The 144,179-nt window shown below is 39.3% G+C and overlaps 1 protein-coding gene across 3 annotated transcripts; it reads right to left on the reverse strand.

The window, feature by feature from the left end:
* Positions 1-38,923: 38,923 nt before the first annotated feature.
* On the reverse strand, positions 38,924-116,841 carry SPSB4 (splA/ryanodine receptor domain and SOCS box containing 4). Of its 3 annotated transcripts, none has more exons than XM_044432932.1 (3): positions 116,610-116,841; positions 92,196-93,052; positions 38,924-40,711 (listed from the first exon to the last, which is right to left on the reverse strand). In XM_044432932.1, the coding sequence occupies exons 2-3, from the start codon at positions 92,887-92,889 to the stop codon at positions 40,584-40,586; spliced, it is 822 nt and encodes a 273-aa protein (XP_044288867.1). In that variant the 5' UTR covers positions 92,890-93,052; positions 116,610-116,841; the 3' UTR covers positions 38,924-40,583. The 3 variants fall into 3 exon arrangements, with proteins under 3 accessions (XP_044288867.1, XP_044288868.1, XP_044288869.1); XM_044432933.1 differs by having other exon boundaries at positions 92,196-93,114; XM_044432934.1 differs by lacking the exon at positions 116,610-116,841 and adding an exon at positions 103,338-103,462.
* Between the last annotated feature and the right edge of the window lie 27,338 nt (positions 116,842-144,179).

Genomic DNA, 144,179 nt, shown 5'->3' on the forward strand with positions numbered 1-144,179 from the left:
ATATGTATAACATACACTACTCATTCCACTCTGTGAATTGATGGAGCTTTGAATGTTGGATGCATTTACATTTTTCTATTGATTATTAATGGAGACTTTGTTCCACTCTCTGTTTTCTGTTCCTTGACCAATATAATGATTCATAAAAGGACCATTCCTCTTATTCCAGGTTGCTAAATCTGTCCAGGAGTCTTTTGGAAGTTCAAGGAAACCTGTCTCCATATTTTCATTATTATTTCATTATTAGACTTTTACTGCTTTGTATCTCCATTGTGCAAGCTCATGTTTGTCATTTAGGCAAGTCTTCCATTTTCTAAAAGAAACTTTCTTTTCTCTAATAGAGTCTTCGACACCAATTATCAGGCTGCTGACCTCTTGAATTCAGCACCACCCTTCCTAATATGTTGTGGGACTGGTTCACCTCTGCATTTGTGTCTAAATTTTGAATTCTAAATTGTTAAATGTTTGGAAAATTTGATCATCCCAAAATACTGGCAAGTCTTTTCAAGGCCCAGATTTAACTTCCATCTACAGTTCTAGATGAGCATTATAATGGCCTGCCATATGAAAATTGAGTGTAATAATATAGAAATTGAAACTCTGGAGCATGTCCTTTTCGAATGCAATTTTTACAAGGATAAGCATACAAGATTCTGTAATCCTGCATGAGTAGGACTTCTGATTGGTAATTAAAATATTTCCTAGCTGATATGAATATGTCCAACAAAGAATTAATGGCCTTTTTATCAGCACAGAAAATGTGCAAGATGATCCTTACCTCTGCTTTATAATACTCATCTGTTTTTAAGTCATGTTCATGCAGTTTATTTAGTTGTTCTTAATCATTTTTGAAATATTTCTATGAACTTTGTCAGGTCTTTGATCACACAATAAAGACTGATTGACAGCTCTTATTGCTACTATTTACAGCATCTTATTACATTTGAGTCCAATCCACTGAGTGATGCCTGTAGCAACATAAAGTTAGAATTTCATGTGAGCTTGCCTGTAGATTAAAGCAAATATGGATGAGAAAAACTGTGATTCATTCCCTAACTTTCTTGTATCCCTCCTACAAATGAAGCAGTGGGTCTGCATCAATGCAGCTGCAAGCTTCATTTGGCACAAAAATCTATTCCTACTTGGCAATGTGTTGAAATGGCAAGGAAAGGTCAAGCTTACTTTCCTTATGCTTTATTATATCTTTGTGTGTGTGTGTGTGTGTGTGTGTGTGTGTGCACGCATGTGTGTGTAACAGGCAGGCCAGAAGTGGAGGAGGAACAGCATCAGTTGTGCTTCTATTGCCATCTGGTGAACATATCTTGCAAAGCAAGCAGGAGCAGCAACAGACTGAAATTTCAATACAAGGAGACAGACTGAAGTTTCTCAAGAAATAATGAAAAAAATTCAAAGAACTAGTTGAGCAGTTACTACAGGGATAATATCTGGACTCAGCTGAATTGGACATTGAAGCATGAAGCATCTATTTTTCCATTTTCAATGTTTCTTACAGAAATTAAAGAATCCAAAGGCTGTGTTCAGATAGAACCACAGTGGCTTGAAAACTACAGAGGCTTGTGTTTCATTCAAGTTTGTCAGTGCAGCTTCATTTTGGCTTATAAGCAATCCTGAGAACCCACAGTTTGTAGCTTGATGCGCCATGAGAGCAATTAGGCAAATTGTGCAGAATGCAACCAGGTCATGTGGGGACAGAGGAAAGAAGCTCCATGTGTTCTTTTGCCTGACCATTGTGCTTTAGCAGCAGATACAGCTGTTTCTAAGGCATACAAGGCAACAAAGTTGTTCAAGAGGAAATTGGAGGATTCTGGCCTTAAAAGCATGGGATAGACACCAGACTAGGATGAAGAATGATGCTAGAAAATGATCATAAGAAGGTATGTCAGAGGCCAGTCAGACTCCAGGTAATTCTTAAAACTGAGACCCACAAGAGTGTGGATGCCAAGCAAAAGAAAGACCACTTGCTGCCTAAACAGGGAAGTTGTCAAAACAAAAAATACAGATGACTTGATGGGTTTTAGATTGGGCCCAGGATGTGTGAAAAAAAAAAGGAGCAATAGGTTGCCTCAGAGAAATGGAAAGGAAATCCAGGGACAAATTTTCATAGACTGTGATTTACCTGGCTTTACAAAGAATAACAGCAAAACAGGCAGCAATTAGTCACTCGTAGACAAAACAAAGGGATTGCTCAAGTGAAAGCTAAACCAATAGACCTATCTAATGCATGAGAACAAGCATGGGACATGTTTCCGACCATGCTTCATCCGATTGGCCCACCCAGCTGGAGTTCATGGGCTGCAGGATGGCACAGCAATCTGATTCGTATTGGTATAGTGCCATGCTTGGCAGCTACTTTCTCTAATTCAATCAGTGAAGGAAGCATGAAACACAGTCACTTGTCTCTGTTTGTTGATGATCCTGGCAGCTTCCTATGCTGTTTTTTCCAGAACATCATGGAGCCAACATGTAACAATGTAACAGCAATGAGCTGTATGCTACAAAATATAGCCTAGACAGCCAACATTTCTGAGCAACTCTGTAACAAGCAGATAAGTTATACTTACAGCAGACGCACTGAAAACAATGGACAGCTAAATCATGACTAACTAGGGTCCCACTGACTTCAAACTTTGGTTCAGCCTGGGCCAACCTAATATCTAGATCACAGGCAAAGAATGTGTGGACTTCTGGATATTGTTGTAGAACAACTTAGAGCTGAAGAGTTCTGGACGGTCTCCAGTTTCTAGCTAGATACCCGGTAGAGAAGCACAAGCTATGCCGGAAAAAGAGCAGATGGAGAACAACTTGCTCTGTAAGCTCTTGCTGTAGATACTAAGACAGCTCTGGTACCTATCTTGGCAGGACAAAAGCAAATTGTACCATGTATGGCTCCTCTAGCATAGTAAATGGTTATGATCATAAGCCATGAACCAAGTCATTTCTAGTTATTTTATGGAGGGAGAGAAGGTGGGATTTGTGTCATCTTTTGAAGAAAACTTTTGAGTTTTATTTCTCAATTTTATGTATGTTTGCACTTATTTATGCCTTTCAATAATTTATTTTGTTTCAGTATTGATTTTATCAGACTTATATATAACATCCCAAAATCTATAAAGTCCATTTATAATTTCTTAAAACCAACCACTCAATACCAACCACATCCTAAACTAATGAAGGATGCCATCCTAAACTTGATCACACTGGGTAGCCTTAGGTAAGCTGGTCTATTTTAGTGCCAGTGTCCTACATTACAGGATTGCTCTAAGATTACTGAAATGCCTTGGAAGAGCTTTGAATATTTAAAAAGCACTGAACACATAAAATTTATATCAGCAGTTGCTGTTGATTTTAACTATTATTTAAGTATAAAGAGTTTTTTTGTTATGCCCTTTCACTGTAGCAACAATGTTTGGTATGGCTTACAAATTTACTAACATTAACCAAAAATGCATAAATATTTTTAAAGCAGAAGATTTTGGACTGATCCTGGACAATGAAATAGCTTGGCAATAATGGGTAGGTTATTACACAACCTGTTACATCAGGTTCTGCTGAAATAAAAGCATCTTAACTAAGCTACAGAAAAGCTCAAGAAAGAGGGTCTTGGTAGAGAGCCTCAGCACACTGAAAAAGGCTTCCTTCTCTCTCTCCTTCTCCTTATCTCCCACCTTCTCCCACTCAATTACACTCTGCCCTAAAGGAATATCAGTAAGAGTTGTTCCTTCAGCCAGGGCCAGTTCTGGGATTAAGAAGCCCATGGGCAACAGGGTCCTTAGTGGGCCACCTCCTCTGTCATTGTGTCCTGGTGGGCTTGTCTGGATGCAGTTACTCAGCAAGTAGGAGTACCCACCCTTTTAATGTACTACAATGCCTCAATTCAGCCAACTGACATTGCTTGGACTACCAGACCACCTGGTCACCAACCCAAAATAATAATAAAAAATGATAATTTTTAAAATCCTGGGAGGCCAAGGACAGGTCTGAACAGTAAATCCTGTGATGGGCCTCAGACATTTCCCAAGAATGTCAGTTAGTGACAAGCAGATCTTAATGAATGGAAAGGAAAAGATATTCCTCTGTATAACAGTAAAACTTGCTGGGCCATGTAACTGCATGCATTTCTTCCCAGCAAACAGCATGAGCCTGAGGAAGCTACCAGAGCAAACTTGTACACATGCATCTTGCTGCATCGAAACACAGAAACAGGACAAGTCAGAAGGGGCCTCTGGGGCCATCTAGTCTCAGCTCCAGCTGGCTCCATTCATGACATCCCAGTCAGTGGTGGTATTGGAAGGTTGTAGATGCCACTGCCTGCTTGCTTCCTGTCAAACAAGCAAGCACTAGCAAAGTTGGAAGATAAGGAACGAAAGCAATCCATAGCAACAGCAGGCTGACTTAGTGAAGGGGTTCCATGGAGGAGGTCTTGCCCAAGGGTCCTCAGAAATCTGGACCTAGCATACAGGGAGCATAAGTTTAAACATTCCCTCCTTCGTCAAAATCCTGACAAAAATACCTTGAGTGGCACACAGAAAAGAAAAACAAAACAAGTTCCCATAAGCATCTGTGGAAGTTTCTTGTCTTCTCTCTGTGTTGATGTTCTTACAATAGTAATCCTCATTTTTCCTGCCTTCCATCCTCCTTTTAAAAGATTTTCTACAGCATTCACTTGGTACTCAGTGAACAAGGTATATTTGTATTTGTTTAGACAACAAACTATTGCTTAAAATAACAAAATTATCATCTAAGTGTCAGCAGGGAGGCTTCCTAAGGGGCAAAGTACTTAGCAGATTCCTTTGTGCCAGCTGAACAATCAAAAACGCTAATAGTCATTCCTTGCCCTCTATCGGTTGCTTGTTTTCGTGAATATACTCTGGGTTTTGTTTTTTCTTATTTGTGAAATGAACGCTAGATGGCACTTGAAGCCATGCTTTCAGAAAGAAAGAAGCTAGCTAGCTCCTGCTGACTCCAAAATTTAGAAGAGAAACTTGAAAGGTGCATATAGACTTGTTGGACATCCATTTCCTCCTTTGCATCTATATATGCAGCCACTGGACAATTTAGGTGTGTCCCAAGACAATGTAAGATTTCCTATGACCTTCAGCCCTGCTGCTTTTCTTACGAATTCCAAATGAACTGGAATATGAATCAGATATGAATATGTCTGATCCTACAGATATGAATATGTCTGTAGGATGTAGTATTCACCAGGTGGGTATACACATCATGCTAACCCACCCTGAAAATATGCAACAGTGTGTTGGTCATTCATAGAATAGCCCATGGTGTGCCTGAGAGAGATCAGGGCTCACCATATGTTGCCCCCATCTGGCATACCATAGATATTGATGCTAAGGCCACCTTATCTCCTCCTCTCCATGATCATCAGCCTTTTTATTCACCATGCCTTTTTAGGTCCTTAACTCTGTTTCCACTCAGACATTGCCTTCTGTGATCTCCGACTAGACAGGGAGGGACAGTCCTTCCGAAGTGTCTAGGTGGCGACCCCTTTAAAACAAAAACATGCTGCCCTTTTAAAACTTTAAAAAAAACCCTTTGTTTTGTTTTCTATATTTGTCTGTGAGTCTGTCTGCACATCACAGCAACTTCTCATGGCAAACCATAGTTAATCAATCCAGAATTTTCAGGTGGATTTGATCCAGTTCTGGTTTGAAAAAAAATTGCCTACAAACACTCTGTGTATGGGTGAACCTGAACATTTTTTATTGTTCATGGCTTAAGCACCCTAAAGTTAACCTATAATTTGTTGGGTTAACTTTGGGTTATTCCACCCACAAACAACCCAAAGTGTCCAGATATGAATGCCATGTCAAGAACCTAGAAATGGGACATTTCTAGAACCTGGAAACAGTATGCTTCCTCATGAATCAATGGGTTAATTATCCCACTGAATGCCACCCATGCCATGAAACACAAACTGCGGCTATAAAAAGCCTGTCTTTTCTCCCCACTCCCGTCACTTTTCTTTGCTGTACTGAACTATCCCAGCCAGCCTGCCAGCCCTGAATTGACAGTTCTAACTGCTGGAAGTATTCCAGGGTTTAGGCAGAAGTCCATGCAACCCTAATTCTTGTTTTAAAAAAATCAGCAATGCCAAATACTGAACCTGAGAACATCTCCATGCAAGGTGTGTGTTCTGCCCCTGAGCTATGGTTCTTCCAAATCTTGGAAAGGAAGCTGAGATGAGAGGAAATCCCCAAACACATGCACAACACCTGGTAATCTCCTTCTGATTCACATGCAGCAACACAAACAAAGGCCACTCCAGTGGCAAGGAAGAGGGACCCTGTTTGTGCAATGCACAGAGCTTAGTTCCTGGTGAGTGCTGCATGAACATTGGATGCACCAGCCAGGCACCTGGACCCAGAGCTGCATCAAAATAGACTGGAGTCCGGGAATTCAACTTGAGGGAGTCCAAACCAAGATATTTTGTTGCCTGAAGAAAAAACAAGTTGACAGTCCCTCCCCTTCCATTTATGAAAACCAGCTGGACTGGTATGTAAATCATATCTCAGTACTGGCATGGAACAGCATCCTCCAACAGAAGGCAACAGCCTAAGCAAGGGAACACAGACAGGCTGAGCTACACCCGTTTCTCCCCCAGCTGCTTCTGCCTTTAGCACTTTTTCTGCCTGAAGTGACTGCCTTACTCTGCCCACTGGTAGGACTGACTCTGAACAAATGGCAAAACACATTAGTCTGCATTTGTATGATTTTATACCAATTCTAAAGTGTCATGCACTGGCCACAGCTATTTCTTGCTCTAACTTCATTTATTTTTTCTTTTCTGTTATTTATTATTCATTTACTTATACTGCAACAATATGCTTATCTACTCAGAAGACAATAAAGTCATATTGTAATAAAAATAAAATTAGAGGCATAAAAATCACAGAAAGACTAAATGTAAACCAATAGCAGCTACATTCTTATGCACACTTACCTGAGAGGAAGGGTTCTGAATTCAGTGGGGCTCTTCTCCCACATACTGCTATCATACCCACAGCTGATGCATGTAAGCCATCAAATGGAGATGCATCCAGTACCCACTGTACCTCATTCCATGACTTCCTAGACAGCTGATGCTGGGGAAGAACGGATCCTGGGATGCCGATTGAACCAAGCCTAGTTGCTCCCCACTGTCCAGCACATGGGGTTGGCAGAAGCTGGCACAGTTGTTTGTGCACTGGCTACAAGAGAGCAGGACTCAGTCTTTGGAATCCCAGTTATGAGGGTGCAGGACTTCATAGGTGGGATACCAAAGAGTCCTTCAGCTTCTCAGAAAGCTATCAGGAAGCAATAAGATTGCAGCATTGAACACTTTCAGAATTTGTTTGTAAGGTTTTAAATTCTATCAAGTGGCACTTTTCACTATATCTGACACTATACTTTGAACCTACCAAGATATTCAGCATACTCCTCAAATTACTAGGACACCTCTCTATCTATGATTGCTTGCTATTACACTGATTCTTTTTTTATCCCTAACAGGGTGCAAATATCTCTATCTCCCAGCTAATGCTTTGATTTTTAGGCAGGGTGGAACAGCTCAATGACAAGCAAGAGAAATAATTTGGCACAAGGAATCAAGTAGCTTTTATGCATCAATATATAATGAGTGCAAAGGGGTTATGTAAGAACACAAGAAAGACTGCTGCATCAGATCAAATCTGCTCTACCTAATATTAGCCACTGGTTTACATTAGATCTGTCAGGAAAAGATACAGTGATGGATCATACCTCCCACTTGGCAAAGTGTCCTAAAACCAGCAGCTCTTGAGTGTGCTGTACCTTGATGGCAGGTGTTGTGAATGACTGCAATTTAGAAGCTTTATGTTGCATCCAATTTATCCAGCAGCAGGTGAACATCCTGCATCTGTAGAGGGCAATCACCGGGTATTTACAAAACTTTAACCCTCTCTACTAAGGCAAATATACAGGCTCACAGTTATTTAAGGGCACTCTTTTTTCAAAAGTTTTTTGTAACAAACTATTAGGGTTCATAGAAACAAATCATGTATTTAATGAAATTAAATCTTCACATATTATACTGTGACTTATTTTCCTTTTTTAATCCCATATGCACATTTATTTATGTGTAAGCTCCACTGAACTCAGTGGGGGTTGCTTTTATATAGACAATGTGTCAGATTGGGCTCTTGGTTTCCTTACTCCTGTGGGACTGCAAAGTCACCAGGCTGTGTCAGTTCCTGCAGTCAATATTATTAATCTTCTTTTCTTTTGGCATTTGCATTATTTTATTTATTTTTGCATTGACATGCTGCACCTCTATTCCTAATGGAGTCTCTATTAGCCTAGCTAATTCTGTGCCAAACATTTATCCCACTTCTCAATTTAAGACAAAATAAATTCAAAAAGGCTTTGTAGTCAGAGAAAATCTGAAGAATGGTCAAGGAGTATATATGCATCCTATCTTTCATTGTATAGCCATAATTCAGGCAGCCTGTAGTCTTCTTGGCTTCCCACGTTTCTCTTAAAGCCCAAGGGATGACATTATGAAGGAATGCCTCTCCTAGGGCTTGTTTGGCTCAGGAAATGGAGGCAGCCTAGGAGGCTGCAGAGCAATAAGCAGATGTCTAATTGAAGCTATAACATACATGGCACCCATTGCCACTTCACAGTGATTAGGTAAGCTCAAAATGGCCCCAAGGTGAATTATAAAGTACTCTAAGAATGAGGCAGGGAAAATAGAGGCCTCTTTCCTGAATAAAGACAGCTTTCCGGAAAAAAAACAAATACTTGCACAACACCAATCCCACCTGTTGCTTGGAGCTAGACACAGCGCAGCCCACAACACATACACACCCCTGCCTTGTGAAAATTGCAAAAAGGGGGCTAGGCTGTCCATGCACTTCATGCTATGGCAGTAAGATGCAAAATAAAACCACTGGGAAAGCAGATGGAATCTGTGCTTCAGCCCTACTGATAGGGAGCCCTACTTGCAAGAAACGATTGGGGAATGTCTGCTCTCTGAAATTTGGTGAAATTGTCTGAACGTCTGAAATTTGGTGAAATTGTCCCCACAAGGAGGGTGGAAATTTTTGAACACAGTTCTACTCTTAGCTTCAAACCCGGTGCTTTTTTTTGTCATAGAACGCACAGGAATGGAGTTCCAGCACCTTTCTTCCACAGATTTTCCAGGTATTAAAAGTAACTTTTGAAAATTTGATGTTTGGTCCATGTGGATTAGAATCGCCCTGTCGAGCGTAGCAGGTCGGCGGCAAAATAATTAAAACGGTGCATGCAGGCTGCTTGTGTGCCGAGTCCAATACATGCGTACTTCGTCCGTGCTGGTTGTGATGGTGCTGCTCAGCTTGTGGCACTACTTGGCTTGTGATTGGTCATGTGGTCACGCACTGAGTGCTTACTGCAGGCAGCGACCATCATGTTTCGTTACACAAATGATGTGTGTGGGTGTGTGTACAGTGATTGACTATGTGCAAAAGGTAAATAATTTCATGAGTTCCGGCACCCTTTTTCTTCCAAAAAAAACTGTTCAAACCTAAATAATAAGTAGTCATTCAATAATGTTAGCCAATAAGCCACCACTGCTTTAGAAAAGAATCCTTTATTACCAATTAAACAAGTTTTCTATCATTTGAATATATGTAGCCCTTGCAAAATAAACATACTTTTCCTTGAGCTAAGGCATTATTAAACATTTCCATCTGTAATCTATTGTTTTTTACAAACCTATATGCTCTGTAAAGAGTTCTGAAGACCTCTTGATGGTTTGCACTTAGTTTGATTTAAAACATTTCTTGACATGCGGGAGAAAGATCACTGCAGGCATTATAGGAGCCATCATGTTAAATTCATTCAGAGTTTACACAGTAAAGCAGTACAAAAATAAGTCTGTCACCTCTCATTCAGGAACACCAAACCTTCCCTGGGCTTGACAGCTTAGGTAATGCATATCCCTTTCTCTGCTGCCATCTCAAAAATTGCCTTATCATCCTACTAGAAGGCAGTGAGTGACTCATAGAAGATTATTTTTACTCATTTATTCACTTTACCTACTGACTGACAAACCTATTCTTAATGGGAGGGGGTGGTAAAAGCTTGTTTACACGATGCACTAGGTTGTTGACAAGCTTATCCTAAATCAGAAATAGGTCAATACCCACAAAGAAGTCAGCTTCTAGGCCTCATCACTGTTGCAAAACAAACAAAACTATGAATACAAACCTTTTTGCTAACAGCTTAGAAACAGATTTAGTTCTGATGTCCCAGGTATTTAATCCAACCCATAGTCTGTAGTCACAAACTTTCTTATACAGTTCCTATCCCCACAAACATGGCAACATCTTGTTTGGTTTTCTGTCTTCCCAATTTATGCACAAACCTGGGTTTGATCCTGTGTGTTACTTAACTCATGAGTAAGTTTAATGTGAGATTTGGTCAGTCTGTTTGACTGGTTTAAAGTAGCAATCAGGGATTATCAGGTGAACTGGACATCTGTTGATAGCATAGCTCTAGATCAGGGATCTCAAACTCGCGGCCCACGGGCCAATTGCAGCCTGTGGAACGATATTTTGTGGCCCCCACTTGATATCAAAGTTTAGTGATAGTGCGGCCCGCGCGTTTTTCTCACACGCACCTGTGTGAGTCATTACCCCGGTGGGTGGTGGTGGGCCGCTCATCCTGCGTCACTCCCAGAGGCCGGCCCGTGCACCGCTGACGCTTTGAAGGCTGCAGGGCCCCTCCCCCATGCCCCCCCATCCTGGCGCGCAGCTTAGAGGGAACATTGCCTGGGCATTTTATATTTTTGTCACGTGTGGGCTACCATAGCTCAGGATCTTGACAGCAATGCAAATTAACAACGTTAGTCACTTGAAACGTGATTCAGGAATGTCACCGAGTGAAGGGAAAATATATCCTGTCACCCAATACAAATACGTTTTTTTTGTCACCCAGCCCCAGTCAAGTCTTTCTCAAAACCTGCCGTGAAGAGAAAGGTTGGCGATGAGCACAGACAATTTCAGGAGAAGTGGGAGACAGAATATTTTTTTGTTGAGCACAGGGGCATCCCGACGTGTCTTATATGCACAGAGAAAGTTGCGGTGCACAAGGAGTACAACATCAGACGTCATTACTCAACTAGACATGCTGAGAAGTATGCAAAATACCAGGGAGAACATCAGCCTCTCAGCCAACACAGTGGCAGAGCGCATTTCTGACCTGTCAGGTAACATTTACGATCAACTGCGTGAGAAAGCTAAACATTTTCATGCATACTCAGTTGCTCTTGATGAGAGCACAGACGTCACTGACACTGCGCAGCTCGCAATATATGTCCGTGGTGTTGACAACAATTTTGAAGTGATGGAGGAGTTACAGTGATTACAATGCATGGCCAGACCACCGCTCAGGAGATACTCCGCCAGCTGTGTGATGCCATTGCAGATGCCAGCTTACTATGGAAGAGTTTTGCTGGAATAATAACTGACAGAGCGCCATCAATGACAGGGAGGAGAAATGGAGTTGTGGCACTTGTTCAAAGAAAATTGGAAGAAGAGGCTGTGGAAGAGGCCATTGCTCTGCACTGCGTTATCCATCAGCAGGCCCTTTGCAGCAAATGCCTGAAGTTTGACAATGTGATGTCTGATCTTGTGAAATGCATCAATCATATCAGATCCAGAGGCTTAAAGCACCGGCAGTTCCACGCCTTTTTAGAGGAAATAGGGTCAGCATATGAGGATGTGCTCTACTACACTGAGGTACGTTGGCTTAGCAGGGGAAACATTTTGAAGAGGTTTTTTGAGTTGAGAGCAGAGGTGAAAACCTTCATGGAGAAAGATGGGATGGCTGTTCCTGTACTAAGTGATCCCAAATGGCTCATGGACTTAGCTTTTCTTGTTGACATCACACAGGAGCTGAATGTACTGAACAAGAAATTACAAGGCCAGGGGCAGCTTGTCAGTGCTGCCTATGACAATGTCAGAGCATTCTCCACAAAACTTGTGTTATGGAAAGCCCAGCTTTCTCAGACAAACCTCTGCCATTTCCCAGCATGCAAGGCACTCATGGATTCTGGCACACCATTCAGTGGTGAGAAGTATGCTGATCCCATTGTAAAGCTACAGGAAGAATTTGATCACAGGTTTGCAGATTTCAAGACACACAGAGCCACTTTTCAAATTTTTGCTGACCCCTTCTCCTTCGATGTGGAAGATGGCCCCCCTGTGCTTCAAATGGAGCTAATTGACCTAAAGTGCAATTCTGAACTCAAAGCCAAGTTCAGGGAGGTGAGTGGAAAAGCAGACAAGCTTGGACAATTTTTGAGAGAATTGCCCCTTACCTTCCCTGAGCTCTCCAGGATGTTCAAGCAGACCATGTGCCTTTTTGGGAGCACCTATCTGTGTGAAAAGCTCTTCTCCACCATGAACTTTAATAAGTCAAAGTTCAGGTCCAAACTTACTGATGAGCATCTTCAAGCCATACTGAGGGTCTCAGATGCTTCCTTCCTCAAGCCAAATGTGGCTCAGCTGTGTAAGAGGAAGCACTGTCAGGTCTCTGGCAGCAAGGAGTAGGAGGAAGTAAGAGATGCCTATGTTCTGAAGAACCGTTCATGTTCTGAATTATTATTAGTAAAGATTGAGAAGATTGGATCTGTTGTACTTTTTTTGGAATACTTGAAATCCTTTTTTTGTGGAATACTTGATGCAGCCCAGCCTCATCCAGACTCTACTTCCAGTGGCCCCCAGGTAAGTTGAGTGTGAGACCCCTGCTCTAGATGGTAATGAAACATAGCAAACTGGTTAATCCTAAAATCAGGCATTTGCGGTTAAATTAAGAAACAAGACACACTTATTCATTGACCAATATTAAGCTTTCTTATATGGATCTCAATATGCAATTTTCTTTAGGTGATGAAAGCAGGAGGCTTGGTCTACAAATGTTTTCATATCCTGTTGCTCCAGTTTGTCTTCCATCTTTTTCTTTTTGTCTATAAAAGCACTTATTGCTTCAATCTACTGGTTGCATGAAAAGGTTTCTCCTATATGCCATTCTTTTTTTTTTATAATTTTCTTTTCTTTAAAATTCTCCTCGTCTGATATTTGAAAAGTACTGTCATGTCCTGTATTAAATAGTTCTCTAAAACATATCCTTTTAATACATGCTTTACCATCATGGCTAGAAAGGAAAGGCTCAAAAGCATGAGACAATTAAGGGACTAGAGTGGGTTCTGGGAAAAAAGGGTTTTAACTTTTTCATACACTTTTCAACAGAGTGGACACTTTTGGGAAATACAGACAGAAGATGATCTCTTTTGGAAATAATGATCTGCTTTTAAGATAAGGTTTTACTTACTCAGAATGTATAGCATGAAGATATTTAAGGAAGGCAGTTTATTGAGAATTGCGGAACAATTCCTATGAATACTGTAGATGTATTTAAAGTGCTCAAATCCATGGTGTAGCTTCGCGCTGGAAGGTGCTGCCATCTTCATAAATGAATCATGAAAGCCTATATGGCTGAATTTGGCTTGGTTGATCCTTGTAGAATTATGCATACAGATGAGAGAGAGAGAGAGAGATGTACACTGTTTATCCACCATAATTGCTTTTAGTTAGACTACCTTTTGGTTTCCACATTCTTGCTACCCCAAATTGGAGATTCTAGGTCTGAAACAGTGATAATATCAGATCATGCACCAGTTTGTTTGGATCTGCAATTTACAAATTGGTAAGATCTTTAGCCATTCTTGCTGGTTACAGAATATTTTTTCAATTAATGATGGTACAGCTAACTCATGCTCTATGACTGAGAAACTATTACAGCTTTTATGTAGGGCTGAATTACAATTTATGTTTCTTTTAAAGACAAATTTAAGAAATAGGAACAAATAGCTTTAAGAGACAGGTTGAGAAATCTTATACCTCAGTTTGATACTTTTGAACTGTACAACTTTATCAGGAGGTATGTTGAATATCAACTGAACTATATTCTTTCATAGGATGCAGTTTGCTTTAATCTGTTCAAGACATACATATTGGGGGAGCAACAAATGTCCAATAAGGCTCAACAACTCAAGCAACAAACCACTGAGATATTATTTTGACAATTAAAGATGACAGTGGCAAAACATATAATAATATATAATTCTGTGCCAGCTCACATGCAGCCCATGAGTAGGGCTTGTTGTTTTGTCTGAAAGAGTCAGGCTCTTGGTTGCTCCAGCCCAGTTTCTCAACACTGACTGGCAGTGACTTTCCAGAGCTTCAGGCAAGGGTTTTTCCAGCCCTCTGTGGAAAAACTGCATGCAAAACATGTGCTGAGCTTCAGCTCCTGCCCCTCAGGATTGTAGTCTTAGTCAGGATAATCCGGGCATCTCCATGCCCATTTAATAAATGAAGCTTTGTACAGAAGCAGTGCCCTATTGAGCCCTATAGCTTGTTAATAGTAAATTACCAGCACATTGCTATCAATAATTCAGTATCCCAGTAAATGGAAGTTTTCACTAATGAATAAAGGAGCCATTGTTCCACCAATTCATTTGTAAAAGTTAAGCAAACTAATATGCTATTTGAAATCACATTACCATTTTTGTTCCATTCGCTAGCATGCTCGTGTTTATTATGCATCTAGTAGACGTACTATGGAAACTATAACTCACATATTATTAGCATTTAAATAGCTTAATATCTAGTTAAATTGTTATATAAAAGTATGTTGTATCTGCCCCATATTTTGTTTTTGTTTATTTTTCCAGTATGCAGCCACCAACTAACAATGAACTAAATTATTTAAGAGGGCATTACAGAGAGTCTGTTAACTTATTAAAATGGCTCAGAAATATATATATTAGCATATAAAATATTAATGGGAAGCTTGCATTTCTACAGACTGATTCAATTGATGCTTAAATAAGTTTTGGCATTTGTGATTCCATATGCAGTAGTTCCTATTCTCAAACTGATATGTCCACGAAGACATTCATTCTAGAAACTAATATTTATTTTCCTATGCATTGCACTCCTGCAGTCTCCTATTTATTTTGCTTCAGTTTTCCTTACTTTCCTATTCTATATCTGCATATAGTCCCAGGACTGTTATAGAATTGATTTGTTGCATCTCACTGCATCAGTCAAGCCATCATGGTTAGTGACAGCCACATAAACATTGTAATGCTCAGCCAAAGGAATTGCCAGTGCTACTAGCAGCCAAAGATTATATAAATGCATGTTTATACACATAAATAAATGCTTAGGTCCTGTTTTCTGCCATACCTACTATTGGTCACTTTAATTTTTCACTGGAACCAGACTTCAATGTGTCTCAAAGTCATCAATTTGTGGGGCAGACACTGTGCTAGATCAGTTTGTAGGAAAAAGTGTGATAGAGTGCACAAATTCAGCCCAGTCTAGCCCAGCCCATGGATTAACAAGGCTGCTACATGATCAGCTTACAATATGGAGGGCCCAAGTATCCAATCCCCCTCCCAACACTTGGCATGCCAGCTGGTTTGGTGTTATTAGCCAGAAGGCAGACTGAAGACAGGCTCTAAGCCCTCCCCACAATCTATTTAAACTGTACCCAATAAAAGTGAAATATTTCTGTGATGAAGCGGGCTGCTGGGATGTGCAAATGCTGTTCCTTTACTAAGCATATGTCTTCTTTTTAACCTTTTCTATTCACAGATGTGTACAAGTGCACTATTTCCTGTCAACTTTCCTATAGATATTTTCAAAGCCTGAGCAGGAAAAATGCATCATGAGAAGAGCCTTTCCTCAACCTGAAATCAATTCCAATACAAACTCTGCACATAAAATGTCTAAAGATCAGAATAATTGCCTTCAAGGTTGTAACAGCACAGCAGGGTAATTAAGGTAAACCAATGTGAGAGCTTCTTCTTTTGAAACATATTGTACTCAGGAACCAATTCCAAAGAACAAACTGTACATGTATTACCTTAGCTGTGAAAAACAAACATGGACAAATTACTGTACCCCCTTTAAAATGCAAGGCAGCACAATGTAATGTAAATGTAAAGTGAATAAATGAATGAACTAATGAATGAATTTTCATTACAGTTACAGAGTCAGAGTTCTGATGGCAAATAACAATTAAACCAGTTAGATAAAACAGATGGGTTTTCAAAGAGGTCCTTTTTTAACTTCCAAATTGCATTTCAATGAAAAGAAACAAGCTCTTCATAATACGGGATACATCACCCCTTAAATAAAATAGAACTCTATCTTCAAAAGATCATCCTAGAAGAGTACAGAAAGAATCAGATTCTTTCTGCAGTCCCTGTACAAGTTACAGTACAGAGCATGATCAACAAACACTATTACTGTATTACAACATTATTACTCTATTACAGATGCTCATTAATCAGGCATCTTGTTAAATTGTCTGCTTACACTGGGAAAGGGCAACACATTGAAGCAAGGAAACCTAAATGTTCTCCTGCATTTGGGAACAATTAGTCTACAGTGACACAAAGTTAATACTATTTTTCAGTTACATAAGAATAAGAGTGAACCAGATTTATCAGCTGATATTCTCAGATAATGTAGCTCCAATTTCATTTACTCCTGTGTCACAGAGTATTCTGCTTTCCTTAAGCCACAGTTGCCCAGAAGCTCAGGAGAAAAACTCAGCTTAAGAATCCTCTTTTCCATCTCCCTCGTGCATCAATTGACAAGAAAAGTAAGTGGATATAGCTATTAGGAGCTGCAGAAATACATAACTGAGTACATTTGCATTCATATACTTATTCATATGATTTCTGGTAAAAAAAATTTCATATATTTTCCTGTTTAAAGCAACAAAAGTCACTGAGACAAGAGAATTGATCCCATCTGTACAACAAGCTCATCTTTACATCTTCCCAGTTCTATCTCTGACAGCTGGAGAAACATTCTTAAAGTACAGATGCTGTATGGAGTGTCTTATGTTGTGGTAACGGTGGGTTAGACTATAGTGTGGGAAATATAATACTTCATATATTCTCACTCTGTCGGGTTTGACAGTGTTTTGACTGAACCTGGAGTTCAGTCTGGAAAACATTTCCATACTCACAGCAAATATTTCAACACATGACTTTCTTACAAGGGCACTGTCTTTATTATGACCTAGAAGGAAATCTGGTGTTGTTTCTAGAAACCAAGGGATTTTGATGTAAAACCAAATATTCAATGGGAATTTTCATAACAGCACATGGCACCCCAGTATTTACACAGGCAATGTGTAAATTTCAAAACAAATCCTTTGTTAAATATTTGAAAAAAAAAAGGATGTCCATGCTTTACAATGAAAATATGAAAAAAACCAAATACCACTTGCGAAAATATGATATACTACTAAAACTTGTGCATCTTGAACATACTATCCCAACTTTATCCAAGCATAGAGATACCACTTTTTCAAAGTACAGAGTTAATAAGAAAGGAAAACTGTTTCCTATAAGCTTCATGGTCACATCATTTCCTGTGCCTAAAAGTTAAACTACATTCTGAATGTATCAAGAATCAGGTTGGCATTAAATTGTGGGTTTCCCTACCACCATCACCACCACCACCCAACGTCACTTGCCTGTTTTCTGCATATGCCAAACTCGAAACCACAGAGGAAAATTAAATGTTCTGCTATAGATTTTATGTAATTGAGAACACTTGCTACAGTAAAGAGCAAGAAGCCAGTGAAACTGATGTCTTGACAATGTGGGATGGGTGAGATCCCCACATGGTAAGACAGTTACATGTCAGCTTGACTATATGTCCAGTTTGTAACTTAGCCCACGTGGAGTGTATTTTTACTCTACTTATCTTTAACAACATTTGTTCCCTTTGGAAAACTTGCAGTAGCAGATTTAAATGTGGGTTATGGTGTGAACTGCAGGAAGAAAGGGGTAAGAGAGACTGGAGACAGGAGAAAAGCAAGGCAGGGTAGGGCATATATGGTATGATCAAGACAAAAGAGTAGCCTCGAGGATATGTGCAAAGGGCTAAGGCTGGATTTACGAACATGTGAACTAGTTGCTTAGGGGTACAAAATTTGTTGAGAAATAATAACATGTCTATAGTTTAACTTAAATAATAATAACATGTCTATAGTTTAACAAAAGCAGGGTGCTGGGCAACCAAAAGAATCAGTGACTCAGTGATGCCACGATTGATGAAACTTGGGGCCCAAGTGCAGGACTTTGTGATTCAGGCTAAGGGTGGTCCTGACATTAAGCAAACTGAAGCAGTCAGCCAGGCTTCAGTGAGTGGCAAAATGAGACCCCACTTTGCCCACCCTCCAAGGCCACTGCCTGACTGCCCCTATCCTTCCCAGCTGAAGTCTCCCGATTTGACACTACACCAAGCTCCTTGAGCCAGGAAGGAAGCAGGCACTGGGCAGATGTGGCTTCATGCCTCAGGCAGAAAGCTAAGTTGTGCCAGCCCTGCAGCAGTTCTTGTAAGTACTCTTACAAGAAATCATCAGCTTTCACTTGTGCGAAAAAGGACAAGGCAAAATATCATGCCTTCTGCACCAATTTTTCATTGATGCTTGGTTTATGGTAATGTCTTGTTTTTTAGCCACTGCATTTCAGTAGTTGTCATGAGTTTAAGACACATTTGTTGTGTTCACATGATTACAGGTGGGAAAGGAACCATGGTGGCTTCTTTTACTCACCACCACATGCAATCATGCACCAAGTCATTTCTCTAATTGCCCTTGGGGCATGCAGCTTCCCATGTCATTTGAACCAAGCAAGAGAAAGCACAGAGGTGCCGTCATAATTGTTCTAGATCCTACAGTTTATTGCAACCACTGTGTGTTCACTTTCCTTGTGAGTGTGCAAACCTGGTCTTTGTATTGTAAGAGTTGGAAAGAGTAGAGACTTCACCAGTAATAATAATTTTATTATTGTATTTGCAGCCAGAGTGGGTCATCAATTTATTTATGCTGTTAGCCGTCCAGAGATGTTAGTAATTGGACAGCATACAAATTTCATAAATAAATAAATAAAATAACTCACAGTGAGAAGAATTGCTTAACCTTCTTACCATCCATCACCATTTCTTGTACGTTGAGTATGATTATAATTAAAAGCTGATCTTAGAGAATTCATCAGTATTTTTTACCCATTGCAGTGAAGCCATGACTTTTAATTGCCTTTACAAAAGTATTTTCTATATATTGTTATGGATAGGGTAGGCAGGTAAACCAATATGAAGCATTTTCAAAAATCTAAATATCGTTGCTATTCAGTGTTTCTAATCCATGTAGCCCACACACAGATTCTCTGGACAGAACATGTAATTATATCTTTCTGCACAGTATAAAACAACAGGGATCAAACATGACTTCCTCTGGCAGGAGGATGTTGCAGTACTGACATCGGAACTTGACACCCGGTATCAGTGTGATCCTTTTCTTTGTCCCATCACTTTGTAAATACATCTTCAAGAAATTCTTACTTATTTCTTGTATGGGGCTTAAGTGCCAAATCAAGAAAAGGAAATGTTCCTGCAGAGATATTTCCATAGTGATTGAGAAACATATTTGCTACAATAATTGCTCTTTAACAAAACATCTGTCTACTTCTTTATTTTTCTTTGGTTCAAGAGTTTATTGGATATAAGGTCGTAATTTAAAAGGGATGGTATATGTGAAGAGATCTGGAAATCACCCTTTCTGCCTGAAGAAAGCCTAATCCTTTGCACCTGTTTTCTTGGATTATTTTCAAATTTGTTTCAGTTGTTCATTAAGCCTGGAAGATTTGTTAGAGCAGGGACACAGAAAGGGTTTGCCTGACTGAGTTCCGATTCCAAGACTTTCAAAGGCTTAAATTCCACAAAGTTATGTGAATGATTGATGAACAGCCAAAACCTAGGGGAAACATTTATTTCATATTGGTTTTTCCACCCACACTTCTTAAGACCATGACCAGCACATCTCTAATTTGTTCCTTTCCATTGCTTATTTCTCTGTTAATATACCTATGCCTTAAGCAATAATCAGTACACATCTTATCACAGCTTTTCTTAGATTGGCTGTCATTCATCTTGTAACTATGAAAGGAAAAGCTTGTGATATGAAAGTTTTAATTTCATTGCTGTTATGACACATGTGACACATTCTTTTTTCTCTACAATTAACATGTTTATCTTATGACCACAAATTTCAATCTTTGAGGATGTTATACATTTAAGTTGTAATAAAACTGTTCTAGAGATTGCTAAGTGAAAGCAATATGGGGATGATTCTGATTATTGGAAAACAGATTTATTCCAATGTGGAAGAATAAAGAATGATTTTAAAAATATTGTTCATTGTATCTATCCTACACTATAGCTATTTTCAGGTGGTATCATTGGTGCATCTTAAATAACAGTGGGTAGGTTTGTACATCATGGTTAGTCACCCTGTGAATCAGCCTTCATGGCCTGGTTGTTTGCTGAACAACCCACAGCATCCCAGGCAGATGATTGGGCTTGCTTGTTTTCCCTGCCATTCCTCTACAGTCTTCCTTCTGGCTCCAGTATGTATCCCAGGGGGACTTGCATCAAAAGTCCTCATTGCCTGGATACCTGCATCAGCACTATTTCTACACTTGATTCATCACCACTATCCTGATGCAGATGGCACAAGAGTACTGACCAAAGCTGCAATGACATTAAATGACTCCTGATGAAAGTGAAAGACAAAAGTACAAAGGCAAAACTGCAGCCAAACACTGAGAAAAAAAAATCATGATTACGGAAGAATTACACAAATTTAAGGTCAACAGTAAAGAAACTGAAATTGAGCCAAGGTATGCAAAATCTTTCACAACCATCAATTCAAATGGTAACCTCAGCCAAAAAAAAAAAAAAATAGAAAAAAGGTGGGGCTAGGAAGGGCAGTAATGAAGGAATTAGAAAAGATCAACAAGTGAAAGGACATTTCACTGGAGATTATGGCCTTGATCATCCACATTACCGTATTCCCAATCACTATGTACTGGTATGAAAACTGGACAGTGTCAGGATTTCAGACCTGCAAAAATGAATGTCCAGATCCAAAGAAAGCATATATTCAAGCACTCAGTAGTTAATTAACAGCAAATAGGTTTCGTAAATACAGCAGCACTGATGTAGCCAGTTTAAGACTGACTACAGAGGAACAGCTATTTATGCAAGGAAATAGATTTTGTGATCTATGATTGAAAAAATAATTTTAATAGATGTGCCTTTCACTATGAACATTTGGTTAAAAACTAGAAAACTAAACAAAAAGCTGAACAAACAGAAGAAAAATTCTTCAGCAACATCTACAACTATTTCATCATCTACTTCCAGAAACCCAATATGCAAAACAGCTGTTTTGGAAATGCCTACTCAGAAACAAAAATCACATTAAGGTAGTTCTACAGAAAGAAAATATGATGAAAATTTTACAGTTTTGGATTCACTTGGACTGGAAATGAAGGTGAATCAAATGCAAAAAAGTTGCAACCAATAGAAGTCTACATATATGCCACAAAATTAAGAAGATATGAAGAAAGTAACCACTCCTTTTAATAGGCAAAAACATATTTTAAGTGTAAATATGAAGTGCTTAAAAGCAATAAAAATAAAGGATAAAGGAAATAAAGGAAACATTTATATATCTACAGATTCAACCTTAAAAAGTAAGTACCAACATTACTTGATTTTTGATTGCCAATTTGTGTCATAAATGACACAAGAGTTAGTATTCTTTGTATATTTTGGAGGGAAACCACATTATGGATGGGACCTAGGAAAATTAAGTTTAATACAGGCTTGTGAAAAATACTTAAAATGCAATCTTTAAAACAAAATCCTCCTTTTTTTGAGTTTTTTTTTATAAGAAAAGTAGCAACTAATATTGCAACTCTGACTTGATAGCACAGAAAGACCCAGCATCTTTCCACAGTGCCTGCTGGATCTCCTGTGCCTTCAAAGAGTAGCATTTCATCTGCGAAAAATCATATAAAGAAAGGTCCGCATTACATATATTCTGTGTCCCAAATCCTATCCAACATATGTTAATTAAATCTGTGTAAATGATCTTATATTGTTAAGGGGCTTTGTTTTAACTTTGTATTTTATTTTGTTTTAAAATGTATTAAAGGTTTTTGCAATTATCTTCTGATTGAGCAATAAACATATTACTCACATCCTGCAAGCGGGAGGCAGGCAGACAGACAGAGAAAAGGCTTCCACTGGTAGAAATAATTTTTTAAAAGACTATCCTAAAGCTGACCAATTGTTGACTAATGCTGTACCAACAACAAACCTGGTTTTTTAAATGGTCTTCAGTATCTCATTATTGAATGTTGCATCCCAAGCCAACCATCATTAAATAGTGAAATGTGTGGCCAGCATAGGGCAAGGGAGCACTAGAACCATTGAAGTACTGTGTCCTGCATTTTACTCACTGCTATTCTAGCTTACCGTAGCATTTTCCCCTCCATGCAGGCTATATGTAAGTCCTAATGGTTTCAATGATTTTCTATAATAACCTGCACTATATTTTCAGTCTATGTGGTGACTACTGCATTTAGCACATTCATCACCTTTATTATCCTTCCCTCACAGTTATTGGCTGCAATCGTGCTGCATGCAGTTAGGTTGTTTAAATCCCAATGGGATTTAAGCAGCCTAAATACAGGCAGGATTGTCGCTAAGATCTCCTTCTACAGTCTGCTTTATTTTATTTTTTTTATACTGTCTGATGCTGCACATGGGATTAGTAATGTTGCCGCCAATGGTGCGTTTTATTAGAAATTCTTTATCAACTTATCTTGCGAGGGTAAGATACAATGAAGGACTGTTCTCTGTCATTCGTTATCTCTTATCTCTTCTGCGCTGTTCCATAAGCTTTTGGAATAATTAGATCACTGGTGATTTGTTCTCATATGAAAAGTGATGCTTCTCTTTGTACACATACTTTTAAAGCATGGATCATTGTATTAATTTACAAATACAACAGATTCTTCTCTCTCAGGTTTAATGTGAGCACTTTGTGACTTCCAAAGGTAGAATTACCAAAAATAATTGCTTTCTTAATAATGCTATCCTATACATATCTTTTCAAAAGTAAGTACCATTGAGTTTAATGGGATTTATTTCCAGATAATTCTGCATAGAACTGTGGCTTCTCATCAGTTCTTCTGACTGTATACGAATTCATTTGAAAGGTTATGTCTTATCTTAGCAAAATATTAAATATGTGAGTGGAAACTTAAATTACATAGAAAACCAATGACACATTTATTTATTTAACCAAGGCCACCAACCAATTCACAAGATTTTAAAGTCAACACAATATAGTCAGACTGAGTATGATAACTAAATTCAATGCAGCCTAAAAGCAACACAATACAGCATAAAATCACTGTCAAATGTCCTTTAAAAATGAAAAACATTTTTTGGTTGGATACAAGCTAAATAATGTCATGAGTACCATTTTCTACCTATGGGAAAATATTGTAAGTTATTGAACTTACAACTGAAGTTCCATCAGCGTCAATAGAAATTAAGTTCAAGTTACTCTAAAATTCAGTGAATATCTGCTCAGAAATGTCTCACTGAGTTGACTTGGGCTGACACTCAGATAAGTGGGTACAGGAATGTAGCCTTATTCTGGATCCCATTTACATACATACATACATATATATGTATGTCTCTCTGTGTGTTTGTATACATATATGTGTGTGTGTATGTATATATATGTATTTATATATTTGTTGCTGTTACTAGTTGTGAAGTCGTGTCCATCCCATTGTGACCCCATGGACAACATTCCTCCACATCCCCTGGAGTCCACTTAAGCTCACGCCTATATATATTCCAGATGGATGCTGGAGATAGATAAAACTTTACTCTCCAAATTGGCTTTATTTACAATACTTTTAAGAAATTCTTTTAGTGTAATATTAATGTACTATTCTAATGCAAAATTCTATAAATTGTTTAACTTATTATAGATTTTAAAACAGTTAATTATACTAATAATGATTTGTAGCAATTTCCAGAGTATTAATGTTTTAGAAATGTATACATAAAATCATTTATCAAACCAATATAGCCTTACTTATCTGAAGTCCTTATACAGCACTGTTTCTGTGGAACATTCTGTCTGAAATTTAAAAGGGGAGAATGGTTGCTGCTCAGAGCAGACAGACTATCACTTGAAACAGTAGCAAAAGTTATGTTTTGTTTAAAACAACAGTAACAGCAACAAGTTGGTCCTGTCATTTCCAAAGAGCAGCCTACCCTTCTGCTGAAAATGTTTTGATTTCACATGTCCCTGCAAATTAACAATCTTCTCCTGTTTTTACAGGGTAATTCTTCAGTGCAATGATGCAACAGTTTGTCCGGGATGGGGGAAATGAAATTTAGCTTTCTATTTCCCATCTCAGGAATCAGACTGGTACTACCGTAAAAGGCTGGAATTAGCCAAGTCCAGCCCTAATGAAAGGATAATATACACAATATTCATTTGCAAGTATGATTTGTTATTTAAATTAAGTTTGCACAAATATAAACCTATGGTTTGTAGCTGGATCAAGGTATATTATCAAGTATCTCCAAGTGAGTCATTTGCACATGTTTACAAACTTGGTTTAATTAGTGCCACAAAAATTTGAAGTAAAATAAAGCAGAAAACAGATCAGGAACTTGCTCTCTGGGTAATTTGCAAGAGAGATCAGGAAGTGTTTCTGACTTCCAATTATCTGACGGTATCTAGAACTAAAGAATTTTTCCTTCTTAATTAGGCTGCTAAAAATCAAAAGTGAATTTTTTTGCATAAAAAGACTTGTGAGCTCAGTACAGAACACAAACCTCTTGGCTGAGTATATGCATAGAGACACCCTGATCCTTAATTCTTAGTGTATGCTTGCCCACCTTGTTTTATACCTGGCTTGGTGAACCTGAAGGTTTTAGTATAACAAGAGCAAGTACAACTAATATACCTGAAGTCTGCCTATCCAGTATACAGTATAATCAATGAGGTATAAATTAGTACTTATTGTTAATTAAAGCAGAATATGGTTAAACATGAGCTTAAAGGCAGGATACTGATATTCAATCCAAATTAAGAGTTCCCCATACAGTAAGAGGAATCCTGTTATTACGATGTGCTCTGATACGTTGTTATAGTCATAGTTGTCAGAACTTCTAAGGAGTTGTTTCCAGATTTGATTCCTTCTTTTTCTATTAAGTGGTGTTGTGGCCTCTTGCCAGACCATTGTAGGCTGTGATTGCATAAGCTAAGTAGGATCAATTTAGTTGAGCCTGGGATTATTTAATATCAACTAAGCCTATATACAAAGTGCTGCTGAAGAAGCCTCAATGCAATCTTGTCAGAATTATGACAAATGACTGTACTATAGATTGAACAGATAATATCTTGGATAGAATATGAAGACTGTATAACATCAGTACTTTTAAATCACTACAGTCTACAAGATATACTTTTTAATGATGTTATTCGTGACCCCCGAGCATAATTTGGTCAGCTGTTGCAAGTGTTCATCTTCATAGAATCATAGACGAGTCGGAAGGGGTCAAGAATACCATTGTGTCCAACCCCCTGCTGTTACAGGACAGCAAGTTGCACCAACCCACTCAGATGATTGGCCAGTTTCTTTCTGAACATCTCTAGCATGGGAGAGCCCACCACCTCTCTAGGCAACTGGTTCCACTGTTGTATTGTTCTGACCGTGAGAAAACATTTCCTGATCACTAGCCGGAATTTGGGTTGTCACCACTTGAGTTGATTATTCCATATCCTATACTCCAGCATCAGCAAAAAGAGACTTCTTCTTTGCTACATCCTTTGAGGTACTTATAGATTTATATCATAACCCCCTTCAGTCTTCTCTTCTCAAGACTAAACATACCCAGTTCTTTCAGTCTCTGCTCACTGGGGATTGTTCTAAACCGTGGATCATTTTTGTTGTTTTCTTTGGACCTTTTTAATTTTTTTTCTATCTTTCCTAAATCTTGGTGCCCCGAGCTGGACATGGTATTCTAGATAAGGTCTGACTAGTGAAGAATATAGGATAACTATTACTTCTAGTAATTTGAAAGTAATATGTCTATTACTGCATTCCAAAATAGCATTTGCCCTTTTTGTGACTGCATTTGCATCATTGGCTCATATTTAGCCTGTTGTCTGCAATGACTCCAATTTTTCAGTTCTGTTGAGCCACATATTTTCCATCTTGTATCAATGCATTTGGTTTCTTTTTCTTGGGTGGAGGACTTGGCATTTGTCTGTATTGAATCTCATTCTGTTGCTTTCAGCCCAGAGTTCAAGTTTGTCAAGATCACTCTGGATCTTCGTTCTGTCTTCTACGGTGATTGCTATTCCGCCCAGTTTTGTATCTTCCTCAACTTTTATTGTTCGCTGTACTTCCTCATCTAAATCATTAATAAAGATGTTGAAGAGCACTGAGTCTAGGACTGAACCCTATGGCACCCCACTACCTACTTTCCTCCAGCTTGAGAAGCTGCCATTAATGAGCACTCTTTGTGTCCAATTTAGAAGCCAATTTTGGACCCACCTAACAGTTTTCTATCTAGTCCACTTTTTGCTAATTTTTTGCTAATTTATCAGGATGTCATGGGGCACTATGTCAAAGACTCTTCTCAGTTAAACATAGATTATGTCCACAGTATTCCCTCTGTCCATTTTGGAGATTACCCAGTCAAAGAAATGCGATTAAATTACTCTGATAGGATTTATTTTTGATAAATCCATGTTGGCTTTTATTAATAATTGCATTTTCTTTGAGGTACTTGTAGACTGATTTTTTAATAATTTTTAAGAATTCTTAATAATTTAATATTTCCAGGGATTGATGTCAGACTAATTGAGCTTTCTTTCTTTGTTTACTATAATTTTATCCCACAGTTTTTGGCACTAAGATGGACTATTAATAGATAGATATTGCTGCTTCTAATTTATAGCAGATATTTATTTTAGGCATGAAATAAAGCAAATTCTCTAAACTTAATTTTGTAGCAAAATATTAATAATAGACCTTAGTGTATAAAAATGTACTCTTGATTAAATTGTTCTTCCTTATGGTGCCATAATCTGAGTTTCTATTGACATCCCCAACTGCAGACTCTTCAGCAGGATCCGCCACTAGCAACTCCACCACTAGCAACAATCATATTCTGCTAGCATAAATGACCTCTAGCACAATACAGGAAGAGTGAACCTATGGCTCCTAAACATCACAGAATAATTTGGATTCACAGATCTGAGGTCAGAGCCAAAGTTCCAACCTTGGATCTGGGAATCTGTGCTCCAAATCTCCTTCCTACCATTTCACATAGCATGAAAAGAACTCCACAGCCTACTACTCCCAGTCTGGGAAACTGACCTTGAAGGTTGGGTAAAGGAGGCATTCTAGCAGGCAGGGGTGGGAGAAGACTGGGGCAGCCCAGATATTGTGTATCCTGATGATGCTTCAATCTCCTTTCTTCCCTCTGCAAAGTGCTTCATCTAAAGCTAAAATTCAGAGTGTGAGATTGCAGGGAGGCAAGGACTGCAGGGGTTTATGAGCATGGAGGGTATAAATCATAGGACTACACCTTAATTGTGTTTGCTGTTGCAACAGTTTCCCCTGCCAAACCCATTGCACCAGAACATGCTATCGGCATAGCAGTAGAGGTTGCTTCAGGAACAAAGTAGGGAGGTGGGTTCAATCTGCACTGCCCTAACCTCCATCCGAGGTTGCCAGAAACACATACACTGCAAGGAAGAAAAAGCTACATTCATTTATTTCTTTATAGCCCAAAATGTAATCAACAGATACATTCAAGCAACACTGCAAGTGGAAAGAGTCAGAAAAAGAAGTCAATCAAAAAGACTGCCAAGAAAGATATATCGCTATCATTTTATCAGGGGAGACAATTGCCTTGATTAAGTGTGCATATTGAATATGCTACGGAGTTTCACTGGTGTGTGGCTGTGTATGCTGAAACGCTACTCTTTTTCCCTGCATGATATATGTTTAACAGCAACTAACCCCACTTTGGTATCTAAGCTGCTGGTAACCTGGGCAGCAAAAAGATCTGTTCTCTTGTATCTGGGATTGCATTCCATGCATATTTCCTGATAGGACAAGTTTGCCTCCTGAACACTACAGACTTGCTCTAATTACACATAATGTTTTTATATGCTGCAGACTGGATTCAGATAGTGACAATACCAGCCAGACAAAAATATTTAATTGCAGTGAAGTTTCTTTTGGGAATCATATTTATGGAGTCTGACTGTCTGTGGCATTTCTCTCTTTTGGCAGGCTATAGAGGTTTTTTAACCTAGCATCACCTGATCATCAGCAACCCAAAACAACATGCAATAACCTCCTAAAATCAGTGCAGCTGGCTGTCTGCCCTGCTTCTGTTGATCTAATAGAGCCAGAGTAAGCACATTGGGTCAAGAGACACACAATTACTCAGTCACAACAAAACATCTGGGCTTTGCTCCAGGCTGGCCATTGCCTTTCTAGAAGTAATATTCTTAAGGAGGTGCTGAAGGGATAAATGGTGTTAATGTGGGATCCATGGTTGTCTGTTCATACAATGTAAAAGTAAGTGGCTTTAAAGGACATTCAAAGCATCAAAAGGGTTTTGAGCAGACACAGTAGACGATCACAGCTGTAGAAGTTATTTGTTCTATAAATTATTGCTGATTCCAATATGTTCTCAAGTAAATTGTCCTGAGCCCTTGGTAAAGCATGGGGTAGAAATGCTTTAAATAAATAAATAGCATAGCATAGCATAGCATAGCATAGCATATGCTTTACTATGCTTTACTGTGCTATGTTGTGTTGTTGTATGAACCTTCGGTTGGGTCCAAAGGTTCCCTGCTGTTCAAGGTGAAATGAGTCCTGTGAAAGGAAGGTTTTCCATGCAGTGAAGATTTCCACTCCAATCTCTACCTCTTTGCAGATGCCTGCTTTGATTCCTATTCTGTGGCTTACCTTCTACTCATCTTCCTCAATTTTAATGAGTTTGATGCAGAATTAGTTCTTTAGAACAGAAACAAAGTTCCACAGGAAGAGCAGGGCTTTCTTCTCTTCCTCAATAGGCTTGTGCACCCCAAAACTTACTTCTGGGAGTCAGGAAATCCTTCATAATGATGTTCGGTGCCTTACTTCTATTATTATCGTGTGGGAATCACATAAATTCATAAACCTATTTCATTCATAGAAATGCCTTTCTGCTGAAGTGGGACATTGTTTATATCCAGACCATAAAATTCCACCTGAAAGCCTCATCACTGATAGTCATACAGCTGCTGAATAAGCAAAATGTTCAACACCTTAGAGAATCTGGCCCAAGCATCCAACTCCCTACAAAGCCCTGCTGCATATCTGGAACAAGGTTTTACTTTACCTTAATCCTATGAAAATAGTACCTGTGTTATTGATGTCTTCCAATGGAATAAAGTAACAAGTCATATATACACATTTAGACAGAAAAAAGTTCTGTCTAAATGTGTTGGGGCAGCTCCCAACATTTCTCAGCCAGCCATAGTGAGTGAATGAAAGAAAAGCGGCTTACTGCTCTTTCAAAGCATTTCTGCAACAGCAATTACAGAGCCAGGAAGGAATAGATCAGTTTACTTCATCTACTTGTTTCTGACTATATTCATTAGAATTCTATCAGCTTTCTAGAGATAGCTGTAATCTGTCTTTCTGTGGAGCAGCGCATCTGGACTGCCTAGAAGTTACCAAGCTACACAATACTATCTTGCCCAAAAGCTCAACACAAGCACTAGCTGCTCAGGCATTTTACTGCATTTACAACAGGTTGTCATAATTCCTGCAAGAACAAATAATTAGACCCACGGGGAGAAAAGTGCTCACTCAGTAATGGTCCGCATTGCAAGACATATGCTGGATTTGATACTGCTTGGCCTTCCTTCCAATGCTTAGAAATATTAGATACTCTCAAAAACACTTGATAAGGTACAGCTGGTGAATGGACCTGCCAAAATGCAATGCTGAGTCTAGGAATAAAAGCCAAATATCTCTTTTCCATATTTTTCTCAGGTTTATGAATCCCTGGGTGCATTCTTCTCCTGTTCTTCAGCATAACAAACATGTCATTATATATTTAAGAAGATGGTGTGTCAGCCGAACACAACTAGCTAAATATCTGCTTTTCCCTTTTGATTCTGAAAAAATATCCTTCAGGGATAGCAGCATATTTACGACATTTATTTTTAAATAGTTATAGATATACAAAAACAAAATTGCTCATAAAGTTCCTCAGGCTGGTGCCATAAAGCAAGACAAGCATAGGCCTCTCTTAAGTTGCAGAAGAAAACACCCAAGGCCAGAATAAATCGATATAAATAAAGATTGTTAGCAATGGCTGATTCAAGAGATAGTAAAAACAGAGCGATGCACGATGATTTATGGAGTTCAAAGGTAAGTGTTCAAAACCACATTGAGAAATGCATAGCATTGTGCTCAGAAGCTGTTAAAAGCCAGAGAAGGCACCATTACTGGATATTTTGAAAAAGCCACAGTACTTACACATTAATCATTATATTGGTTCAATACATGATGGTGCTGCACTTTTGAACTGAAAGATGAAGCAGCTTCCTATACCCTTGCTGCCCTTTGTGGCTAGAAAAGGCAGATTCTATTCCTAGCTGCATATTTTACCTATTATATAACTCTTCCCTTCTCATTACATTTGAGAAGACAATCATGAAGGCACTACTATTGCTGTAAACCAAATAACTCCATCACTTGCTTGGTCTGCTCAAGGGGAACATGGACTCAAGCTTCTTAAACCAAGATAGGCAAACCTTTGGGGTCGTGGACACTTCTGGCTATTTGAAAAATTGTCCTGGGAACCACCATAAAGTGGCTGCCATGTCCCATTAGGTCACTGCCATCAAAACTATGGACGCTTTAAAAGGTTGCTTGGACAACAACATTGGCACTTTTGTTCTTCAAAATTAAAATCAATGCTTGCATCCATAAAACATCCAGGCTTAGATTCCTGGTCAGTCATAGATTCTGCACAAAATTGGATAGAATGATTATACAGGGTTCCTAGGAAGTGAAGGCGTATCAACTTTGGCCTTAGGATTAACCAAAGGATCTAAGAAAAGGGCTAAGTGCTCTATGTGCTAGAGAAGGCTGGTTTGACATTGTTTGCTCTTTCCTCAGAAAGAACTCGAACTTTTCTCAGCCTTGAGTTTATATGGACAAATAAAATGGATGCAATTTGGTGAAGATGGTTAGCAACAGTTCATATTCCCACAGCAGCACTTGCCTAACAACTATGAATGCAAGAATTGTTATTAATCGTGTGTGTGTGTGTGTGTGTGTGTGTGTTGGAGATTAACTGCTACAGAGAGACTCTTATAATATTAATCTTTAAGAGTTCTCATACATATTTCAGGGGAAGACTTCTTGATACTAATTGCTTTCTGGTAATAACTCCAAGCAAAAATGGTTTCTACAGCTTGTGGGGGAAGTGGATGGTGGTGGGGAATGGAGATTTGAATTGCTAGGCAAAGCACAGGCACTTTTCTATGTTTCCTAGTGAGTTTTAGAGACTAGGAATCATTGATATTTCAGGCACTGAGAAACACACACACAGAGAGATTCTTTAGCTATTTTGTCAGAATGATGGCAGAGTCAAAATAGAAGTGGCAAAGTGACAAAATATTTTTGACTATAGGTATACACAAATTGCCTCTCCAAGTACTTCAGTTTATCTGTAGGCAGCAAAATTGGGGGGAAGATTTCACTGATTTTTTCCGGGGGAAGGAGAAATCAAGTCTTTTACAATGGGCTCTGCACAGGCAGAGGTTGTGGCACTACTTTTCTCTTTCCAAAAGGGCTTTAGGGCTTTTGGTCTTGTAGCAAGTGCTGGTGACATAAATTGTGATGGCAGGCTGGCCCTCAGTTGGCATCTATCACAATACAGGTGAAAGAAGCATCTTCAGGAAAGAAAAGCAGCTAGTGCTAAATCAAAATCTGTCCTCTACTTTTGTGGAAGTGTATTTTCCCATGAAATATGCTTCCATTGTATACTAGTCCTAATAGTACATATTCATTCTCCCTCCCTCCCTCCCTCCGTGTGTGTGTGTGTGTGTGTGTGTGTGTGTGTGTGTGTGTGTGTTTCAAGTGGGCCTCAATAGATTTCATTCACTAGAATAAAAGTGAACTTCAGATGAAACCTGACATAGGAGTAAAAGCTCCTAAAGGCTCAGAATAGTGATTTGAAACAGATAATAGAATTTATGGAACATCCTTTCCCCAAAAGAAAAATAATCAATCACCTGAGATCACTCTTACCTTTCCTTCTTGGCAGTGGAGACTTAGGAATACAATAGACTGTCAGTTTGTCTAAAGGCAATTTTCCACTTCAGGCATACTATTCCTGTAAACCTAATATACCTTTCATGTCACTAAGAATAGAAAAACTTCAAAGATACTATTGATCAGACTTTGTTTATATATGCAAATTTAAATGGAAACAGACAAAGCATTCAATGCTGGGGGGATCTTTCAATAGGTCAAACTATGTGTACATTAAACTATATTCAGGGTCAAACTATGTGTAAAGATGTAACATGCAGTTCTGTTTCTTTTGTTTTAAAAATAAATGTGTGAAGTCCTCATCCAATGCACTAAAATCATACAGGTGGGGTGCAGAAATTATATCTACACTCTTGTAGGGTATTACATGGGCAGCATGTGAAGGTTTTTCACTGTCAGATGATATAGGGAGATTTTAAGAGCAAACGGCCGAGAAGAAAATTCAGCATCTCCTTCCCACACACAGTGGCCCTAATCTGCACTGGGGTCCTTTAAATTACAATGACAGAGCTGACTGATGAGGACTCTCAGAGCGTGGCTGATCCAGTAGTTGCATGAAGCAGAGGTGTTCAGATTTTTTAGGTGTTAGAGAACATTCTGAAACAAAGCAAGTTTGAACAAAAGGGATGGGCTCTACCTGAACCAGAATGGAGCCACATTGTTCATGTTTAACATAAAATCTAGTGGCAGAGCAGCTTTAAAACTGAACACTGGGAAAAGCTGAGAAAAGCTGGGAAGTACCAAAAGAAGGCTGAATCATTCTGAGATGCTAAAGGCAAAAAAATACCCAAATGGGACCAGGGAGGAAATAAGCCAGGAGCATAAAGCAAAACATGATAGAGAATCAAAAAATCCTGATGGTTGTAACAAAAATTCCAGGGAGATGTGGCCTTTACATCAAAGACAACATGGAGTTAAGCAGACTGTAAAACCTGAAAGGTGCAGACTCCTCCACAGAAGTTGTGTGGGTGACCAATACTGGGCTTCAAAGCTAATTTAATCCAAGGAATATGCTACTCTAGATAAGAATGTTCGACTTGATTTTGAGATGGAAAATGAAATCAGGGAGGCCTCCAAGCAAGGAATTTTTGTAATAATAGGTGACTTCAATTACCCCACAATGACTGGATAAATGCATGTTCCAGTTGCGACAAGTGATTAAATTTTTCTCAGTGCTCTAAATGACTGTGACCTAGAATAGTCATGGAACTGATCATGGAAGCAACTGAGACTTTATTCCTAAGTGGTGCCACCTAGGAACTAGTGCATGATGTGAGGGCTGTCAAAGCAATTAGAAACAGACCACAGTGTCATCTGCTTCAATAAATAAAGAAGTGGAAAATAGCCAAGGAAGTTGCATTTTACTTCAAAAGGGGAATTTCTCTAAAATGAAGGCACTGATAAAATATTCTAGAGTACAGAACTCAATTTGGAAATTGCAGATCTAACAAAACAAAATAAGCAATGTAACTCTTAGATCAATGTCTGTACAAGAGGACTGGAAAATGGCGAATGTAATACCATTTTTTTAAAAAAAAATCCAGGATGGTTCAAGGAAATTACAGGCAGGTTAGTGCAGTAAGTTAGCTTTCAGGTAAATTGTTTGAAAGATAAAATTAGCAGGCATGTGGAAGGGTAAGCCCTGCTGGAAAAGAATCAGCATGGCTTTCATAAAACTAATCCTGCCTTACTAACTCTTTGGAGTTCTTTGAGAATGGCAGTAAACATGTGGACAGGAGTGAACTGTTCACTCAGACTTTCAAAAAGCCTTTTCATAACTCCTTATCAGTCATAAAATAAATGAAAAGGCCCTCTTGTGGATCTGTAACTGGTTAAAGAACAGAAGGAAGAGACTGGGAATAAATGCAGTCTTCCAATGCGTGGATGTAAACAGTGGCATCCTGCAGGGATCTTTATTGGGGCCAATGCTGTTCAACTTGTTTATGAAGAATCTGTAATTGGGAATGTGGTGGCCATGTTTCTGAAAACACAAATGCCTTAAAAGTGCCTTAAAAGTAATTACAAAATGCTACAAATGGATCCAAAAGATTACAACATCATGGATTGTTCAGCTTTAAAAAATGGTAAAAAAGGAACATTGTAGATGTGTACGAAATTATGCAGGTTGGGAAGAAATGGATAGTGAGACATTCTTTTGCCTTTACTGTAACAGTAGAACCCAAGGCCATCCCATGAAGCAGCTTGGTGGGAAATACAGGACAGACAAATGGAAGTACTTCATACAGCACAGTTAAATTATGAAAGTTTGTAAAAGATGCAGAAATGGCCACCATTGTGGATAATTTTAAAAGGAAATTGGATAAATTCATTTCAGAGAAGGCTATCAAAAGCTGCTAATCCTGATGGCTATATGCTGCCTGCAGTAGCAGAGCGATATGCCTATGGACACCAGCAAGCACATTCTTTGTGGGATACCTTTATTTTATACTGTTAATTTATTTTATTTTAATTGAAGTTATTTATGTTGAGATCCGCCCCGAGGCTTCGGCGAATGAGGCGGCATAGAAATTTTCTAAATAAATAAATACCATGGGCATCTGGTTGGCCTCTGTGTGAGCAGAATGTTGGATGGATGTTGGCTGTTGGTTCTTATGCTCTAAATGACCCTTCTTTAGAAGTCTCTGATACATTATCTAATACATGTATAATACATCTAATAGAATTATTTAAGTAGGGATGGCCTCCTCCTGCTATTTTAGTTTGTTTCAGCAGAAAGACTGTATCATGTGGTTTGATCTATGGAAAATTTAGCACCCTTTTTTCAGTATCATGTGTAAGTGGCATCCATTTCAACCCAATCCCAAACATGAACACACAAACACAAAAAACACACAGACACAAAACACAGAATCCTGACAAGTATTTAGATGATGTGCTATGTTTTTTCCCCATCTACATGGTTTTTCAAAATCACATATTGCCTTGTTCCACTGATGTCAGTATTTAGAACAGCATATTAGAAAGGTTGAACATTATAGGAAAGATTATATTGTGTCCGAATCTTTTCCCCAGAGATGAACAGAACAGCTGTAATTCGGTACATACTCCACATTTGCAAATATTATCTAATATTCAAGGTTTTTGCCATTTTATAATGAAACCATATTGCAAAATTGCATCTCATGCCCCACTGCAGTTTCTGCAGTAAGCATTACATTTTTTCCTGTCTTATTATTCTCAATGATTTAATAATCAAACTGAAGGATAAAAATGTGTTTGTGTACGTAAATATTAATCCTGATGGCATATCCTCATTCTCACACAGCTACATTTTAAAAGAAATGGGTTGAGACCATATCGATGGGATATTATTATTTTTTAATGTAGTGCTAATTTAGACATTTCTTATTTCCACTTATTTGTATAGGGAGGCGATATTTATTTATTATTTATTTTTCGATTTATATCTTGCCTTTTTCCTACAAAGGGCTCAAGGCAGCTTACATAATTCTTCTCCTCCATCTTATCCCCACAACAACCCTGTGAGATAGGTTGGGCTGAGAGTCTGTGACAGGCCCGAAGTCACCCAGTTGGCTCCATGGCTGAGCGGGGACTAGCACCCAGATCGTCTGAGTCCCAGTCCATGCTCTTAACCACCACACCGGCTCTGATATATGGAATCAGTTCTGACTATATGGCGATCAGCAGAGCCTTACGCAGCACACTTAAATTCCTCCCAGTTCTCCAGGATGTAACACAGAACTCTCTCAAAGGGGAGATTCTCATGAGATTGAAATCACATAATGTATCAGTGAAATAATTTGTTGCTAAGAGATCAACAGATAACCAGAAAGCTGCTTAATGTATTCTATCACTGTAGTCTCATGTTGTTAAATCTTTCAATAGCTCCTTAAACTTCCAAAATTTTCTTACATTAGATAAGTGGTATGAGAAGAAAATGCTCGCTTTGAGTCAGTTCCCATTGTCAATGAAAGAAAATGATATTCATTATTTCATGCAAACAAACTGATCAGTGTTTTGTGTTCTAGATCAGGTAATGCTAGATCAGATTTGGAATCTATGGGACGAGTTACTTGAAAACTGCTCAGTGTCAAGTCCCTCTGCCACAGATTATACAACATCCATTGCCCAATTGAGCAGAAACCAAGCCAGTCTTAGGGCACCATATTACCAACGTTTGGACCTGCAAAGTGCTCAGATGGTTCATTTCAGCAATCAAAGCGTAATGCTTTGCAGTGGAAAGGAAGATGGCTGTGGTGTTGTAAGGGTAAGGGTTGTGTCTTGGCAGTACTGATCTCATCTTTTCCCTAACTCCACCCCTTGGAATGCACCCCAAAGCCCTTCTCTGAAAAGGTCTTAGAGATGAGAGATGAGCACAGATTCCCTGCTACAAGGTTGGCATGGTTTTCTGATCTCAGACTTGGGAGTCTGAAAAAAAAAAAATCCATCTAGATGCTGTCCGGCAGCCATAGGAGTGTGCCGTTTTATTAATTTTGAAAAATAAAATTAACTGGAATGGATGGCATAATCCCAGTGCTGTTTAAGAGATTTATCAAATTGGGAAAAAATGTTTTGAAATAAACTATATTTATTTCTTTATTATAATACTCTATATTAATACTCTATTATAGAGTATGTTAAATTCAGCCTTCATTAATTTAAAATATAAATTAAAAAATATATTTTACCTATAAAACTTAAAATAGAAAAGGCTATTCCTTGTGCAGCTTCTTCATGTTCCAGCTTCTAATTTCAACCTTCTTGTATTCTGTCCTCCATGCTAAAATGAACTGTCTTCACATGGCCTTCCATCTCTTCCTAAACTCAGAAAAAATTACTGCAACACATTCTCCAACTCTACTACCTTTGGTCATTGGGAGAGTCTCCATCTCCTTGCCTTGGATATGGGTCCCAGACAATCCAGCTGTGCTTTTTTAAATCAAATCTACTGTCACAACTATTTGTTTCTGAAGGGTTTAACACCTTACAGTAAACCCTAAGCACAGACATAACTCAAATTTATGGAAGTGCATTTGTTCATTCCTGGCTCCCCCTATTCATTCCTTATGAATACCAAATGTATCTGATTACTTAGTAATGCCAGAACATAGGCTCAATAGTCACCTAAGGAAATGTCAAGTCTAGACAGTGCAGTTTTTAGGTTGACAGGTAAGCACTTCATGAGATATTAGTGTTGATTTGAATAATTTCTGTCAATAATAAAGGGTGTGCATTTATACCACACACAAAAATATTAAAATAAAATCAAGATGTTTGTAAGGAAGTAGGGAAGGGCACGACACAGTATACTCTCATTAATGTATTGGCAATATAGCAAGTGAAAGTAACTGAATATGAATTTTGTTTACCAGAGACCAAGTTGTTAGTCTTATTTTCCCTCTACCATAGGACAGGAAATTGATTTGCTGTTTATTACACAGAAAGTGAGATTTGTCATCTGAGCTGACTCGTCATTTCATTCTTAAGATTCTTTATAACAGCTCGCTTGTGTAAACACTTTTTGAAAATACAGTATAAAGCACTGAGAATAACCAGAATTCCCTCTGCTATTCAAAGATGGCAAGAAGTTTATCTATTGAGTCATAAAACCCAGTGCTTTCCAAAGGCTTCTTCTTCCGCTTCCTTGGGGAGAAGTTTCACACTTCCCAGAGATTTTCCTGTCTATATGTTTCTGTATGTTCTATGTACAACACAAGATGGCTCTGTGGTGTAGAGTGTTTGCAAGACTACCCAAGGCTTCTGTAGTGAATAACCGTGCCATCAAGGAAAAGACTTTCCTTGTTCTAAAGGAAGGGACAAAAATGGCTGGAAAACTAAGGATAGGACCTGCAGGACAACAGGATTGTTGAAACCCTCCCAAACTTCCATAAGTGAGGGCTCATGAAACACAATTAATGCCTCATGTAAAGAAGCTCTAAGACATACAAACACAGAAGCAAAACTGGATAGAAGATATTTTGATTATCAAATTGTGTACATTGGAAAAGAAGACACTGATTCAATGTCTACAGGTGGGGTTGTAGAAAAAGCACAGCATGACCACTGTTAAAAATGGCATCCTTGCATCAACTTGTGTTCTTGCCTCATAGCATCTAGTCAGACTTACCATGTCTTTTTTCCTATGTTTTCATCTCCAGTCCTCCAGTCTACAGTACCACCTATTGCTGGTAGATACTGAGAAACTACACAAATAAGCTCGATTAATAGCTGTGGAGAAGATTTTAATATACTTTCTGTTATTAGTGTACAGAGGAGAGGTCTTTACATCTGGAAGAGATCTACCTACTTGGCAGAAGGGAAGATAAATCTTCTGACTTCACCAGAGTGGACAGCAACCTTTGGAAAACATAATGAGAAACATGGGAAATCTCAGCTTGCTTTCTGAAGATTACCAATATGAATACATAACCTGAGGAACAAACTTGTCCAAAAATCTAGATAGAAAATTAAGAAGTTTCCTCAGTATGCCAATGATTTGGGCTACAAGGGAGGGTAGGAGGGAGGGAGGGAAGGAAGGAAGGAGGCATACGCCAACAGTACTTTGGACAGTAGACTTTATTAGAAATGTCTTCTTCCTTCTTCAGTAAATTCACATTAAAATATGCTGAGGGCAGCTCAGTCTAAACATTCGACATCCTGCCATTACAACAACTTCCAGTTAAAAACTAGATAACTGATCAGGCAGAGAACTCTGAACATAAGAGGAAATGCAAAGAGAAAGCAGTGTCTTTAAAAATAAGTTGATCTGGATGGATGGATGGATACATATTGTAAGCAATAGAGAGAACAAAAAGTCATCTTCTTCCAGAGAAAGGAAACTTAAAAATGTGATACTCTCTGCTGAGTTTGAATAGAAAAGCAAAACACTTTCAGAGGGTACACACAATTCCCTTTCCACATTCAGAGAATGGCAAGAGGGCAGCATTGGCTAGCCTCATTGACTACTTGGAACTGCATGCTGCCTTCTACCCAGTCCCTTCATGAATCTTCTGTAGTCATTCATGAATGACTTCTCCACATGTATAGAGGTTCATGCAGACAACATTTTCTCATGATTGTCCACTGAAAGTTCACTGGGCTAGGAGATGGCAGTGGTAAGTCTAGTAGGCCTCAAGAACCTCTCTGTCTGTTTTCTGAAAGCACGAAGAAGTTTGTGTGAACCCTCATTCTGTTGCATACACATTAAAAGAATATCCAGCATTGGGAATTCATGAGATACAATTTTAAAAAAATGTTCAACATCTTAAAATGACATCATTTGAGAGAAAAAATGAAACACTCAACAGAATTGGTATGTAGCCCGAGCAGCATCAAGTTAAGCTAGAGAACACTGATTCGAGCAAATTCCATCCCACTGAAGCAATAAGACAAAACACACACACAAACAAACCAGCTTAAGATCAAGTACGCCAGCTTAACGGGTCTGCAGACTGAGCTGAAGTGGATCAGAAAAGATCAACTACCTTTGAAATAAAGACACAGCTGTTTCATAGACTAATGTAAAATATGACAGGTTGTATACTGTTTCAGGAATATGATTTGCTAAAAATCATCTAAAAGTAAAGGCCACAGTTTAGCTGTTCCAATGCAGCTCCACTTCATGTGCACAAGGGTTTCCTATATCCTTCTATAGTGCACATGAAAAACTGGTGTGCACACTGGCACAGTTCCCTTCATCAGAGAACAAGGAGCTCTTATGCATAAGAAGCCTTGGGCCAAAGCAAATGTCAACAGGGCTTAAAGTTACTTTGTATATCTACCAATTAAATCTCCATGTGGAGTTAGGATTCCGACTTTTGAGAAACTTCCAAACAGTGGTTATTTCCTTTACCGGTCAAGAGAAACTTGTACGTGATGTTTTTCTTGTGTAAGAACTGATTCTGAGAGTTATATCTTCATCTGATGCATACCCAAAATCAGACCTAGGGCAACATATATCTCAACTTTGGATCTAACCTGTGAAGGCAAGCTTTGGATTATGCATAACAAGGCTGCTAACAGTGTAGGCAACATTTATTTAAATGAAAGATCTAAACCAATTCAAATAGATTTCACAGTCCTTAGTAGTCTCCATAATGTTCTGCCATGGTTGATTAAAAAATGTAAAAAATAAAATTAAATAACACTCAAAATATCCACCATGAAGAATTATATTCTGATGTAAACAATTTCTACCATTTAGAGATCTAGAATCATATTATTGATATTGTAAATAATTTTTCAGAGACTGAGGCAAAGGTAGAGTTTCTATATCATGCAGGCGTTCTCTGCCTAGAGCGAAGCGAATTGATCTTCGACACAGGTCCATTAAAGGCAGGGGTTCCGCTGAAAATGAAACAGAAGATAGTATCAGCTTGTATCTTTTTCCGTTTTCATTTATTATAATTGTCTATGGTAACATTCCAGAATATTCCACACACATTCAAAACAGGCAGGAGAAAAGGAATTGACCACAAAAGGAATGTAATACTGAATGGCGCATACAGCAGCATCCACTCTGCTGGCTCCATTGCTCTCACAGAAGCGACTGCTGCCTTTCTAAAAACAACTCCAGTAATAAACAGAAATGCTACATTCCAGACTGGGACACGCCAGTTCAACTGTCTTCTGAAAGATCCACTGCCCTGACACATTATGAAAACATATGTTTCTGCTCATTTTGGGTTATCTGTGGAAGAACCAAAGTACCACTGTGCAAGCAGTTACTCCTGCAAATGCATAGATGCAACAGGATACCAGTTATCATACTTTATTTATTGTATTTATTTAAAGCTTTTCTATTCCGTCCTCTTACCAAGAGTCTCAGGATGGTCCTTTACTCTTTAGTCCATGCAACACATTGACACTAACTACGCATCTTGCCATTGCAAAGGGCATCAATTTATAAGTTGTTTTACTATTCTAAAATAATGTTGCATACCAGTGATCAGCAATTTTTAAAAGGGATTTTAGCCAATGCTCCAGACCCTTAAAGTTTATAACAGAATACTCTTTACAGCTGTACTTGTATATCTCTAACTTTTCAATGTCATGTTTTCTAGTAACTGAAGAGTAATTGAACTTCTAGTCTTTTGGTGTAATATGGCTTTTCTTTCCAGATGTTAAACAGAGTCAGGCAATTTCCCCCCTTCTTCTCTAGTTATAAACAAATTTTGTTCACTGCACCAGAAAGACAGTTTTCCTTAAACAGTCTTAAAACACACTGAAAGAATCATGATAATCGCAGCACTATTACGCAAAGACCAAAGTTGAAGCAAAGCAGTATTAAAACAAAATTTCCCATATGAGAGAAAGTCAGTTATGTTGCCGTGCCAGTTCTCAACTCTGGACTAGTATTTCAGAGTACCATGTTACTTTCATGAACATGCAAAAAACTATTCAAGAAACTATTAGTCCTGTCTCTACCTTCAATTGCTCAAGGGCTATAGAAAGATTTTACTGCACTAAGTGGAATAAAACCTTCTGAATCACAGGACTTCAGAAACATACCAGAAATACTGGGGGAAACTTCATGGCCAGAGCTTTGATGGACTTAATTTGATACACAATGAACTCTGCACACATTGGAACAGAACAGTCTGGGGATGTTCTGTATATGTGAAGCTCTAATAATTTACTGGAACTGCTATATCAGGGTTTTAAAAGGTTTTGTCAGCTATTGCCCCTTAAACACTATCTCACAACCAAGATTAAAGACAGACAGTGGTTGAAATGCTTGCTTGCCTCAAAATGTTAGGAAACCACTGTTGCAAAGAAATGTACAGGATGAATTTCTACTTAACTAGGGTCTAACAGTTTTGTTAACAGAAACAGAAAATATAAGCAAGCGTGTTCTTTGATTTTAAATGCTAAAATGGTACAGAAAGCAGACCAATGAGCCCTTGTAGCAGCTGTTAACCATTAGCTCATGAACATATTTTTCTAAGTTGAAATATTAAAATATTTTATTCTCCAACACCACCCTGCTTCAGTCTTAGACCCCTTAAAAAGTGTTCCAGTACTGACCATAGCTAAAACCAAAATGTTTATAATTTATATTGTTGGCAGTTAAACACAGTTTTTTAAAGGAAAGTTGGAAAAGTTGAGATGAAAGCACTCCTTCAGCTATGCAGTGACTGTAAGTTAATTTAATTGTCCCAGCTGAGCACAGTTTTAATAAGATATATTATACATAAAAGTTTTGCATTTGCAACTGAGGAATTCTTTCATATACAGTGGTACCTTGGCTCACGAACTTAATCCGTTCCACGACTCTGGTTGTGATGCAAACTGGTTGTGACCCAAGTCAAATTTCTCCATAAGATTCAATGTAAATAAGGTTAATCCGTTCTGGCCCCTCCCCCACAAATGTGGCTGTGAGCCAATTTTTGGTCGCGAGCCAAGTCAAATTTTCCCATAAGGTTCCATGTAAATAAGGTTAATCTGTTCTGTAACTATTTTTTTAACCTGAAAAATTTGAAACACAGTGACAAAGAACAACAAAGTAACAAAGTACAGTACAGTACAGTGAAGAACACTAACCTAGGCGTGGGGGAGGTTATTGTTTTGAGGGAGAGTCCCCCACCAAAAGGATATTGGGGAGAACTTATTCAGGGGTTTCCTCTCTTCTTTGTCTCTTAGCTGCAGGGTCAATTTTAGTGAAAAATCTGTCTATAGTCACTTGTTTTTTCCTGTGTTGCATAACCCTCCGGAAATGAGAGACCATGTTATCGTTATAAGATCCAATACTCTGTTTGTTACAGTTATGTTGGGGTGGTGCGTCTCAAATAAATCCTGGCATTTATTCCATTTTTTCATAATGGATCCGTATCACATCACTGCTAACCTCCACCCTGCCTTCCTCTTCGTCAGCGGAATCCTCCTCAGCAAGTGCCTTCTGCTGCTCACTCTGGAGTTCAGCAAGTTCTTCTGTCATCAGCTCCTCTATGTCTTCCCTGCACGAACTGCAATTGTGGCCATCTCCGTACTTTGGGGTGGGGGTGGGGAGATGGCCGCGATCATGCTGGTGGGGGGGGGGTGGCCGAGATTGCACGTGTCTTTTGTGCAGAAGCGCGCCCGTGATCATGTACATCTTCCCTGCACGAACACAACTGCGATCATGGCCATCTCCCCACTTGGGGTGGGTGGGGAGATGGCCGCGATTTTGGTTGCCACCCAATGTGGAGTTCGCTACCCAAGTCAAAAATGTCATGAATTTTTTGTTCGTGACTCAATTTGGTTGTGAACCAAGGCATTCATGAGCCAAGGCACCACTGTACTAGAAAAATGATTCCGCATACACCAAATAAAACATGCATTTATAGTTTCTGTTTACATTACATGACATTTATTATTGCAACATTAATTAAGGCATTTTATTCAAATAAAATACTGATATTCAATCTTTGCAATTTCGGTTGACTTATGTCTTGTCCCTTCAACTCTAGTTTTTGACTAATTAGTCTTTGACTAATTCCATATGTCAGCAGAAGAGCTTCACAAGTAATTTCTGGACACCTGCTTTTAGATGGGAACATCTGTAATTGATACCTTGTATCTTACTTCTTTTCATTGCTTTGAGAGAACAACCACCTTTTGCAGTTTAGGCATTATTTGCAGGAAAACTCAGGGCAAGTTATCCTTAGATTTTTATGAAGGTAAGAAAGAATTAAAGTAAATTTTTGAAATACATAATATTTGCTGAAGATATTGCTCTGAGGAAGCACTGAAGAACAAGGCCAGACTGAAAAATGAACCTAAGGCTCAAAGTAATAACAATATTAAAGATGCACGTTTTATTCATGTTGAGCATAAGATAAAATGTACAAATCTTCCAGAATATTATTTGAAAGAAGTTCTACCAAAATGTAATATATCAAGGGCACAATCCTAAGCATGTTTAAACAGAAAAAAGTTGTGTAGGATTTTTTTCCCGGTCTAATATTGTGCCCAGAATAACAGGGAAAATAAATAAGCAGTGCTAGCAGGGTATTTGGCAATCTGGACTATATTTTATCCTGTTAAACACACAGGAGAGTTGTGTTTTAAAGTGGTTTCATTGTGGTATCTTGCCCTTGGCGAATTAAAATTCTTGGAACAGACATAGGTCTTTCTCTGGCAAGTATGCAGAGCAAACGAAACACATCCACCTACACTCAAAGGAGTTATGGGTAACTCCTTCCCCCAAAATTGAGAAAGTTATATGGTGACATATTATAAAAGTTACCTTATTCATGGTAATATATTGAGTGTGTGTCTGTGTGTTATTGAGTGATATTTATGCATTTATTACAACTTGTTGATTTTACTAATTTCTATGTGGAACTTTCAATAGTTCATGCTCGCTCATGTCACCACTGGATAACACTACCTGGCTGGTGGTTGGGTAATACTTGGTTGATTTTAGAACAGAATTCTAAAATCAACCTGAATGGTGGTTGATATTCCGGAAAACAATATTCCGATGTTTTGTTTTCTTTGTTTTTTGTTTTTAAGTTAAAAAGTTGGTGAGTTCCACTGTGAAGCACCAGGTCTTACCAATTCTTCATCTACTTAGTTAGCAATTGCTTAAATACTTTTCATTTATGCTTTGTTTAGCTTTTCTTTTTTTTCTGTCTAATGATTCTGTCTGAAAGAATACTTTCTAGCCATATTCCTCTGTAATCCTTTCATCAGCTTTCATTCTTTAGCTGTATCAAATGAATTCCTGGTCCTGGCCTTGGAGGTATACCATGATCACAACTTTGTTAAATTGTGTTCCACTTGAATTTAAACAGCTTCTGGATTTCGAAATGGTAGAACAGATTTCCTGCATCAAACTGAAATAGGTGAAAAATAAAGAAAATTCACATACTAAATTCAAACACACAGCATACCTGGATTTTTAAGTATGATTTTTTCAAGTTTGAAGTACACACATTCTGTACTTGTCCAAATAAAAACTAAGACATGCACAAATATTGTAGCTTTAAAATTTGGAATTGCTGTTCTAGGAGAAATTTCATTTTTAAATGTTGGAATATTTTTACAGAAAACTGACAGGGAAACAAGACAGGACTCTTTACTAAGATTTCAACAGAAGATTTTCAGGTAACAGATGACAAGATTCTGTTATCAGCTAAGAAAGACTGATAAAACAGCCCCTTACTATCTCCACAAGTTATTTTCTAGGGAAGATGAAATGCTACTACATCTGACTTTGCCCTATTTAATAATTTTGGTTAAAAATTTGAAAAAACAAACACCAAACCAGCTGCCAATCTAAGAGTATACCTGACGAAATACTCTTGTGTGTGCCACAAGACAATCCAAGAAGTAACACATATTCCTTCAGCAAAACCTCAACTTCAAGAACCAGACACCATCTGATACAACCTAAGGGCAGAGTCCAACAGGTACTTACACTTCTGCTGACTCTCTCATGCACTGCCAATTCCTGTTTGTATACTATGCTTGCTGCTTGTATAACAAAGATTTAATGCTTCTAGAGTAACTGTAAACAAATAAACAAACTTATTTATAGAGCATATCGGGTCAACGGAGCTCACAAAAGTGCTAAAACCTTGTTATACAACTGGTGGATCCTGTTAACACAATGGAATCAGAAGGAATTGCTGCTTGAGCAACAAAACTGTTGGCTCTTGAGCAACAAAACTTTTGGCATACAAGATGACTTCAGGAACGTAAGCACTCAGCTGGATTCCACCCTCAGTGTGGTCCCAGCTGAGTGTGATTCAAGGTCACTTCCCATATGCACCAGAACACCCATACAAGTTGTACAGATCTTACAAAATCTGAAAGCACCAATTTAGATCAGTACTACTACTGTTGTTGCCTTTTTTTCTGTATCTCCCGATAGCCAAAGCTCTCTGGGAAATTTACAATAATATATGTTTTTAAATCAAGCCATTCAGTGGACATCAGCTATTGCCATCAGGAGTTATCACCATATGCTTGGCAACAGTAATATTAACATGTGTGTAATATAAAATGAATTTTAATTACATCTTTATTGTAGCATAATACAATGCAATCTGATTTGTAAAGTGCTTAGAAATATTTTTAAATTAACAGTTATATGAAATAATATTGATGAAGATGATGAAAAATACATCCAAAGTCACATTCATTGGACATTTAGTCTTCAGGGGCTTTTCAGGGAGCTGACATTGATTTTTTTTACTTAAAACCCAACTATTGCAGTGAAATAGTTTACTGCAAGTTCTGCCATTAACTTCAAGGACCAATGGCATGAGTGCTTAAATACGTGGCATTGCATAAAAAGGATACATCCTATATATCCCTACTTTTTGCCTGAAGTTTGGTATGACAAACAAAGACGTATCAGTAGAAAGCAATAGCTCCTCGCAGGATCAACAATATGAATTTCTTAATTATGGCTTAACTTTAAAGCTCTGTCAGAATAATATTCAGGTTTCTATATAGTCAGTGAGCCAGAATGCTTTTGCCACAAAAAAAGGTCCCTGTTCTTGTAGCAGAGGCAACCTGGAAAGACAGACTACAGGTTCTAAGGGTCCCGGTATGGTAGAAGAACTATTTTACTTTAGAAGTGGAATGGGATAAAGGGCTATCTAAATTAACTTCATTGACTGGTGAGAAGAAATTCATACTGGGCCAAAATGTGTATTTGGCATGGCACTGGCAGTGATACTGGACTGCAAATTTATTAGGAAAGGTATCAGAAATTGACTTCCAATACTATAATTCATCTGCACAAATCTATGGTGTGATCACTCTTGGAATATGGTGTACAATTCTAGATACTGCATCTATCTATCTATCTATCTATCTATCTATCTATCTATCTATCTATATGACTAAGCTGGAAAACAGTCCAAAAAAAGGACAACACAAATTATAAGAGGCGTGGAGCATTTCCTTGACAATTGTGAAAGATCACAATATTTACAGTTCTTTACTGTAGAAAAAAAGGCAAGTATGTTGGAACATGGCAGAGATATATGAAATTAAGCAGGATGTGAGGAAGCTTGGTAAAGTTTTTCCCTTTGTAATATCACAACCTGCAGTTCAGACAGCTTGCCAGTGAACAAGTAGGCAATGGCATTTTACAGGGTCATTCTTTCCTTTCTGTTTTAGCTGTTTTTTATATATTTTTATATGACTGTATGGTATGTTTATTGTATTGTACTGTACTGCTTTTGTGCACTGTTATAAACCACCCAGACTGCTTTGGCTATTGGGTGGTATAGAAATGAAATAAATCACCATCGGCATTGCCCCCCCCCTTTTTTTTTTTTACCACCACTGGATGAGAACAAGATGCAAGTGAACAAGCAGGATGCAAGAGTGACAAGATTCGTGACAGTGGGTCTTTGCTGAACTGTGATTCCTCCACCAGTGCCCAATCATGCTTGTCCTTGACACTGGTCTATGTAACTGATTGTCTGAATGGAATGTAAGAGCAAAACCACAAAAGTTGTGGGCTAACTCTGTGCAATCTACACAAATTATCTGTAAGAGGATTGATCTCCAATCACATTTTGAAAGTACGCATGAGGGGCTCATACCAGCTTTTTTCTCCTCCCAAAATGCATACTTTCAGCAGCATTGTGAAGCCGTTGTATTTTCATAGGGGTCCTCCATGTGAAGGGAAATCCTTGGTCATGGATGCATACTACTGCCAGGAGCAAGCTAGTTTGACCCGCTCGCTTAGAAGTGATACATTGAAACAGCTAAAATTCCTTTAAGTAGAGCTGGAGAGCTTGAGTCTGGCAGCTTGAGTGTTGGACTGGGGGCCTGGAAGATCCAGTTTTTCATTCCCACTTAGCCATGAAGTTCAATGGGTGACTTTAAGCAAGTCACAGACTCTCAGCCCAACCTATCTCACAGGACTATTGTTAATGGACCTATATAAGCTGTCTTGGTTTTCTTGCAAGGAAAAAAAAACACAGTATATAAATGAGAAATGATGATGATGATGATAGTTATTATTATATACCATATACCATGATTACGCCATCATGCTTATAATGGTGCTATCAGGAGCACCATTTTAGGTCTGGAAATGAGCAACACAGTTTAAAGGAGCAAAAACGTGTATTTTAAGATCACTGCTTTGGTTACTTTTAATATCTAAGCTGCAGATATAACATGTCCCTGAGGAAATAAAAGCATTTGGTCTAAATCACATGCTCTTAAATTGCATCCTGGTAGCAATCTCCAAGAAAAATCGAGCACAGGCATGCCCTAAATGTGTAATCTTAAAAGTGCAGCTCTGATCCAAAGCAGACATTATAGTAAATATATTTTTTTCTTTTTTTAATCTGGTGTGTCTGTGTAAGGGTGTCAGGATGGGGAACAGGTAGGAAGGGATTTAACCCTTCTCTCTGCTACAGTGGCAATTCAGATCGATGCCCTATGGCTGGAACACAGAGTGCCAAAAAGTTCTCTTCAGTTTTCTTGTTTATAGTCCTAGGTGATAACATCATAATATAGTGACAAATAGCAATCCATGAAAACAAATGGATTTACTTTTTGTCTTTCTTGTCCTAATAAGTTCCTGCCTCATTGTACATGTGCAAACACCTGGTGCTAACCACAGAGCCCTTTGAATAGGGGCCATCAAATTTCCAAATGGGATTAACATTTAAAGATGCACACTGTTCAAATTAAAATCCAATATTTAACTATTGTATAAAATAGACTCACCTGCAATCCATTTATTACCTTCAGTTTATGTTGTAATACATTCAGACATCCACGTACTCAATAGTAGTGACAATAGCATCATTTTCTTAGTTAAAAACATATGCTCCCAGCCAAGAAATAAATAGTATCATAACTGACAGAAAGCACAGTCAAAACGGTTGAGTTACTATGGCTAGAAGCAACCATGAAGCCAGGAACACTGCTTCCATAACTACTAGTTGGTAGTTAAAGTATTACTGTTAGTTTCTCAGAAGGGCAATTATCAGTCATTGAAATGGCAGATGGTCATAGCCTTGCTTTCAGGTTAAATGCTACCATTATTTCATTTGGAGTTAACTGATGCTAGCATGAACGCATCATTTCCTCCATGAAATTTCTACACTAATGCAAGGTTATCTATCTTTGAAATGTCAAAACCTTAATTCCTTCAAAAAGTCTTATAACTCCAGTGATCATTTCCCTTATTCAGTCACTAAATATTTTTGAAATCTCCTCCTCTTCATTTTCCCATTCTGTCTCTTCTAATCTCTTCCTGACATTAGCAGATTAAACACCCTTCTCTTTAGTGATGAGTCATTTTTCTCTCTGTGGGAAGCAAGTATACAGACTTCCTAGCTCAGTGCCTGCTCAGTGCAGTGAAGAAGAGAAAAGTTCTCTGTGAAACTGATTTTTCAAGGTAGTCCTACATTCTAAAAGCTAAGAACAAAAATCAAAATGGCATGTGAGGCTATACAACTGAGAAAACATACTCCAACCAATCCACCAACTAATCCATCATAATTTTTAAAAAAAATTATTTAAACAGGAACCACAGAGTTAGCTCTGATTATCTATACCATCCTTGTCTAACCTTGGCTATCTGGAGAATGCTAGAGATTCTAGTTCAGTACCTCTGGAGGACTCCAGGTTGGGAAAGGTTTACCCAGACAAAAGGGAAAGTTAGGAAAAATTGATCCAGTAGCACAACTTCGTTCTACTTCCTAACTACAATTCGAATAGGGTGACCAAAGATCCGGATATTTCTCTTCCCTCCAATTCTCACTGTAGCATTATAGTTGGTGCTACTAGCATTTGGTGAGCCATAGCTTGCTCAAACCACAAGCCCAGTTCTAAACATGTTTGCAAACTGAGGTTTGGCTCGTTAAGAAGGTTGCAGAGGTTCATCAGAGGACCCATGGAAATCATTTTATTACTGGTAATGAACTATACAAGTATACAAAAAGAGTGATGCTGGATCAGATCAAGGACCCATCTAGTGCAGCAGTCCATACACACAATGGCAAAACAGCTGCCCACAGGATCATTCAAGCAGGCTGGGTCAAGACGTCTGCCTGTCCGAGCTCTTCTGCAACTGGTATATGCAGGCATGCCACCTCATCCAGACCAGAATGCTCAGGGTGGTCTTGAGAAGGAAATGAAATCAAGGAAACCTCCAACGAAGGCAGTACTGTAATAATGGAACTTCAATTACCCACACATTGACTGGATAAGCATATGTTCTGTTCTACTTCTGGCAGGGAGTTTAAGATTCTCAAAGTCTTAAATAAGTGTGCCCTTCAGCACTTATTTGTGGAACCAACCAAAGAGGAAGCAATCCTGGATTTAGTCCTAGAACATAGTACAATGTTGTTGAGCCATTAGGTAGCAGTGAACATGCCGGTATCAAAATAAATATACAGTTAGGAGGAAGACTCCTAAAGAGGTTGAGCATAATTGCACTTGACTTCAACAGAGGAAGCTTTTGAAACTTGGGGGAACTGGTAAAGAAGAATCTGAAGAGGGGAATCAAGAGGTTTTAATCACTTCAAAGTGCTTGGAGTTTACTCAAAAACAAGAAAGCTCAAGGATGGGTTAATTAGACTCCACAAAATGCCATACAGAATAAGTTTCCTTTAACTTTGGGGACAACACTGTACTTATGAACACAAACACTAACATCTGAAAAGAAACCATCTTTGAAAAGAGAACAGAGGATATGAATGGATGCATATCCTCTGATATTCCCAGACTACAGCACAGGCATTTTCCACCAACCAGCCATGACTGGCTATTGTGTTGTTCAAACTTGGGGTATTTCCTAAGGAGTAGGCTATATTTTTGGGAACAAAGCAGGCCAAGAACCCATTACAATTTTATTTTATCATTATTATTACAGTGCATTTATATCCTGCCTGTTTCCTCTTGTTTGGAACCCAAGGTAGCTTACATAGCGCTAGCTTACACAGTCCCTAGTCTAACACTTTAACCACCACACCACACTGGCTTTCAGGTTTGCCAACCTGAGGCTTGTTGTAGAGTTGTTCTTGACCGCAGGGGGTTCTCCTAAACCTGGATAATTTATTTTATGGGTGGTGGCAACTGGATGCGCAGCTTCTTGACAAGAGCAGCAAAGGAACCTCAGTTTGTTCACTTTTCATTATCTTATGAGTACTACCCTTCTACCGAAGCAGAAACAGCACTTTGGAAAGAACATTACTCTTTACTTGTTTGTTTATTTTATATTTTGTTGCCTCAAAAAAGTGTGATTGTGGTTGTAATTTTTAAAAAACTTATTCCTTTCATTTTCTCAAGTCAAGGGACTGGTGAATTAGGTAGCTATACATGGAAGCTGACAAGATGAAGTTGCCTATGGCTAATTTGCACACAGTTGTGAAGGACCAGGGAAAAATAACTGTCAGAAAAAGGAGAGACCTAACCTGTCCCCTTTGCTGTTCCCTTTTGTCAGCTGAAACAGACTGACCAAGCAAGACTCAACATATCAGACAGCTGTAAATGCACACTTGCAAGACCAGCAAAAATGATAGTTTTGTTAAACGTTGTAGTCTGAAGGGAAGGGCAGGGAAATGGCATAGAATTAAAAGAATCAGCAATTGAGTCAGGGTGAGGAAGACAAGACACATTTTGCCGGAAAGTCCTCTTGTATATGTCTTGCAGGGAGCTGAAGAACTACAGGGCAAGGAAAAAGAGAACAAGTCATTGCAATTGTGATAATCTGCTGGGGTGGGTTGTTTAGTGAAGAATCAAACCACTGGGGCTTATTCACTTGATAGTCCCCACAAACTAATACACACTTCCCAGATAGCCTGTCTGACTATTTTAATATGAAAATGCACGTACACGATCCCTAGTGGAGAAGGACACACCTAGGAATTAAATACCTCTTTATATCATGCAGTAGTACCCTTTCCATGGGATGGTTCCCAAAATAATGGTGATTAGTATTAGAATGTCAAGCTTCATACAGTTACCAGGTAATTCACACAAGGAGATCTGGTCACATCCACCCCTGGTCACCTTGACTTTCAGTTAACTCCTCACCCTTCTTTGTCATGTCCTTGGCATTGTTGAAAGTTAAGATTCTTAGCCCTTCTGCCCAGAGACATTATTCTTTGGCTTATGATAGTCTGTACAGCACCATGTACACAATGCTGGTTTCACTCTTTTAAAAATAGCAGTTTAAGTAACAGCTTTGCCTTCAGCTGCCATCTGGGTCAGCTTAGACAAGCTTTACGTGAATGTCTGAAGTTTATCCCACTGGAATAGAATAGTGTCAGATATTTTTTGTTCATGATGAAGACATCATGTTGCGGTACTGTGGGTGAATTAAACATTGAAAATCAATGCAGTTTTTGGACACCAATTTAACTGTGTTGGGTTAGGTCAGTTTAACTTTTGCTCCAGAGCATGGAGTTCTGGAGTTCTGACCTGCCACCCCTACTACCAATGTCGTGACTTTTTCTTCTAGAATAGCACATAAATTCCACACATACTGCCAGCAGCGTCAAGAAAAGAACTTACAAAGCTTTTATGTACACATTGGCCAACCCTCCATTATAGCAAATAGTACAAGCAGATGTTCAACTATTCACATGAAGACTAGACATGGAGAGAGGATGTGGGTGTACAAGCAATCTCTGGTGCAAAGATTCCCCCTGATAATGCACGTAACTTATCCTTCAGGGGCTTTATCAAAGAGATGTTGGGGACAAAGCTTACTTGTTCCATTAATACCTTTCTACTCAACCAGAAGATCAAGGGCTATGCTGGTGGGATGGGTACATTATTCTGGGTAAGGTTTATAGGTGCAACCATGCCTCTCTTTACTCACTCATAACCTTTACAGGAGTGGGCTGCAAAGGCCTAATGAAACCTGAGAGACTTTTTTTAATTGAAAGGCCAATATTGGGCTAAATATATTTAGAAAAAGCCAACACGCATTATTTCCAGAGCCTGATTTAATATTGTCTTGGGTTTTCTGTAACGTTCAAATTATCCCTTACTTCTTGACCACAACAGTTAAGTGCCAAAGCATATAGCTTATTCGCGACCACATCACAGTACTATCAGGTTTACACCTTCCAGGTTGAGATGCAGTTTGAATTATTCATTTGGCTTTCCCCTTGATCCTGAAAAAGGTCAAGCATCTCGTACAATTCACTTTAGTGATGTACTTTCTACATACAAAAGCTGAGCCATGTATTATTAATCACTTTCCTTTGTAAGTCTAATAATATCAATTAAATCTGGGTTTCCCAACCTTTCTTTTTTCTTTTTTACTTAAAACAATAAAGCTTTTCCAAGACAATAAAAGGACAATATAGAAGTCTGAAGCCTTTTGTTTTACCTTTTAGATCCCTTAGCAAGTCTTTTCTTAGCACTAAACAAATATTCATACAACTCTAAATTCATATGACATTTGGTTCATTTTCTGCCTTTGCTTCAAAAATGTGACAGAGTATTTTGCAAAGAAAAGAAAAAGAAAAAAAAGGTACTCACAGGGGGACAATGTTAAAACTGCCTTAGTAAAGAAGTACAAAGCAGCAGACTCTACTTACCAATTTTTGTCAATAGATTTGAACCAGTACCAGTTCCAAGCACAACTGCTTTGGAAGAGGCTTCATCCCAGCATCATGGAATAAAGACAGGATAAATCAATGAAATTGAGGTCCATAATATTAACTTCCCCAAATATTAACTTTGTTTTAATAGTATCAATTTGTATAGAGATCCAAAGGGTGAAATAAAGTCCTTGGTGAAATAAATATATTATTTTATTTCAAAATTAATCTGGTTTCACATTAAAAATGGTTTCATATTACAAAAATGTAAGATTATCACAACTATTGGGGTACATTGGACCTTGGAGCTTTATGTACTTTAATAATATTTTGTTGGGGGTAAACAAACAAGCAACATGTGACAGCCTCCTAGGATCCTAACTGAAAAGTGTTGAGCATCTTGTTTTCTTTTAACAGATTTTACAGTCAGAAAAAAAGTTTAAAATATTTCACATTAAATCATTTTTAAAGGATTTTAAGATTTCATATTAAAGGCTTCATCTGGAAGCACTCTGTGGTTAGAGGAAAAGATCCAAGAATCCTCAATGGTCTATCAGGAATCCCTGGGAGCAAAGACAGAAGAGAAACCATAACAAAACAAAACAACAACAAAAATAGTAGATGAAATACTAGCCTTCCAGTAAACAACGAGAGAGCTCCAGTGTACCCAAATAGCCTAGCAATACAATTTCCCCTCAGAAAAACATTACAAATAAGAAAGCAGTATAGTAAATTTTAAGCATGAAACTCATGCTGTAGAAGAAGATTAATAAACTGAAGTTGAATCCAGACTGACTAGATAAATGGTGTCCATCCTGTTCTGATGGATTGTACTTACCCTAACAGAACAGGCTTGCAAATTACAGATTCTACTGGAGACAACACTGTTACTAGAGGTTCAAGAAGCCCCGGTGGCACAAAGTGCCCTCATCTAGCTTCTATGAGTAGCCTGGCTTAGCCATTCTCTGAAGAGGGATAACCTTCTTCAGGAGTCTATTTTCTGATAGGTTCCTAGTCATATTTAATTTCAATTTAATTAAAACATTTATAAGCAGTCCTTTACAGCAGCATCAGGATGGCTTACAGAAGCCTCAGGATGGCTTAGTGCAATGCATTCTATGTGGGGCCACTCTTGAAGAATATTAAGCAACTAAAACTTGCACAAAATGTGGCAGCCAGATTAATAACTGGCACCAGAAGGTCTGAGAATATAACACCATGTGTGGCTCCTTGTGATGGTTGCCCATATGCTTCTGAGTTCAAATTCAAGGTGCTGATTTTAACCTATAAAGCCTTAAAAACTCAGGACCACCAAAATGGACAGAATGCTTCTCCCAGTATGAACCAATCCAGATACTACAGTATAATCCAAGTGCATTCTCCAAAGAAGAAGGCCTTCTCAGTGGTCATCTTTTTGACGTCAAGTTACAGCTGTCCTCTACTCCTAGGCATTTGATGGCATATGAAAGGCATTCATGCCATTTTTAATTAGATCCACTATTACATGGTAAATCTTAAGTTGTGTAAATTGTTTAACTGTGCATATTAAACTTTTTATAGTCTTTTTTTATAATTTAATATTTGTATTTGTGGCTTGTAATTTTTGTGAACCTCTCAGAAATTTTTAACTATTGGATGGTATAGAAATAATAATAATAATGTAATGATGTTGGTAATGTTCCTATGAGAGGATGATCTTCTGTGACAAGATAATGCCAACTAAGAGCAGACTCAAAAGGTGATTGTAAGTGGTAGGAGTTGTAGCCTATCATATCTTAAAGGCACCAGGTTAGGGAAGGCATGAGCTCTTTATACAAATAATTATACAAAGATAGCTAAAGTAAAATCTAAATAAAAATTTACACACCCACACATAAATACAAGGACGGAGATCCAGTACAGTGTTGTGGTCTGTGTGTGGGACTCGAATAGGATAGACAGGAGTTCAAATTTCCAGTCAGCCACGAAGCCCACCAGCTGAGAAGTCTTAGCCTAAGAGACCTCACAGAGTTATTATGAAGATAAAAAGGGAGTGTAGACAAGATCTGCAAAGATAATTGAGCTCTTTGGAAAGAAAGCAGAATATAAACAAATGCAAAAAAGCATACAAGTTCAACAGGAAACATTTACAATAGAAAACAAAATGTTTTGCTATCAGTGAAAGAAAGAATGTTTCAATTCTACCTTGAGCAAAGTTTATATTTCTTTAGTACAGGAATTTAGTAAAAGCTTAAATGTGGAAGGAACCCAAACAGAATTACTTTTTCACCAAATGATATTATATGTTCCACAGAACAATTATTTCTAACCTGTTAGGAATATTAAATAAATTTAGGTGTCAGTATAAGTCCTGAGCAAGCTGCCTGCATTGACTGTGAACATTAGAAGGAAAGAATATCAATTATGTCATAAATTGGATACTTTACCATGACAAAATTACAAAAAACACAAAGTGGACAATGGAGCTGCTCTATTGGTTGGTTCTGTTGCATTTATGGAGGTGCAATTGGAAGAAAAAAAACAACAAGCAGAAACACATGCTTCTAGGCCATGACAGGTTGACAGAGCTCTCTTCTGCAAGCTCCACTGACATGCTCATTTTGGAAACAAGTGCATCCACTTATTTGAAATTATTTTTAGATCTGCAAAAGGCCCATTGCATAAAAATTACTCCCCTGAGCTCACAGGAACAACAGGATACTACCTAACACCCTTCCCCCACAAAAAATCACTAGTGCTGAAAGGATACTCTAAGTAAAATAAAATTCAATTATCAATAAACCTACCTACCTCATAGGTTGAGCCTACCTCGTATTGTTCCTAGCTCCAAAGCAACAGAAAATTGGAAGTGAAGGCTTTAAAAGATGTGCTGAGTAATCATTAATTAATTTATGCAATGTCATTGCTTACTTACAACTTACCCCTCATGAAACCATGGGGGGTTTGCTGTGATGCAGCAGAATACCAGGCTATTTATCCAGGTGGTTACCAGAGAACAGGCTACTGTGGTCAGACCACTCCCAGAAGATGGGCGGAAAACATAAAAAGCTGGAGAACCAGCTGAAACTGGTATGAGGCACTTCTATCTACTCTTAATTATCTAGTTGGTAAAGATTGGCATAAAAGATACAAAGCGAGAGTAGCAAATCCAATTCTCCATATCCCCCTTCTGGTATTAAAGCATAGGAAAGGCTCAAGCTATGCAAAAATTCTGAGAGGATCTATACCCCAGCTGTATAGGCTTTTGAAACTTCTTTCCTTCCTAAAGCTGCCTTTAAGGACAGAATCTTGAGGAAAGTAGGAAGCAGAGCGGAAATCAGTAATTGACCCTGGCTACATGCTACTCCTCACCGCCCCGATGCACACCTTAACATGGTGAGGGAATTAGAGTGTGTCAAAGAAGACAAGAGCAATGCTTCCAAAGACAAGAACAGTCTTACTAGGCTGGTCTCCTAGCCAGGTAACCTGAGGAGGAATGGTCAAAGGTGAAATACCAGACCCTCTTCAGGAATAACAGTCACACCAACCAAAAAGAGAAAGGCTCTCAACAGTGATGGTGGTGAAGGAACTTCTGAAAGGCAGCAACCAGGCAGCAGTGGCAGCTGAAGGCAACACTGGTGGAGGATTTTTCATAGATAAGAGCAGTGCAGCTAAAGCTAACTCTGATTAGTACTGCACAGAAGGATGTGGTAATCACTTCTGAATTTTCTTACCTTATGCTGAAAGAGAAGTCAGAAGATGAAATGGAAGAAAAGATAGGAAATGGATTGAATCTGTAAAGGAAACCACAGCCTCAGACATGGAAGAACTGAATGGAGCTGTCCTAGACAGGACATTTTGGAAGGCTTTCATTCAAAGAGTTGCCGTAAGTCTGAGATGACTGGACAGAATAAAATAAATGCTAAACGTAGGCTGTGATATCATGGACATTACTTGGAAGTAAGATCTACTGAAACTGCAACTTATAACTGAGTGTATATATACAAGTCATTTAAAGCAATAGTATTTATTATGTGCCTGAATAGGCCTAGAAATCCATTCAAGGGATAAACCTAAGCATTCTTGTTCAGAAGACCTGCTAAAACTGTGATAGATTGGATTTAACAATGGGTTGCTAGACTATAAAGTTTGGCTAGTAAGTGCAGCTACAATTCATAGACACCCATTGTAAATCTTTGAGGCAGACCTTATTTAGACCCCTTTTTCTCTTAAGCAGATAGGTATCTATGCTTCAGTTTTTGCTCTCATATCTTCTCCCACTTCCTAACAACTTGCAGAGTGCTCAAACTGTATATTATTTGCATTCTAGATTGTCCATCTGGATCTAGGCTTCTAAGAGCCCCTGTCAAATCCATAGTACCTGCATCTTTGTTATGGTGTGCCTTATCAATATGTTATAAATATGTTATGGTGTGTCTTATCAAAAGACCTAGATCAATACTGATATGTGTGAGAATGTGCAACAGTAGATATGCAGTAACACAAACACTTGAGTCACTACTGCAACATTTTCTACCTTGGAGTTCTGAAGATGTACCGGACAACAACTCCCGCAGATCTCAGCCTGAAAAGACACTGGTTGGGCAGGTTGTTTCCCTGTCTCTCCAGTGCTAAGGTAATATAAGAGTGAACACTACAGAAGCCCTTCTGTTGAATAATGCTTGTGTCCTTAAATGCCTACACAGTTACTCCTGAGTAAAGAAAAATCAATCTTTGGTGATATGAATATCCTACATGGCCATGCACTTAAAAAACGGCATTCCTCTGAGTTGTCAACTATCAGTAATGTATTGCCACTGTCTGCTTTACCCAGTGAAAATATAAAATTTCCTTTCAAAGAGCACGTATGTTAAAAATTCAATATCTGAAGACATTTAGCTTCTCATACTGAGCAATCACTATCTATTGCTAGACTATGCAGGTAAAAGCAAGTCATTATAAAGAAGGTGACCTTTACGCTAGAGTGGATTCCATTAAAGCTGTTTTCACAAGATGGGGAAACCTTTAAGTTGCCATAGTATGAATGTTCAGAGTTTGATTGAAAGTAAATTTGTTCATTTAAAGCAATGTGTCAGTGGCAGAAATCCACAGGAAATCCAAACACTTCATTTCTACAACATGCTCAAAGCTAAGAATAGACATGTATCAGACATACAACCAGTATTCTCTTTTCTTCACAGCGCGACTATCCTCTCTTTCCTTCACTTTTAAACAGCAACTGAAGTTAAAGTGTAAGAAGATATATTTGTCCTAGAATGAAACAAGACAGTAAAAAAAAAACTACCCCAAAACTGAGCTCTGCTTATGTAGATGACTTTTAAAACTAAGTTTAATATAATGTTATCCAAATCTTTGCGTATGATTTCAGAAGCAGCTCCAAGGCTTACTCAGAACTCTACAATGTCTACAGAATATGTTTCTATTCAGTTATTTTGTCTTAGTAAGGCTCTTGAGCCTTGGAACTAACCAGATCAGTTTATAATTTCTTAATGTTTGTCTGCACTACACAGTAAAGGGCATTTCCCCAATTCAAAACTGGCACCAGAGGAAATGTTTTGTTGTGTTTTGTTTTTAAGATGATTGGTTTGCTGTCCTCAATCCTAAATTTCATCATTTTAACCCAGGGTGCTGAACTTCAAACCAGTGGGGTAAATCTGACCTGCCTATCCTATCCAGCCCTCTTGTCCTCCAGATGCTCCTGCTTCACTCCACTTTTTTCACCCAACTGTTGATAATTTGATAGTTTCTTGGCTTTTGCACAATTCCCTCCCCATTCTAAAAGGTTAAATGCCTTTATGCCAGCTTAGTAATAACATGGCAATAAAAACTTTAAGCTAATATATGTCGGTAATTCAAGAATTTTGTTACTCTACAATTAGGTTTTGGCTCTATCCACCATCGAACATAGCCCACCAGTGCTTCTACAAAACTGATTTGGCTCTTAGACTGAGAATCTCTGCCTTAAGCATACTTTTCAACGTATAATAATTTCTAACAAAGTTCATACGGGGTATTCCCAATACACTGGGGGAAAAAGTTTGAGAAAAGACTTGGGCAAATTCTTAAGATGCTTTATGTGTTGCTGTTTTTAACTGGTGCTTTATTTATTAATCCTCCTTTTAGTTATGCTAGTATTTTTGTTACTTTTTTTGTTTGAGGTCTACCATGCTTACACATTTTGTATCAATCTTACGAATACTGGTCCCAGTGTGAAACACCTTGCTCAATTTGATTTTGCTAGCATATAGCTTACTACAGAAATATGACTGCTTTACTACAGGGAGAAATCAAAGTTGAGTAAACCATGGGAAGCCTCCTGACAAAATAGAGGGATGTTAGAAATGTCAAGAGTTGTGTTGAGGGATTGAAAAATATACAACAGGAACCATTTTTTGCCTAGTATTTTTTTTTGAGGGGGTGCTTGGAAAAAATCGGAGGGAGTATCTTTTTAAACAAATAGATTTTTCTCCTGTTTTTCCCTCCCTATAAGGGGAATTTTCACATGGTTTGGATACCTGGTTAATCCATGGAGAGCAAGGAGCAGTGACAGCTGGTGGTTTGATGTTGGGGTGGATATAGAGGGCCCATTTTCATTCCCCTGCATGGAGAAGGACACACATGAATGGGATTAATCCTTAAAGGCAATGTTGTACCAGAATGAGCTTATTTTAACAGTAGCTCTCAGAATCCTTTGATTTTAATTATTAGAAATGTAAATAAAGTTCAAAAATATACAAGATGAATTGGAAAAACAAGCAAAAAGACAAGCCAGGACAACCTCCTGGCCCATCATAATCAATACACACACACACACACACACACACACACACAGGTGAATCTTGTCATGTTCAAGCCAATTCCATGATTAAACAACTTCAGTTTTGAAGGACAGAACAAGACAAAATCAATCATTGCTTTTAGACGTCATTAAGCATTTGAATTAGTCTTCACTCAGAAGCCTTGAGGAGAAAAGGGACAATGCTAAGTATAAAATATTGTCACTGGTCAAAATAGCTCAGCTATGCCCATGGAAAAAACAAATATACAGAGTACATAACAATGATTAGTTTGACATAAATTCTAACATACAGCAGAGAAATAGACTGTAAAAACTAGAGGCATATTCTGTCTTATTCCAAGAATAAGAATAGCTGTTGAAAAATACAGGCAAATTTTTAGCAAGCCTTTTTTCTCATTCTGTGTACATACATATCACTAGGAAGTGTCAAATTAAATACACCTGGACTGTTACAATCTACTGGAACAGGAACACTAATTGAAAGTGGTTCCATCTAGAGCTATACTGAGCAAGTTAAACCCCAATTTTCCTTGGCATCTTTATCAAACCACAATGATGGTTCAGTTAGTACTGGTCTATTTCACTATCTCTTATGAGATGCAATTAGAGGAGATAACCAAGAAGCTTCCATTCTACCTCATATTTCCTGGCAGTTATCTATTATAGCATGCTTATGTGCTTTCTATTCTGTCAGCCATGGGACTGCAGGTGCAAGATGTAACCAAGGCCAGGCAGCAACTCTGCAGTTATGAAAAAGCGTAAACAATGTTCCATTAGCTAGCTTAAACAGTTTGCTTCCTACCTCCTTTACCTCCTTTATCTTTTCACTTCCTAATATGCATCTTAATGTCCTATGTACCTCATCACAGACCTGTAACAGCCTTTGCTGTCTCACTTCACTGCAAACACAGACTTTCTTCACAAGGCTGTTCCAATTGCTATCCATTCTTTATGTAATTTTGCTAAATTAACATATTCCTATCTTTTCTGGTAAGTGAATCCTTTCAGCTTCTTAAACATGCTTATTATTCCTTTTCTTTTTCATTCATCAGTAAGTTAAACAAATTTTAGGAACAACTCTCTGTTCTCGAATATTAAAATACTCTGTTCTAATACAAACATAGAGAACAAATTTCATTAGCTCTTGTCTTTTGACAGCCTTTGTACCTTCAGCAGATTAAAAAAAACTGCTTACAATCAAAATTATTAGGTTAAAAATAGGTTGTTTGAACACCAGCCTAAAACGTATGGTTTTTTTTCATACAAAAATCTAAATTTGATCTGATTGCATCTTTTTTGTAAGAAGTGAGTGGACCACTTTAGGCACTAATGGTGCAGCCCTATTGATTACATTCTCAGTGTTCATAAGTTCTTGAAATTAGGGGTTTATGAGCATTTTTTTCAGAACAAGAGCAGTAGTGAAGTCAATCTTGGAATGAGCTTCCTTAAAAGGCCCACGCCATCCCTACTTTCATTTCTGTATCAGGTGAAATTTGTCCTCTTTCGATATTTCACAGGTATCTCATATCCTGGTGAATCCTAACTCCTCCCCTCCTCATGGCTCCATGCCCTTGATTTTACAGCCTTGGAAAAGTAGCCAGCACATTTTTCCACATGAGCTGCAAGCAAGAGAGAGCCATCTGACCAGGGATCCCCTGCTTTGAAGCTGGAGCCCTATTTTTGACCTTTGATATGGGAAGCTGAGGTATCTCGTAGCCCCCTAGATGATGTATAGGATTGCTCAGATACTGATACGAAGTTGCAGACAATGGCTAAATATATTTGTTAATAATACATTACAAAAGCCAAACTGACCAATAATATTGTTTCAGATTACCACTTTCAGCCTTGAGTAAATAGCACACCAAAAAAGCTGGGTACACTTTTAGTAACTGTACCTTGGACAGAAAGCATGCAGAGAAGTAGCCATGTGACTGTGTTGAAGAAAGAACATTATCTTGTCACACTTTAAAGATTAACACAAAGTACAGTGGTGCCTTGTACTTCAAACTTAATTCATTTCAAGAGGCTGTTTGAACTCTGAATCATTCAAAGTCTGCATCAATTTTCCATATTAGAAATAATGGAAAGTGAATTAATCCATTCCCAATACCCATTTCAATAAACTTAAATGGCATCCTGAAACAAATTAAGTTCGAAGTAGTAATGTTATGTTAGTGCATTTACTGTGCCTTAGTAAGGAGTGGTTATATATGAGGTGTGATCAAAAAATACAGTGAACATTTACATTTAAAAAATTACAGTAAAGACACATTGCCATTAATCTCCCACAAAGTACTGCCCTATATTTCAAATACATTTATCCCACTGTTTTTGCCAATCAATTCAGAATGCATTCTGGTATGGCAATTTCTCTCAAATAAAACCATTATGCTGTGTTCTTATACACCTTATTCACCAGATCTGGCACCATGAGACATCCAGTTTGTCCCCAAAATCAAAATGGCCACGAAGTTTACCTTTCATTTCAAAAATGTTTACATTTTGAATTGATTCAGGGCATCAAGGCAGCCATAACAGTGTAACTAAAGACACTCACAAAAGAGACTTCCAGAAATGTTTCGGAAAGTGGCAAGGATAATGGGTGTATTTGAGGTGGGGGGGTGTTTTGAGGGAGATTAGTGGAAATGTGGGGTGGGAAGGGAGGGGAAGGGAAGGGACAGGGCGGGACGGTTCTTGGGTACATTCCTCCTTGGATCTCAGTGTCAGCTTACTAATGTATTCTTGCCATACTAGATTGTACATGGATTGTATTATACAAATGTCTAAGTAAATTCAAAGGAACAGGCCCCTGCTCTAGGGAGCTTATACAGTCCAATTAGTTTGCTTTGGCTTAAAGATGAGAAAAGAAGTTAGGCTCCAAGTGCCATACATGCAGAAATCCAATGATGAATATTGATATTCTCTATCCGTTCACCTGCATTAAATTTTGCTCTTAGACTAAAGCATCTACTTGGCACTAGGCTTGTAACCAGGATCTCAGGCACACAGTACACAATAGGAAAAGCTGACTGTTGCTTCCAACAAGAAAGCACCCACTCATTGTTCCGACAGCTCAAGGACACTCCATTACAGGGACAGCACTTCAAACATAACAACTGTCAGTTCAATTGCATCACTGCAAGTGATGCAGGTTCACATTCTCCTTCTCCTGTCCGTCTGGGATTTTAATCATTCTACACATGTCACTGTGTCACACATATTTCATGGATGGTTCTTTCATAAAATTACAAAGGAGGTCTTTATTACTTTTACAACCGATCTGTTGCTAAAGAGGGATTTTCATAAAAATAAGAGGTTAGGCACTGGGCACTATGGCCTGGAAAGGTCAGTAGATGAAGTCCATAGCAACTGGCCCAGTCTAATTTGAAAGACTGCACTGCCCCTATCCAAACCAAGGAGGGTTAGAAAGAAAAGCAGCATGCAAAGAGAAATCAGGATCCTTTATCAAATCTCCATGAGTTTTACATCTGCCCTGACTCCAGCTCCAGCTTGAAAAAGATAGCGGAACGCACAGTAGGAGACAGTAGAGCTGCACAGGCTACATAGCCAGAGGTCCAATTCAAATTCTTTGATAAGTGAAAGTCATGCCATCTCAGATGTCAAATGAGTACTGCTGCTCATTTCCTAGCACATCTTTGTGCAAAATCATGTTCTGTACAGACAAAGATAAATCATTGGCAGGAGTGGGGTAGAGCGCATTCAATAGGGATTCAATACAGATCTGGAAAGTGATAATGATACTTGTAGTATTTGGGGTACAACTGTGCGATCCTGTCTATGTAATATCATAAAATATTCCTCCTAATTGCAGTTTCACAGTCAAGGAAGCATCAATCCTGATTTTCCCACCCTTCATCAGCTGAACGCCATTATTTAATTTTTTGATTCACTATTTTTAAAGCAGACCGTATAACACTTCTAAAGCAGGGCTAGGCAATGTAGAGCTCATGGGCCCACAATGTTTCTCCTTGGGATCCACAGAGATATACTACTTATAATTTTCATTTTTATATTTCTTTACTGCCATGTGGCATTGTTTCAGAGCAAACTGGAACCCCAAAGCTGCCTTGAATTTCCTATAAATGTCTTCAGTTACTTGTCCTTTGTGAACCGCCATGCCTATCGATGGCAGCCATTTCATAGCTGAACTCAGGATATTTTCTCAACTCTCCAAATGTGCCCACAGACCTCTACAAGTTTCCTACCCCTGCCCTTGATAGCTACTGTGGCTATGTCTTGTCCCCAGCCATGATTTTGTTTGCCTATTGTATTATGAGTTAATTTTCCAACATATGTATTTGTGCATCCTTGTATTTTAGATTGAAATTTGAATTAGAATAACTATCACAAACTGGACCTGCACTCACAATTAAAAAAAAAACAAAAACCAGATTACAATCCACCTAACCCTACCACACAGAGGAAATAGGAATTAGGAAAGATATATATTGTTTCTATTTAGCAGGGTGGTGATGGGTAGATCTTTTTAGAAGTTGTCTCTTGGTCTAGCTATTTCAATGGCTGCTCATATATGGGTAGTGTTCCCTGTATGGAAGTTATTTAATAAAGAAATACTGTTAGACTTGGACTAATCCATTAGGGAACCGAGATAAAGCAATAGTGATGCTGAAATTGAAGGGATGTTAAAAAAATTAAAAGGTTGGGGTGTTTTTTTAAAAAGCAAAGCGCTGGAAGCCACTATCTAATGCTCACTGTGACTTCTTTGATAACTATTGGCATTTACAGTGGTTCTCAGATGTGACTCTTTCAGATTGTAAATGCAACAGGGAAAGAGAGGAACTGAATTCAAGTTGCACCATTTGAGGACAGAAAGAAACAGTCTATATAATCAGATTAAGAATTCATAATCTTTAAAAAGGTCATCTACAAATACCTACTTCCAAAGCTTCACTTCAAAGCTCAGAGTGTAGGTCTTTTGAGTTTTGAAATCGACATTCTCCTGGTGCCAACAGTGTTTTTGTTCTGTGGCCTGTTTTTCGTTCTTGTTGTTGTTCCTTAGACCTTTAAAAGCTCTGCTATTCAATACCCATTAAATGTTGGGATTTCACACCTGATTTATGTCTTTCCTGGCCTTAAGCTTATCACTTTTATTGAATTCTGGTGCGTTGACTGGGTTTTGCATTTGCTTCTGTTTCACTGTACTCATTTTTGATATATGTTTGCATTTACTATAGTATTGTTCTATTTTAAACTACTCCCACAACACCTAGAAAACTCATTTAGACAATTATCTGATATCAACATTTTTAACACATGCAATTTCAGAACAAAGAACTAACATATGGACAAAAATCTACAGATTTGGGAACTCTTTGTATACACACATGCATGTACCTGTAGTGCTTTACTCTGGTAAAATGATGTTCTCTATTGTTTCTGCAAGCTACCATCACACAGGTTCTCTCACTATCCCCTTCTCACAATTTGGTGGGTTATGTATGAGAACCATGCTGCTACCATGCTTTACTAATCTTCTGTCTTTTGGATTTGGCCTGAGTACCTTGAAAGAAAAATGGCACACAATGAACTAAAGGAAAGAACTACAACCCACTCACTGCCAAAGCCCACAAAACATTTCAGCAATGGATACTACAGCATAAAACATAAAGCAGTTACCACAATATAATGTAAGACAGCTGGGCTAAAAACAACAGAATGAAATTGAGTAGGGACAAAGGCCAAGTTTTGCACCTAGGAAAATGAAAGAAAATGCATAGTTACAAGCTACAAGAACTTGGATTTTGGAATTGTTGTAGATCACAAATGGAATATGATTCAGCAATGTGATGTTATTGGAAAAAAAAGGCAAATGCTACTTGGGAAAGCATGAACAAAAGCATCACTTCCACATCATGCAAAGTACACATGATTCAGCACTGGTTAGGCCTCATCTTGAGTACTAGCTCCATAAAGCATAACAATCAAGTTGCTAAATTTAGTCTAGTGTGCTCAAAGATGCTAATAATCTTCAATTCTATCAGTGAAGTATCCCAGAAGTCTATGAATTAAAGCACTCAGATGAAAAAAAATACTCTGTGTTCAATAAATAATCTAACCTTGACTAGTGTCAAGTATTCTTAATAGAAATAGCCTCATGGTTTCCATCTGAAGGGCATGGATTCGATGCCACCCTGCTTACTGATGTATGTCTTGGCCATGATGCTGTCTGCTTTGACCAGAATGTGCTGGGCATCCAGAAGCAGGACAAAGTAGAACAAGGCTAATTAGATAACCTTCAGTGCCTGACTGCTCCTCAGATCGGAAGCCTTGGATAGATTCTCCATGTCATTAGGCAGGGGTCAGGAGCAGTTGTACTGCTAACTGGAAGAGGCCAAAGAGGCCGCCCCTGTGCGGTTGGCTCTGTTGAGCATTTCACCATTTGCTCATTGATGTCTTGCTTTGAAAGGCCAGTAGGTATGTCAGCAGTGGTTCTGAGTTGAATCTAGCCCACTGTGCTGTTTTCTGGCATAAGATACTCATTCTCATCCACTTCATTCGCTTTCAGTGGAGTAACTGCTTCTGTTGATTCATCAAAACTTTCTGAGTTGGGCTTTCTACCTTACTGGATCTGGTCTCTCTGTGTTCCCAGCTTAGGCTGGGGTTCTGCTACTAATACCATTTGATCTTTCTTGCTGTATATTTTAATTTTAAGAAAAAATCTTATTTAGGAACAGTAATAATAACCACCAACACCACAGTTTTCATTGGGAAACATTTGTCTCATTCTCCTTAGAATTTGGGATGTCCTTTTTCTTGTCCTTGATTTCTATCAGGACCTTGTCTAGCAGTTTGCCAAGAGACATCTTCCTGTGAATGGGATGGCTATTCCCATTTGACTTTGTCTTTGCATCTATACATCATGTTCCTTCCTGTTACAACACTTGACTCTGTGGCTTTTGCTCTCTGTGGATAGGAGTATAAGGATGAGTCTGCCAAAAAGACTACAGCCACAAAAATTTTCCACCTGATCTCCTGGGCATTTTTTCTCAAGGATTTGTCTTGGAGCAGGCAACTATGTGGACGTAGTGTTTGCTGTGTGTTTCCCGCTTGATGATATGTGACCAAAGCCTAGAAGCATCTACAGAGAGTGGATGCAGCCATCCATCATGCTAGTTCACTAGGACCCCATCATCCTCTGAGGCCAGAAATTTCTTATCGGCACTGGGGAAGGTTTCTGCAGTCCCAGGACTCAGAGAAACAGTATGATGATGCCTGGTCCCTGCTTCTTTCATCCATGCCTTGGGCTTTAAGGTGAACCAAATCCAGACCATTTCCTTCAGAAAGGATCCCTGGGCCAAGCCCTATATGGCAAGATACTCTCTTTCCTCCAGCTTTCTCAGGAGAATAGGAATAGTAGCTAGGAATAGTTGCACCTGTACTGGGTTCTGGTGCACTGATTGTCCCTGTGCCTAGGTTTGGAGAGAATGAGGGTGATTGTCTGCGACATCTACACCAAGATTTCTCTCTCAGAATTTGCTTTTATAAAAGCAAGGGGTGGGGATGGAGCCTCTGCTATGGTACCTAATGCTGGCTCTAACTCAGAATCCAACTGTGGATGGTAGACCATTTGAGTCCCTGTTCACCTTGGAGGTTGTGCTGTCTCTGATCTGATGGGACACACTGTCCCATCCAGTGCTCTGAGCATGTTTTTTCCTTGGTACTCTGTTGGATTGAAGGGGCCAAGAAAACAGGGAGGTCCTTTTAAGCTGCATTACTTGCTGGTGCCCAGGAAGAGAGTGGGTACTGTGCTACTCCGCTTATGCCTGAGTATATATACCAGTCATTTAAAGCAATAATATTTATTATGCACCTTAATAGAAATCCATTCAAGGGATAAACCTAAGCATTCTTGTTTAGAAGACCTGCTGAAACTGTGAGAGACTGTATTTAACACCTGGTTGCTAGACTATAAAAGTTGGCTAGTAAGTGCAGTACAATTCATGTACACCCACCCTAAGAGTCGTCCAAAGCAGGGCATTTTGGAGGGCTTCATTCATTTATTCATTAATTCATTTATGTAAAACTTTTATACCCTGTCTTTTACTGAGGTCTCAGGTTGGTCTTACAACGTATGGTCTTATTCATGGAGGTTTCCATAATTTGCAGGCAACTTGAAGCACATAACATCAACATACTGCTACAGAGCTCTTAAAGGAAATCCACAATAGTCAAATGTCTGCTCAGAAGTAAGCCCCCTGTGTTCAGGCAAGTAATTATGGGATTACAGAAGCCCTGCAAAGGTATCTCCTTCGGAGCTTACCTTTTGCAGTGTGTTTACTCATGCCAGTGAGAGAGAGGGTAGATATGAAAAAGGCAGCTTACATTGGTAGAAGAGATTAAAAGGAGTATGGTTCACCTTCCTTAGTTTGTTAAACTGAATTTTAAGAGAAGTTACAGCATGTAGGGGAGAAAATAAATCATTCTTCCTGTGCTATGTCCCAAAGCAGACTTGCATGCAGCCAGAAAAGATTTAGCAATATATCGCCGAAGTGGAGAACACTAACAGAGAAAAATATTTTTTAAAAAGAAAGAAAATCTGGTGTAAAGAAGGAAAAGAAAGCAAAAGAAAGAAATATGATGTGAAAGCTGAACTCAAATCTGGCTTACATTTCTTAGATTGTCATGTGTATATGAATGTGATGTGTGGGCAGGAAGCAGCAATCTTTCCAGGTTCAAGGAATATTATGGTCTAGGAAGGCATGTACCATATGCTTTTCCTAAACTGACTTTGTCTTCTTTTAGAGTTTCTTTCATACGTTTTACAATGCAAACAGAGTCTTATTTAAGCAGAAAAATCTGGCGAGTGGCGTTTTGTTGTTTTCTTTTAGAAAAGTGTTTTGAGCTAGCATTTGTGATGTCAGCAGTTATTTTTGACCAATTGCTGGAATCAGATCTCTCCAGGCAAGACATATTTACAACAGCATCTAGAGTGCTTTACAATAAACAGATGGATGATTCATGCGATTTTCTCCATTGCAGTCATCAGAAGTAATCTGAGGCTGTAACTGACAGCATAGCAAGATACAGTTCTGCAGTATGATGCTTTACACAGGACTAGAGCCCTGAGCCGCAATTTATTTTGATTTAAACACTGCTTTCTGATTGTGAAGATCACAGAACCAAGCATTAAAAAATATTGCAACTTCTTGTGATGGACTGTTTTGTGTTCAAATCACAACCCTGTAAAAACAGCCATCTTCGTATGAAGAACAAATTCATTTTAGCAATATTTCTCTTGTTTCTGAACCTATCCCATAACATCACCATGCTACTACTCCTGAGTATGTGAAAGTATGTCTATAGGATAACTGTATTTTCACAACGGGTTCAGCTGGAACCCAACCAAGGCAGACTAAAAGGTATTCTGTGGTAGAATACACATGATGCATGCAAACCACCTTGGATTCAATCCTACCACCTGTAGGTAGAGCTGGAAAATATGCATAAAAATCCTTCAGAGTTGCCACTGGGTAGTGTAGACAAGTTTGAGCATGAAACAGCAGCAGTCTGACTCGGTATAAGGCAGCTCCCAGTGATTCTGCAGAACAATTCTTCACCTGAGGATACAAGGCTATATGATGTTTTACAGTTGTGAAGACCCAACCTAAATTTGATAAATTAAAAATGCCTTTATAACTGTTCCAATATTGGTTTAGATAGTATCTTGTTTCCCCATGTATTTCAACAAGAATTTAAAATAAAATCCAGCAAAATAACTGCAAATGCTTATACAACTTAGCCATCACTGAAGAGCAGTAATTAGGACCAATGGTAAATTGAATTATCACAACTCTCTTGCGACTAGAGTCTTCAACTCTACTTTCACTGTTCTCCTTCAGCAGCAAAATCAATTGTTCAAGAGACTCACACTGCATTATTGATGTGGATATGGCAAACAATATCCATAATCCCATTAGCTGACCTCTAAAAGAAATGTTAGCAAGTATGCGATATTTAATGACCAAAGGGGGAAGAGGGAAAGCCTACAATGTCCTTCCCTAAAGTTATGCTTAGTTAGACAGCTCAAGGCTTTTTCAGACACATGGCCTATTAAAACAACTGTCAGTCAGGTGCTCATGTATTATTCAGGAACTTCACAGACTTTGTGGGCCAAAACCACTGCTGTCTCTTCTTGTGTGTTTGCTATCTAGTCAACCATGCAAATCATTCAGAATTCCATTTCCTCCACAACAAAAAACCTCCTCCAGCTAAATAGCTTATCAAGTTTAAGGAATGTGAGGATGAACCTCAGTCTAACTATTTCTTTTCCAGAATAGTGCAATAGCACTTCCTAGAGAGATACATCTAATTGGATTCCTTCATTGTGCTCATCTTCAGATGCCACACAAATAACAAGCCATGGTTTTTCCTCCTGACACTACTTCTTTGCTGGGAACCAGATAGCGACATATTTACATGAGACTAGAATTGCTCATATTCTTGCAATGTTCTGTTCACATTTCTAATTCAAGACAGAAATTGAATATATATACTAACTACCCTAGGTTTATAATTCGCATCCCAGATCTTTTAGCACCCTCTGCAAAAAAAAAAGTCTTGAAGAGCACAATCCTATGCATGATTAGACAGAAAAAAACGCCTGCAACTTCAAGAAGCTTCTGGCGAATGCTGGGAGTTGTAGGACTTCTTTTGTCTAACCTCACAGATTGCATACTTAACTGAACATAAAATGATCATACAAAGATCGTTTTTAAAACAGCATTTCTACTACTTCAATTGTTTTTCTGAACAACTGGATTCCTAACAATGCCGTACCACAAAGGTCCAAGGTGATTTTCCAATTCTCTGGAGGTACATGAGAGATGCCCTGTTTGCAGTTGTTAGTATCTTCCCTGTTAGCATAACCTTATTCCTTATGATATATATTTTAAAATACTTCCAAGATGCCTTTCAGGGAAGAAACCTTCTCAAGGGGGCTTACTGCAATAAAATTTCATATACTTTTTTAAAAATTCATAAAAGCAACAAGCATAATCAACAAACCATCTAGCCTTGGCAATACTAAAAAATGCAACATGAGTGCAAGCACAAACCAAAACAGTCCAATAACAAAGAATAAGGTATAGGCCTGAGAACACAGGAGAAGTCTTTAGGGCAGACATGCAGTGAGTGGGGTACTTATATGAATTTACTGTCAGCCCACTGATCCAAGTCAGTCTACAACTCCTTTGTGTCCTCCCTTTTGAGGAAGCAGCCTGGATTCTGGGCATTACAATGAATTGCATGGAGCCAAAAGATGACCCATTTATCTCTATTTGTGATAGTTCTGTTCTTGAGAAATTTTGGCTGAAAAGCAGGTTAGAAATATAATAAAAAAGTAACAGTACAGACCGCACAGAGAAGGTGGTGCTAAAAGGTTCACACCATGAACAGTCTCTGCCCAAGGCTTATTTTAAAAAAAGAAATGGAAGGTATTTCATTTTTCAACAACTGAAAACAGAGGCATGTGTGCTATAAAACCAAAGTCAATTTTGTTCAGCTTGGCCATTTCCCAACCTAAGCTTTTTGGCCAAAAATGAAATAATAAATAAATAAATAAATAAATAAATAAATAAATAAATTCCTTCTGTGCCCCCCCCATTAAATATTTTTCAGAACACTGGCTAGCTAGTTTTATGAGCAGCTCTGCCAAACTAGAGTAAACAAGTCTGAAAAATATTCCCACAAGAAGGATTTTCACGTAAACATACACACTAAAGTTAGGGAAAGAGAGACTAAAATTCTGAGAAGCTGGAATATATGCAAGCAAGTAAACCAGAGAGCTACAGCTCACAAGACAGCTGTTATGCATGTATGACTTGAAAGAAAAAAATTCCTTTTCTATTACAAGATATTCCAGCAAACATGGATTCCCTCTCCTAATTACCCAATTCCACACTGTATAGGCTTTGCAGTTTAAATAACAAGAAATGGCATGCCAACTCAAAGCCACCTTCCGGCTAAGCTTTTAGCAAAGATGAACAGTACTGCTAGCAAAGCTTCCTTGGGTTTTGCAGCACATGTGGTCAGTGTTAATATACAACTGCTTGAGTAAAGTGGTGCAATGTGTAAGCAAAAACCTAAAAATGCAAATAAGAGATGAATCAGGATCACAGTATGTTCTTGTTCTGAAAGCATTTTTGGTATGCGTCCTACACACGCTCAGAAGTAAATCCATCTCACAAGCACAAAACAGAGCTGCAGCATATAGTTTGAACTAGCTTTTGTGTTACAAGATCCTAAGAAAACATTCCAGCATTTGTGTGTATGTCCAGTAGGTTTGCTTTCAAAACATGTGCCCCTCAGTTCTACAGAACATCTGAAAAGCAGTCTGAAGGGACAAAGAGTTGTGGCTACACTGAAATCAGAGAATTTTAACTTCAGGTGGGTAGCAAAAGACTTTCCTGTGCAAAGTTCTTACATTGGTGGTTAACAACCAACTCCAGGCACTTTTGGATGAGACTGATTGCTTGATCAATTTCATGCAGGATTCAGGATCCAAACTGAATTGGACATGTTGCAGTATGAAGGGGGAGTATTGATATTCTTAGAGCTTTCAAGCAGTTTTTGGTACCCTTGACCATGGTACCTTTGATGGTAACTGTCTGAATTGGACATGGAAGGGGGCATAATATTGCAATGGTTCTGTTCCTACTTGGGAGTCTGCCTCCAAAAGGTAGTGATTGAGGCATACTGTTCAACCCTGTGGGGGTTCCTCAGTTCTGTCCCCCATGCCATTTAACATCTACATGGAACTACTGAGTGGCATCATGCAGAGTGTGGGGTGTGCTGTCATCATTATGCTGAAAACATATGGCTCTATTTTCCCTTTTCTCCTTTAGCAAGTGAGGCTGCGCATGCACTAAGCCGGTGGATGGATGTGACAGTGGACTGGATGAAAGCTAACCACCCCCAAGATGCTGTGGGTGGTTTTTATGAATGGATGTATCGTATTCAATCTGTTCTGGATGGTTGTTCTTGTACTCCCCCTGAAGGAACAGGTTGGGCATTTACCACTTAAAGCTCAGGTGGCTTCCATGGCATGAAGTACCTTCTAGCAGCTTTTGGCTAGTGGCCCAGCTACTCCCCTATCTGGACAGAAGTAGCCTGGTTTCAGTAAGCTACATACTGGTAACCTCTAAATTATATTACTGCAATGCACTCCATGGGGCTGCCCTTGAAGACTGTTCAAAATCTGCTACTTGTGCCAAATAGGGCACCCAGAGGTTTGAACTTATAAGACCAGTTCTGGACTGCTTGCATTGGCTGCATGTATGCTTCAAGCCCATTTCAAAGTGCTGGTTTTAACCTATACAGTGGACAGCTTGGGACCACAACACTTGACAGAATGTCCCTCCCAACCGTAATCAGCCTAGACACTACATGCTGCCTAGACACTCAGAGGGCATTCCTCTGAGTGCCAACTCAAACAGAGGCTCAGCGGGCGACAATCAGAATGTAGAGAAGCAGCCCAGGTCTCTCAAGTTACAGTCAGCTTAGGCAGACTCTTTAGATTTAGAGAAGATGAAGACCACATGTGGGCGGATTACTTGGCAATTTCAAGGTTAGCTCGTGAAAAGATTCAGAGCATGACAGCCAGCCTGCCTTGGAAAAGAAGGAAGTCATTTCAGACCTAGGAAGAAGAGGAGACTGAGGGCTTCCTTGATTCTGGGAAGGCATGACAGGTGGAGCAAGTAGACAAGAAGTACCTGACACTTCTGCCAACCCTAAAGAAGCAGAATTCACTCTGAGGGCAAAGTCAGAACTCTTCTGAAAGGTAGCGAGGAATAAAGAGTTGTTCAATTTGGATTCAGGTCTTCACATAGGCAAATGCCTTTTCTACATCTCAAAGAGAACATAATCTTAATTTATATCACTTTGCAGTTCTAACAGAGGGCTGTGCTTCTAAGATCTTTCTAAATCTCCTGGAGAGGAAAAAGGGGTGGGGTGAGGAAGACCTGCTCACAACAAAGAGGGATGGCTGCTTCTGTGGTCATTCCCCCTAACAATGGAATGACTTCCCACTAAGGCCCAACCGAGGCCAACCCATCTGGTGCCACATTAAGACAGCACTTATGCTGAGGGGTTTAAACATAAAACATGCCCAGGTGTTGTACAGAACTACTCTTCCTTTGCTACTCTTGTTTGCTGTTTTTCACAGTTTTTACTTTTTATTTAATATATTTTGAAAAAGATATTTTAGAAATAGTATTATTTGGTATTCTATTATAATGTTTTGTGTTCTTAGACAGCTTTTGTTATTGGATGGTGTAGATAATAAATAAATAATACCACAAAACATACATGTCCCCCTTTTCTCTGATACTGAACCAAGGCAACATATGCGTTATTCAGCCAGCTGCAAAGATTAGTTAATGGTGATTCAGGAGTCTAACAAAAAGGACAAGAATAATTATTAGCAAGTTCCTTTTTAAAATTTTACACATCAGTCTGGAAAAAAAAAATCCTTCGCTGAAGGAAGCAAGCATAACTTTCAGTCTCCATTTCCCAATGTTATTTCATTGGATATTTTCTCTCTCTAATATATCCTTTAGAGGTTGCAGTGATACAGATGTACATATTTGCAGAGTTTACATTTATCTTGTAACGCCTGAATAAACCTGATAAGTACATACTAAATAAAGGTAATAGTCACTTGTCTGGGTGCCCATGGCTAATAAAACTGCCTCTAGGCAGCCAAAGTGGGAGCTTTTGTAAATTTTCCAACTGGATTAACACAGATAAGTACAGAGAAGCAGGCTAGTAAAAAAAAGAAAAAGAAGAACAACAACAATAGTCCCTGTGATTTCTCCAATAATATGATATAAATGGTGAATGTAAAGTTGCCACTCATGAGCCATGAGTAACTCTAATACTAACCGTGAAACTGAAACATTAAGGCTCTATTTTGGTTTACAGCAAATATAAAATGTTTTCTGTATACTACTGCCTTCAACACCCAGATTACAATACTAAACACACTCCTAAATGGAATAACCCACTTTCAGTTTGGTGGGGCAGATGAGTAATCTTTCACATTATTCCACGGGAGTTTGAGAATTATTACCATACAACTTAACCCTATATATAGAATTGTATCTGATGGGGACTTTTCTTCAAAGCAAAGTGCCACCGCTCAAGTTGTGGTATCCCACAGCAGGATTACAGGAACCTTCTGCTCCTTATTCTGTTCTGATTATGAACTCTCCAATCTATAAGAGTAGCTTTGGTAGTGGAAAGAAGCTTGAGAAGCAGAGAGACCGAGCAGAGAAACTGAGTGCATCAAATTGCATGATTACTTTCTCCTAAAGTCATCACTAGATACAACCCACCAATCTTACATTAAGTTGTAAGTATAGAATTCTAATTGAATTATTTCAGTGAAATGGACAAGCCACATTAAAGATGGCATACCCTTTCTATAAGGTAACTCCCATTGATAAGTTTTCTGAACTATTTGCTGCTTCAGTTAACATTAATACCATATATGTATATCTACTCTTGACGTATAAAGAAAACAGAACAATTTATTGACCTGTGCTACTGAGAACAGGCTGTTTTGTTTACAGAGTGGCACAGGTTTTTCATGCATTGCCTATACTAAAACTGTGATCTATGTCAAGTTCACAATGCTTTTTTAAGATATGGATGTGTCATTAAGATAACACCAATCCTTCAGCTAATTAAAGCAAAAATAATTCAAGAAAAATTCTGAACAGAGGCAGAAGCTTTCAGAAAGATTAATTAAAAACTTCTCAGGCCAGGTCAGAATTAATCTATTTGTTGTGATTGGAGACTAAAACTTAGAAGCCATAGTCAGGTCAGATGAAGGCAACTGAGAGAAGCTGAACAATTTGGTAATAGATCCACAGTTCAAGGTCACCTGATGATTAGGTAGCTTAAGAATCGGTGGACAAATATAAACAGACATGTTTTTGTTTTTTTAAACCTTATTTTTATTTTTATTACTCTTCCTAGGAAAACAGAGCAGAACATTTTAGATGAAGGTCATCCCATTTAGTAGCAAAGCATGTGGTTGCAGCCTGAAGGTCCTATATTTAGTCATTCACATGGGCATGTAAAGAATTCAGCCAACAGGCCTAGGAAAGTCTTCCAGAAGAGACCTTGAAGAACAACCAATAATCTATACTAAATGGATCAATGGTCATTTGTGAAGTAGGGCAGCTGCAAAATGTTCAGATTGTTCAACAAACTGACGAAACCCAATATCAGTACCAAACAATTTGTCTGGATACTTGCTGATAGCAACCAGCAAGGCTGCCCTTTTAAAGTTTCTAGCAGAGGTTGTAAATATAAAGCATGCAATTCTGTGCGAAATATTCAACCTGATTATCTAGGGATTGGTTCCACCCTATTGTAAAATAAGGTCTTTTAAAAGTCTAAATCAAAGGGAAGAATTGATTTCTTTTATCTAAAACCATATTTAATCTGTATCAGCTGTCCTCAACCTAGTGTGCTCCAGATGTTTGGACTTCCATCAATCCTAGTCATCATGGCTAATGATCAAGAATACTGAGAAATGTAGTTCAAAATATCTGTAGAACACCATGTTGAATAAGACTGGTCAATGTGTATTTCAGCAATGAAATTAACATAAAATACAAACGCTTTTGGACATGGATACACAACCATTCCTCACTGTAAACACAACCTTTGATAACAACACCAACAGATAAAAAATGCATTCTCTATTCCACTCTATTCTCCAGTTAGAATGTTCACAGTTTGCCCCATTGTCGCAAAATATTGTTCATCAGTCTCTACAGTATGTTCCTATGTGTGATTAGGTTTAATGACAAACTGTGACAGTCCAGAAGAATACTCAATGTTCTATTACTTCCCAGAAAATAGAAACATTATAGTCAAATTATCATTGAAAATAAGATTTACAATCTGCCTTTTGGCTAAAGAAAAAACATTGGACCAGAGGATTGGAAAAAAACAGTTTGTCACACATCTTTATATAAAGCCATTATCTTAGTTAACATATTCAGATTGTTTGTATAAGCAACTGTTCCACCCTCCAAAAGCAGACTGCCTTCTGTATTAAAAAGCAGACATGTGATGCCATGTGTGTGTAACACATTAAATAAATCTTGGTTATTTCTACTTCTATGCACCTGCATTTGACACTGGGATATCCAAGCCTCCAACTGTGAGATATCCATCTCCTTGGGGCATAAGTACAGCAATGATAAAGATAACTAAAAGTAAGTTTGCTATCAGTGCCTTGTCCTATTCATTGTGAAGAAAATCTGCTGTTACAAGTAGCTGTTTATGATGGAAAAATATTGTGTTAAAAAGTGTAGCTTGTTTGTAAACTAGGCTATCAATTACAAGGCTATTTTCAGAAGAGATCCAAGGAGAGGAGAAACTTTTAGTCTAGAATGAGACAATTTGTAAATACTCTTGATGCAGAACAGAAAAGCAGAACAGTGCCAACTTTAAAATCAGCAGTACATCATAGCAACTGTAGAGTTTACATTTAAATTTCAGTGACAAGAATGGCAAACATGGCAACAGAACTAGCACTAATGACGTTGCACAAGCATAAATCAGTATGAGCGCTGTGTCTTAAAGCCCACAAAATAAAGGGAATAAAAGTGATTTGACACTAAATTATGCAGCGATACAGCATAATTCAAAGTATCTGTACTATACAGAAGTAGTGCAGATGCAGCGTTACCCAGACCCATGTGGGAAAAACTGGGAGTATCTCATAAGCTTGAATGGTCTTCTCCATTTCATTTTCAGAGGTACCCACAACAGACATAGCTTCTTTACTAGTTTTTATTAACTGTTGTTAGTTACAAACCAATGTTCGTAATACACATGCAAACAGGTGATGCAGTGCAAACATTAGTTAGCCCTGAAAGATTAAAAGGAATTAACGTGCAGACAGAGATGATCATACAAGTCTATGAAGCAATCCTGAGTTTCTAGTCAGGATCAGAAGATTGGATAACACCATTAAAATGCACATGCTCTTGCCATTTTAAAATGCATTTTTACCCCAAATGTAAAAGATGCAGGGTATCAGGATGCATGGGGCTATATTTGCACTATTGTAACATGCTGCACATTAAGCTATTCAGAAACGTCAGTTAGCCCAACATGCTGTGGCTGGACTGTTGAGCAGGGGTTGTTACAGGGAGCATGGAACTTCATTGTCACAACAGCTTCATTAGCTAGCAGCCAATTTACAGGCGCAATTAAAGTGGTTGTCATGACCTATAAAGCTTACCACAGGTTGGGGAAAGCCTGCTTTTTCCAGTACTTTTCCTTGGTTATAAGATCTTCCAGGGTGGTCCCTATCTTGGTTTTATCACCAGTGGACGCACGTTTGGTTGGGCTATGACCCAGGGTGTCCTTAGCAGAGGGTTCCCACACTGCAGAACTCCCTGCCCAGGGAAACTGACCTGTTTATTTATTTATTAAAAGCTTTTCTATCCCGTTCCCTACAAAAATCTCAGGACAGCTCACAATAAATAAGTAGAATAAAACAAACCCCACAGCATCCAACCATTAATATACTAAAACCCCAGAGACTTGGTTCATGCCCTCTTTGCTATCTTATCTTCAAGAAACAGAAAGTTTGTTGTTTTTAAATGTAAACAGATCTTGCCATATAAGCTGGTATGTTGGGTTATGTATACTTTCTTTTGTGTAACTGTTCTTCTTTTTTAACCAATTAATTCTATTAGCTGTATTGTATTAAAGCAGTTTTTATTTTCAGGTTTTTTTTTAATTCCTATGATCATTAGTCACCTTGAGTACTGTTTTCTTGGTAGAAGAACCAGTCAGATGAATTTTGAAAAACCAAAGGGAAACATTCCTTTTCTGTCTGTCTTCTCAGCATCTGATGTGTGTAGATTTGTTCCCTCTAAACCAGGAATTGTGCAATAAGCCTTCTATCATAATCCCCTTTTCTAACATGGCCAACCATGGAAAAATTATATTTCCACTTAGCATACTTCACATATATGCATATATCACATATACATTTTAACTTAGTGACGTAAGCCGCCCCGAGGCTTCGGCGAATGGGGCGGCATAAAAATATTTTAATAAATAAATAAGTAATAAATAAATAAATAAATATATCAGGTATTGCTTATGTGCCATTGATTAAGTCTTTGTACTACACTTTCTTAGTTTCAGAAAGCCGTGTTAGAATTTCTTATCTGCAATAATCCAGAAAGGCAGATACGTTATATGCAACAGTTTCTCCAAGTGAATTGATTCCACCTATTTGAACCACTGTTTTGTACATGCCTTATCCAAAGCAACATTAGAGCTACACTGGTCCTCAGTGCTCTACACTTCTGTAAGTCAACCTTGTATTTTCACTGGAACACTAGAGATTATTGAAATTGGAACTGTGCCAGAAGCCATATGAATTTTACAATAGCCAGACACTGGAATGAACAATTTTTATTTTTTCTGGGTTTGGGAAACAAAATATTCGTATTTAGAATAAATCATATCTTATGGGCCTTAACATGCTCCACCCATTCACATACAATGAAATTATGTCTACATGTGTGTCTGTGGGGTGGGGTGGGGAGGCGGAAATTAAATAAATTTAAATGCATGCCTGGCAGGTAAACCTGAGTTTGCAGTGAAAGACACCTCAGTCACATGACCACTTGCCCCTTATAAACACTACACTAAGAACAGTCAGAGTAAACAGACAACTACAATAACTTCATGCATTTGAGATTGGGACAGCCTGGAAAAGCCAACATCTACATTCAGTTCATTCATAAAACAGTAAGTAAGATAGTGAAACAGATAGTATGGTGTTATCTGGAGTTTAAGAGTTGTTGCTGGACCAGAAGGTTGTTAACAATGAAATGGCTGGGATCCAAGGATATATTTACATATAGGCTTAAATTTCATTGCAGCATTTCACCTGCTGAAGAGCCAGCCTGCTATTTGAACTTCAAAACAACTTGTGAATTCCACAATGGGATCTGCTACAATGAAATCAGAAGTAAAACACCGCCCAAAGCATTAAACTTCTTCAAGATGCATTTTTAATGGAAGCTGTTCACAAGATGTTATCTTCCTAAGTGCACTTACTAGATTGCTTGAACACAAACATGGAATTCAAATGGTCTCTTCAGGCAACTATGGGATTGCCATACAGTATTTTTTCCCCTTTCAAACCAACATTAAATCTTAAAAAATGCTTTCAAAAAATTCTGTACACCAAGCCACCCAACTGAAAGCCTAACTTGCTGCTTGCTACAGAAGACTACAATATTCATTAGCTAGGAGTGTCCCAATACACACACACACACAATGTACTTAGAAAAGACTCTGAATCAACACAAGTAATAGAATCTATAATTAGCACATGTTTATTGAGTTTTAAGAAGAGCATGCCAGAATTACTTCTGCATTGTATAATTTGGGCTTTGATGGGTCCAAGAGTTCATTTTCCCAACTTCCTTATAAGCTGTTTTACATAGAAATCTCAAGTGGGTCCACAAGAACAAAAACCAGAAAGAAACAGAAACTAGAAAGCATATTTAGTGGCACATATCCATACTATACATTAAACACCCTCCTACTTTCAAGTTGGTTTCATCAGCAGAGCCAATTTATTTTCCTTTTCCAAGTTGCTTAGCCAAGAATGTTAAGAATTTAGAATGAACTGAACAAGGATATGTGTAGGAATGGTGTTATTAGACATTTATAGTTGCTTTACAAATATACTAGAAGTAGATGTCAGAAACTTTGGATTTCACAAAAATGCATGGGCCCTTTAAGCCAAGAGACAGTGCAAGAATTGTGCAACTTATTTTACAGAGCACCAAAACCCAGGTTTATGACTGATAAATTTATATTATAATTATTTTAACTTAGTGATGTAAGCCGCCCCGAGGCTTCGGCGAATGGGGCAGCATAAAAATGTTTTAATAAATAATTAATAATAAATAAAACTTCCTTCCACCAAGCAAAGAAATATTTTCTATTTGCATTTTATATTTACTATTAAATTTCTCTACAATTGGCTTCTTCGGGTTTCATTTATATATAACTATAAGCACCAATAGGTATTCTCATTAAAATGGTGTATTGAAGATTTTATATACAGGACAAGACAAAAGATTGCTCATAAAATAACCCTACCATAAAGCCACTGACAAATTATGGTTCAGGGGGTGAAAGTGCCTATTGTGTGACTGAATTTTGTGCCTGCCCTCCAAGAAATTGTGTGTCATCTGCAAATTTTGATAATCATCCTGTGTAGCATGGCAAAGTGGGAGGGGCCAAAGACAGATGGTATGGGGCTAAAAGTAAAAAACAAAACAAAACAAAACCCCACATATTTTAGCTTAAAGCTCTTGCAGTCAATAACTAAACCTTAGGTCAAGCATTTCCTAATAGAGAGAAGCAGCTGTATAAAAGCTGGGAAACTACCAGCTGAGTTATGGTGGGAAGAAAGCTGAGCAGGGAAGTCGGCATGGCTACCTCGGGAAATTCAGAAGGCTGGGTTGGTTCCTGGGCCTGAGGTTCTCCACCACTGTCCTGGATTTCAATTGCTCAACATACTTATCGCAAACAGTACTTTTACTCTTGCAGAGCTCTGTTTCTTAGGTTATTTCAGTGTTTACTGAGTTTACCATCCAAAAGTGATGATTAACTCTTTGGCTATTGGAGAGTTTACAGACAGACAGACAGACAGACAGACAGATGTTAACACTAACATTTCCAAGAGCAAAATGTAATTGATAGGCACATGTCATTAAACACTTTACTATGTTCATCAAAACTTTGAGGCATATAACCACATCCTTCACTCCTAGCCCATCTTGCTGCTAGAAATTACACAACACACATACACACACACACATAACATTGGGATGCCCATGGCAAACACAATAGCCTGGAAAAATAATAAGATCATTTCATAAACTACCCAACTACTTGCTCTATCTGAATGTTTCTTTGAGAAATTGATGAGATACAGTTGAGGCTCGGGAGGTCAATATGATTTAGGAGTTGAACAGAGAGGATGTTTTCGTGTTATTAACAACCTCTAGTTACCTAGTGTGATGTAAAAAAACTTCTGATTTTAACAACCAAGGCAACACACAGGATTCCATCAATTTCTCAAAGATACCTCCCAAAAAGTAATGTTCAATATTACAACATACAGAAAGACAAATGCAAGCTTTTTATGAGCAACATCTAAAAAGAACGTATTTTTTCTGCTCAGGGTTGATTTTTTTTTTACCCATTTGAGTGTAGGTGGGTACAGCAGATATAGGGAATACCAATGTTTGTAGCACCAATCATAGTTTAAGATACACCCCATACCTCCGCTGACTGTTGGCTTAGTTCTGAAGCCACATTACAGTGTTGTGGATTTTCCAGAAAAAGTAAAACTGGGAAAAGTTCTGATAAAAGTCAAAGGCTGTAAATAATGTTACCTTGATTTAGCATGTTTGCCTCATTTTTTACTCCCTGACATATATTCTCCATCAATAAGCATACCAAATATCTCATTTTTAGTAAAGAGAACTAAACTGTAACCCATATCAATTTTAAGTGCAGTAAAAATATATCAAAAGTTTTCCCAATTGTCAAAACATATTTGAATTGAAATACTTGCTTAGATTGAAATTGCATATATCAATGTTATAGTCAAACAGATATAAAGCTTTATGTGGAAATGTTTTATTGTAACAAAAGTGACAACAGCATATATATGTTTGTTTATATTTAACAAAAAATGGCCATGCCTGAAAGAACACACTATTATCAACAATTTTATTTTATTTGCTGAAGTAACCGCAGCGCCTTCAGCTGTACTCACTGTCACTGTAGTCTGTACAATGACTAGCAGTTCCAAGTCAAGAAAAACATGACTGGAAGGAAGATGAATAACCTGTTTCACTAAAGGAAAGGTGTGGATCTGGGGGCACAGGCTGTGGAACTTGGAAGGAAAGGTGCTGCTGCATTCATGTTCTGGCCACCAGGTGAACAGAAAGAAGGAACAGGGTGCCTCTTGATCTGATCCAGCATGGCTCTTCTTGTACTCATAAGTGAAACAAACAGTCTTCATTCCAGTTCTGGTTTTCCTTCAGTTTGTTACTGAAGAATGTTCCCAAGAGAGGGTGAACATATGATGTATAAGTCTGGTCCAGACCCAACCAGGAACCTACTGCACTGTGCACAGGATGGGGTTGTCATACCTTATTTTGTCATTTCCCCAAGGGGAACTGGGCTCTAGGATTGTCAGTAGTTGCCTTATATCCTATATTAGGCCATCTAATCTGACCGCGGTACAACAGCCAGGCAACTATGGATAAATGCAGGTATACATGGCATGGAAAATTTTCCACCCTATCACACCAGTATGGTGAAACAATCAATTAGCAATACCAAAAGATTTACTTGAAACCTAGATTTGATTTGTTTTATTGAATTTATATCCTGCCTTTTTTCTTTCAAAGAACTCAAAGTGGCTCACAAACTTATCTTCCAGCTGCTCTGAGTCTTATCCCCACAACAACCACCTGTGAGGTAGCTTGGGCTAAGAGTCTGGGACTGGCCCAAAGTCACCGAGTTGGCTCCATGACTGAGTGGGGACTGGAACCCAGATCACCTGAGTCCCAGTCCCATGCAACCTCTACACCACAATTTGGACCATAGGATTCTTATCAAAAATGTAATCAGTTTTGTTGCAGCCACCCACCTTATCTAATGCACTCAAATAGTTTAACTGAGCTTATCATTACCAAGGGCCCAAAGTGTTGGGCTACAATTCTCATGCTTGCTAGTGGTGATGGGAATTGTATTCTAACACTTCTGGAGGATGCCAGATTGAGGAAGGCTGGTTTAGTGGAACTAGAACAAGAACCATACCATACTGTTACCCTGGCTGGGAGAAAGGAAAGGAAACAGATGTAGAGTGCATATGTTCAACACCACTATCACTGCTGATAGTTATAAGAAGCCAATAATTTGTAAACATGCAAACAACTGTAATCTATAACATCTCTCAAGACGTTAAACATATCTGTCTATCCCGTTTACCATAGAATAATACTAAAGTGGATAAGAAAAAGAGGCAGATGCTTGAGAATTATGCGCATGGTGAAAACTAAGAAGGGTCTTGAAATCTGGTGAGGTGAAAACTAATTAGCAGCAGTACAACAAAGGAGTTGACCTTCACTGAAGCCTTTGTAAAGGAGCTCTGATAAATGGTTGAAATGTGTGAATGCGTTATCTAATTACTTGCTGCTCACAAGGACAATGTTTTCATCCTTTCATAAGGCCTAACCCAGAGAGCAAAAGGATTATCAACAATTAAATTTGCATGCTTTTGACAACCAGCTTGGAATCTAGTGTCCTTTTGTTTTTGTCAATTATTTTCATTAGGGATAGGAGAGAGATTAGTTTGGTTACATTTTAATATGAACTAACCTAATTTGTACTTTCTGAACTAATACACAAACTCAACAGTAATACTGGTGCCCCCAACATGGTACCTATTGGCATCAATGCACTCTCCCAGCAACCCACCTCTCCTATATTTTTTTAAATTGATTTTGTAACATTTCTAATTCTGTTCAAATTGGAAGACAAAACAAAGTGGTCTGATTTGCCTGATGTCTGTCTGTCTGTCTGTCTGTCCGTCCGTCCGTCTCTCCTCTCTCTGTGTGTGTGTGTGCACGCATGCACACACACAACACACATACACTTTACCTTTTTGTTAATTTTGGAGCACAGTTATGGAGCCAATTTTCAGATCACACAAAGGTTTACCTGGCAATGAGTTCTATGGGGACATTTCAGGCAGGGTTTATGTACAGACCTTCTTCCACTTCCCCACCTGCATTGTGCTGGGTGTTTTTCTTAATTAAGCAAAATCACACAATTTCAAAAACCACTCAATTTCTTCCCTATGCATGCACATATACCACCAAGTGGGATGAGCTTGATGGTCAATAAGGAGGGGCCTTTTTCAGTAGTGGCACTCTGGTTGTGGAATGCCTTCTTTAGAGAAGCTCACCTGGTATTGGTGTTAGCCTTTTGGGCTTCAGGAAACATCCATTTGCTTCTTAGGCAATTTTGCTAATCCATTTTAAGATGACATTACTGTTATTTTAGATCTTTGCTAGGCTTATACCTTGGCTCCTACTGTAGTTTTTATTCTGTTTAAAATGTATGATTTTTTATATTATGTTTTACTGTTAGTGTATTTTATGGTTCAAATTTTGTTTTGTAAACCTCTCAGAGACTTTTAGCTGATAGGTAGTAGAGACATGTAATGAATATATAAATGCACACATACATCTCATTTGGTCAGTGAAAGTGCCACCAAAACATTCAGCCTCCAGGACACAATTTGCAGAATAAAAGCACCCACAAGATGTGCCACCTAATTCTAAACAGATTTGTTAATTTAAAAAGAGACTGAAGGGAAGATCTAAGGCCTAATGACACCGTTGCAATGCAATCCAATGCATGTTTATTCTGAAGTCTCACTGTGTTCAGTAGGGCTTCCTCAGAGGTAAATGTGTAGTGGATTCCAGTCTTAAACAGGCTAGTGTTTGAACAATGTACTGACTACAGAGTTTCTGCAGTTTTCCAGATGTTTGTGTTGGCTCTAATTGCCATCAGCCCCAACCAGCTCAGGGATGTTGAAGCTGATTGGGTAAGGCTGGTTCATAAAAAAAGAGACCCTAAATATTTAATATTGATCTCCCCTGAAATTGGCATGCACATCTGTTAAGTAAAGGAAGGCAGGACTGCATGCTGTGCTCCTTATTTCTGTCAGTACCTGTTTACACCAACTTTGGAAGACAGGGAAACCTCAAACAATGCAGGTTAGCATGGCTTGCTCCCCCTAACCTATTCCCTTAAGTCCAAAGCATGCTGCCTGAATGCACAAGCTGTCTAGCATGTGGAAGAATATGCATACAAAGCTATGATCAAAACTTCTCTTCACACTTTAAGTTTCTTGAGGCACACAAGGAAAAGAAACATATGAAATGACCACTTCAGACCATGGTCCTACTCCAACTTCTACAACCTGGCAGTGGGGGTTTTTTTACATTAGTATGAGCTGCTTTAAAGAATTCAGTCTAGAAGGAGGATAACATACTAAATAAAGGCACGATCCTAAATAAAAGCACAATCCTATGCATGTTTAGGTAGGAAGAAGTCCTACAACACCCTGCATGTCTCATGCAACACCTACATGCTTGGAATTGTAGGACAGTTTTTGGCTTAGCATACATGGAATTACAGTACAAAGGCATTGGGGTTTAAGACCCCATTCAGCCATGAAGCAGCACTTTGGGCTATTCACTAACTGTCAGCCTAACCAACCTTGCAGGGTTGTTGTGATGACAGAATAAAAAGAGAAGAATCAAAGCTGCTGTCATGTAGCAAATAAAAAGTAAGGCCGCTAAACATATTACCGCAGTGTTGCTAAGAGATATAGCTGAATAACACATGCTCAAGCACAGGGGAGGAGACCTTAATATTGGCTTCAGAGAGGGAAAAATGGTTGGTGCAAAGCAACTACCGAGAGGCAAATGCCGTATTCAGATTATCTGCTTTGGCAACAACGTGAACCTGTGCAAACTTCTGCATATGCTATTCCTTGAACTTACCTCCAAGGAGGAAAAATAACTCCTTTTCTACCCACTCCATTAATAAGAGGTGATTAGTAATATTCTTTCCCAAGCATGATAAAATATACACAGCTCATACTAAGCCACTGTGAAGAAGGCAATTGTGTCAAGAGGGCTAAAGCAAGGGACCTCTCTGATGCAGAAGTGGGATGTATCAACTTGACTGTCACACTACACATTTTATCTGTGGCAGTGACTTTCCATGAATAGCCCAACTGACAGGCCATGTAACAGAATGGGATGCAACCTACCTGCCAAGTAAAAAAGCCATATAATGACAATATATCAATGCTAATTAAAGCAGTCCTGCACACTGTCATAGCTGTACGTATTTTCTGGGCTGACTGGAACACCAGCAGATACACTGCCGTCTGCCTTTGTTCTTGGAACAGCTGTTACTTCTGGCTTAGAGATAGAAATTGCATTAAAAGTGGGAGGCACATTAATGTGTGTCCCCCAAAACCACACCACACATACACACAAGACTGCTAAGGGCTTGATTCTATGCATCAACAGAAAAAAGTATTCAGCTCCCAACAGTCCCCAGCCAGCATGCATATGACTGCACTTTCTGTGTCTGAGTAAGTTCTCAGCATCAAGCTTAGTATTATCCAGCAAGACTTCTGATTACCACAACTACCACTACCCTATTCATTTAGAAGCCTGCAGAGCCACTGCTGCTATATGCAGTTCTTTAGCTCACTTTTGAGAAGTCCAACCAAATGTTCTTGAGTTAAAATCATGGCCCATCACTTGTTTTTTAATGTAAAGTTAAAACATTATTAACTATTTGTGGTGATGTAGGACACTCTAAATGTATTTCCATTCTTGTTTTTTCCTGAACTTCAGGAGCCTCTGAATGCAAAAGAAAGATGCTAGTATGATCTATTTCAGTGCATAATCTGTATAACTGGTTTATCATTTGTTTCCACTGGTGCCTGACAGCCTATACCAGGGGTCCTCAAACTACGGCCCACGGGCCAGATACGGCCTGCCAAGGTCATTTACCCAGCCCACCTCAATGCTTTCAGACTCGTTCAGAGAAAATGATCTCCAAACGAGTCCGAAAGCTCTGAGCCAGCGCAGGCATACTCTGAAACTCTTTCAGTTTCACAGACTAAGCAGAGAGATGGCACATGTGCCAAATCGTGACAGCTCCCTTCAACTGCGCATGTGCCAGCTCTCTCTGCTAGGTCTGGCTAGCTCCTGCTGCTGTGCTGGTCTTGCCAGCATGAATTGCGCACGTGCCAGCTCTTCCCCCTACTGCACGCATGTGTTGTCTCTGAATACAGAAGAGAGGAGTGAGAATACAGAAGAGAGGAGCGAATATGGAACGGGGCATTGGCCATCTCATTAGCCAAAAGCAGGCCCATACTTCCCATTAAAATAATAAGAAGTTTATGTTGATCTAAACTGTTCTTCATTTTAAATATTGTATTATTTTTTCCTGTTTTTTGCATTACAAATAAGATACGTGCACTGTGCATAGGAATTTGTTCATTTTTTTTTTCAAACTATAGTCTGACCCCTCCAACAGTCTAAGGGACAGTGAACTGCCCCCCTGTTTAGAAAGTTTGAGAACCCCTGGCCTATACCAATTCCTTGCTGACAATCCTTCCTCTTGCCACCAGTTTTTCAGCTTTTTAAAACATGGAGAATTAAGGTTGATCAAGCACTGAGGCAGTTAATCCCTTGCTTCGCATAATTAAATGAATGCAAAGGATGACCGTGTGGCTCTACTAACTAAATCATTACCCAAGTAATTTAGTAAACAATTTTATTCTTGATTGCACATTTACAAGAAGGTAGCCATTTCTGAACCACAACTTTCCCTCCAAGCTTGGGTATCAGACTTGGATGCAGGCATTGTCAACCCACGGAGCTAAATTCAATTCAAGAAAAGGTGCCAGGGCTGCATTTCACTGGTAGGAGGACCAACAACCAGTGCAAGGGGGACAGTTACAGCCAGGAACTAATCCCCAGGAGTGGCATTTCAATATTTTAGAATGAGAGGAAGAGAACTGTACAAAAGCTCTTGATGGCCAGGTTAAACATGGCAGAGCCAGAAGAAGGGGGCATAGTAACTAGAGAACCCAGACAACTACACCAGGGTACCTGGCAAGCTGGATTTTGTCCATGAGCCTTAGGTTCAAAACCTCTGCTTTAGCAATTGCATCTATGGCTTCATTCCCCAACTTATGTGAATTCCACACATCATGGCTAGTGCAGAGTAACTCAAGATGGGTGCAGGGCTGGCCAGGTAAACAAACTGGCTGCTCTAGCAATTTGATCAGACTCCTGGGAAAGGAGGAAAATAGCTGTAAAACAAAAATACACTGTATTGCACAGGCAGTAAGTAATACTGTAGCAAATCGCCATTTTGATTGCCTTCTGAATAGAGGCTGATGTTTTAAAATCTAAGACAAATTATCTGTTTCTTAAAGTCTTTTTCCTTTTTTAAATAAACAACCACAGAAAATATGACAGTAACCCTGTTGTTACGTAATATACTTGTGACAGTTTTCAAAGGAAAAGCATTTTGTCCATTGACAAAAAATGGGGAGGGAAACCACGTTTTGCCTGTAAAGTTGCCCATACTCTATTGTCTCTGAACCCAACAGTACTCAGGGTGATTTCCGTTTGTTTATAGTTCAGTTTTTATTCAGCCAGCTTTTGTGAGCTTTCCAAAGAAATACAAGAAATTTTTGCACATAAGCCAAAACAGAGAATTCTTTCCAACTTAGACCCAATTTCTATAAAAGTCTGGTCCTTTCATCTTTCTTTTAATATGTTAGAATTTTCATTTAAGGTTATAGCTACAGCGTGCTGGCAAAGGTTCAGTTGATAAAAACTCCTGATGTGAAGGGGCCATTTTAAAATGTAGTTATTAAGGGAGAAGGAGTAAAAGGCCCAAGCTGTCATGATTTTTCTAACAGCTAACACATAAAATAAAATAAGTCATAAGGAGAAGGATTTAGATATCTGATGAAAGATTAAAATGAAAGAGAACAGAGCTAGGAAGGAAGTAGCCAGAGGCATAAACAATTTAAAACTGTACCTACTTTGCTCAGTAGTGTTGTTTGAGGCCGATCACCCCATCAGAGGATAAAATGAGATTACACTAAAAACTTATTAATACAAATATGATTCCGAGAAGAGTTTAGTCCAGGATAGTGGCACAGAACTAGAACTCACTCTGTACATGCAAAGTGGAATGGCCTCTCTATACAAAATTGGCAGAAGTCTGCTAAGTCACTTGTGAGAGTGGCAAATCCTATAAAGCAGAGGTACAGAATCTCTGGTCCAGTGCCAAATCTAGCCCTCTGAGGTTCTCCAGATGGTCATGCCTCCTTCCTTTTCGCCTGCCCTCCCCCTTTTGCCCAAAGCACTGACCATTTGGTGCTCTCTTGGAATTTGCACAGTTACCCTCCCCCACATTTCAGAAGGTTGAAATGTCTTTCCTAAGGTTTAGCTACTGGCACTAAGACCTTTAAGATCTATTTACCCACTCACTTTTCCATTCTGCCCAGAGTTTAAAATTATATATTCTAAAGAGTTCTGTCTATGCGGCAATATTATGTGCCGCTTATCCATGTGGCTGTCATATCCTATGGACAAGCCTTACACCACTCTGCCAAAATAGAGTAAAGCACAATCTCTCTCATTCTCTCTCTCTGCATGCACACCCAAGTACATGTGGGTGTGAAAAAGCCTTCCTGTGTGCACATTACTACCACTGAATTTCAAATTCATTAGTGGAATCAACAGCTTCACAAATCTAGGTCATCCTGTCTTCCTCCCACCACTCCAACACATAGAAATGTGTAGCCTCAATAATTACATCAGGTAAAGTTCCAGCACATCCTTAAAGGCAACCAAGCAAAGCATATTCTGTGAGTCTGCCTGAAGTGCAGGTACACACTATTTCTTTGGTGTTTCTTAAACAAATAATGTTTAGCAAAACACAGGGATGGGAAGTATCACAACTCCTAAGTGAGGCTAAACAAAGGAGATTAAAGATTCTTCTCTGGAAAGAGACTGGTCCTCTCTGCTGTAGCACAACTACTTCTGGATGTAGATTTATATTTAACTGTATAAAGTACCATCCCTGAGTATGGTGCTACATAAAGAAACGTTATTGTCCAAGATACTCACAACTCATGTTTAACCACAAATAAATACACTGGGAAGGCTCAACAGAAGCTTCCTATACACTCCCCCCACCCAAAAAAAAAGCTCTCAAGCCTGATGTCTAAAGCACCAACATTTTGCAAAGCATTATCTCCTATAATTCAACAAGGTCTGTTTTGCAAACATTTTTATTTCAAACACATTTATATTTGTGGTTAGAACTTTCACTTTTAAGATTTCTAGTTAGAACTTTAAACCTTTTAAAATTTTTGAAGATTTCTAATACTGCAGGGCAGTGCAAAACACAAATGAATGAAAAACAATATTTAAATCAGAAATGAGAACTCCACATGCCTTCCACTTTGTACCTTTATATTAGTACAGAAAAAAATTCCGGAAAAAACACCTCAGAATATTGGAGAAAATATTTATAGTTCAGGATACTACATTCAGTTTAGGAAAGTAGCCATTTGAGCCAGTTTGTGTAATTTTACTACAGCTACACATTTCAGCCATCATCTTGTGGGCATAGAACACACACATTTCCTTCCCAATAGTCCATTTAGGATGGAGGAAATGCTAAGGCGACCAAGTTAGAAATATAATCCACCTTTCCAATTTAAAAAATGTGATTAAACACTTACGATCAAGTCCGTTGATGTATCTCATTGTAATTTCACAGTGCCCCCATACTGCACTGACTATAGGATAGAGTTTTTTCCCTTTTAGTCCCCTGAAGGCCACTCCAAGGTACTGTCCATCCACGATGAAGCTAAGCGTCCCTTCATCCATATCCAAAACCACCAGTAAGGAGTCTGGGAGTACAAAAGCCTCATCTGGTTCCAAAAACACAGGATATGTCAGTCCGGGTTGATTTTTACAGTTATGATAAAGTTTGTTACGTCCAAGGTCCCAGCCCCATGATTCAGTATTGCTACCAACCAACGATGTATATCCAACAGAATGCAAAGGAGCTTCTGCTGTTGACACTCCAACCACGGCGTGTGTTCCTCGCTGCCTGGTGGGCCAGTGAATCTGCCAAACATGCAGGCCCCTTGTATAGCCAACTTTGCCCCGGATACAGTCTGTACTTTGGGCAACGGGATGTCTATGAAAGGTTAGCTTGTCATCTTCCTTCACAAATATATTTAAGGATCGATCTTCATTGTTCCAAGCGTTTTTGTACTGGACCTCCAACTGGGCCGGGGGCATATCCAGCAACATATCTAGTCGTGCAGGCTTGCAGAAATCTGGCCCTCTCAGTTCTCGCTTGACGGGTCTGTAAGGGGGCTCCCGCACATCGACAGACTTTATGCTCCCTGAGATTTTTTGGCCCATTTCTCAGCGGCAGATTGCTTGGCTGCAGGGACTGAAGGGTGGATCTGGGCCTAGTGTTAACTCATGAAAACGCTTTCAAGCTGAGCCAGCAACTCGGCATGTGTTGAGTGGATTTACATCTCCTTTCTGGACCCTTTGAGAGCCAATGTTTTCAGAAAACACACTGAAATAAAGCAGAGAGCTGCCAGTTAAAAAGTAGTCAAGTTGTAACCCATGTACGCATGCCTATCAAAAAAAAAAAAAAAAAGTTATATGATTAGTGCCAAGTTACTTTAAAAAGGAAGAACAGTCAATTGTTGGCTTCATAGCCTTTGTACAACAATATTCACTAGCCAGACTGTCAGCTGGATATATCAAGCCTACTGTGTTCAGAGCACAGACAGCAATTTCCTTCTTTTCATAAAAGACACAGACATTCCACAACTTTTGCCCTTCCACCCATATAGTCTAGTCAGGGCTGTCACATTTCACAAAAAGCTTTCCCCTCCATCATCAGGTATGCACAAGACTGTATCCATTTTCACTTGCAATTCTTTATATTGGTTTGGCCAAGTTCTTACCTTATTACCTTTAGCATTCCCCTCTCTAAATCTGCCTGTCTAATCCAACAAAGCCCCGTAAGAAAACACAGACTAGCATACCCGAATGATAGCAAACAGCTGCAAAATGAAATACTTCGCCATGCCACTTAGGTAAACATATAGGGCAAAACTGATTTTATGATTCATGGTGGGTTTGTGAGAAGGAAGCGAAGGAGAGAACCATCAACTCCCATCCTTTGGTGATATATTTAAAATACAAAATAATGTTTTAGATGCTATTGTGTGTTAAAGCATTAGGAATTGAACAACTTTGGTAGGATACTGTGTACAACATTATTTACTTACAACACATAACATGCCCCAAAATTTGGGCTTGGCATAAGGTGATTCCTATCCAGCATTGCAAAGTCCAGTGTTGAGACACAAGTTTCCAGACTTCCAGAACTATGCATTCACACAACAGTAGTGATGTTTACAACTCTGAATATTCTACCCTAAATATCAGAAATCCCCTTTGCTAATAGATAGAATATATATGTAAACATCATTTACATCCCAGCTATATAGAAACACTCCCAAACTAGGTTGAATTATAAAATTGTCAAATTTATTTCCTAGACCAGAGTAGTCCAACTTTTCATACCTCAAGGACCACATGAGGACTTCGACACAGAACCCAGGGACCATACATTGAATTGCATTCCCATATTGTAAAGTGTTCACAATATATTTAATTTAATATACACAATTAATACATTTAATTAACCAATCAACGAGGGAGAATTTTAGGACTAACTGAATGAAAAAGAATGCTTTTGCCTTCACAGATCACGGGCAGCTCCTTCTCCAGGCACAGCCCAAGCACAATGACCACTCCTTTGGGGAGGTCCATCCCTTTCTTTCTTGTTTGTCCACCCAGAAAACCTCCCACGTGAACCCCATGGCCCCTCCTTCCTAACTGGAGTGGTGTGCTGAGCCTCTTGTGCTTGATTCTCTCCAGCATGCCCCACCCGCTCCTGTGGATGAGTGCAAAGGCAGAGCATGCTGGGGCAAGCTGTCATAGGGCTGCCTCAGGAAGAGAGCAAGTAGGGCTGGCAGCCTCACAAGAGCTCACCACATGCATGCCCCTGCCACTGCAGGGACCTGGACTGTGGGGGCACAGGGGGGCTCCAAGTGGCAAAAGGGCCACAGAACAAGGCCTCAGCCGCCACCTCGTATGAGGTGAATGCGTAGTTAATTGTAACTTGACAAACACTTGGATAGATCATATGTGGGGTCAGCCAAGTAACACTCAATGTGCTAAGTTGATACATCTTCACAGCCCTCTAGACAGACTAATATTAAATCATGGCAAGCAATAAGTTCACTGAAGATTAGCAGCATCTTTTGGAAGGAAGGAGGAGAATGTAGGCAAAGCTTGCCTTCTGTACCTCAGCTAGCTCCCCAATTTCTTCTGTATAGCTTCAAAGCAAGATGAAAGCCAGTCAAGACACCACTTTGTGTTCCCTTCTTTCCCTGCCCTTGAAACTCCATCTCTGAGGTGCCTCTTTCAGCCTGGGAGATACAGTCAACACAGTTTCTTGCAACTGCAAAGTGAGGAGGGTGTTTCAAGCATGGATATGCAGCTACTAGGTTGTGGTGATTTTCTGACATTGTAGCTTGAACTTCAAAAACTCCCATAGCTGTCTAGACATTGTCTAGTGGCCATAAGATTGGGCCGGTGAGCTAAAACAGTTGACTGGACCTACATCCCGAAGCAAGTCACTATCTTTAGTAACCACAGATGGTCCAAGTTGGATGCTTAAAATGAACAATTTCAGATGTTAGTCACCTTGTAAGAGTATGGCAGTTTTTCAGGAATCCCAAGCTATTTTCAACCTTAGGTGTGATCACTACCAGGACCGGGGCAAGGTCCCACAAAGGTGGTGCACCACTTACTGTTCTCCTGCAAGCCACTTCCAACAGGCAGGATTATCTACAGCAATGTTTAATGGAATGGCAGGAGCCACTGCTTTAGGTAACAAGAACCAAACCTCTCCACCTAAACAGACTTCTTTAGATCCCAGCCTTGCTTTCTTATTTCTCTTTGTTCAAAATATAGTTTACATAGACTAAGGTTGTGGTATGGAAACCTTTGATGTAACTTTGATTTTCTCACAATGGATTCTGGCTACACTTTATAGTGCATAACTGTTAGCTTTGAAACAGGAAGCAGCCAAGCATCACCTCAGTATTAATGCTCCGCAGTTTGAAATTTTTAACAATAATATTATTCCCTATCTACTATTGCACCTCATCTTTCTTGGCTATCCATCAAAGCACCTTAAACATTTGATTAACATTTATCCATTCACACCTACCCTTGAGGCTGGGTGGGTAGCCATATACTTGGGCTACAGAACAGGCAGCAATCTCAACAAGCCCCGTTATGTTCCCAGCACCCATTCTATAAGACCAATCTATTCAAGGTGAACAAGGCATGGGTAGGAGCATCAAATGCTTGGTACACAAATTCCTGCACACATTAACAGAAAGAAGCAGACAAAAGGAGAATTCCTTGTGAATGTTCATGCTACCTATAGTCTCTGAAACTATAAAATGAGCTTGCCAGGTTGCATCTCCTTAAGCCATGCTGACAGAGCAACTATGCAGCTTCTCACTGTCATTAGCCTCCAAGCAGGGAAGCGGCTGAGGCAGGTAGCAGTGAATTTCAGTGCATGACATGCACACCATTTCAGTGCCTGACTGGCATGAGGAGCAGACGACATTTCCCGGTAACTGGGTATGAGAATGGGAAGGAGCAATGTGCCTAACTAGCAGCAATCCAGCTACTGTGAATCCTGGGATGCAATTTGCATTAGCTCAGCTAAGCTAAGGCTTAAGTCAAACTAGCAATATTGCTACCATTCCCCTTTCCTACTTTTCCCAATGGTGAATGCTAAAGATTGACCTATGTCTGATTCACTTGTAATCTACAGCTTTCAAAGTTTTCCTGTTACACCTTAAATTCTTCTTAACATTCTGCATTTGTACATGCAAGAGTTACCTTTGTTAAAGGGAAAAATAACAATTCTTTATGGCACATCCAAATGTCTATTTTGTTGCTAAAACTTTCAACATTTCTATCAATGGACAAAATCTTTGAGATTTAGGGAAGTTGTGTGCTATTGTACCGCTTCTTTTCAAATAAATATGGGAGAAAGGATAATGGTAAGAGTTCACCAACATTTTGGGTAGCTCTTGTTGTAACCACTGGTGGGAAGGAAAAGGGAATTTGATTTACTCTTTTGAGAAACTTCTTATTAACTCCTACAGGATGCAAAAATATTTCTGTTTTATGGTTTCCCAAGCATGCCCCACATAGTTGGAAAACGATCAGGTTAAAAGCAATGCATGTATACAGCAGAGAGCAAAGCCAAATTCAAGCTGGGGAAAAATGAGTGTCAGTTTCACTTTCCAGGGCTTTCAGTGGAACTGCCAAGATATTAAAGAATGTTATTCTCAGCACTAAGAATGAAACTGGAATCCTACAAAAATTAAGTTGGAAAGATGCTATTTCACTGTTAAGCTGCAGCCTAAAATATGGGAAGTGAGAACCACAACCTAATGAAATACAACAATGCTGGCGGAAACATATGATAAACATTTATACATTCTAACCCTAGAATAAGATATGCCTTTTGATTAGCAACAGAACACAGACAATGAAATGACATCACAATGAATCTATAGCAAGGGTGGGCAACTTGGATCTCTCCAGATGTTTTAGTTGACAGTTCCCACGAAGCCTTACCAATAGCTATGATAGCAACGGCTGATCTATATGGAGTGCTAGATTTATACTACTAATCCCACTACTATTAAGGGGTGGGATTTTTTCCTCAGAGCAACAACTTGCTACCACTGCACATGCACCTTACTACTATATTATTGTGCATGAGTGTGAAGAGATGTTTCATGGTCATGGAAATTGTTTGCCCATACACTCACTTATCCAGTAAAGACAGTACACGAACACAAGTCGTCCTCCTTGCATAAAAGCCTTACTATGCCAAAAAAAACCTCACAATGGCACCTTCTTCTTTAACCTGGGCATAAGCATAAGTAATGATTCCTCTTAGAATCAAGTCACTGTTCCCCAAAGTGCTTCCCCTTTTCATCCAGTCCTACCTCCCAGCCCACATCCAAAGCCAGGTTACCTCTGAAGGTTGTCAAGCAGCCCTGGTGCATCTTGTGTAGGCCACAGACTGTCTTACCAAGTCACAAAGGCTCTTGTCCACTAAGGAATTCAGAGGTAATAAATATACACAACCATGAAAGAAGGGGGAATCTGCATTAGATATAGAGAATGCAGGCTTCACTCCCTTCAGTTGCCTAGAAGCCCAGGGATATGATGGACAGATGGACCCCTTGGCTGACCTGTACAGCATGTCCCCATGGTTCAGCCTGGGCTGAATTTCCGGATGACTGAAAGGGTATAAGCATGCATTCTCTATCTATAACCTGCTGTTTTTTTCTCTGAGACTTATGGGGGAAAATTCACAATTTCCTTCACTATTCTGTGCTGAATGCCTCTGAACGCTTTAGTAGAGAACCTTTGCTGCTTGGCAAAACACAAGACAAACCATGCCAGGGGCAGTGTTTTATTGATCACAGAAGCAAGATGTGTGCCAATATTCAGTGTTTCTATGTTTCTTTCTTCAGACAACTGAAGACAGTATGATAGTCTTTAAGTTCAAACAAGAAGAACAGAATAAAGGCAAATAGTTGGACAGTAGCAGAAAGACAGGGGAGAAAATACAAGCATGAACCAATACAGAGCACTGTTAATTCAGCAGGGAAGCCCTACTGAAGCTCTCGGACCCGCATTAATCTCTGCCAATGTGCATTATTACTCTCAAATGCAGAATTGTCACAATACAGAACTATGACTGCTTTCAGATGCAATGTCAATCCTAGAATGAGCCTCTCTAACTGTTATTAGAGAACACAGAAATACAGAAACACAGAAATACAACTTTTATATTTTTAGATCTAGTCAAAAAGCACTAAGGGCATAATCCTATGCATTTTTAGATAGAAAGAGATGGCCTTAATCAGTTACTTAATTGGCCTTTTTAACTCCTGGGTGGGCAGAGAGTTTCCTTTTCAGCAGGGCGGGAAGAAGCCCTGAAAGCTAGGGTTTCACTGCCTATTGAAACTGCTTTCTCCCCCTTCCTGCTGAGGAGGACAGCAGGGATAACAAATACATCACACAGAGCTCCAAGGAATAGCCCATTCATTCTTAAAAGTCTCTCTCTCTCTCTGCTTCTGGAGTCACTTTAGATGGGGCACTGATGTTCGGGTGTGGAAGGCGCCTGGATCTCCTCTACATCAGGAAGAAACCTTGAAGGTAAATATCCTACTTGCTTTCAACAGACTCATTTCTCTTTTTGCCTAAGGGAAGTGGGGACAGGGACTTGTGAAAGATAAAGACAATGTCCCAACCAGAAGAACACCCGGAAACCCCATGAAAAGATCTAACAAGGCCCTTTTACGGATATTCCAGGAAGTGCATCAACCCAGGAGTCACTGGAGAACGGCAGGTGAAGATTTTAATTAAAAAGAAAACCCAAACTTTCACTAGTTTGCTACATTAGCGGGAAGCACAATACTTTCCTTGCACTATGAATTTTGTAAGAAATATTTCCCACCTTGACAAAGAAGGTAGGGAAATTGTCTTTCACCGTGGGTTAGCAGTTTTGAAAAAAAGGAGCAGCTCTATTCAGCACAGCATAAGCTCTTACTTTCCCTGCATTCAGGAACAGGTTTAAAAAAAAACTTGGCTTTTTAAAATATTATGGCTTTTAAGATTGCTACTGGTACTTTGCTTATGCTTTTAGACAATTGTTTTATCAACTAAACTGTCTTTTTTGTAAACTTATTTGCCCATCTTTGGAGAAGCAATCCTGTTAAGTCACCAAACAGTGAACATGCTTGGTTACTTTACCCTCATGGAATCAAACAGAATTTTAAGCAAGCCAGTGCTTTCCCTTTTATTGTAACTGAGCTCAGTATTTTGATTCTTCCAATTATGGCAGATCAAAAATGACTAAGGCTTTTAGGGAGGTTAGAAAAATTCTGTCCTTGCTTGCAGTAGCCACTTCTTGTTCTCAGAAAGGTATGTGGAAACCTTATCACAATCCCAGAAAATTAACCAGTATTCTCCCTTTGTCCATGTGAGAGATGGGGGGGGGGGGGGATGAGAAGCACTGCCTCTCTTTCAAGGTAAAATCGGGGACAGGACAACACTACTTTTTATATTTAAAGGGGTGGGGGGTTTGGCTATAGATGCAAAGTCATCTTAAATGTCACTAATGAGAAGCTTGGCTATTATGAAGTTCTGAAAATACAGATCTGCTTGAGAGAGTGGGGTCAGCTGACCAAATATGCTACAGTAACCACCATGGTTCCTGAAAGGGACAATATCCCACCCAAGTTTCTAAAAGCACTGTTGACAGCACCGTTTAGTTCCACACAAGTAAACAGGCTGCATATGCGTTCAGCATTGCAAGGAAGTCAACAGAAGTCTCTAGCTGACAGACATTTGTTCCAAGTATCTGTGAGAACATGGGCAAGGTAGTCATTTGTGGCACACCGACAGCCTGACTGAAAAGGGAAAAAAGAACCAAGTCTAGTTGACCAGACTTTCCCTGCTTAGCTGCTGGAACATTTCTTACTTGTCATTGTTTACACAAGTGCAAACCTGCTGGATCAGGTCAAAGGGCCTATCAAGGCTGGCATCTTGTTTCCCACAGTGGCCAACCATAACTTTATTTATTACCACCATTTAGCAGACTTCCAGGGTGGTGTACAACTCAAAAATAAAATGTGCATATGCTACAGCTTTTTTAAAAAGCTATATTAACACACATTCACATATCTATTGGCACCAAGAAGATCTCCTTTGGGAGCACATTCTGGGAGCTGAACATAACAACTGAGAAGGCTGTGATCACACCTCACTTGACCTTGGAAAACAGGAGTCAGCCTACCACAGAATAGAACACTGCAGCATCTCATGCTACGACATTTTGCCCCATTTTAACATGAAACCAACATTTATACAAGTCCCATAGCAGAATTAGAAACCATCAGGATTATGGGGAGACGGCATAGTGGTGGAAGGAGGGGCAGAATACACAGACATAGCACACCAATAAAGCAAACAACAAGGAGTATTTCAGGAACTGACGCTAGAACTGAAGACATCTGGAATTTTAGTTGTGAGTAATCTGCTCTGAGAAAATGTCCAGAAAAAAGGTCATAACCCTTGTTCCACAAAGCCATTTTCATTAGAAAGCAATAGGATGCTTGAGTGAATCATCAGACACATGGTAATAGCCTGGAGAAAGTGTATAATAGTAAAAGATTAATCAATAGGATAATGAGGATAATAATAATAGGAAATTACTAATAGTTTCAGATGTGTGCAAACATTCTAAGTTTGAAATATTCACCTCAATCATATGAGACCTGACACACCAACTGTTCCTTTTTATAAAATAAAGCACTGCCAGGCTACAAATGTAAGGGGCCAGTTGTCAGCAGGCAATGATGTGCAAAGAACACATTAAAAGGGGTAATTCTATGGTTCCTCAGCAAGTGTCCCAGGGATCATAGGATCACTTGGAAAACCCCTTCAGTGTTCCAGACAGTGTTCCAACTTTAAAAAGGGGAACTAGAGTTCCAAATTTAAAGTCATCCATCTCACAGCTGAAACAAAAACAAGCATGTCAGCTGCCTCTTCAAGGTCAGAAAAAGTCACTGAATAAGAAGAACGACTAATGGAAGCTTTCTAGTGCCAGGAAGAAGAGGAAACCAGACAAGCCAGGGCAACAGCTATCCAGAACCTCCTCAGTCTCCTTTCCTCTCCCTCCAAAGTTCCTTTGGTAGGCAGACTAAACAGTACAAATAGCAAAAGTCAAGAATAACCACATTAGCTCTGCCACTTTTCCCATCCTACTGGTTTCAACCCACCAGGTACTGGAAATTTAGAAACCTCCAAGTTCAGGGGCTTTTGAGTGGTGATAATGCAACTGATATGACTGTGCTTTCAATGGCTTTGCCAAGGTCAGAGGCCTGCAGGTTAACTACTACTGTCATTGTTATCAAAGCTTATCAATCCCTAAGTGGAGACAAGAGAAGAGTTTTATCATTGCATCTTTCTAGCCAAAATGAACAGTCACAAATAGGAAAGGAAAGATGGTTGAATGACTAGATTTAAATGCATGTGGACTAGAACTCCAGTTTACAAGCTGGTGCAAAAACAAAACAAAATTAGAACTAGGCATAAAAAGGTAAATCAGACTGAGTACTTTTCTACAAGATGGATGCAGAATCTCTTTCAGTGTGGGAAAAAACCCCAGGGCTGCATTCCAGTGGTTAACAATTGCCCAGAATACCAGCATATTGTTACTTAAATATCTCACAGCTAATAACAAAGACTCAGGAGAAGCATTTCAATTTTTTGAAACACAGAGGAAATGCAAAAAGCCTCCTGGATGCTAGCAAATGATTGGTAGCTGGGGAAAGAGGGTGAGGACAAAGGGAGGGACACAACCTTCTGGAGAATCCAAGAAGACGGATTGGGACCCCTGGAAGAGATGATTTGGCTCCTAGGCTAGCAGTTCCTGATCCCTGATGTAAGCTGGTCGGCACAACGGAACCTGAACCATCTACAGAAGCACTACTTTCATCCCTTATCCTATCAAAATATTTTCCCCTCTTCTCATTGTCCAGCTTCCAACAGAAGAAACATAGGAGGCTTGCATACCAGCCCAGCTGAAGAACGCCTTTATTTTAAATGAAGAAAAAGAAGGTCAGTATAACCCAGTGATCTTTCTGAACTACAATAAGCACTTTTTGTTTTAACTGGAGTTTAGTGAATCTTAACTGGAACTGCATATGTGCCTTCTTTAACTCATTGGCATATTCTGGATTTTAAAAGTTAATTTTTATTTTCAGAAGCCAAAACACAGTTGTACTTCAGTTTCCAGAAAACCATACAGATAAAGCTTTCGAAATCACTTCAGATGAAATTAAAGCAAAAGAAAATTCAGCATGTCAGTTATGGGAAATGAGCTATTACACAACTTTTTAAAAGCCTGTATTATGCTCTTGCAGATGTAGAGACTTCAATCAAAGTACAAATGAACTGTGTATAGAAGAGGTTAGACTAGAGCATACATTTGGAGACACATGAAAGAAGATGACAGCAATGAAATAAGACAGATCCCTTACTAATCAATAGAATTCTGAAGTGGTTCCATTTATATGATTATGCAACTCTGGAGTCACAAATTACTGTAGTTGTGTTAGTTTGTTGTTTTTTTAAGAGTGAAATTACCATGGGAGTTTATGCATCTGTAGTAATAAGATCTGCCATTCTGCTTTCTTATAATGCTGCACAGATAATATGCTGCTCTGAGAAGTGAAACTGGCACCTATCTCTTAACAGCAAAGATAAAAATCTACAGGATACCTTGTGGTTTACAGTAGCAGAGGATACTGGTATGTGTTTCACCTGTTTAAAATTTAAACGCTTCGCAGCTCCACTTCCAAGTCTCTCACACAGGGACATGGAAGGTCCAGCAGATTTTACCTACTGGTAAAGGTGATGCCCTTAGCAAAACAAAACTGAAAGAGAGAAGTAGAGAATGATAGACTTTCACTAAAGAGAGATACTGTAACATGAAGAGAGCTGCCAATTGTATGAGAGAGATTAAGGGATTCCCCAGGGAAGGGCCTTGATGGTATAATTTGGAGGAAGTATTATAGTTCAGTCAAGCACTAAAAATGAAAGTGATTAGTTTGCCAATGACAAAAAAGCAAGAACATACCCCACTGAGAAGAAACATTCTTTACCTTCAAACATCTGCCATCATCTGTTGATTGTGTGACAATAGCTTTCAGCAACACGACGCCTCAAAATACTTTGGTGGTGGAGAAGCCTAGCAGAGGAGGTAACACTTTATACTGTGTGGCAACATGACTCAAGAATTTCACTTATACGAACATGAGTGATGCCTGAATGAATTCTATGCATTAGCTGCTGTAGAGGATTTACAGCTTAGTATCACGTTTCTCAGCAGATTCATAATCTTGAATTGTTTCCAAGAAGCGCTGCAGTTCTGGAAAAAAAACTTTCAAGAAATATATATTCAGAAACACCAGTATTAAGGAATATTAAAAGCAACAGTAGCTTCTTACCTAAGATTGACAAGCTGTGGCTTACAAGAAAAGATTCTAAGCCTGAGGTAAAGGTAGAGATGAAGTACAGTGGTATGTTTGCCAAAACTAGCCTTTCATTTTTAGGATAAGACTTAAAGACAGACAACTAATTTGATACCAGGATAATCCTATGCACACTTACATGAAGAGTAAGTCTCAATAATTTCAGTGGGACCTACTACTAAGTAATCAAGCACAGAACCAAGCTTCAGGAGTTAGACAAGTAATTCAACTAATTAAAATTCATCAACCAGTTCTTACATCAAGTTATGAATGAAGTTATTAAAATTATATATGAAGAATTTAAGCAAGCTAAAAAACAGCATGGTTATTGGGCAGAAACTACAGTCCTTTAGGACACCGTCTTATGACCTCCATACATTGTTGTGGGGACACAAAATTATTTGGTATCCCAATCTCCATCCTTTCCCACTGCAGTACTTCCTCTAGGTCAGGGGTCCGCAACCTTTAACACTCAAAGAGCATTTCCTGTTTCCCACAGAAAAGAAAACACCGGGAGCTGTAAAACTCTTTTGACCTCTAAAATGAAAATAACACTGCATATCTCATTTTTTACCATTATACTATGTAAACTATAGTGTGTTGCATTTATGAAACAGATCGAGGGCTGTGCTGTGCGGGTCTCAGATCGGGGGCGGTGCTGATCGGGGGCGGTGCTGTGCAGGTCGCAGATCAGGGGCTGTGCTGTGCCGGCGCGGGTCGCACATCGGCAACTGTGCCGGCAAGTGTAGCAGATCGGGGGCTGTGAGCGACGGAGCCACAGCAGAGGGATTCAAGAGCCACGTGCGGCTTCTGAGCCACGGGTTGCCGCCTCCTGCTCTAGATGAAATACAGAGAGTGAGGTGCTGGGCAATGGAGATTGCCATCACCACGCTTTGCACCGCAAGAACATAAACCTCCATGCTACCAGGCTTATATGCAACTTGAGCTGCTTGCCACATATTTAAACATAAGAGCTGTTCTGAGCAGCGTGCAGTTTAAAATAATGGAACAATTCTACAGCTTATACAAATAAGTGGAGATAGTTTGGACTCTAATGCGTATTACATGTTTTCTAATATTTTCTAAGCATTTTAGTACTAGTAAAAATTCATTAGTACAAAAATCATATTTAAGGCACGTAAAAAGAAGGCAAGACTCAATGGAGAAGAAAACATTCTAGGAAGAGTATGCAGGATAAGAAGAGGAAGATCAAATATAATATGGATTCATTCCATAAAGGAAGCCACAGGCATGAGTTTACAAAACTTAACATGGCTGATAAGGACTGGGTATTTTGGAGGAAACTCATTCACGAGGTCACCATACCTCAGAGATAATTTGACAGCACATAACAACAACAGTGCATTCAAAAATAACATGACAGAGCAAGTAACCAAGCTTTCACACCTCATGCCTCCAATAAACAGTCTTAACTTGAGCACCTAAATTAGCTTGGGATATTATTATATTTAACATTTTAACATCCTACATTTGACAATTCTGTGCTAGCATAGGACCATCTGTTCTATATTTATCAAAGGGGTGGAAGAAGAATAATCTTTCCGCAATAAAACAATAAAAACAAGGCTACCTGGTGTCTTACAGTTAAAAGTTGAGGCTGATAAGCTCTAGCTAGAGACTTGGGATGACATCAGCTGACCACCAGCATGTGTATATATAAAAAGTATACAAACCAGACAAGTCCTGTCCCTGCTTTGAAGTATATGTTTTAGTTCAGGACTATTACTCTGAGTTTATTAAGAATTGGAGTATTAAAAAGGTGAGCAATACAACTTCTATATATTGCCTGTGAAGTAAACCCATTGAATTGAATGAGGCTTACTTCCAAATGAAGATGCTTAGGCTTGTGATGAACATTCACAGAGTTAGTTCTAAGGGAAAACAAATGTACATAATGGTCATTAGGCAACTGTAACTAACAGCAGATGTATGAAAACTAGTATACCCTGCCATCAATCCATTATTAAACAGCATTTGTAGTAGTTAAGGCTCTGATATGGGAGAATAAGTTTTAAATCTCTAATGAGGCTGAGGCTTACAAAACGTGGGCTCATCACTATTTCTCAGTGTAACAGAGCTCTCAGGATAGTTGTGCCAATAAGCAAGAAAGAAAAAAAGTTAATTAGCTGCTGTGAGCTCTTCTGGGAAAGAGCAGATTACAAATATTAATGTTTTATTTATCTGCAAACGTCCTAGGTAATATGTGGCCACAACTTTTCTTGCTTATATGAAACTTCTGTTAATGAATACATTAGTAGAATACTAATATCTACAAGAAAATATCAGTTCCTAGAAAATTAGTATGCGCTGTTAGATGGACACTGGATTCTGTGCTAAAAACAAAACAAATAAGATGGGAACACTTTAACGTCAGTGTTGGAGAACTCAGCCCATATATTGCAGCTATATGAAATACTCTATAAATCTCAACCTCTGTAATTTAGAACAGCATATTTGGAAAATATGTACATAAAACTTGCCATTTCATATGGAAAAATTAGGTTGCATTGTAAGAATGTGTTTGTGTGGCCCAGATGTCTTTTGATGATTTGGAAAGTTGAAGCACCTGCCACTATTGGGTATTTCTATTAGACACTTTATTGCCTTAGGCATAGCTGTAAGAAAAGATTTGAGCAAGTTGAAAACACAACCAATTAGACAGATGTAACTGATTTAAAATATATCAACAAAAATACTTTACAAAGCTTTTACAAACTCTGCTCTTTGCCATTTCTTCCCCACAAATTCCCTGCACATGTCAAAAAACTTAGGAGAAAGATACTGGTATCTCTCTTATTGGATACGAAACTTTCCACCAAAGTTTTCTGCTTTGGAGATGGGAAAGGACTCTTGCTTTGTATCAGGCCTCCCGGAACAGAAAACTGAAAATAAGATCTGTTTGAACCTTCTAATCTGCTTTTATTTAAACATTCAAAGCAGCTTACATAATTAATAACACAGAAAATAAACCCATTATTAAAACAAAATTGTAAACACAGGTCAAAAATTTAAAAATAATTGGCATTCTATTTCTATGGATTTTATAGAAATATTACTATTTTAATTGTATTTGCTTCACATAATTTTTATTTATTTAATGTAGCAAATGGTCATTTTGGGTTGATAGTGCAATTGTTTATGCCTGTTACCAGCAACAACTAGTCAAGTTAGACACATGCATTTATTGGAAAGGGAAAAGGACAGCATAATTGCACAGCTTCGAGGCAGCAACTTGATGGCCACAGGTTTTTTTCAGACAGACAGCCTTGAAGCTGGATCAGAGCAACTTTCTTCTCCCATTACTGCCCCTGTGGAAGGACTGTATCAGTGTCACCAAGGTTATAAGAGCAAATTATAACAAAGAGCAAAAAGACATTGTATTAAGTAGGTGGGGATGCTGCCATAATATGGAATATCCTTTCAGCACCTCAGACTCCTTCCCTTACACTTAAATGGGTCTAAATGTTTTGTGAGATGGAGGTGGCCAATGCCTCCATACTCCTGCGCAGGATGCCTGTAAGCCTCTGAAGTCAGAGGATGGATGGCAACCTAAGGCTGGAATCCTATACCTGATGGGGCTTAATTCTCAGAAAATATATAAGTTTCTGGTATGAGATGTTAATACTTCACAATGGCCTAAAGGAAAAGAATAATTATAAACTGACAGCAATTAAGCCATCCCAGCCATGCGAGGTTTTGCAAACCATGTGTGTATTGCTTAATACAATATGTATGTCCAAAGGCTATTAAATTGCCCAAGTGAAGCAGATGCTTTCCTTCACTTGTGGGATGGGATGAGATGAGAATCCAAGCCTTTAAACAAACAGTCATTTCTGTTGCAATATGCTTTGCGGGAGCTCAAGACAAAAGAGATTAGTGCCAGATTGGCTGTCCTATGGCCTTCACAAGTTGAAGAATATAATACTTCTGATTGACCCTGACACGCCTTTATGATAAGGCCAGTCTGTGATGTGGTGGAATGGGAAAATATTGCAGGCAGAGAGCAAAGAAGTTCTGTTTCCTGACTTCCAAGAAGAAATTGTGTGACTCACCACACAGAAATCGCTCCTGTCTTCTGGCTGCCTGCTAAACCAGAGCTCAAACCAGTGTCTTATTCTGAATAAAGTCCCCATTTGAACCAGTTATAAAAGAACGCTGCTGCAAATGCAGTGTCATTCCTTGGTTTCCTGCCAAACAGTGTTCTAGAATGTGTTCAGCTGCCAAACAATCCCCATTACAGAATGTGTAATCTGAGGTAGTGTGTTGTTGTTTACAATAGCAGGGTAGAAGCCTTCATCTTGCTGACTATTCTTAATTATTTAGGTGGCTGGGATTTCTTAAAATAGCAATGATATTTTCAACACAATTCTATCTGTTTCAGGAAAGCAAAGAAGGAACCTACCAAACAAAAACAACTGCTTACCACTATCACCACCCCAGTCCTAGCAGTGCTATGCTTGGCTACTCAGAAATAAGGAATTTTTAGTTCAGTGGGGCTGGTTCCAGGTTAGTGCTGAACAGGAGTACAAACTGATTCAACCATATCGGTCTGCTAGTTTCTAATGACTGCCTGTAAGGAGAAGAGCCCTTTTCATTGTTTTTGAGCCATCTTTGATTGTTTTGAAATGTTGGCCCAGGAACTGAATTTTAAAATACGGCCACTGAGGTTCAAGCTAGTCGTGATGTTAATTGCATCATTACTTGACCTTCTGGAAGGATGATTCAATGCACAATTGTTCCGTTGTGTGACTCTTACTGCTGTTTTCTAGTGTTTGTAAAGTTTCCTGCAATGCGTATTTGGCAGACCAGAGGCATCCAAACCCTTTCCTGGCATATTGTGTATCAGATTGCCTTACAACCTCGAAGTAACTGCACTAATGGCAACTTCTGAATGCTTTGTTTTGTAGCACTCTTCCTGATGTTTCTGCAAAACAAGCCTGTCACAGCAACCATGTGATACATAATACTGGGCTTGCTGTATATCAGCCAAAGTCACAGATTTATACTGTAAAAGCAGCAGCAGCAAAGACTTATGCACTTGTTTATAGTTCCAGTAATGCAAAAGTCAAAACAGAAGCCTGACATATATTTAGTTTTGTAACAATTATATGGTTAGACACTGTTAAAAGGATCCTCATGTGTATATAAGATCACAAGCTAATTAGTTTAGCACTTCTTGAACCATGGCATTAATAGAGCCTGCTTTGTTTGCAAACAAGCATTCAGTGTGTGCGCGTTTAAATGGCAATGTCAGAAATAAACAGCACACACCTTCTCTCCCACAGTGGATTAAAGCAAGCACAGTACTAATGGAAACTGGCTAGTGTGAGAGGACTGTCCCCCTTTTTCTTCCCTGCTGCAGTCTTCTGAGCTGCCCAGAATTCTACTCTGCAATGAACCACCCTGATAGCTTCAGCTACTGAATGGTACAGAAGTTAAATGAAATGAAGTATTTGAGGGCATGTCAGTGAGGGAAAGAATTGCTCCCCTTCCAAGTCTGCAGGGAAGCAATGGTGTTGGATCCAAACCAATTAAATCACCGTAACAGCTCATCATGTTCTTCCAGCCTCAGCTTGTCCTTACTGGATTTTTGCAGAATTCATGTGCTATCCTTTAGTTGATTTTGTTGTTACTTTGTGACAGCTGTATTCAAAAATGTAAACAGCAAGTCATCATACTGATAGGAATTTCATCTGCAATGGTATAAATTAATCCATGAATGGAAATAATTGACATTATATATAGTAAACAATTACTCAACTGCATGGATTGTACAGTTAGTGGGATGTGCAGCAGATGCATTGTAAGAACTGCAAACTAATTTATTTCCCCCTTAATCAAAAGCTCAGTGGTATGGCTCATTATGGGAAGGCATTCTTTTAACTGTACAAATACAGACTGTAATCATTAGTACATAGCACAACGTTATGCTCATTTACATTGCAATCCTGTGGTTATCTACTCAGAAGACAGTCCAAAGGAATTCAGAAAACCTCATTCTTGGTAAGAATATACAGGATTACAACTTTACTTGGGAGTAACACCAATGAAGGGAGAAGAAGTTGCATGGGATTATGCTGCAAACTTTATCTGAAATTTTACCTCACAACAATGCTGTATCCTTTCTAAGTAATGTAACTGAAGGCATCTATTACTACAACACTTTCTTCATCGGATGCATCCAGATTTCATTCTGCATTGGAAAATCATCAGTAAGCATTTTGGTTACAAGGACAATAGCATGTTCTCAGAACAATGTTAATTTTGGGGGCCACACATTGATTCTGTGGAGTTGTATCCTTTTGGGTTTTCTACCTTGTCTGTGGATTGTTGCTGTTTTGGACAGTATGCTAAGGAATACCAGTACACCCTTCCCTATGAATCATATAGAGTTGGTACCAAGAGACTATTATATTCCAATGGTAATATTATATTCTATTTCACCACAGACAGCTGATAATGAATGAAAACAAACTACATAGCAGTATAAAATATTGAGATACACTGAAATATAACCACAGTGGTAATGAAGCAGCAAACTCTGAAAACCTGCAGTTATCCAAAACATGGAAGACATGAGAGCACACAATGAGTTTTCCAGAAAATTTTGAATTGGAAAATTTTCTGGGTCATTTGCACAGGAAATTTTCCAGGTTTTTTTCATTAAAATGACTTGATGTGCTAGAAGCAGCAGTGACTCACTTGTGGTCCCCCAGCAGTTTTAGCCTACAACTCCTACTGTCCCTCTCATTTGGTTATTCTGCCTAAAGCCAAGGGAAGCAATAGACAAAACATCAGGAGTGCTACAAGTTGCCAACCTTCTGTACTACAGAAATCTAATTTAGCACATTTATTTTATTTGAATTTAGTAAATAATAAAGCTTAAAATGAAACCTAGTGTTGATTTTCCTCCAATATATCACAAGTATATGACTTGAGGGACAAAATTAAGGCACATGGGCAGATCAGTCATATGGTTTCTACACAGTGTCTACACAACCATAAGATTGTTCAGATCCTCACTATGAGGTCACACAATCATTCCAACGTTAAATTAGGGAATTGGAGCTGAGTTCCTTTTGCTTCACAACCCATGTGGGAAGGACTGTGCCAGCTGCATTTCCAAGATAGCAAGCACAACCTCAGAAGTCTTTTGGGGTGGGGAGCGGAGAAGACAGATGCTACCAAGATATGAAGCACCTCAGCCTCCTTTCCTCCTGCTCCAAGGTGTACCACTTAGGCAGCTGAAATCAGCCATCTAAATGTCTTGTAGGGCAGAAGAAGCAGGAAGGCAATCTTCACCTCCAGGTTCTTTCCACCCAAGCACACAAGTTCTGGGTGACATAGTTAGAATGTGTTCACATTATTGAATGTAGACTTTTGTTTAAATACTTCTATAATTGTGAAGACATTAGTATGTATTTTACTAACATTGTTTACATTTCATGGGCCAGGGGAAACAAAGTACTGAAAAGTACTGACACACTAATTTTACCAATCCAAAAAAATGTGCATGAAATGCTAACAACCACTTATTTCACCACAGTTCAACTCTCTTCCTTTAAAGTTGCTGGGTTTTTTATATGAGAACTTCTGCCCCATGCTTCTAATATATTACAATAGCTCAGATATTTTAAAAAATCACGATTTCACAAATAAAACATCAAGCAAAATGCAACAGCTAAACAAACATACTAAAAAAAATCACACCCTTTTCAGGTAAAACATGTGCAAGTAAAAATACCTTTCCTAACCAATAGAAAAGGGAACACCTCATGAAATTGGCAGTTCCAGACTTTGAATTTCCCCCAGGACACCATATTTCCAACATAGCCAGTTGATATATATTATCAGTAGACAGGTGGATGAGAAGACAGGAAATGTTGAACTATTATTTGTATTGATTGATTTTTTAAAAAAAATTCTGCTCTTCCTCTAGATGGAACACAAGGATCTTCCTCCTCCTCCCAGTTATCCTCCCAACGGCTACTGGAGGTAAATCAGACTAAGAGACAGTAACTGGTTCAAATCCCATGAGGCATGAAGTTCAGCGCTGGTGTTATCTAACACATTAACCATTACAGCACACTGGCTCTTAATGTGGTTCCATTTACATAAATCTTTTGTTGAGCTTTATGTTCCAAGCTGTTAAACACAGTAACCGTTCTGTATGGTTGTATGGTTTAAAAGGTGTGGGGGGGTTGAGTTTATGTCAGCCTTAAACCTAAATGCATAAAATTATAAGTTGTGGATTTAAGAGCTGCTTCATATAAACTCACAGCTATCCATTTACCATGTGGTAAGAGCTAGCTATAGTGGTCATGCCACCATGTGCTAAACTGTTTCATCTGTGGTGTCTGCATATGGGGAGAATTTTACCAAGCATCTACAGCCCATTACAATTTAGGAAAGCAAGAGGGTATACAGGTATGCATGGAGATGATGGAGATGGGGCAAACCTATTCACTGCTATTTTAATAGGCCATCGCATCTGCATGTGCACAGCTGGTAAGCTGTGTAATTCCTCAGGTTCCATGCTAAAACCGGACTGATCAATAGGCACAATACATATACATAAAGTGGGGAATTATGAATAATCACACCTAGAGACACCCAGGGAGTGGATCATTTACCTTGGAACAATCCCCATGCTAACAGACTATGAAAAAAGCATACATTCACAAGAAGGATGTATAGATGACAAGACACAACTGAAGTTAGGTCTAAGCAAATTATATTTAAGAAATATGGCAGTTCAGATGTATCCTAAAGGGGGGACTTCTTAAGTGCAGCTGCTCCTTTCAAATGGACCAAAGTTGAGAAAGAGCTAAAATCTTCTAGGATGTGGAACATCCAGCCTGTGGGGGATCTGCATCTATGCTTTGGCAGTTAGCTCCAATCCTCCAGAGCAGGGATCCTCAAACTTTTTCACCAGGGGGCCAGTTGAAAGCTGCCAGTGCTGGGCGTGGGCCAGAAAGCTGGTGCCAGGGGTGCTCGCAGGTCAGGGTGGGGGCGGCATGGGCAGGCACGGGTGCTGAGGTGGGGGCGGGGCATGTGACGAGGCAAGGTGAGGCAGAGGCAGGGGCAGGCACACACCGCAAGACTGTTTTCTCCCAGCAACCAAACTGCTGCCTCCCCACATGTGGGGCGAGGTGGGCAGCAGCACGTGCGGACATGGCGGGTCAAAATGGGCATGGCGGGCCGGATCCAGTCCCCAGGCCGTAGTTTGAGGACCCATGCTCCAGAGGAAAGGGATGGCCTACAAGCTTCATTGCCTGTGGTAGGGTATGTTTCTGTTGGCATCCAATGTTAGGTCAGAGATAATGGCAGGAATGTGGTCACTAGGCTCATGGCTTTGCACAGTTGCACACCTCCCCGCAACGTATGTGTGCTGTACAAAACTAGGGACTCAGCCAGCACTGCTGTGTGGGGCAGGGTGGGGCAGGGGACACAGCAACTGTTCCTCCTAGCAGCAGCCAAGTGGCTTGGCATGGCACTGAAAGGAGCCCGTCCTCTTCCACCTGCCAGCAGAGGGGATGCTTCTGTGTTGGATTGCCATGTTTCTCTCAGTATGGGAAAAAAATGGCAGGGTAGTATCAATGGCATGACTACAACCACTGATATCACCTGGTCCTTGGAGGGTCTGGTATAATGAAATTTGGTTCTGCACCCCATTGCAGTGGAGCACCTTGTTCTACTCTTTTAAATGCCAGTAGTCCAAGCTGTCTTTAACCTCGCTGATGAAATGCCATATACTGACATGTACTGATAGTTTAGTTACTGGACTGTATACTTAAAGCCATGTCTTAATGCTTGTTCCTATTCAATAATCTTAATGAGGTACAGTTTCTTTCTTGACTGCAAAATGAGGCCATGTTTCCTCATGCAATAGCAGTGACTGCTGGTTCCATGCACCACTGGCCTAAGGCCTGGATTTACAAATTTCACTAATATGTGAAGAAATTTAAGCTGATGAAACTCTAGCAATATTTTCCTGCTTTCCCAACCCTTCTCATGTGTAAAAAGCATTCTGTCCTGAGATGCTAAGAGTGGGAGCTGGGGAGCTTACCATCAGTTATACTAGGATTCACAATGTAAGAACACTATTCTGATGTTGCTATCATGCAAGAAGGCTGTAAATAAAGCAGGTCAGAGGAACTGCAGTAGCAGCTGGTGCTAACACCTTGAAAGACAAAGAGAAAAGGCATGGAAGTTGTCTAAAAGTGGAACATTTTGTGTGTTCAAAACCTTGGAAGGAAAAGGATTATACATAAGCAATCCACTTATTAGATCTTGGAAAAAGCAGAAATCCAATCCCTTTTCCTGGGATAATGTGAAAAAGCAGAAGCATTTATCTTCAGTGCTTACCAGCACCCTCATACCACTGAATGGCTCTGCTCTTCATGCCATTCCAGAAAAAAATGGGCATTCCAGGAACATCAAAGACTATCCCAAGTCCATTTGGACAGGTGGCAAACCTATTTTGGGTACCAGCAGCTACCCCATAACTCAGGGATGTAAGTGGCCTAAATGTTTTGTAAGATTGTTTGAATGATGTTTCAAGGAACGTGAAAATAAACTCTTCTTTCTCAGAGCATCATAATCCAGCAAATAGAACACCAGAAAACAGGACTTTAAAGACTGACTGTGACAAACATTTTCTTCAAAGAACATTAGACACTGACCTACACACAGAACTGGGACACAAAATATCTGGGGAGGAGGAGACAGGAATAGTTGCCTGTTCTTTGTACATGGAAAATCCATTAGGCTAAGTTTACACTCTCACAAGAAATCTAGTGAGTTAATGAGGAGTGCCAGGAACCAGCAGGAGACCATTTTCACTCAGCACACATTATGTTACACAAGGCTATTCAGTTTTGAAACAAAATAAAATCAGAGTTCAAAAACTTTCCTTGATCATAAACAAATATTCACTTCCTTACTCACCCAAATAACCTATTTGCAACATGTAGAGGATCCAGCCAAAATCTCATTACAAGTTATGCGATTTAAGTTAGTTCTGATTAACTTGTCATGTTAAATTCAACAGGACTAAAGGTGCAATCCCTTTGCATGTTTAGGCAAAAGAAAATCCTACAACTCCCAGAATTCCCCAGCCAACAGCAGGTGGGGAATGCTGGGAGATGTAGGACTTTCTTCTATCTATAAATATTATAGCTCTATTATACCACTATGTAAGTCTGTTCGTTATTTGATATATTGGGACAGATCTTGAAAAATGAAGATATGTTCCAATATATTAAAAAAAAACTTAATGTATTGTACCTTTAAGGTATGGTGTCCATCCTTACATTACCAAGAAAGTAATCTTGCCAAGCCCAACTGTTGATAAGACCATAAAACATATAGCTACCAAAAGCCGGGGAAATGTTTACATCCTGTGGTTCATTCAAAGAATTTGCCCCCAAAAGAACCATTCTTACCCATTGTTTCCCATAAACAGTTAATGCAGAAAGGTGGTTTTTATTTCACAGCTCCTCACAAATACTTTGTTCTTCCTCAGTCCAGTCTGAGAAAGTCGAAGTGTCTCACATGCATTAATAAATTAAGTCTCAGTGCCCTTGCAAGAGAAGAAAGTATTCTTTTCTCCCTAAGTTGAAGTGATAAAACTGAGCAAAGAGAGCTTGCCCTAGATCAGGGAAGACTTTTCTATATACACAAATGGAAGAATGCCTTCTATTCTTCAGTTTTAGACCTTGGAACCCTTATTTTCATCAACAGTGCCATTATAATCATTGTCCCCAGGAGGAAGTTTGGGTTTTTGTTTGTCGTTACCCCATAACACATACATAACTTTATTCTGCTGAAATGAATTTCAGTAACAGTAAACACTGTTTAGTTACAGAGATGGCACTATTGGCCCCACAGATATAGGCCTAGAGATATATTGACCAAACAAATGTAAACAGCTGGAAGCATTGGGGGGGGGGGAAGAGAGAGAGAGAGAGAGAGGCTCTTTGGGAGCCCCCCCTCCCCCATGAGTCATTGCACAATGCAACCTTATCTTTTTATGAATGGCTTCTGTCACCAAAGCCGGAGGAGGGGCTGTTAGAAAGAAGAGGGGGAACTGGAGGCAGGGCTGATTAGCACTAAGGATTGCAGCTCGTGATTAATTGGGTGATTAAAACAATGGGTGTTCATCGCTGGACTGATCCTGCGGCTCCTATCTCTCACATACAGCCCCTAGCACACAGTTACATCTGCCAATATGATGCCAGAAGCTGATCGCCAGATGTACTCAGCCTAAATTTATCCACTCACCACCACCTTTTCTATAATGAATGAGATGTAGTGGTAGATTAAGTCACCCTGAGCCTTATGAGAGAAGCTCGGGAAAAGGAATCTCAACAGCTCTGCAGAACATTTCCAAACAGCGTGCATTTCTTTTACAGGACTTCACTTTTTACAAGTCCAAACATACAACCACCACCAGCCTCCTTCTCGCCAGAAGGAAAATTACTCCTACATCACTTTCTTAGGAGCAACTGAAGCTATTAAAAACAGACCTGACTCAAGCCTCTTTCCTGCCCGTTCAATTTGTAAGTTCCTAACAAAATCGACCAGCTTTGGCTAATGCATGCAAGCGATCACGCCCTACTTGTTCTGGGGGAACTGACCACTTAATTTTTGATCAAATCTTTTCTCGCCATCACAAGCGCGATGGACTTTTGTTTCGTACACAGACTGAACGGTAAACTTGCAAACTGTTTCTCAGCAGTAGCTCTTCAGTGACTGAACCAAGCGTTTTCTAGCTTCAACATCACACCTCTATTTTTTTTTTAAATAGAAGAATAAAAGAGTTTTTAAGCGTTAATGTTTTATATTCAGGCTACAGCGGTCGCAATCTCAAAAACTTACCATGAAAACAAGAAAGCATCTCTGGACGATCCCGTGTCTCTTGGATGACTTTATTTTTAAGAATATACCTCAATCACACTCTCCAGAGAGAGAAAGACAATAAACCGCTAGCAAGCCAAGAAGCAGCCGCGCAAAATCATCCTGCGACTCTGCAAGAACATTCCCTCCAAGAGAGAGGGGGGAGAAGCGCCCGCGCTGGTCACCCCGAAAGCTGGTCCTGGTGTCTTACTTCTTCGCCGCCCCCACGCCCCGCCCCGCCCCTCGAAAGCTGGGAAACTGCGAGGAGAAGTTACGCGTCCAATCGCCGTGGGCGAGCCGCGTCGGTGTGCGGGGGGCGCGCGCGGGGGCCCTGGGCGTGTTAGACCCGGAGAGCAGCAGCCAGTCCCGGCCCGTCCTGTCCTCCGTCCGCTCCCGCGAGCTTCCTCGGCTCCGCGGGATCCACGCGTTGGCAGGAGACAATCGGGAGGCGAGCTGCCTCGACAGGAAACTCCCCGCTGTAAACTCTCTGCAGAAGGAAAAGTGGCCTCTGGGCAGCCTGCCCTTTGCAGCCCCGGCTGCCTGGCTGCTGTGCCTTCAAAGGCTCCAGTCGCTTTGCTTTGCTTTGGTCTCTTCTTTTCTTTTCTCTCCCCTCCCTCTTTCTCCTCGCCTGCCTGCCCAGCTAGCCAGTCACCCCTCCTCCTCCTCCTCCTCCACCTCTTTCATGACACAGACAGCCCAGATGGGAAGAGCCTGCAGTTGAAGCAAGTCCAGTGCCTCATCCTGAAAGCTGATCCCGCTGATCTCATCACCGAGGGCTACTAATCCAATGACTAGGGAATTAAGAACAGATGGGGACGCCCCTTCTCCCCGCCCCGCCACCCCAACATCGCCGTTTCGAAAGCGCACAGGAAAGCCAGCGCGAGCGCACGCACACGGCCCGCGTCCGCCGGCAGGCTGCGGGCGGGCAGCAGATGCGCTCTCCCCGTGGCACAGACTGAATTTCCTGTCTGTATACGGAGTTCTCTGGCCAGAGTTTACACAGGCAGGACAGCTGCAGTATTTAACCCCTTCTGCATCAACCGGTGCGCGGCCATTCGTGGAAGGTTACTTGGAATATTCTAAAACCAGCCAGAGGTTTAGCTTTGTGCCAGCCGAAGTTTAACGATATAGTTACAGCTTCAGAACGTTGCACCGAAGCATCCAGTTCTTTCCCAGCGATGGGACGCCTTCAGAGCCCACAGTACACTGTTTGTTTATATATACCTTTCTAACCCACCAATAGCTGACGCTCTGGCCAATATGCAAGGATGTAATGCTTTATGAAAAAGTGAAGGCAGCACGTTTTGCTCTTGGTGGTGATAAGGCGAATTCAACAAGTGCAATGGCTTATCTACATGTCTTTAATTTAGTTCTTGCCTTCCTTTTTTACAGTTTCAGGGATCTAAATTTCCTTTTTAAAAAGCTAGCGTACGTACATTGCAAAGCATGTCAGACTTTATCAGCATGTATAATTTTTCTAATATTGCAAAATGGCTTTTTCTTAAAAGAAAATGGGAGAAAATAATTCTTTCTGAACTTAAGTTATCTGTGTAATCAGAAAAAGGAACAAAGAACCTAAGAAGAATCCTGCTGGGACAGATCAAAGGCCCGTCTAGTCCAGCGTTCCATTCTCTGTGTCCAATGGATCACCATATACTGTTTGCACACAAAGATTCAAGTATTACCAGGTCTCCTGAAAAAAGAAACAATACAATTCAGGATATTTTTTACACATCCCACTGCTGTCTCCACAGATGGAGACCACACCAGCTGTCCACAGTTACGGGTGCCAGGCAGGTTTTGCTCACAGTGCATCATCTCCCACTCATATAGGAATGATGACCTTCCATATAGTTGTCTCTGCAACCTATCTAAGAAAGGGGAGGGATTTGAATATCCAAAAAGAATGGAAGGGCTATTGTGCTTTCTTTTCCCAATTAGCCATGCATCTGGCACAGGAAGCCAGTTTAGCCTTTGGCAAGGCAGCCCCAACCCATTTAGTATGGAACATTTAGTATTGAAAAAAGGCTATTTATATTGTTCATTACCCAGGAGGGCATAGGTTGGCTGCATGTGTGGAGAGAGAAGTGCCTCTAGCCCATGATGTTTATGCACCTCAGGCCACAGTCTGCCAGATATGTTTGCCATACATCTGCAAGAGGCCTTGTTGCCAAATGACACAGTCCCCTTTCTCAATCCACAGTTTTAGTGAATGTATGGGGTGGGTCATCTACAGAGGACTAATCATCACCGTATTGCTTTTTCAGTGCTTGCAAAAGCAGACAACATAATGTAAAGCAAGTAATAGTGGGTCATAATTATTCTGGTAAAGCTTAATCCTCATTTACTTCCATAGAATCTAAAGCAGTTTAGCACCCCATTGATCCTGACATTAAATGCAATTATTTAAATTGGAGTGATTCAGTCATTTATTTATTATATTTATATCCCACATTTAGTGAATTCCAGGCCCAGTCCTGGCCAGGCACTGACTAGATTCAAATATGCTAAGCTTCAGGACATTTGCTACATTATGTGTCTTTATCCGCATAGGCCTGAGAATTCTCCATGCAGATTGTATAGTATATAGCAGTGGTGGTGAACCTATGGCCCGCGTGCCACAGCAGGCACGCAGAGCCCTCTCTGTCGGCATGTGAGCCAAGTTGGCCCAGCATCGCCCCAGCAGCTGAGCACTGGATAACAGCATACGTAGGGGCCATGCACATGCTCGGAAAGGAGTAGTGGTGCCAGGGAATGAAGTCACTAGCTATGACTTACTAGCCATGACTCATCCAAGGTTTTGCATGGCCGGTCAGTTCACTGCCAAGTATATACATATATTTTCTTGGACTGGCTACGAGTTGTTTTTTCTAAACTAAAACCTCAGTTTTCAGGTTTTATGGCAGGTTTTTATTTGCTATAAATAACTGGGTTTTGGGTTGCAGTTTGGGCACTTAGTCTCCCAAAAGTTCACCATCACTGGGTTAGGGTTAGAAAAACATGCTGTCCTGGTATGATTTTGATGGTTGGAATGTGTTTAGAATGGGCAGAAATGAGGAGCAGTCCAGAAAAAGCTACTCAAGGAAGGCTTTTTCAAAATTGCATTATTTTCAATGGAACTTTAGCCCTATATTAGGGTTAGAGGAGTGCACCAAGGTAGGGTTAGGCCAGTGGTGGCGAACCTATGGCACATGTGCCACAGCGGGCACACAGAGTCCTATCTGTTGGCATGTGACCCAAGTCACCCCAGCATCGTCCCAGCAGCCAAGCATCGGATAGCAGCGCACATAGGAGCCATGCGCATGCTCAGAAAGGAGTAGTGGCCCCAGGTGATGACATCATGAGCTGCATCGCATTAGCCATGACTCATCTTAGCTTTCTCATGGCTGGTCTGTGCGCTGTTAAGGTTATATATATTTTTGCTTGGCCTGGCCATGAGTTGCTTTTTCTAAACAAAAACCTCAGTTTTCAGGTTTTATTGCCATGTTGGCACTTTGCGATGAATAAGTGGGTTTTGGAATGCAGTTTGGGCACTTGGTCTCTAAAAGGTTCAACCATCACTGGCATAGAGCATCTGGATAAGTTCATTGGGTCCACTGGATTTTGGCCTGTGTAGACTTTTTCGTGTGTAGAATGCCATACAGAGCAACGGAAATAATGCTACTAATAAAAATAATATATATTCATGGATTAAGAGAGAGAAAAGTACAAATTCAGTTCAATATTTATAAGTCATCACATTAAAAACCTACAGTATTCATGCTTCTTTGACTTTCCACATCTTATTTTGTTACAACCATGAAGTACAATGGATTGAACTGGCATTGTTACCACATGATGTACAGAAAGTACTTAACACTGTGAAGGTGTATTCCCTACCCCACACTTGGCAGAGGGGTTTATCCTCCTTGGTATGACATGCTTAAATAAACTGTAGGACAACTCACTGTCTCTGGAAGTTTCATATTGCACAGTAAGTAGTCAAATTGTACAGTTCCAGTGCCATATAATATCAGATTAAATACACCTGTTTCTGGAATACTCCAGCATTTGTTGGAGTACATATAAACAAAAAGCATCACAAAGACCCAGGAGTTATCAAACAATTCTAGGATAAATTTGTACAGGAACACCAGTCAGAATTATGAAAAAATCTCCTAAACTATGATCATCCTTCAGAGCACCATTAAATCATTGTTACAAAATGGAAAGAGTATGGTCAGTTGGACCTCTGACTAGAGAAGGCCATCCACTAAACCTCAGCGACTGGGTAAGGAGGATATTATTTAGAGGGGCAACAAAGACAGTAAATCTGAAGGAGCTGGAGCGATCTGCAATTGAGATGGTAGAAACTTGTTGCAACAACTTTCATCCTGAGCCTCCACAAAGCTGGACTTTATCAAAAGGTAGCTAGAAGAAAACCACTACTGAAACCAAACCATGCCAAAGCCTGTTTGCAAAATGGCATATGGGAGACATAGCAGGTTCTCTGTTCTGGTGAGACCAAAACAGAACTTTTTACCTTGCTTCAAAATGCTGTGTGTGGCACAAAGCCAGCAGTGTCCTAATAACATCATTTCTACATTGAAGTATGGTGGTGACAGCATCATATTGTGGGGATGCTGTTCCTTGGAAAGGACTGGGAAACTTGCTGGGGTTAAGGACAAGACAGGTGGAGCAATTCTTAAAATAATATTAATTAAAAAGTCTGTTTCAATCTGCAAAAGATAAAACTGGGATTGAGGTTTACCTTACAGCCCCTAAACACACAGCCAAAGTAATATTAAAGTAGTTTATATGCAGGAACCTGAATATCTTAGAATGGCCCAGTCAAAGACCAGACCACCATCCATTCAAAAATCTGTGGGAAGAGCTGAATCTTGCTGTTCACGAGCATTCCCCATCCTTCCTGATAGAGCTGGAGCAGTATTACCAGGAAGAATGGGCAAACACTAAAGAATCCAAATGTGGAACGCCAATAGAGATTTGCCCTAAAAGACTCACTGGTATAATTGCTTCCATAGTATTGACTTAGAGGGCTGAATACTTAGGCTAATTAAATGAATTTAGGTTCAGGTTGTAAAACCACAAACTGTGGAAAAGTCAAAGGGATTTGTGAATACTTCATATAGTATGTGAAGGCACTATATGATATTCTAGCTATATTTTGTTATACACAATGAAGGATGACTGTACTGCTTGTAAAAATGACTTTAAAAATCAACCCTTTTAAGAATATACAGTTTAACTTCCACATTAAAGCCCTCTAACATAAAGCAGTAAAAAGAAAGCTTTCATCTGGATCCAAAACTTGCAAATCATCATCTACAGAAAACAGCAAATACATTCATTGAGGTTTATGCAGAGCATGTTAAAAATAACCACGGTTTGCTGTAACTATTATTTCATTATGCAAGATGGTCTATGTGTCAGTTAAAGTGGAAAGCTGTTATGACAGCATATGTAAAGCTTACACTGATCGCTTGCATAACTCTCCTTAAAAGAAAGTTGATGGTACTCTTCATTGTATTTTGTGCTTTCACTGTTCAGGACTTGACCTTTCTCAAATGCACAGGAACACTACAAAAGCAGTTGATTTTGGGAGAGGTGTAGTTGGTGTGTGCATGTCTGAAGTAGGGAGGGAATGCTGATATGTTTTAGTAAGTGTGGATTCATTGACAGCTGTGCTATAATCAGGAGTAAGTAAAAGGTGGGACTCTATTATGAATATATTTGATTTAGACTTTGGTTCTATACTTACTTGGGGTGACTAAATATATTGATGCAGTAGATATAGAAGGCTAACCAATCACAGTCTACTGTGTATGAATATTAATAAATATGAAAGTTAGTTTTTGCACTTACCGGTTCAGAATATTTACTGGTGTGCCATGGAGATGACATGTTATATGAATGTTTTCCAAAGGGTAGTGCTACTGCTAAAAAGAAACCATGTGGACAAACATCCATTAGCTACGATTCAGGCTACATGGTCCCATACAAGTGACCTTAGTGTCTAGAAGTGCCTTTTACCAGCATAGCTAGACTGGATCATCCTAATGCTGTCTGAGTAGCGTTGCCTTTAAAGACAGTCCAGAAATTTCAGCCAGTGCAACTGCACTAGAACACTTGTGGGTGCCAGAAATTTGTCTCACTAGCAGAAGCTACTCAGGTGTAGTCAGGTTTAAATCAGAGTGCTAGCTCAAATTTTTAAAGTGCTGAAGAGTCTAGGAACAGTGAATATAAAGGACTACCTGAACCCATATGAACTTGCCCAGGCCCTAGCACTGACCTCAGAAGCTTTGACCTTGGCTCTGCCACAAAAGTTGATCAGGTTGGCCACAAGCAGAGCCTTTCAGTGGTAGCCCCACAAACAAGTCCCCTTTTTCTGATCAGTGCTCTTGACTGCTGATTGTATCATCATCATCATCATCATCATCATCATCATCATCAATCCAATTGTCTTTTTATTAAGTTTGTTCAGTATGACTACTTGCTTGAAAGCCAGGGTAGAAAAAATGTCAAATACGCAAATGCATATGCTGAGAAACCATACATCCCAGTATTCTAAAGTCTGTGGTCAGATGACCATGGAAACAATCTATTTATAACCTTGGTGACAAAACAAACTGTATCCCACATAAACCTGATACAAATATGTGTATTTTCAAGTTGTCTACAAACACACTGAGTTAGGGCAAACCAAGAGTCCACAGAAAACTAGCCTGAATTCATTTGAGAGAAGTACCTTCTGTGGTAACAATAGATGGCTCCCCTTATTGTTTTTCTCGCAGAAGCCAAGAAGTGATGGAACCTGCTCCAAAGAACCATTTCAAGCAGCTCCAGTGTGAGTCATGGAACCTCACCTTGGCAACTGGAAACCTGTGAAAACACATATAGTCTGCACCAATCTTCCTCAACTTGATATTCTTCAGAAGTGTTGGAGTGCAACTCCATTAGGTGTGTCTACACTGTATTTTAACAAGTGGTACCAATGTGGAACATAATTGTACCCATCAGAGTACAGGAAGAGAAATAGAACTGCTGAAATGGGAATAAATTTTCCTTCAGGGTAAATTTTCTTTCCAGGATGATACATAATTGTAAATAAAACCATATAATAAAATTATTACAATAACAACATTAAAATAATCACACTGGATAAATCGATAAGATACAACAAATAAGATACAAAACAGTAAGATTACAACAAAATTAAAAGCAGATAGAACTAGAACATTAAACTAATTGAAGAAGATAGTTATAGAACCACAAATCATTGACCTGAAAAAAAGAGCCTTTTGGAAGACCCTAAGGACAAAAAGGAAGGGACTAAATGTATATTCCTGGTAAACAGGAAAGGATATTCCAGAGTTGCAGGTCCTCCACAAAAAAGGCTCTGTCTCAGGAAGGTGCCAACAACCTTCCCATTATGACTGATAGACCAGAGAGCAGGTCCTCAGATACCTATCTTAATTTTCAGACAGGTGTAATGAGAGCAGGTGGCCCCTCAAATTGCCTGGGCCCAAATCATTTAGGGCTTTAAGGTCAATATCAGAACCACAAATTGGGCTCTGGAATGAATGAACAGCCAACACAGCAGCCTCAGAACAGGCATGGCATGATCTGGCTATCTAGTTCCTAGAAGAATTCCCACGGCTGCATTCTCTACCAACTGAAAGTCTTGGATTGTCTTTGAGGGCAGCTCCAGCTAGAGGGCCTTCCAGTCATCCTGCATGGCTGGAACCAACATGTATGCTATTGAGGTGAAAGCTGCCTTTTCTAATTAAAGCTGTGTGTGTTGCTTAGTGAGACTAAAACATTCCCTTATAAGCTTCCAGCTTTGGTAGGCATCTTTACACTGTATTAGCTGGATGATAAATAAAAGCTAACTCTTTAATTTGCATATTGAATAAACCACAGTCCACATCACATCACTAAAACGTTACTGACTTCATTAAGCACAGACTCTACTGATACATAAATACAAACCCTTGCTAGTAGCATTTTGCTGTATATCCTCTGCCATTTCCACTCCTTGCACCTAACTCATTAGTCACTAGAAAACCACTGCAGTCTTCCTTATATATTCATAAGTATTTTGTACCCATCCTTTACAGAGCTTAGAATGGGTTATATATCCTTCAATTTTATGTATTCATTTACTTGGTAAGCATAAAATTCCCAAGACAGTATAGTATTTAAAATAATCAGAATGCCTACAAGGAGGAGCAATCTCAGTTCCAAGACTGGAGACACCACATTGACTTCAGAACTGGGCATAAGAGCTCTGACCCCTGTTCTCTTTGCAGCCTGTGTGAAAAGAACTATGCTGACTGCATTCCAAGGTTGGAGAAGCATGGAAAATGGAAAAATGGGGCATTTGTGGGAGGAAGGAGAATGAAGAGGCTATGATACAAGGTAAACTGGTATCTTTCTAGCTTCCCCTTCAAGACACTCCAGCTAGATAAAAAACCTTGTCTATAGAAAAATCTGGGATGGGGAGATGAATATCACCTCTGCCTTTTCTTCCACTTTGCATTGGATGACTGAGTTTAGGGGTTTATGGCCATCATAATAGATTGCACCCTAAAGCATACTAGGAAAAGACAATGCCATTTTAAAAAGTGAATGAATACATATCTTTTTGATGCAGATGTGGCATCAAAAGACAAAGAAGACATCGAATAAGAAGATGGCTGTTTCTGCCCAGTAAATCTAGCAAAAAGTATAAAACAAATGAAACTAACTGTGAAACATGCTGCAATGCCTGGGGGTAAAGGGTAGGACACAGAATAACCAACTCAACTAGTAACAAGAGATCTTGACCATTCTCTTTGTGACAGTCTTTGAAGTACTTTTATAAAAGGATATCATGTCTCTCCTCAGTCTTCTCAAGGTTGAACATGCTCAGTTCTCTCAGTCTCTCCTCATAGGTCAGTGTTTCCAAACCCTGGATCATTTTTGTTGCCCTCCACTTGACCCTTTTGAATTTTTCTGCATATTTCTTACATCTTGGTGCCCAGAAGTGAGTACTATTCCAGATGAGGTCTGACTAATGAGGAGTACAGGGGAAACACTACTTCCCGTGATTGGAAGTAATACTTCCATTAATACTTTGACCTACAACTCCCCTTATTACCTACCAGTGGGGACATTGGCTGGAACTGATCAGAAATATAGTCCAAAGCAACTGGAAGGCATCAGGTTGGGAAAGGTTGTTTTAAGAGAATACCTAGAAGTTTTTGTTTCCTCTTGTTGCACAAAACCTTTAGTAAATTTACCATCTAGTGTTCTCAATTATATTTCACAATGTAATGTTTAAGTAGTTGGGATACAGATCCAAGACTTATGATTTGTACTCCAGACTTATTCTCGCAGCAGCAGAACTTCCTATATGAAATGTGAGTCCAAATTCCTAGACAACCTAGACAATAATAGTTTTCTGTGAGACCTCTTTGAAGAGTGTTAGGCTTTCATTCAAATAAGATCTCATTACTGGAGTAAGGATCTCGTGTTCTCCTTCTCCAACTTACAATTATTTGTCCACTCTTCCTCACCCCTCACACACACACGAGCCTATGAGTACCGTATTTTTCGCTCTATAAGGCGCACTTTTCCCCCCCTCAAAAGTAAGAGGAAATGTCTGTGCGTCTTATAGAGCAAATGTGTGTGTGCCTGACACCCTGAACGCTGCCGGCCCATCTGCACCACGTGGCACCACCTGGCCGGCACACGCTTGGCGCACGCTGCTCCCCCCCGGCGCAGGTGAGAGCTGTGCCACTCAGGGGGAGTGGTGCAGAAGAGGAGGAGCCATAGGCTTTAATCTGCCGGATGCACAGAGAGACGGACTGCTCACCCCCACCGCCCAGGAAAACCTGCCGCCGCCGCGCCGCCTGGAAGACCACCGCTGGCACTCTGCCAGCTCAGCTGCACCACGTGGCACCACCTGGCCGGCACGCGCTTGGCGTGCCCTGCTCCGTCCCCACCTCCGGTGCAGGTGAGAGCTGTACCACTCAGGGGGAGAGGTGCGGAAGAGGAGGAACCGCGGGCTTTAATCTGCCGGCCGCACGGAGAGACGGACTGCTCACCCCCACCGCCCGGGAAGACCTGCCGCCGCTGCGCTGCCCAGAAGACCACCGCCAGCATGCTGCCAGTCCAGCTGTACCACACCTGGCCAGCACGCACTCGGTGCGCCCTGCTCCGCCCCCCTCCTTCGGCGCAGGTGAGAGCTGTTAATCACAGGTCGGTGTGTGTTTTCAAATGGCAACCCGTCTTTTAATGAAGCCCATGGGGAAGTGATGGGGAATGTGCCTGTGATTATCAGGAAGCTTTCCATGGATCCCTCTTCTAAAAACTAGGTGCGTCTTATGGTCAGGTGTGTCTTATAGAGCGAAAAATACAGTAATTCCTTTCAGTGCTTTTTTGACTATAGCCCAGATCCCAGATTACTCAGCTTCCCACAAGTCCTTCCACTGACCTTGGTAGAATTCAGAGACAAACTCAGAGTTGAATCTATTTATTTATTTATGAGTCTGCCAAAATACCATGCAAACAAAAGTGCTATTGCATCTGACTGACATTAACATGGTTTGATTTTTAATTGTTATTTATAGTAAGATGAAGTAAAAATATTAGGAAATAAGGTTTATTATTAGCAAATCAGACTTCTTCGGCACTGTATTTGCTTGCTCAAGCCAAGTGAGCAACCATGATTGCTCAGTTAAAACAGCATCAAGAATAGATGAACAGGAACATTTCTGAAGTATGCTTCATATTAATGTGCTTCCAGTAAACAAGCAATCTGAGTGTGTGTGCATAAAACAAATAATATGGCTTGAGTAAAATAAGACCTGCAAAATTATTGTATTCAATATCTGTTCTACAGAATCATATCCTGAATGAGAATTACTACAATATTTTGCATGTGTTTCAGCAAAATCTTTCAACTGGCTTTACTCATGTCCTTGACCCATTCTTTTTAAAAAGCTGCTTTAGCGAGATTGGTGCAAGATTTGTGCAAATACCAGGCAGTGTGTCCATTCGCTTTTAAAACTCGGGAGTGTCCATTTAGTTTAAAAGCCTACTATCTGAATATACAAAAGGCCAGTGTGGCTGCAGACAACCATCTGGGGGCCAGGGACACAAAAGGCTGCTAGTAAGGGTGCAAATACAAAGGAGCCTTGGGGATCTGGAAGTGTGCACAACACAAAGACTCCCCATTGTTTGTTGTTGTGCATGGAGTTCCTCCCATCTCTAAAGAGAATGCAGGAGCATCTAATCAGGGAGCTAAACATCAGGGAAGCACTCCTCAGATGGCAGCCCTCAGTTTTAGCTAGGACAGATGGTGAACAAAGGTGAAAAGCAAACAATACACATGAACCAACTAAGCAAGCCATTCTATCCTTGAATTAAACATTTGTTTCTGAAGTTCTGACAACATATGTCTGGAAGTAAAATGTAACTTTCAAGGCTACAGAACTGTCGCAATAGCAATCAAATTTATAGGACTGAAATAACTTCCATTACAGCTCCTTGTTTATCATAAACTTATTCAGTGTTTTCAAGAACCAACTGTAAACTTACCCAAGTTTTTGGAATCCATTTATAAACAAACTCCCTTATTTGAGCCCTATTTTCTCTCCGTGCAACAAAAAAAATTAAAGATTATCACACCAGTAAAAATTAAACATGTTAACAGTTTATATTCCATTCTTAATCTTAATAGAGGTTGTATGAATGTAGCTTTTTGGGTGATTCAGAAACTTGTTACACATTCTTATCAATGAATGGATTTCTGGAACTTTGGAAACATCAAGTACTCATGGTGATCTTTGCAACACCATGAGGGAAAAACAATCTCCCCTCCCCAACAAACTGTATGTTGCTCTTATAGTGCAGCTCTGGTACAGGTGTCTGACTATCTATTTGGTGGGATCTGTTTCAGGCGCTGCAGGCTGATAAGATAAGGTGTTTGCTGGAATACTACCACCTGTGCTCTCTTGATACTTGCCTTTTCTGGCTGATAAGAGCTTGTTGTGGGGTGGGTGGTGACTGACCAGGTCCAAGAAGTGCTTGTTTCATCTCATTGCAAAAAGTTGATTCCTAATGCACTCTGGACCCAATGGGATTTGACAACCATCACTAATATTACTTTCTTGCAGGAAAGGTTTGCAGCTCTCCTGATATTTTTGCCTAAGCTCACTTCTGATCTAGCCAACATAGTGATGAAGGATGCTGGAAGTTGTATACCAAAATAACTGGAAAATTACAAGATGCACAACCCTGATCTAAACCAATTTTACTCTGATTTTGATCTGGTTATAGAATTGAATCAGTCTGTCAAGTCTGATGGAGGAGCTTCATCAGGAGGGGAACCAGGAGTGTGACCCTGTTAATTCTGCTCAGCCTCTTAGCTGCTTTTGATACCACTGACTATGGTATCCTTCAGGACCTGTTGTGATGGTTGAGCACTGGAGGTGCTGTGTTACGGCAGGTCTGGTTCTCCTTTTGAGGTCCATTTCAAAAAATAAATGGGGTGACAATTTCTTGGCTCCTTGACAATTGAGCTATGGGGTTTAAAATTATATAACGTCACCAAGAACAGTCATTGTGTGGGGCTGGAGCCAAGGGGCATCAATATGCTGATGACACACAGCTTTGTCTCTCTGGGTCACTGAATCAGGTGAGTCTGTGCAAGTCCTGGATCAGTGCCTAGATTCACTAATCAGCTGGATAAGAGCCAATAAACTGAAGCTGAATCCAGGAAGATGGACAACTTGTGAGTGGGTGGTTCCTGAGTCCAGGAAATAGGCTTTTTGCCCATTTCGGATGAGGTTGCACTCCTGAAAATATCTGGGGGTGTGCCTTACTGGAAGCCCAAATTATTGTGACAGCTCAGTGTATTTCTATCAGCTAGCTATGGTCTCTTGGACAGGGATTGTTTAGTGAGACTATTACAGGCACTAGTAATCTGAAGCAGTGAGTTCTACCAAGGATTGTCCTTACGATGGTTGAGAAGCTGCAATCATTACAAAATGCAGAATCTCAGCTGCTGTCAGGATCATCTTTTCAGTATGTAACTCCTGTGCTGAGAGAACTGCACTGGTTCCATGTTTAATACCAGGTCAGAAATGTTTTGTTACGGGTGTATAAAGCCCTAAACAAACTGAAACAAGGATATGAGCACCTTCTACCTTCCTAATCCCTGATGCAATCAGATGGTGCTTCCACCTGAACGTGTTGCCCAGTTGAAATCCACTTAGAAGTGAGACTTCAGTGTTCTATCTCCCTTTTTGTAGTATTTTCTGCCTGTTCACCACTGAGAAGTCTTGTTAAATACAGAGTGCTCTATACATCTTGTAAATAAAGCACATAAGATGTATTAGAAGTCCAGTCAACAGATTTTTTTGATTTTTTTTATCTCAGTGTATCAGCAGATTATGTTTATTCAGCAAGACAAAGTATCTGTGTGCTTACTCTGACTGAATTCACTAAAAGTCCTGGCCAAGTTAAGAATTTACAAAGGGGAAAAAAAGTCTGGCTCTTAAAATGAAGTTACAACCCATTACTTGCAATGGCACAAACAACAGTTTGGTAAAAGACACCGAGACCAAGTCCATGAAGTAGGGAGTATCCTTGTAAGGGAGCAATCTCATTGCATAAAGAATGAAACATCTTAAGGATTTATGGCATGAATGTGCACTGCATGGTCTTTTAGAGTAACCTTGAGCAACCCAGATTCCAAGCTAGCTGGGGATGATGGGCACTATTGACCCACACTTCTGGAGAGCTCCATTTTGAAGATATTTGCTATAGGGCAACCACTGGGCTACAGAAGTAACTTGCCAATAAATGTAGGTACAGCAGTCTGTATCTGTGTCTTCTTATTTGAAGAAGACCCATTGCATATGCTGTAATCCCTTCTGCCTTTTCTCAGAGTACTGACCACAGGATACAGATGTCATATTCATGCCGTATTCTGATTCAAAACTCACTCACTCCCTCTGGGTGGGGGCTCTGCCCTCTCCCCTCATTCTCCTTTGACTTGTGTGAGCAGCTGCTGTTCCTAGTATACCTCTTTTCCCATTTCGGAAGGCAGATGGACTAATCCATAAGGAGCCAATGTATATTCATGCATCAGTTTCATTCTACAGTGGATGTGATCAAACAATAGGCTCCTTTCCCCCAAAGATTCTGAATAGGTTTATGGACAAAGATGAACATAGTTTTTTGTGGCGCTGAGCAGAAAAAACTTAGTATGAATTATCTGGCTTGAAACAAGAGTAGACGGTCTATTTATTCATTTTGTGTATCATCACTTTCAAACTAATGAAGTGTGTGGGACAAGATTTTGCCTCAGTGGCACTGGAATTTTTGATTTATTGGAGCCAAGATGAAATAATCTCAACAGGATGCAGCAGTGGATGATGATGATGATGATGATGATGATGATGATGATGATGATGATGTCATCCCTTTGGGCCACAGCCCATCCATGCCTTCCTTATAGCAAGAAGCTGTTAAACATCTCATGATAACAACTGCTACTTGCCCACTGCCATTAACTGTAATTCACCTCCCCTGCCCTTTGTCTGAGGAAACAAGAGCAGTACAGGGAATAGGTTGAAGGTGGCATCAGACTTGTGTTTCATTTCAGCTCTCAGTACATCTGTTTGCATCCTTGTTGATGCCAGACTTGCCTGCATATTTTGCTGCCTCCATCATGTTCTTGAGTAGCTGGGTGTACTATGGCAGGGGTCATGGCTAAGCTTGCTAGTGGGCATGCCATCACATAGATGGGGTATGAATGTGTCCATTTCTGGCAGCTGCACATTTCCATAAGTTTATTCAAATGTTTCACTTTATCAGAATAAGGCTATTTCAAGTTTCCAACCTGGGTACATTCACTATTACATTGAAATGCTGCTATTCTGCAATTTTAGATGGAAGGTCTGATTTGTTAAAGGTAAGGAAAGTTTTGTTATTAACATAAAATCAAGATCATAGCTTTTGGATGCAATTGGCATGAATTACAATACAAGCTCTTAAAAGAATAGGGCTTTTATTCCAGGCTCAGCTATTAGGGAAGTCTGTAGAAAAGCTGACACAGTATTTTGCAACAATTTGATATTAAGTTTGGTTCTGGCTCATTTTATAATTGTACTAAAAGTTCTTTTTGTTGAAGGGGGAATTTCATGCCAGGATAATGGCAGAAGATTCAAATACTGCGCTAGAAATGGACAATTCAGTAGGCAAGCATCTTTTGGGGACTTGGAGAAGCTGAAATTTCATAGATAACCTAGAAAATAATGGAATCACATTGCTTTCTGAACTCTTGCAGGAACTGTTAAGAATAAACAGGTGCTGGCTCCTATGTTGACGAGCAAGTACCTGGACCATGGTTTATTTTACATTTGTATAGCCTTCATTAGAAATTATGCTTCCTGCATTTTAATTAACCTGGTGTCTTTTTTTTTCTACTCAAGTAGCAGTCAAAGGCTGTATCCCTGATGGATTTTCTCTTATCTAATCATTTCCTAGCTAGTAGACACAGAGGATTAGCTAAAACAATTTATCTCTGTAGCTAGTCTGTTACGGACTAATCCTAAAGGGTGTCTGCACCAGCTATTGTCGCTGGTTATACCAAAATAGCTGATACCAGAGTTTTCTCCCAGAGTTTTTTCAGTTGGGCTTCAATTCTGGATTTTGCCCCAGGATTACTGGATGCTCATAAAAAGTAGCAGAAGCTCCCTGGAAAGTCTTTATCAATATTTGATAAACACAGATGAGCATTATCTCTTTCAAGCTTGCCGTTCATAATGTATTTAAAGGATCATTATGCTCCTGTTGATAAAAAAAAAATTGGCAGGTGCATTCCAGTTGAATACCATTATCAACAGTAACTGATAATAAGAAAAAGACAAAGTTAGCAAGTAACAACAAATACAACAAACACAGCAGCGATGGAAGAAAGAACGCACCATGTAGACCTTATAGCAACAGATGTCAGTCAATTCTCACAATTTTTCTGAATGGGATAAAATATTCCCAATTTCCAAGAAGGCCAGTGGGATGCATATCTCTGAGCAGAAATAATTGTGGTTAAGCACAAATATTGTTTGACGCACCCGACTGATGCATCTCAGAAATCTACATTTGAGCCATTGCCCCTTTCAGGCAGGAACATGATGTCAATGCAGCTGTCAGAACAGATCCAGGAACCAAAAGTGCCAGGAAGTCAGAAGCCGGAACCAAGGACCTCATACCACAGCTAGAGAATCACTGTTGCTACAACCAAATCTGAGCCCAGGCAGGAAGTCCTTTATAGCCCTTCCCATCTAAGTAGAGCCAATGGATGTCCAAAGTGGGAAGGGTCAGTCAAGAGTTTGAAAAGCATTCACTTGCTTATCAAATAGTCCAAACTGCTCTGCTGGTGACATGACACAAGAAGCTGTTACAGGCAGAGCTAATTCCATTGTTTTGTAGGGGCAATTCTAGAGTTCTAAGAGTGATAGCAATTGCAGATTAATGCAAAGCATTGCCTGAGCTGTTAAAGAAAAGGTAACAGAAAAAGTTGCAAGTATTGGGAAAACCTTTTGACACATTGATCTTTTTTTCTTTGTAGACAACTTACAAGATTGGTAAGGTTGGGACCTTTTTAAGCTAAATGACCCTGACCCAAGACCGCCAGCATATCTGAACTCTTCCCTGTCTTTCACTTCACAGAATGTGTTGTTTATCACTGTTGATCTTGCTCCATCCATGTGTGGGGCCTAAAACAATTGCCCCAGAGAGTAGGTAAGACCTCAGATACAGAAAAGAATAAACATTTATTTGAAGACTTGATGTGGAAGTTGATCTCGGACTGCTTTCTATAAACTGTATATTTCTGTATGTTTAATGATTTGGGGTCTGCATGTAAACAGTATCAGGCTGACACAGTGTTTGGCTCCTTTATTCAGGCTGCAGTTAATTCAAATTAATGACCCATGTAAATCAGATAACTGCATTGACAGCAATGTGCCAGCAGTGGACACAACAAGATAATAGCTATGCCATTGAGAGACTGGATTTTTCTCAGAAAAGAAAAGAAGACTGGTGAAAAACAAAAATATATCTCAAACAATAATGATTAAAGTCTGGAAAAAAGAAAGAAAAGTGCTTGTGCTTGATATGCCCTGTTGTTTTGGTAAATGATAATTAACTATCTGTAGAAAGGAATACTTAAGACTTTTGAGTGTGGGCATTGCAGGGCTGCAACCTCACTATACCGATGCAACACGAAACAAGATTTGAATCAAAGCTGATGAAAAGGAGCTGTATGGAGGGATCACCACTCCTGGGTGCAGCAGATTCTTTGAACACGGAAGGTTTCCAGCCTCAGTCCAAGGGATTTCCAGGTAGAAATAGAAAAGAAATTGGCCTGAAACATTGGAGAGTCATTGCTGGTCAATGTTGACAATACTGGGATAGTTAGACCAACTGCAGACTTGACAAGTATTGGAGGCCTGACTGAAATAAATTGTGAAAACAACAGTGATCCAGAAATGTAGCGGTCTTTTGAGAAAATAGTACTGACTCCATTTTGAGGGAAAGCTCATAATCCAGGCATCTTTACCCCCACTTCAACAAAGAAAGGAGCAAGGCACAGGAAAAGAGTTGAATAAGACTTGATCAAAGAATTCAGTTTCTGATAGACGTTCTAAAATTAATTCTCCAAAAGCAATGGTAGGGGTAAAAATTGAGCAAAACATGAATATGTATGCAAGGCTGATATCCAGTAAGGTTAATTACCTTCAAGATGGTTAAGGTCATCATTTGTTCACAGATTGCAAATAAGACATTTGTTTCCTTCATGAACGACCATCATTGCTTAGCATCCTGTTTTGTTACACAGGATGCAAGACCAACTCAGCCCAAGACCAATTACACCTTAAACCAACTTGTGTATCTGGATCTCCACAAACCACAATGATTTTGCAACTGTGGTGTTATCTTCTTTAATGCTGTTTGTATCTGGAACTCTTTGGGTGGAATTCTCAGTCATAAATGCTCTATTTGCCAATGCCTAAAGATTCCTTACAAACAGGTATGTGGGTTTTATTGGAATATGAGTAAGTTCATACACAGGCCTAATAAGTGCACATCATGCAATACCAGCAGATGACCTTATATTTATGAAAGCCGGCCCAGGATCAAAAGACTAGGAGAGTATAAATCTTAAAACTAGAAACACTCTCCAAATGCTATACAAAGAGACAAACAAGCATTATTTTAAATCTGTGTCTGGCAATACCTCAGGCCTAACTACCTTTCCCCTCTCCTCACAGTAAAGATACAATAATAGTTAATTTAATAACTAAAATTTTGCTGTGCTTTCAAGACACCTCCAAACCATCTTACTCTACCCAGGTAGGGGACAGCCATGAAACAGTTTTATATACTTGTGAATGACCCCACTATACAGGCCAAGATTAGGAAAATACAGAAGATGAGGAAATACTACTTGGTTTTTAATTATAATAAGTAGGAAATAAGTTTGCCAAAAGTTTGTCTATATGAGATTTGTATTTTAATTAAAACCTAGATTTAAAATGCAAGAACCCATGAGCATATTTTTATGAGTTATGCAATGTTTATCTTTTCTGGGCAGTCATTGAAGTGTTAGTCTTCACATGCTGCCAATGCACTTCAAAACAAACCCAACAGTTATAATTCAATGAAAAGTAGCAAATAGCAGTCAATAAAGGATATATCAGGTTGAAAAATGAAACAAAAGCCATGCATTAGATCATCTGTCCAGGAGCAAGGAGACAGGACAGTGCATTTGGAATTACAGATGCTTGGGCTAAAATTTAGCCCAAAGCTAAAAATGCTAGATCAGGAATGAAGCAGGTGTGGCCCAGTAGACGTGGACTGTGGCTTCCATAACTCTTTATCATCTAGCTAGAGCTATTGGGAAGTTCATTGGCACAATATTATTTTAAAATCTTTAATCTACATTTCGAGGAGTATTATTTGCCCCTGCTTTTATTGTTCACCACTCAGATATTTTGTTATGTGCAGTGGGGTACATCAATCTTATTAATAAATAACGCTATCCTTATCTCTGTAGTAGATGAAAGCACTGAGATACAGCACATATGAACATAAAAAGGACTGTAGCCACTGGGACTCCTAAAGTAAGGCTGACAGGTTGAATACCAGAAAGAGGTTTTTCTGTATGAACAATATCTTATGAACACATAATTCTGGTTGCTAACTGTGTACGCTCAATGCACCAGCATTTCAGTGACAATCTACTCAGTCATTTGCTATTGAACCACAAGGGACGCAGCAGAGTCTAAGATGAATTTAATAGCTCAGAATCTGGACACTGGTCTTCAGAGATGTTCTTCCCATCGACTCCATTGTCCATTATTTTAATACTCAGTTATTCAGTCCCTGAGTGTCACTTTGTCTTGTCTTTCTAGCCTGCTATTTGGCTGTTGTTTGTGTACACATGATAAAATAAATGCTGAAGGCTTATATTTCAAGGCATAGTTACTGGGTATAGTCCAAGCAGAAACATGATACAACCACCTTACTGGAACTAAACCTGTGCTTCATCAAGAGCAGGCAATTTCCATAAGCCTATTTCTTGCCTAGAACCCACCAAGGGCACTACTGCTAAATTTATTTCCCTAGACAGAAGGCCACCTACAGTGTGTGCTGCCTTGAGCTCCATGATGACAGAAAGATATACATGTAGCTAAAAATAATTTTGACATATTCAAGGGAGATTCTTCCCCAAACACTTAAGCTATTCTCTGGGAAAAAAAGTCTCTTGAAAACAAGTTATCAATGTCTTTGCTAACTACTGCCATTATAATTTTCCCCTAGTATCAGAAACAGTATGCATCTCAATTCCAGTTGCTAGGGAATATGAGCAAAAGGGTGTACTTGCACTCATGACTTGCTTCTGGGTTTCCAAAAGGTATATAAGTGGTCACTGCTGAAACAGAATACTGGCCTTTGGACTGATAAGGCAGACTCCTCTAATGTTATTACTGTGGTCTGACTATGCATCTTTGTGTTTGCTTATGCTTCAAGCAAGAAGTTGAACATATTTTATATAATAATGGGATGAAGTAGTGATTGCTGGCCATATCAATAAACACTGTTAAATCCAATTCAAACAAGGATGAATGCTTCAAAACTAAGCATCCATATCACATATTTGATGGCAAATTCAGTATAAACTTGTCTCCAATGAATGTTCATTCTAACTTCAGTTCTTTCTTCCAAAAGAAAGGTTTATTTTACACAGAGTAGTCCGACAAATAGAAGAGCTCCTTTCATTGTAGAAGGGGTAGTTAAGCTACCTTTCGGGGAGTTGGAACAGCAGAGAACTTCCAGGATTCTCCCTGCAGCTTACTGGTACTAGTCCTCTTCCTGTTCAAAAAACAAACAAACAAACCACCTAGCCTTAGTCAAATTTGCAGTTGTTTGCAGACAAAGCATCTCAGACAAGGAAAATGTGTTTTTTTTAAGAAGCTTTTTGTGTTTGGGGCATGATTTGGATTTATAGAAAAAACAGAAACATGTAGTAAGCTGAAATTTGTAGATATTTTAGATTAGGCATGGCAATGGCCTGGACATATGAGTCAGTAGGACTGTCCATACGTAAGTTACAGAACAGAATGTGAGCTAAGGGGATGCCAAATTACCCCACAATGTGAAATAAGGTTAAGAAGGGTTTTCCAACTCTCCAGAGCAGATTTTCTGTGAGTGAAAGAGTCTGAAGGGCAATTGATGAAATTGGCCTCTTCTCTCCACCTCTTGACATGAGTGGAACTCTGTTCACATTATCTCTGCAACTGACCCAAAGACTGAAAATGCAAGTGTTTAAAAGTACTACCAATCCAGTTATCATTTGGCAAGCTGTTTCTGTGCAGGGAAGGACAGAACATCTTGCTGGTGACAATCTACTTGATGGGGCTTCTTTCCTTCTGTAGTCATTTATTTTTTATTTAAGATTTTTGTGTACTGTCCAACTACAACTGTTTCGGGACAGTCTTACAATAAAAACAGGATAAAAATGAAACATAGTATCCAGTAATATAATCATACATTAAAAACCTAATCAGCTTTTAAAATAATTGGTAAATAAAAAGGTTTTAGCCTGGCATCGAACAGAATACAAAGTTACTGAGGATTATGGTTCCCGGTTTGGACTGGGAAAGAAGTGCCTCAGTGGCTGATTCAGTGCTGGACCCTTTGTCATGAGGAAACAGTCTTAGGACAATGCTTGATTTTCAGCTATGTTTCACATGCCCAGGGCCACTTCTGGGATAATCACTATCAAAACTGGGCTGGTCATCCAAAAGCAAGACACAGTAATGAGATATTTGATCGATATCAGATATCTATCAGATATCACCCTGTACAAACTGGCTTCAAATACTGGCTGAGTAAACAGGTTTACATGGTTAGTCATTTCAAGCTGCTTTTTTCAGGGGGTTGCAAACATAACATATACATTTTTAAATGCATGTAATTTTTCAGATGGTTAAGTAATCTTGACAAATATGGAAAAGTCATTCGGTTATTCTGTATGCTATCTATTCTCCATGGACACCAAGAGATCTGCCAAATGGCTCAAGTCCACTCTCTTGCAATAGGGGAAGTTCTCTGTCAAACCTTTGCCAGTTTAAGTTTCTTTACACATAATCAGGGACTTGTTACTGGGTACTTTTCACTCCATAGTAACAAATGTGTTCTAAAAAATAAGCTTGTGGTTTATAACTCCCAAGCATTGTAACTACACAGCTGTCAATCTTTATCTTTAAATTGGTTATTGCATTAGAGTGGAAAATTTTACACTTCAAAGAATATGGTGATTCAGATATTAGTTATTTTAATAGAAAACTTCCATGCCATGAAGCTAAATTTAGAAAGGGAACATTCAGTACACCTCCCTTGAATTATATTCCTCTGGGTTTTGGGTTTGATAGTTTCAAGAATCTGTTTCAGACAAACATTTGCCCTTATTCTTTCACGTTCTGGGTGCACCATTCCTCTCGCTTATGGATCTGCAGCAATCAATACCTGAGAGATCTCCTGCTTTACATTAACAGCATGTAAGGACAGGGATTGTAGCCACTAAAAGAGAATTGTGAGACTGGGACCATTAGGAAGCTTTGGACTGTAATGCCTGAAGCTCTGAGAAACTCAGCATTTATTCCATGAGCTTGTGAAATTTGCCTTGAGGGTTGTTCATTGAGCAGGGCTAACATCTACCATCAACTGGAACAGGGAAGAAGTACTCCTGTACCACCCACTTGGATCAAAGAACACATTGAGCAGCAGAAGTTCTTTAACACACTGGGAATGAATATTGGTTAATAAATTATACTAATTATGCACTGGGGTTGCATGGTATGTGCGCGCGCGTGTGTGTGTGTGTGCGCGCGCATGCACACACACACATGTGTGGGCCCATCTTTCTTTACTTGGATCATTTGTTTCCACAGATAACTGTTATTTTTTACTGAATGGCTGATTATGTTTCTTTATTTTTTTCCACAATTCTTGGCAGTAGAACCATTTTGTTAACTAATATTTATCAAACGTAATGGAGTATAGGATGGTGCCCAAGAGACCCATCTCTTTTCACATTGAAGACACTTATGTGACTAGAATGCCACATGAGCAGAACTGCTCTCCATTGGCAGTGAAGGTACGGAACAGAGACTGCAAGCGGTTCACTGGGAAACCTACAATGGTTAATTTGCTGCATGCAGTCCTTTAATGAAGAGTGGAGCCATGAGGGACATAAAAGCCATGTTGGTTCAGCCCAAAGGCATATCCACTGCAGTATTTTGGAGTACATTTTTATATGCCTCACAGAAAACCTGCTTCAGCTGCTTGATCATTTTGGTTGTCCTTTTCTGCACTACATTTCTAAAATATACTTCAGAAAACAGGCCTCCAAGTGTGGTCACACCATATATTTATATGGGGTCATTATTGGCAAGAAATGAGAAGAATGCTATTTTTATATTAATCTAAATTTCAATTATAGGAATGAGGGAAATATGTGCATGTGATTTTCATGTAGGTAGGACATATAAATATGTATTTCAAAGGAAGTTCCATTAAGATCAATGGTATTTACAGTGCAATTTCCATGTTTAGTTAGAAGTTCCACTTTATTCAAGTAATGGGGTTTACTTCCTAGAAGGTGTGTTTGGGACTACAGCTGTACTTCCAGGAAAGTAACTTTGAAACCACAAATCAGCAATTTTATTTCTATAAATTATACTCCTTCCACTGAATTTCTTGTATATGCTTCTCTAAAGCAGGGCACCCTGGTGCACAAATGTAGCCCATGTAGTTTATCCCCGAGTTTAAAAAGTCATTAAGATATATAATGAATCAATACAATAAAGTATAATCTTTTCTATAAAACCGCATGCCACAACCAACTGGTTAGCTTAAATAACAGGACTTCTCAGTTTTAACTTTTAACATTGACCTTAAAAAATGGTCTTATGCATATTTGTAGTGGACATACCTCCTTCTTTCCACTGTGCAGGTTTGAATTCTGCAAAATGCAAACTAACTTAAAAAAACAGAATTCCTATTTTGAGTACTGATTGAATTGGTTCCATCAAAGCTATGTAGATTCTAGAAAAGATAGTAGCACGGCACTGGCAAATATCCAACTTGTCTAGTTTGCTTCTTGATGTTTCTTTAATTAAACCATTTTACTGACTAGGTTCTGCCTGCAGGGAGAACCTCAAGGAAGAATAATGATGACAAGATAAGTTTGAAACGTGGTCAGCATGGAATTGCAGAAAGCTGGCTTGCACTGGTTTGCAGTACCTGACCAAATGACCAGAATATGGAAAGTTCCAAAAGTTCATCCCTGCTCTGATGTCTATGAAGAAGGCATTCTTGTCTACCAGAACTATTCATAGAACATTCACAGAATTACCACCCACCATGGATTCACTTGAACTATTCATTAAGAACACATGTAAAAATTCATTTACAGGAATAGTATTCTGGAGTTATTTTTCTGTTACAAACTTCTATTGAGCTTAAACAGGCAGAAGAAAATCAGTTCTGCTATAAGCAATCCAATTTCCACCAACAGCAGAAAGGAGAGGGAAAAAAAGGAAAACTATAACTAAAATAAATGTGGTAGGAAATTGCCCATCATTGAATACATTCAGGTACTGTCAAGTCTTACAAATATGGGAAGTCCTTTAAAGATTTTAGCTATATTGCTTCTATTGCTTCCTCCATCCTGGAGGAAAATTTGTCCTAAATTTATCATGGATAAGAAATGATAATCTGCACTGCACTGTTTGGAATCTTCTCTGTTCACCCACAAGCCTGACTACTGGTCCATCCACAGCCACAATTCTTCATCCAGTTATGAGCACTTGTCTATTGTAATGGAGTATGTGTGTATATTTGTGCAGGTGTGCAGTGTAGCAGTTTTAGGGGCATGTTAAACAAGAACTACACTAGTTCTATATTACATAGTGTAATATTTGATAATAAACAGGTTGCTGTTGGTAATAAACTTCACAGTTGCCAGTACTGTAGCAGTCCTTTGCAGTTTATCCATGGACAGCTGTTGCTCAACTGGTACTGCATTTATGGATGCACAACAATTTCAGTTCAGCTCTTAAATCACCCAATCATATTATATTCACAACCCTGAATGTAAATTTTTTTAAAATGAATGTGTGGACATTCTCAAATTTGAGACAGTGCTAAAAATGGGTATCCTTTCTAAATGTGCATATTAAAATGCAGAGAAAGAAGAAATGTGTATAGAAAAGGCAGGGGTGGGGGGAGAGATAAAGCTGTGCCAAAACTTTGCCTGTTCTTTTGCAACCTCATTTTGCTGACCCTTCTGTCGAATTGTTGAAAATCCACTATAAATTTCTTAAGAGTGTAGGGCTTCTACTTTTCTTTCTTCTACCATTGTGCACCAATTCTGAGACACACATTTTTGGTTTCACGTTGTTGATCGCAAAAGTTCTTTTTAACAACAGTCAGATGTCCTTTCTTACAGACAGCAGCACAGGGAAGCTCCAAGGGAAGAATCTTGCCTAAATGCTCTAGGGGGCTTTCCACAAAGCTCAGGCAGCTGTAGTAGCTTCAAGGACTGGGTAGGGAGAAATGGTAAAAGGACCAGCATCTTCCCCAGTTGTTAAGCACAGAGGCCCTGCTTTCTTACCTCTTCCTACATTTTTATGTGCAGTATCCTTTTGCCCTTCTCCTCAATGAATGGCTGAAAATTGTAGTTGATTGTTGTAAGCCGCCCCGAGGCTTCGGCAAATGGGGCGGCATAAAAACGTTTTAATAAAATAAATAAATAAATAAAATAGAACAAAATATTCAGCACAGTGCTAAAAGAAGATGCATGTTCACACTCTGACAAATGGAAGAAAAGTGTGCACTCTGGAAATGCACAGAAATGCACACTTTTCCCATTTGAAATGTGTGCTTTTCCTATTGAGGGAACTGCAAAATAGATCACAAACAAAAACAGGAGCCAGCCAAACTGAGCGTTGAAAAGGATTTTGGCAAGTTTGCATGTCCCTGGTTCTCTCATCTCTAACTAACATATATTTAAGATCAAGTCTTGGATTAATCTACTGTAACTCTGCTTCAGTTCCAATGGATTCCACCTTTCTTCTGTTAACTCACCCAGCCTTGAAATATCATCAATAGACTTCCTGCAAACAACTAGGCAGAGACTTAAGGGAATGTCATCACTAACACTAAAAAGACAAACTGGTTCAAGTCTCAGTTTCCTCAAATAAGCAGTACGTTATATTTTTCCCAGGTTAAGAACATACAGAAGCAAATTCTGAGCATCCTCACAAAATTGCTGTTTCTTGTGCATGTCTCTGGCATTTCTGTTAATCTCATTCAAATGTAAATGAAACAAAATTCTCTCCAACCCTAATAAATCTGGGAGAAGGTTATTTCAAGGCCATTACTCATGTTAACAAGTCCATAAAAATGCAGAATCTGAGACTAACCAATATGAAATAAATTGTTTCAAGACAATGGTTAGTGTACTAAATTCAGGAAAGAAACCACTGAAACAAATTACATTTTTTTCTAAAATATTTTTAACTAGCTATGTGTGAGGCCACATTAAATATGTGAAAGTTAAATATGTCTGAATAAAGTTTTTGCCTTTATAAAATATCCAGCTGTACTAAACAGCAAAACATCCCGGCTAGATTTCAACTTAAGAGCTTTCTTCAGAATTCAGTGGGCTGAAAGACCCTTGAACTTCAGCTCCTTGTTTTTCGCCCAGAGGAAGTACATGATAATCCACCCAGAAAAGTATTGCCTGACACATTGTATGACTTCCATATTGAAAGACAGATAAGTATCCCACTTAAACCGACAGTGTTTAATCTGTAATCACTTCAAAGACCTTTCTAATGACTTGGCTCAAACTCATCTCCCCTCAGTTTAACTGCAGCTTTGATGTTCCTGTTAATCTTCATCTCACCCTCTATGCCAGAAAATATAATCACACATGATTTAGAATATGACAAGTTCTGCTGATGCAGAATATGTCAAATAAGTAGTTTCAACCTGGCAGTTGAACATATTACAAGGTTAAATAAAGCATGTATTTGAATGCTTAGCTGTCAAATGTTGACACCCACAGATAGGACAATGTTGGTTATTATAAACAGAAACGCTGGGAAACCAGGCAAGGCAGAGAACTTTAGGGAGCTTCACTAGGAAAGAAAACTTTCTCAGACTTATTGAATTTCAGCCTAATTCCCCAGTTACTGTTTCCTGGTTCTGATCCTGGTTCTGATCCATATATGCAGTGCTTCCCTACACAAAAAGCTTATGATGCTCAAGTGACCCTCACTCAGAGAAGTTTGTAGCACTTTTTCATGGTGCCTTCATCCTCCAAGGCCTATCCCATTTTCCCAGACTTTTTAATGGATGTTTTTTAATGTTGTGTTCGTTTGTTTGTGAGAGCAAACAAAGTCTTGTGTTGAATTTGAAACTTCAGAATACCAGAACAAAAGCCTTGGAAGAAGTTGCAACTCTGCTGTACCACAATGTCACCTTGAAGTTAGCTAATAGAATCTATAGAAAGGCAGAAAAATACAAATGCCATGAAAAAGCTTCATGTGAAGAACATATTTTTCTTGCAACTATGAAAATGGTGGAAGCCACCTCAGTAAAGCAGACAAGTCAATAGCTACTAGCTGCCCAACCTTGATTGACCCTGCTCCCAACCATTGACTATATTGCATGTTGTCTCCATGGCAACTGGCTCTTGACTGGTAATTGCACTTTCTTTAATGTGCATCCATCACTTGGACCTCCTAAACCTGATTGGTCAATTGTTCTGAAACTATATTTCTCCTCTACAATCAGATATTTTCATTGGTTAAGCATCAATCTTTTCAGAAAATAAATATTGTATGTAAATTCAAAATGAGTTAAAATGCTCTATACAGGTAAGCTTTCAGATCACACACATTCCATAATTTGTTG

The sequence above is a fragment of the Varanus komodoensis genome, unplaced genomic scaffold (genome assembly GCF_004798865.1).
Source record: "Varanus komodoensis strain SLA01 unplaced genomic scaffold, ASM479886v1 scaffold25, whole genome shotgun sequence".
NCBI classification, from domain to species: domain Eukaryota; kingdom Metazoa; phylum Chordata; class Lepidosauria; order Squamata; family Varanidae; genus Varanus; species Varanus komodoensis.

Bases quoted from the DNA above. Each gene is read 5' to 3' on its own strand.
- SPSB4 (XM_044432932.1), bottom strand. From the start codon at position 92,889: ATGGGCCAAAAAATCTCAGGGAGCATAAAGTCTGTCGATGTGCGGGAG. The intron at 40,712-92,195 runs GTAAGTGTTTAA...TTTCATTTTCAG, and splicing joins ATACATCAACGGACTTGATC to CGGAACCCCTGCCTTTAATG.